A 124,048-nucleotide genomic window follows, 5' to 3' on the forward strand; every position below is an offset into this window, starting at 1 on the left:
ATGAAAATTATGTGGTCAGGCATTGAATTCCGCCTATATGGTGACTAAACCGATAAATGTAATTTCCAATGTCGACAAATGTAGCTCAATTCATGCCAACCGTTATTCGTTTATTAGACAACGTGCATAGAACATAAAACAGTTATTATCACACCCTCAGACATAGTGAACAATGTAACAATTGTGACACAATGTTTCAGTGGAAAGATTCTATGCCGTAGTTTGTTCGAAGTTTTTTTGTAAATATTTAGCTCAATAAGTTTCAGAATTTAATTGGCAAAGTCTGTCGTAAACATTCGTTTACATTTTAAATAAATCGAAAAAACTATTCTTACTGTCTTCAATAAATGTAAAATTTTTCGGTTTTCTTCATTAAAAAAAAAATATTGAAATGTGTCACAAGCCTCAATGACCAGGACTATCAAATCTGTTACTTAGTTTGTACATTATATTTCCAATAGGTTACTACAATAGTTATTTGTGTATCTGTTTTGGACGATTGTTTTTAGGCAATTTTGCTTGTTGTAGCCCGAACGAAGTGAGGGCTACATGCGAAAGTGCCTAAAATCAATCGTCCAAAACAGATACTCAAAAAATTTTTCATGTAAGGGGTCGAAAACCTGAGAAAAATATCGAAACTCCCTCATTTTCGGCCCCGACACATGAAAAATCTTTTACTTCATCATTCCTTCTCTTGTGGCTTTGCGTACAAGCGCACTACCAAGCAACTTCTAAAAGACCGATTTTACCAGCACAAGTATAACATTTCCATTAGTAACCAGAGAAATGATAAGTTGGTACGCCTGTGGCAAGATAGAAGGAGCATGTCGAAAAATTGGCACCTCTCTTAAGAGAATTCGTATGTAATTCTCTCCCATACCGTACACAATTTTTAACCTCAGATTCCTTCCACACGACTATCATTTCTCTGAACACAGACCGGCCATACACCAATGTGGAAGTTGTACATCGTGAAAGTCAACGACATTATCGAGTTATGAAGCGTTTACAGCGTGATAATAATGATTTCGTTCAAGTTTTTAGGTCTCTCTTTTTCTTTTTTTACATTCATTCTGATTTGTCAATTACGTACAGTAATAGTAAGTTAAGGATGGGTGGGACAATTCCGTGCTCCTAAGCCTCCGTTGGGCTTGTTGTGCGTAATAGTATGTATGTATTAAGATACCGGGGAATATTGCCAGTGTTATACACTCGTGTATATTACACAAAACACGAGTGCAAAGAGTGTCTGCGTATTACGCGTGCAATATTCTCTGATTTAGTTTTATTGTATTGACAGAAACGCGACCAACTGATCGACATAATAATGAAGGCTTATGGACTTTAGGTAAATAATAATGACGTCACGCATAGCGCAAACCATGGCAGAATTAAGTTCGGTACAATAATCCGAAAAACAGTGTTTAAATATCGATATATCACCGAAATGCAATAAAAAAATTAGTTTTGTTGACGATCGAGGTGATTCCTCGATAATTTATTTTTAAACTTTGTCGCTTTCGAGGTGATTTAATAATTTGTTATCATAAAGTCAGAAATTTGTCAACTGACGATGGTCTCAATTTGAGACCGAAATATATTTGGAAAATTAAAATTTTTTGGTCTGAGCTATTTTTGACTTTTGGCTGATAGCTTTAACAATTATTGGTTGGGTCAATAATTGCAGTCTTAGTTCTCTTACCATGGTGTTTTTGAGATCACACAATTAGAGTCAGAAGAAAAAGCGATGCAAGAATGGTCTATTTGCTACATCATTAATTGTGCATCTCTTTTATTTTCACTGGCCGTTTAGCAAATTTAATTTAGTTTTCTGAAGAAACAGAGAGAGAGCTATGAGTTAAAGGTTCTGCGATGTTTTACGCCCTAGAAATTTGATTCTACTAAAAAGCGCTGGAAAGATGGCATATTTCTTACCTACCTATTGAATACATGAAACTCGTGTGAATTACGGTCCTCGCTTCGCTCTGGTGGTTCCGTGTTCCATGGTGGTACACACTCGTTCAAGTATTCTCTTTTATAAGGAAGGGAAAAATTCTTTTACGAATACAATTTTGCGAGTTGTAGCCCACACGCTGGTAGAAAAACCTTTTTTCTTCAGGCGAGCCAAAAAACTAAGAAAACTTCCCGCTTGTTAATAAAGACAAGATTTCCTGATTTAAAGGGTTTAAAATAAAAACATTGCTTTGGTCGAAATATATCAATATTGTGAAATCTTCATAAAAAAAAAAAAAATGTCGGGACAGAAGACAGAGATATACAGCCCGACTGACGATCTAGTTCTTCAGCATGCTAGTGTCATGCATCTCCCTCAGCAATTAATACTATTAACAATAGTGAATAGTAACGGTTGTGGTATCACCTCACACATATCAGACACATCTATCATTAGACGCGCTGAGTTTCAGTCTGTATGCGGTAAACGTTTTCTAAGAGAACAGGTAGCATTAGGAGGTAGTATGAGATGCGCGACAGGCGAAATTTTTGTGTAGGAAAATTGTCAAAATTTCAATTTATCTATTAGGGGGTCGTTCTGAAAAGTCATAAATTGCAGTTCTTACAATGTTTCGGAACAGGGGAACACGGAACACCATGTATATGCCTTGCTTTGGTGAACGTGATACAAACAAAAGTCTCAAATTAAACTTCGCGTATATTCCGCAGAACAGCCTCTGTTCGAAGCCTATTGTTCATAACCCTTGTTCAGTAACTTAATCGAGGTTATTTCACACAAAAAACAAGTGTAACAGTCCAACAATCGGACATTCATATTTATGAAAAATTTGTAGAAGCGTTAGTAGGTTCTCGTCGTCGCTACTTACAACAACAAGAAACAGAAATTTCTTGTCTTGATATAGTTGCAGGTCTCTGGGACCTTGATTGTAGTTGTATTTACTGAAAGCTTCAAAAAAGCACAGGATATTATGAACGAACTTGAAGCAAATTTCAAATTTGAAGACCAAAGCTGAAGTAAAAGTTGTCTTTTATAAAATATTTTTGTCACATCCCCAATCAACACTCAAGTTGTAAGAATTTCAGCTGAATTTCAACGTTTGTCTTTAAAATGATTTCAATGATTACGATTTTGTATGTGATAAGGGTCGGTGGGGTTGTGAAAAATACTTATCTGCGTTATCTAAGATACCGGGAAAATTCAAAGCCCTAAAAACCGGAAGTCTGCAAAGGATTCTGACTTGTCGATCTGCTGGAAAGTTGATGATTCACCGGGAAATTTTGTCAAATTTTACCGGCTACCAGGAAGTACAGCGAATTTGGATAACGGGAAAAATATTCTTTGCGTTCATGTTCGTAATGCTGAAATGTGGGTTGACTTCTCGTTTATAGATACAAAAACAAAGATTCGGCTTCGTCTAATTACTTCCCGATTTTGTGAATAAAAGTGACCCTAATTACTTCCCGCTTGTTTTACATTGGCTCAAAAAATTTCCCTTAGCTCGCCAAAAAGGTAGGTTTTTCCACCAGCGAGCCCACAACAGATGCGTATACAACTTTTCATACAAGGAGCCAACGCACTTAAACCATGAGTGGTACTTTAAGTAAGCCAATTTTTTGTGGTTTATTTGTTTAAGAAATAGAAATAGAAATGTGTGTAATTTAGTTGTCCAGCATCTAATGCAATCGAGTATTGGCAGAATTTGTTTTCACCCTCCTTATCGTACACGATCACATTAGGAAATTTAATTATCTCGGGTGACTTATGAAGTTACAGATAACAGATAAAATAAAACTTGGAACAAAACCGGACCATTTAACTTAAATACGATGGCCAGCCAACTTCTGGAATTCATAAAAAAAGGGAGCGACCATTTTCTTCATAAATGAGTCAATCAACTCGACCAACGAGAAATGTCGTTATAAAATTGAATAAAATGAATGAAAATTGAAATTTATTTCGTCTTACAATTTCTACAAAAAAAAAGATTTTTTTCCACTTTAATTCTTTGATAGACTTTTCTGCTGATGACTGTTATCTCCGCCATCACTATTCGGCTCCATCTTTTTTTTCCGGTTCTTCGTGCTGTCCTTCGGCTTTTTTATCTGAAACAAAGGAAATTTCTGATTTTTCCGCTCGATATGTTAACTGACAACAAGTCCAACAGAAGATTTACGTTTGCTTTCGTCTCCTCCTTCGTTCGGATGAATGGCTGGGCCACTTGGAATTGGTCCAGGCGGTGGAGGACCATATGGTGAAGGTGCATTATTAGCTCCAACGTAATGCGATGGTTGTGGTGGATATTGACCGCCGTGATGGTATGGATACGGTGGATATTGATGGTAAGGTTGCGATGGATGGCCGGCATATTGCGGTGGATAATACGGCGATCTTTGCTGTCCAGGACCAGCGCCGGGAAAAGCTCCATATGGATGTGGTGGCAAGCCTGCCATACCTAAAATACATTTTATGACTGTCTTTCCGGACTCGTATGTTGAATGGTGAATTACCTTGATGTGGAACGATGTGCGGCGGCATATTATGATGAGTGGTTTGTGGAATCGGATGATGCGGTGGTGTTGCATTCGGTACAGGAGCAATTGGTTCGCTGTATGCCGATTGGGCCAGTGGCGGTTGCGATGGTGATGAGATCACAGCTGTTGTTGTTGGCTGTGGAATGTTGGTCGGCGTCGGAACAGATGAATGAATTGGTGATGGTGCTGGTTGGGCATACGTTGTCGGCGCTGGAACTATTGGAGCTGGAGTTTCGTCTTTCGGTTCAACGGTTGGAATTTTGGCAGCAGTTGGACTCAATGGTTGAGCAGGATGTTCGGCAGCGGCCTCAGGATGTTCGGATTCGGTAGGCTTAGTGGTTAGCGTTGTTGGATTCGAATTGGAATCGCTTTCCGATGGTGAATTGGCTGTTATGTTGTGAGATTCCTTGGACGATTCAACTGGCCGCGCAACTTCGGGCTCGGGTTGTGTCGGATCCGTTTCCATTGGCTAGGTGGATGTGAAATGTTCATTATTTAAGGATTCAATTTTCGGTTGAAAATACTTTTTTTGTTAAAATGAAAATGAGATAAAAAAACGAAAAGGGATTTTGGCTGGGTAGGTGACGGAAATAATTTGCAAAAATTAACTTATTGGTCTAGACAAATGTTTACCTGGATGAAGTGATGGAGGACAGTCATCTACCGTTATATTGATGCAAAAGTGTGAGCATAAGAATAAGCGGTTACATCTAATGTTCTAAGTGATTTTCAAGGGAATTTTTTTGGTTTGCATTTTCAAGAATTGTGTTTTTTCTGTGTGTCTGTGTGTGTGTCAACTACGATTTGTACAACAAAAATTTTCCTTTTTTTACAATTTCGTACGAGAGTGCAGAGAGTGCACTCTTGCGATCATATCAAATTGATTTGAATTCAACATTGAGTTGGTCTACACATAATTTAACGCACAAGTCTCCACATGAAACATAAACGACTGGTTCTATCACTTACCTCCTGTTCGGATGGTTGAGCTTCCGTTGCCGAGTTAGCCGTGTTTGTCGGTTGCGGTACAGCTGAAATGTCATCATCCGGACGAATGTTCGGTTTCAATTGGTTAGGTTCGTCCAATTGACGCATACGTTCGCGTTTCATTGCTTCATACTGACGCTCCACCATTTTCTGGAAGGTCTCTTCATCAACAGCTGGCTTGCAATGCTAAAAATATAAAACGCAAAGTTGTTGTAATACAGACGAGCAGCCCAACCACACACTTCACACTCGGTGTACTGAATAATCTGGACTTTTCGGGTGTGTGTGTGGACTATGAACTCAGTACCTTTTTCAATTCTTCCTGGAACACGTCACTTGACTCGGCGAGTCGGCGCTTCTTCGACTCAAATTTCTCCTCCATTTGCAACAGTTCTGCCTCCAATTTCATTTGATGCATAGTCAACGATTGAACTTGACGCTTCAAGACTTGCATACGGCTTGTTGTTACAACGGTACGAACATCCGGAACTGCCATGTCCGAAAATATTTCGTTGATCAACCGATGATTGCGTAGAAAGCGAGCATACGCTACGTGCTTAACGGAGTATCCGTCGTCTTGGTCTGGAAATGAATATTGAACCGAAGTTCCAATGTCAAAAAAATTAAAACTTTGCCAGTGGGAAAGTTACGTTGCACCTTCTTCATCTTCGGCTGGTTGAATGTCAATGCGACGATCAGCTTGAGAACCTTTTGCCGGTCGGGATGGAGTCTCATGAGAGTCAGCGTCTGCAATAGCTACAGGAAAGCGAAATAAATTTTCCATTTTCGGTACAACAAAATGCATTCGTAATTCACACACCTGCTTTGGCCTTGTTCTTGGCAGCCAAGAAGGATAGATATGCAGGAGAACTGTGGTAAGTCTTAAGACTTTTTTCGTACTCTGCCTACAATTTGGAATTCAAAACAAATTTTGAGCTAAAATTCCTCGAAAAGACGAGCTTCGTCCTACCTTCTCAATCGTATACTCTTCGATGAACTCTTGTTTCTGCGGTTCGGGCAGGTCTCGCCACATTTGACCAATAACTTTACCAATTTCCCAAAGCTTTCGTTCCGGATGTGCGGCCTTGACACTGTCCCACACCTTACGAGAATATCTCATGTACGGCATCAACGGTTTTTCGGGAGCTTTAGGAGGTTTCGGTGCTCGGGATTCCGCCTAGAAATTACAATTTCATTGAACAGTTTTCAAGACATGCGAATGGGTTTACTACCGTAGATTTTCCAGATTTGCCGGGCGTAAAGGCAGGATTTCCATGAACGGTGTGCACGAACGGATTACCCATTTCCTTGTTACGTTCGCTAGCTGCCGATGAACCAGATGCTCGCAAACGTTCTGTGCAACAATTGTAAATGGAATATTTTGTTAAGAATTGTTTGAAAGAGTGCGTTTGAACAGAATTTTGTTTCTAGTGCATTTAGTGCTCTAATCATTGATTATCATAGAAGCAAGACATGATGTTAAGATGTAAGACAGTTATTACAGCAAAACTCAATATAAGCAACAACAGCAACAACAACAACAAAAATGTTCCCCAAAAAGGCCTGAAATCATTAGTCAAAGAATGGTGCAATAGCACAAGTTGTAACTTTTACAACAGGAGATATCAACACACGAACTCAATATTTTAATCAGTTAGTGAATATTGGGCTGATGTGCTTGGGTGAAATGAAGTGAAGCCACTAAAATGATTGACTCATTGCCGCAGAGTTTTTAAAACACCAAAGAAGAAGCCATTGTGATCAGTGAATGTACACTTGAATTCGTACATACAATTGACTAGAAACCTAAAATTTACCACAGACATGCAAATGTAAATTCACGGCAACACGATTCCTGAATTCCTGTGAAGAAGCGCCAAAGTCAAATCTCCAAAAAAATCGTCAAGATAAATCGGCAGAGTGTGCAGAAATCCTAAGTAAATCGACAGAGTGTGAAGGCAGGACACAAAAAATGGAAGATTTGTCTTCACTTTGGCGATTTTCCTTGGCATTTCTTCACACTCTGGCGATTTAATAAATCAACCAAAAATGAATTGCTAAGAAAATTCGCCGGAGAGTCCAACATTTTCCAAACAAAAAAGGTTTTTTGTGAAATTTTGGAAAATTCGAGAAAATTGAAGAAAATAAGGAAAATGTTTTCCAAAAATTGTCCGTGAAAATAAGTGATCGGTGAGTTCAGTCTCTGCGTTTTTAGTAGTGTTACAGGTGGAATTTAGTGACAACAAAGTGTTGTGAGCCAGACATGTTTTTTGAAATGTCCCGTCCGTTCTATTGACGAAATCAAGTCAACTTAATTAAACAGGGGCCGATTCAAAAAAATGTCTGAGCCAACGGGTCGGAATTTAATAAAGCTCTGACAAAAGTGTCGAGTTCATGCTTTCAGAGGAAGACTAAACACAATTTCTGTTCTTTTCTGGTCCTTTATATATCTCCGCTAACTGTGATGGCTGATGAGAGTGCTGAAAATTCGTTAGACGTTGATGATGGGATTTTTTGTTGGTACAAATGTGTTGAATACGATTTCGTTTATTGGTGCACATTGTAATGGTGAACAAAAATCCAAATTTTACCTTTCAAAATGTTGAAAGTAACAGCGACACCATGTTTCATGTGAAAATCTAAAGAAAGATAATTACACAGAGGAAAAGACAAAAAATGCCAACAAAGTAATGCATGCAAATTACAAAAATGAATAGAAATAAATGGGAAAGGCATAAATAGGGGGATTGGAAGGAGTTTGATCGTTTATGTGGTAGCGGCATTATTCAATAAAAATCATTTCTTAAACGATTTTTTTTTATTATTTCTGGGTGGCACATGCATTTTGTTTATTGGATTTTGTTAAAAGGAAACCCGGTGACTTAAATTCGGTCAAATTTCAATTTTAAAATTATTTTTTTTGGCTGATAAAAATTGATCCGATTAATATTTAGATTCAATTCTCATCATGCCCAATGCATTGAAGTAATAGATTTACGATTAAATAAGATGGGCGCATCAGTCTTCGGTCATGTACTAGTAATCGGACTTTTATTGTTCCTCAAATGATAAACATTTTATGACTGAAAGAACAATAGTTAACAAACTACTGGTACATGTCCGGAGGATACCCTTCGCTTTGATTTGTCATTTTTTTTAAATTAATTATTTAATTCAATTCTTTTCGTTACTTACGGCCACTCTGTCCAGGACCCGACGAGTTCGACGCAACCTGCTTGTAGTTGCTGGGCAAAGACATTTTTGAACGCGAGTTGAAATGTTCTCGGCTGTAAAAAATTGTGTTTTTTTCGTTAATGTTGAGGTTAAATTGATATCAAAGGTGGCGGATAATTACTACACGGTCAATATCGTCCTGTGGACGGTAATATCGTTTTTTGAACAATAGTATCGTTCCTAACCATATTGACCGTGTAGAAAAGTCGCCTCTCCATATCAAAGGTAAGTGGATCGATGTACATACTACACTGGTATGTACTGTACGTGTCAAACGAATACTATCAGTCCCATCTGTACAATGGAAACACTAAAATAATTGCGAGATGAGGCTTATAACGTTGATCTGTAGACCTGAATTTTCGTATTATTTACGATTTTGCTTAGCCCTGATGCGTCGAAAATTATTTAAAATTGGCATTTAGGTTGACCTGACAGGTTCGAAGTAAGTTTCGGGTCAGGTGGATGCCAACACCATTTATTTATCAGGTCAACTACACCTGTCTTGACTTGGCCTGTCATACGTCTTAATGCAAATTAAAGAGAATTAATTCTTTCCTTTGAGCATGGTTATGATTGCTATTTACCAGGCGGAGATGATGTCTGGAGGCGAGAAATTACAGGGTTTTTGTATGATTGCCAGCTATATTGATAGATTCAACCCCTAAACACTCACAACACTCGTTAAACAAGTGAATTCCGTTGAGAGTCCATCCCACTGATTTAATAACAAGTCTTTTATTCCGATTCCGATCTCAACGACGGTTTGTCGTTCCTTAAATGGTTTCTATTATGCACAATCGATAATATAAAACGAATATTTCCTCACTCTTTGCTGAGACAACAAAGTAAATGGCTGACAACAGAAACATTGATGCCAAAACAGAAGATACAAATGCATGAATTTTCGCGATAGGAAATCGAAGTATCGAAGTATGAGAACTATACTAAAACGGCTATATCGTTAACGCTGTTGTTTGTTCACTCAGAAGAAAGTTATTGGATAAATTCACTTACTACGGTCACAAATTCACTTCTTAACACACAAAAGCGGCTTTCTGCATAATGTTAACTTAATTACAATATTCAACTGACGTGAGCTAAATGGGGTCCCAGTTGAAAAATCTGCTGTTTTTTTGCATGTTTTGGAACCGAGAACGTGGGTTTTTCAAAAAGAAAGGCGAGAATGATTCTTGGGAAACAAAAGTATTTGCGATAAAATGGTCAAATTATTAGGGACCGGCTGATTTTCTGATCAGATAATGCAAACAAAAACGCAAACGGACTGAAACAAATTAAATTCTGACTGTACTGCGAGGTTTTAATGAAACCAGAAGTCATTATGTGTAGGAGCCCGGTAGACTAATTGTTTTCTCAATCGGACCAATATATGCCCAAGGTTATGAGAGAACAGGTTAAGACACTTCTCAGTTGACCACGACGGTGGTGTGTTATTACTCAATCCTTTCGGTTCAGTTTTGAGTTCCGTTAGATAATTGACTAGACGAAAATGCTAAGGCTTGATTTCCAAAAAAGTACTCAGTGTGAGAGACAATTTTTTTTTCAACTCTCACAGAGTACTTTTTATTGACCGGAAACTATACTTAAACTTAATGCTGAAAACAAACGAGACATTGAAAACGTGTTTTGGTCCTAGTTTTCATTGACAGATGCAGCAATCGCAATTTTCGATAGAGAAATTTCTAACTTTATTTGACAGTTGCGACAATTTCGTCATGAAAACAAGGACCAAAACACGTTTTGAATGCCTCGTTTGTTTTCAGCATAAGAGAATTCACACCATAAGTCCGTTACAAATTCAAAATGAAACGTACAACAACCAAATACCAAATCAAAGGCAGCTTTGTATTTGGTCAATTCGCTTTATTTTCATATAAGAATGCGTTGAAATTAATTTTTTTAATCATTGATTCATCCAGCGATTCATCGAAAATTCAAGTTCAAATAGTTCTCCGTGAGAGAGCAAGCTGTCAAATAAACAAAGTAAAAATTGAAAAAATTCAATTTTGTCTCTCACACGGAGGACTTTTTTGGTAAATTGCAAACAGGCATGTTTTGTTCAAGGTTCTGAAAGAACAGGTTAAGACACTCACGAAGGCGGGTGAAACACAAATCTTGACAATACAGACATGTATTTTGTTTGAAAAGTCAACTTCAAAACAATTTTTTTTTGTTAAGTTGAAATCGTCATATTAAATTTTCCAAACCTAGTTGGCGCCAAAGTTCTGAAAGAACAGGTTAAGACAACCACGAAGGCGGTTGACACCAAATTTTATAAACAGATAGTGTGAGAAATCAACTTGAAGAAAATATTTTTCTCGAAAATTCAGAATTTTGTTTTTGTTAAGTTCCATTTTACATATAAACTTCGCAGCGTCAACTATTGTGTGTCACCGCCTTTGTGATCAACTCAGGGTTGTCTTAGCCTGTTCTTTCAGAACCTTGGTTGGCGCGGCGCTACAGGAAAATTTTGATCACACCGCCTTCGTGATCAACTCGAAAGTGTCTTAACCTGTTCTTTCAGAACCTTGGTTTTGCTTGCAGTGATGGTTTTACTTTTTCAAAAAAAGACTTCAATTCAGAGAAATCATCAAAAAACGAATATTTTTCCGCCGTAATGTAGGCTACAAATTTCCAAAGAGTACATTGCTCTTAAATTAGAAAAGAACTTTAGAAAAGCGAGAAAAGCTAGAAGGCGAAGAAGAAAAATCTTTATTTATAAAACAAAGTGTGCTGCCCTCTTAGAGACGGGCGTCCACATAGCATATCCATCAATAATAAATTACAAAATATTTACAACCAAAGTTGTTCAACCAAAGCACCATAACGTGAACGTACTGTCATTGGTTCCGCCGACGAGGGTGTAGAACAAATGAACGTTATCGGCTTGAGAAAAAAAACATTGCTCGGCTCTGCGGACTCTTTTCTTTTTTAATAGAAAAATTGACAGTTCAAAACTCATTGTGTTTTTCAACTTTATTTCAAATTTTCGTTTTGTTTCTAAACAAAAAATGTCATTCAATTTTGGGGCACCTGCAACCACAGCGACGACAGGATTTGGATTTAGGTAAATTATTGAAAAACAATTTCGTCTGTAAGAATACGTCCGAAATTATGCACGCATTTCCCGCGTTCAGAACAGTCAGAACGTTGTTGTGCACTCGAACTGTGTTACTTTCTCATAATGTCGGTTTCTTGTATTCGATATTCCTGAACAAACTCTGTGATTTCAGCTCAACTACCAGCTTCGGTGCACCACAACAGAATCCTCCAGCATTTGGTGCACCTCAAACTAACGTACCATCCTTTGGCACACCACAAACAAGTGCTCCTACAGTCGGTGGCCTCCAATCAAATGTTTCCGCATTTGGCATTCCACAAACAAATGCACCAGCATTTGGCACGCTCCCGACGAGCACTCCAGCATTCGGAGCAATACAGCCAACACAAACCAGTGCACCAGCGTTCGGATTTGGAACAACAACAGCGGTACAACCACAATCAACGACACCAGCGTTTGGAATCATAACAACAACAACAACAACGGCAGCTGTGGCACCATCTTTCGGTTTCGCTCCAGCAGTTCCGGTTCCCACAACTCAACCACCGGCGTTTGGCAGTTTTGGGCTGTCATCTACAACCGTGACACAGCCTTCCCTTCCAACATTAACTGCAACGCCAGCCACAACGACAACAACATTAGGCTTTGCTCCGTTGGCAAAACCAGCTGCAAGCGTTACATTTGGTGCAACAACCAGTACAGCATTGCCCTCATTCGGATTGGGTGCTACAACGACAATGAATCCTATGTCTGCTACAACAGCTACGCCGGGAACTGGATTCAATTTTACTGCACCAACGGGACAGTTGAGGTTTGGATTTCGTTACTGACTTCGTTGGAATTCCGTTGATCGAAATTTTTGATATTTTAGTTTTGGCGCAACAACAGCAACCACATCGTCAACCGACGGCGGTTTATTCGGTAAGACAACGTTCTTTTTCGTTTTGAGACCGAAAATGCCGTAAGACAACTTAATCCTTTAGATCCCTTTCAAAATATTCCATTCGTTGGCACGTATGTCGAAACGATTCCGTTAAGTGAAGCCTATTCATTCGCAAACAATCCAACAGATTTTCTAAACAATTTCGACATAGCCATTGCGTATCAGTGGAGACCTTAAGAGCTGTCCACTCAAGAAATTTTCTTTACATTTGATGTAGCAATAAAGATTCCGTTTGACTGGCTCATTGCGTCTATCTTACCGTTCTTAGGCTTCACTGTTCAATTTTCGTTTCATTTTTAACTTTCGCCTAGGAGCAAAAACCACACCTGGACTATCATTCAATCAGGCTACTTCAACGACTGCATTCGGAACAAGTACAGTAACCACATGTAAGATGAGAACGAGAGTTTCTAAAAATGTTTTTTTTTGATCGACAAAATACTTGCAGCCACAGCCCCCAAAGTCGGATTGGGCGGATTCGATATAAGTGCATCGCAGCCAAAACTGGTCGAAGGTCGCAGTGAAAGTGTTCGTGCCAAAGATTCTCAGATGCCACAGGAAATCCTGTCCACTGTGGAATCGCTCAAATCGCACATCAAACAGCAAAAAACGATGAGTTCAAACATTGCCCGGACATCAACCCGGAAACTGTTCAATGTCAGCAAAGAATTGCAAAATTGCGACCTCAAATTGTCCGAAATATCCAACTATGTTGCCAACAATTATGCGGCCGTCAAGGCGTTGCGTCAGGAGACGGCTGTTGCAATACGCCAAGCCGAAATGGCTCAACGAACGCACGAAACTCCGCCCGGATTACAATTCGAGAATACGGCTCCGTTGAAGTACTTCCTGGAATTAGTTCATAAATTCGAAGCCGACATGCTGACGTTTAGGAATCAGGTGACACTGACGGAGAAACACATTCGATCGCTAACGAATCCACAAGGGTTTTCAACGGCCGATGACCTGAAGAAAGGGTTGCAGGAAATGCACGAAAGTTTTATTGCACTAGCCGGCCGGGTACATGAGACACATCAGAAGGTTTGTGTTTTTGAGTTACTGATCAGCTCGGTTCGTTAACGATCCCAATTTTATTTTCAGGTGGAAGCGTTGAAGGAACAGTATCTGAACTTGAGGAAGCACAAACTGAAGGACAACAGTAACGTATTCGAAGAGAAACAGACTGCGGCTAACATCAGTTCGTCGAGCATGGGACCAACGCCATTTTCAACGCTCGCCGGCAATAATCTCAGCATGAGTTATGGCCCGCATCAAGGTCAGTTTTGTTTGTCGATTCAAAGGCTGTGTAATTTTAGCGTAGCATTGTGTTTCTCTTTGGTTTTCTAGTACGCAAAAGCACTTAGAATCTTGATGAATTTTCCATTTCCAACCAAAAATATCAAAAAAGTTGTATGCCTCTGTTCTACCCGCTCACATTGAGCGACAAATTTCTACCAAAATAAAACTTTAACATTTCTGTCAACTTCAACAGCAGCATGGACTCAAACCCAACCAAATCAAGAAAATGTATTTGGCCAATCAAATTTCGGCACGTCGAACCTGAGCACCGGCAACGCGTTTGGTACGTTAAATTCTACGGACGCAGGATTTAACTTACAGAAGCCACCAGTAGGCTTAAAACGTAACAAACATTAAACACCGCGGCCATAATTTAGTTTTTATATAAAAAAAAATTGCCTTTTGAGTGACTGGTGGTCCTATGCAATAAAACTTCGCTGACTTTAAATTCCGTTCTTTTTAATGTAACAATAAAACCGTCAAATTTCAACTCAAGTCATACACACAGGGCATCCTGGACATCCATTTGGTAGAAGTGTTTCTATCGTTCCGTTAAGACATTTAGGAACGATGCATAGCATTTTTTTGCATGGCTTTTTGGTTGTTGTTGTGACTTCTGGTTCCGGTGTTGTGGCACATTCTGGTTCCGGTGTTGTCATAACTTCTGGCTCCGATGTTGTCATAACTTCTGGCTCCGATGTGGCACATTCTGGTTCCGGTGTTGTCATAACTTCTGGCTCCGATGTTGTCATAACTTCTGGCTCCGATGTTGTCGTACATTCTGGTTCCAGCGTTGTAGTGACTTCTGGTTCCGGTGTTGTTATGCTTTCTGGTTCTAGTGTAGTTGAGCATTCTGGTTCAGGTGTTGTCATGACTTCTGGTTCCGGTGTAGTTGAGCATTCTGGTTCAGATGTTGTTGTGGCTTCCGGTGTTGTTGTACATTCTGGTTCCAGTGTGGTTGTGACTTCTGGTTCCGGTGTTGTTGTGACTTCCGGTTCCGGTGTGGTTGTGACTTCTGGTTCCGACGCTGCAGTAGTAGGCGCTTTAAATGATAATATTTTGGACTTTCGTTGACAAATCGTATTTCATTTCCATAAAACTAACCTGATTTGCAGACCGGACAGCCCGGACAACCATTCGGAAAGAATGTTAGCAATTTTCCGTAAGCACAATTCGGTTCAATACATAAAAGCTTCTTGCATGGTGGCCTTGTTGAACATTCTGGTTCTGGCGTTGTTGTACATTCCGGTTCCGAAGATGTTGAACATTCCGGTTCCGGAGTTGTTGTACTTTCCGGTTCCGGAGTTGTTGTACATTTCGGTTCCGGTGTCGTTGTAGTTTGTATCTCTGGAACGCATTCGTTGCATCCTCTGCATCCATCTGGAAAAAATTTCGGCCTCTCTCCATTAGTGCATTGAAGAGCCATACACTTAAACACCGGACACGTTGGTTTTGGTGTTGTTGTGCTCGGTGTTTTTGTACATTCCGGTTCCGGTGTCGTTGTAGTTTTTATCTCTGGAACGCATTCGTTGCATCCTCTGCATCCGTCGGGAAAAAATGTCGGCCTTTCTCCATTAGGGCATTGGAGAGCCATGCACTTAAACTCTGGGCATTTTTTCACTGGTTCCGGAGTACAATCACAACATAAATTCGTTAAGATTTTGCCACCTACAGTACGCACTACGCCACATAGCAAATTCCTTAGCAAACAATTCGAACACCCAGTACGTTGATTGGTGTTCAGATTTTGTGGAGATGAGAACACAGTTTTTGTTACACCGGTCCTTATTGCCGGAAGTAGACTGGAGACACTGAGCTAAAATATACAAAGTTTTAAATGTTTTTCAAATAAGTTTATTTCAATTATGTAAAAACCTGAAAGGCCAGCCCGGACAGCAAGACAAAAAAAAATATATTCATTTCAATTTAGTAGCTCTGGTAATTGTAAGAAATGTAACACACACTAAGTGCCAATTAATAGTCGACTTCAGTATTTATACATTTCCAAGGAAAGCATTGACGTTCATATCCATATGGTTCAAAATTTCAATATTTGCCATTAAATTCGGTATATTTGTTGTGTGCAGCTATTTTCAATAGATTATTGCGAAAATTGTCTTGTTGGTACAATGAAACCATTTTCTACATCACCTGAACAAGCAGACGAATTCTTCGGTAAGAAAAGACAACGCTATTTTTAGTCTGGGTGAGGGTGACCGAAACTGGGTCTCGGTGAGCTAGAATGTTTCTGAGAGCATCCTAACGCCACTGAGCCAAAAGTTGATTTTAACAACAGAAAATGATTCAACAGGCAAATTCATGCATGACCCTGAACAACAAAAATACAATTGAGATGGAACTTGTTGTTTGATCAGCAGGCAGTCATGCATAATATTGTATATGAGTGTAACCGTCGCGGTATAGCCGGTGTGTGTTCTTTTCTTTTAAAATTATTTTTCCAACAATTTTCATATTTGCATCTTTGTCGCAGAATGTGCAATATTTTGAATCAATAGAAATATTTAATGACGACAACGACGGTCGTTAACATCATCAGAATGAAATAATGCTACCTTAACCATCAACAGCATTCAGAAAGGAATAAGAAAAATCGCCTGAATTCTCTGCAGTTCTACGATATGGAAGACAGTGGACCATGAAGACGTCGCTTATTTTTAGGAACTGACTTCTGGTGACTTCAAACTTGTTAAAAGTCGAAATGTTATCCGAGAAAATGACCAAAAACGTAAAAAATGTCTAGTGTCTAGAAAGAAGAAGAAGTGCTAGAAATGTCACGATTCGACCTTGTTTTGGATGAGTAACTCCATAAACAGTCACAAAAATAATTTCATCTAGGAACGGGACCAGTAAAGTAGTTATGTCAAACGAAACAGCTTCCTTGAAAGTAAATTGCAATTTTCAAATCGAAAATCGTCAATAAAATCCAAAATATGGAACTTTTCATAATCATTGAACAGAATTTAATGAGAAGGGAAGTAGCGACGGGGCTTTCTTTTCGACTAAAACTGTAGCATGTGACGTCGACTATTGTAGTACCAATGATCTCTGTGATCATAATTAGAACTCAAGCCGAGTTTTCCGTGACCTAGAATTTACAGTTCAACATTCTGTCATTATCTGCATAAGAGAATAAAATTTAAATTTGTATTTTTCACTAAGTTTCGTATGCAAATTACGGCAGCATTGACCTTTAATTAAATGTTTTTAATTCTGAAATAGTTTCCATTTATGCACAAGAGTCCGAGCTTCAATTGAAGCCAAAAGCTACTAATTCCATTTAACCACAAATCTCTTAATCGTCAATTTTTCGGCTAGAGGTAGATTTCCTCTAGAATTTTTACTTACTTCGAGGCATCAGCACCAAACAGTTGAATTTTGAAAATTAAGTTGATCATGCTGGTTGCGGTCTCTTCGGACTCTTGTGCATAAATTGAAAAATTTCAGAATTAAAAACATTTGATTGGAAAATTCTTCAAAAATCCAGAAAATTCAAAAATTTTATTTGTTTGTGAATCTTAAGAATCCCAACAAAAATCTCTTCGAGAAAAGTGTGACGCAGTCTTTGAGGTACAATTTCTAAAATGAATGATATCGCTAGAATTGACGCTTTCAGCTTCGTTACACAAAAAGTAAATTTTACACCCAATTAGTTCAAACAAGCTGGCTTAGTTTTTCTCATCATCTACCAAATAATTTTTACCAAAAAAAAATTGACTGGAAACAACAATGACAAAAAAGTTTCGAAAAACTCAGCTGTTGCAGGTAACTTTGTCTCCAGGTAATCTACAATAGCTGCCACAGCTGTAGCGCCCCATACAAAAAATACAGCTGCGGAAGATAATGTAGATTACCTGGAGACAAAGTTACCTGCGACAGGTGAGCGTTTCGAAACTTTTTTGTCAGTGAACGAAAATTTTACCAAAAAAAAGTCTGCGTCGCAAAGTGGCAGATTATCAGGAACAGACCAGCAAGAAAATTTATCTGCCACATGCAGATTTTTTTGGTAAAATTTTGGTTGTTTCCAGTCACATTTTTTGAGAGAAAAACTAAGCCAGTTTGTTTGAACTAATTGGGTGTAAAATTTAATTTTTGTGTAACGAAGCTGAAAGCGTCAACTCTAGCGATATCATTCATTTTAGAAATTGTACCTCAAAGACTGCGTCACACTTTTCTCGAAGAGATTTTTGTTGGGATATCAGTCGTTTTAGAAGTGTAGTCAACGCTGCTTTTGAGAACAGTTCTAATTAAAATATTTGACGAAACTCGAAAATTTGACGAAATTCGAAAATTTGACGAAATTCGAAAATTTGACGAAATTTGAAAATTTGACGAAATTCGAAAATTTGACGAAATTCGCTAATTTGACGCAAATCGAAAATTGGACGAAATTTGAAAATTTGACGAAAATCGAAAATTTAACGAAATTTGAAAGTTTGACAAAAATCGAAAATTAGACAAAATTCAAAAATTTGACGAATTTGAAAATTTGAGGAAATTTGAAAAATTGACAAAAATCAGCTACCCGAAAGTGACCAAATATTTCCAGCTGCCCAACGTACACCGAAAGTGACCAACTTTTTCCAGTTGCCCAACATACCCTGAAAGTGACCAAATTTTTGCAGCTGCCCAACATACACTGAAATTAAGTCCCTTAAAATAGGTCCCGCCTCACAGTTCTCCGTTTTGCCTCCGTGTACATGGCTGTTGATATTTCAAAGAATATCATGCGCTAAATTGTCTCAAATGTCAACTGTCACGTACACGGAGGCAAAACGGAATGAAAACGGAGAACTGTGAAGTCAGACTTAGGAATAAATGAAAATGTGCTTATCACGACGAATAGCCAGAGCAAAAAAAATGGATAGTAAACGTTCAGGCGTTTGCATTCTGTTCATTTGAAATGTATTTGACAAAAGCTACACGATTTCAATGTTTCGAAAATGAAACGAACAAAATCGATTATCTGAAATTTTTGTTTGATCACAATTACAGTTCAATGACAAGGCTTTTTTCTATTTTCCTACACAAGATCTATAGATTCGCTTCGCGTTGTATACTCACCTCACCGATTTCCCAGTTTCTGGTCATTTCTCGATTGCTGGTCATTTCCGCTGGGCCGGATCTCTATATCCTGTTTTTCATGAGTTTTCAACGAAGCTACTGAGATCCCAAAAAATTGTCTGTTTTTTGAACCATACCTTATCTTCATATGACATTGAGCTAAATGAAACCCTCGATGCCGCATAATGTCGTATTGAACTATCCTAGTCTCGTCGTTCTAATGTTTTATGTAAATTTTTTTACGTTGAAGTGAGTTCGCTATACTTACCAGCATTGATTAGTCAGATAATATACGGAAGGGTCAACGACACCCATTGAAACGCTCATGGTGTAATCCAACTCTATATCATTATCAATATAATTCAGTAAAATTCACGCGCGGCTTTTGTACAGAAAATAATCAAGTGACCTATGCAAGTATGATTAAGCTAATGGCGTCGGCTATTCCGGTTGTTTTGCTGTTGTGAAAATTGATTATCCCAGATCGGCTGCTGATTCTGCTGATAAAAATTATTGTAATGAGATTGCTGTTGTTGCTTCGGGTTCGGTTGATAGGATGATCCCTGGTTGAATTGTTGCTGATTCTGGCTTTGCATCGGATTCGTTTCCCAAATGGAATTGTTGGTCTTTTGGTCGAATCCTTGCGACTGATTTGTTGTCATCATTTCGTCGGACTCCCATATCGACATGTGATTTGGCTTCCTTCGGTTGGCTTGGTGGAAATTGTTGTTTTTGTTCGATGAACTTTGTGGCTGTTGATGAGAATTTGTTGACGCGTTTTGCTGCTGGAAACGCTGATGCTGGTGATTAGTGTTGTTTTGTTGAGGCTGATTGAAGTTTTGTTGGTTGAACGGCTCTGAAGATCGGAAATTTTGGTTGCATTGATTGGAATTCCCGATGTTCATTGACGCATGGTGCTGTGGATATGTGTCGCCTGCGTTGTTGGATCGATTCGAAAAGTTTCTGCCACTCGATGCATTGACGGTCGAATTGTCCATTTTGTTGGCATTTCTCATACTTCTGTTGAACAAATTGAACGCAAAACCCGTTCCGCCCTCCATTAAACTTTGTGGTTTACTATGAGGCTGTTGTGGTGCAGGTGCGTGAGACAATGGCTGCGAGTGAGACGATGATTGAGAGTGCGATGAGGAATGCGACGGTTCTGTTCTTGCCGAATAATCGAATTCGCTTTGGCTCATACGCACACCATACAGATATGGTGTTTCCGACGAATCTCTCGATTGACTGGCATAGTTTGCGGTGAGTTCCTCCAGACGCTCCTTAGAAATTTTCATTTTTTGAATGAGGAACGCAGTCGCAATTTGTTTACTAACTTCGAAAAGACTTTCGTGTCTCCGTTCACTTTCCGTTGGTGAAGGTTTCGGATGCTCCGTCCATGATCTGTCGTTGCTCACCTCTTTCTTGTCGCTGGGAGTAGGTTCGTCCTTAACTTTAGTCACCGATATTTTCTTGTCGATTATCGCAACGATGGACTCGACATTTCGTATTGCTCGGCGAACAGCGTTGATTTGCTGATTGTTGACGATTTTCGCTATGATCAAACCCTTCAGCTTTTCCTTCACCGTATCCAGAAGCACACTGTTCTCCTCATTCATCAATACGTCGTCAGCCAAATTCGCTTTCAATTTCTCCAAATGTACAGCCTTTGAAAGCAAGTCCAGCACTTTCTTTCCCAATGTGGACCCTAACTGATCCTCCAGAGCGGCCAATAGTCGCAACACCGATATAACCGTCAATGGTTCATCATCAGCGTTGTCTTCACTAACCGTTTCCGTTGAGTACTGCGTTTGCATCCTAGTTTCCTCTTTGTCATAACGGTACGACGATGATGATGACGGTGCCGCCGGATCGTTGTAGCTGTAGGATGACGACCGTGGATAGTAATCCGCAGACAGGTTGAGTTTCTTACGAATTTCGAATTTCTTCAGAGCAATTTCGTCTTCGTACAATTCCCTCAGTCGACGGAGCCAATATTTTGACCATTCCGGTGAGAAGTCGAATTTCGATGGATCTCTGCCAGCTGTAGACAAACAATTGGTTGGAATTTCCGCCGGGTTGGATGAATTTTGTTGTTCTTTCATTTACCTGCTTCAAGTTCCTTGCTACGTCTTGTCCAATACCGTTTCCATTCGCTGGGATACATTGGATGCTTTTCGGGATACTTTTCGTATTCTTGCAATAAATTCGTTGCATTTCTGACGGCCTTTTCTGTCATAGCTCTGAAACGAGATTTGAGTCTGAATTTTCTCTTTCCGATTTCTGGTCGAAGTGCCCTTACCGGTATCGTTCGTATTTGTGGTCTTCCGTTTCATCATCTCTTACATAACTGGACGATCGGCGGGAACTCGAATTTTTTCTGTGAAATGAAGGAAGTTCTTGTCAGATATCAGAAAACAATTAGAAGCGAAAATAATCAGAAAGTCAAATAAATTGCATAAGACGCAATGGAACAGCCGGTTTTTGATGAATTTTGTTTGTGTAAGAAGGTGCGGGAAATGAGGAAAATTAGGAAAATACGCCGTTCAAAGACGTTGAAACACCAAAGTGGTGACCAGAATAAGTTTTACAACAACAACGCTGTTTTTCTGGCTGGAAATAGGATGAAACTCAGGCTGTTTTGAAACTCATTCTGGAGATAATTTGCAGGCTTTACTTTGTTCACATGTCTTTGAGTGCCAGCCTAACCGTTTGCAAAAAAGCTGGCCAAAGCTTGACTTCTTATGCTGCAAAACAGCGAGAGAAATGTGGAGTCAGATTCAAGGAATTGATAGGTTGTCGGCGTATATCTTCGCGAGTGTCTGGTCAAAACTGATGATCAATACGTCAAATGAAAGGTATTGGCGAGACAAATCATAACATTGAAATTTGTCAAATATTAGAGTCGTGGATCAGTAGCTACTGCCAAGAAAGCACGCAAAACAGGTCAAAATAGAGTGTTTTGCTTGTTTTTCACAAATGTATCTCGGAATTTTTGCTCCAAATCGATACATCGAATGAAAGGTGGCTAGAAAACCAGTCATTGGTTTGCGATCTGTTGCCCTTACTGCGTGTATATTTTCCTACTTTTCCCGCGCCTCCCTGATCAACCCTAATCTTAACGAACTAACGGTATTGTTGAAATTTTGGATTTTTTTATCTGATGGTTGGATGGATGTGATGATAAGGAGCAAGCAAAAATTGAAATGTAATTTTCGTGAAACTACTCTTGGTCTTGAAGCAACAGTTGGCCTGTCAGGATAATACTGCCCAATCATTTCAACTGCTTCATTTTGGGAGACACTAGGTATGACTCCATACCCCATATGAGTTACGCATAAATTTTGTAAAAATTGACCGAAATTACCTTCTCCTTGCACTGGAATCATCGTCACTGTCACTACTTATCAAATCGAGATTGATTTGCTCGACCTCAATCGAATCGACTGCTTTCGTTGAACTGCTACTTAAACAAAATGGGGCACGTGAGTTTCAGTTTCAAGAAACAATTCGACAGATTCGTACCTGATCTTACGCTTGAATGACGCAGTCACACTATCACTGCTAGAAATCGAATCGAAGCTACTGCGTTTTCCTCTTGTCGTGTCAACACGAGGCCGTTTGGCCACCACGTTCATTGCTTTATTTTTCGTAGTCTCAGCAAGTTCTGTAATCGTAAACGGGCATTAGCGTCAACGGAATCTATTGGCCAAAAAAATTTCGATTTTACTTTCGAATGCACTTTGGATGGCTTTGTGATCAACTACACCAACAAAAGTCGAACCAGATTTTTCGTCGAAATGACGCTCACCAGCCAATCGTTTCATATACATGGCTCTGTTGGTCGTATAATCGTTGTTTTCGAAGACACTAGGCACCATGCGACCGTATGCATCTTCTATAGAATCGCATACAGCTTCAACAACACCAGCCAGGACATTCTTTGCACTTTTATGGTGTCGGTATTGAGACAGAGACACCATGACCGTTGAGAAATGTTTTTCCTGTGTGTAGTTGAAGATCATGAACAAAATGGAGGAGATAAAAACGTCTCGAAACCTACCAGGTATTTGCATCGATGTTCATAGCTCTTGATGTGATCGATAATATCTTTGGTATCACAAATTAAATCGCACAATGCACAATGGTAGGTGCGTGGCCGCCTATCGCCCATAATCAATTCAATCACGTATTCCAATCCGAGCATCGGCGATGTACGATATTTGCTGAGTATCACCTGCAGTTCGGCCACCGGTTTCACCAAATCTTCGAAACCGGGCGGAACCGGCTCACCGGGAGAGATTTGCATTTTGTTGGATTTGATCACTTTTAAGTTGTCGTTTTCAACGTGGTTCTGGCTCACTGTGTTTGGTTTGGTGTTGGACTGATCATTGGTTAGACCTTCGCCACATCGGCCCAACTTTTCGCGTAACAGGAGCTCTTTTCGTGTGTACTGATTATCACGCGTAGAATCCTGGAAAAGAATATTTCGGTTAGGAGATCCAGTAGAATCTAGGGGCGCCGATGAAATCTATTAAATTTTCCAGGATAAGGTAGTTGCTGAGCTTCTCAGGAATATTGACAAAATGGGAAGATACCACAGGCGTGCTGGTTATTTGTTATGATTACACCGAAGGAACGACAGTAGGCGAACAGAGTATAACAGTTTGAACCGTTCGAAAATGTTAACAAACGGAAAGATACAAAAATGGAAGCGACGGTACAGTCAGTCTTTAATCAAACAAATTATCAGAAGCCGTCGGTAAATTTTCGATTGCGTTCATAGAATTTCTGCAACCCGACACACAAGACAATCAGCAATTTCTACTGTTTCACATTCACCTTAGCTCACATACGTTGACACACAATTTGCATTTCAGAATCACGGAATCACCGTACACACACCGCTTTTCCACTTCAATTCTAATGGAAACAGAATTTTCGGTACTTCAGCACAGCACTTCCTAATCTCATCAATAATTGCGTTAAACCTTTAATTTCCAAGTTTTATGTGTTCTTAAGAAATATGCAAGAATCTAATGACAACATCCACCATATTACAATCGAACTGTCAAATTAGAGTTATGCAGTGGTGTTGTTGCGGTGAACACAGGGTTACTCGAATACATTTTCAAATGTTGAAAGGAAACAAAATCGTTACTTGCGCAACGAGCAAGAACTTTTTTTTTTACATGCTTCGGGCGCAAAATGAGGGCAATTTTTTTTCTGATTTTCCGCCTCTTGCATTAAATTAGGTTTATGGTTAGAGCATCAGCCCGGCAAGTTGAAGATTGTGGGTACAGTCCCCATCCGTGAACCAAACTTTTCTTTTCAAATTTAATTTCATTCCAATTCGCCTAGTCGGTTGGCCTGTAGAGGCGCCACATTTTTAGACCCGTACGAAGTACTGGGGTCTTATAGGTTTACGCATACGTTTGTAACACGTCGTATTGGATTCCCTGAGTAAGGGGAAACCTATTGTGGTTGTCCATAGATGCCAAATCAGCGAAAAAAAATGTACGTCCGTCCGTCTGTCTGTCCGTCTGTCTGTCTGCACGATAACTTGAGTAAAACACACCCGATTTCTAAGATACTTTTGTTTCCCGTTTGGTAATGTCAATAAAAAAGGCTAAGTTCGAAGATGGGCGATTTTGGGTCGACCCCTCCTGAGCTGGGGCCCAATAAGTGCCTAAGTGTTTTTCGACGATATCTCCGGACATTTAAAAGCTGCACTTATAAGTGATACGTCAAATAAAAGGTATTTACAATACCAATCGACAAAAAAAAGTTTTTGGAAATCGGGTGACCGACTCGTGAGTTAAACCACTTGGTGTGAACCAGGTACAGGGCGCGAAGCAGTTTTTGCTTGTAGGTCGACCAAATTTGAACATATTTCGTCTGTTTTTGCTATATTAGATAGGTATTGTACCAATCAGGGAAAAAAAAGTTTATGAAATTCGGTTGACCAGAGCGTGAGCTAGGTCTCTTGGAGTGAGCTCTTATCTGGCTACTCGGCCGTACAGTGAGCGTGGAGTATTTTGTCAATATCTCGAGTAAATTTTGACCGAATTTCATGCATTTTTTTTGTTTGAAAGGTATTAACGAATGTAAAGCGTCGGTAAAATTTCCGGTCTCCTAACAAAATGGCTGCCGGTGGCCATATTGGATTTTATTAAAAGTGATATATCTTGGGAAAAATGGTACTTAGAGTGTTTCTGTTAACATAGAAATAATTTGTTATGTGTGTGGGGTGTTTCAGGCATTCCATATATAGACATCTATATATGTCTATATTCACCTATATTGAGCTATATACAGGCATATAGAGGTATATAATAGCATATATTATGTGTAATGTTTATTTATAGGAAAATATAGGTAAATATAGCGATATATAGCTGTTCAAATAGGAATTTATGAAAGTTGACTTCGTACGGGGCTGTCTAAATTGCCTCCGGCAATTTTCTTGTATATGATAACAAGGCAAAGAAAGATAATGTAAGTGATTTTAAAGGGCGAATAGCTTTTCGGTAGAGAATGAAGTAAAAGAAATGAAGAGTTTCACAGTAAAGGCTTTTGATACGAATAGGTGTTTCGTACGGGTCGGCGTTAGCTATGTTTTTATAGTACTTCATTCTTACTATTTTATTCTATTTTTTTGTGAAACATCTTCACATTGATTCATTCCTATGAAATGTCACAGCAGTGAAGTTGGTTCACATGAAAATAAGCGCAGTGACAGCAGTAATTTTATGACAGAATGTACTAAAATACGGGAAAACTCTATTACATTTCTTCTTAGTTTCTAAACATCATTCTCCTATATGGTTTACGATTTCTGATAATTATTGTACCAGTTCTAATTACTTTCACTAACCATTAGTCAAAATCTTGCATTAACTCTGAGTTGATCACGAAGGCGGGGACACACAAATTGAGATCGGCTACGAAGTTTATATGAAAAAGGCAACGTAACAAAAACGAAATTCCGAATTTTCCCAATTTTTTTTTTTCTTAACTTCTTTCGACACGCTCTCAGCATGTAAAATCCATTACGTAAGTCGGGATAAAACGACGAAAAGTCTCAATTTCGTGTGTTTATTGACCACGGCTTCGCCTCGAATACTTTTTACCCGACTAGGGATAAAAAGATGAAAAGTAGAGTTGTCGTGGGAATTTTCTTGATTCGAGGCGAAGCCGAGGTCAATAAACACACAAAAACTCGCTTGGAAATTGTTCAATATATGCATTTTCGGGCCCCCATGGAAATTGTTAATTGCATGTACACGTACATAACAACGACATTCCCTAGAGGAGAATGATGTTTGGAAACTGAGAAGAAATGTAATAGTTATTTATACAACCGAGTGATAAATTTTTTTTAGGCACTAGATGTGAAGATTGTCACTCGAGGCCGTAGGCATTTATTATCGAGTTCTATACAACGTTTTTCGCAATAAAGGCAACGGAAAGTACTTTTCGTCACTTGTTGCGAAATAGAGTTTTCCCTTATTTTAGTACATTCTGTCATAAAAATACTGCTGTCACTGCGCTTATTTTCATGTGAACCAACTTCATATGGTGACATTCGTTTTGTAATGACAAATGGGAAGTTGGTTCACATGAAAATAAGCTGCAGAGAAAGAAGTACTATAAAAAAAAGTTGCGCCTCTACAGGCCAACCCACTTCTCCCAGGGACACGTATAAAGTAGCATACATTGGATGCTGGTAGTAATTCAGGGGCAATGTTTTGATACTCGCGAACTCAATTTTGTGGTATTGAAGCAACTCGGTCTGGAAACTGTTATTTTGACTCGTGTAGTTGCATAATTAACAGTTTCCAAAGCTCTTTGCTTAAAAACACTCTCGTGATTTCAACTAGTATCACAAAATTGACCCCTCATCATTAAAACATGAAAAGTACAGTTTTCGACGCATGTAGTATATAAGAGCCTTTTAGCATCGTTAAGAATTTCCCACGTCGTTTAGAAAAACACATTTTTCCTAATGACGGTGGAAATAGCGAACGAGTCCTCCGGCTCGTGCTGTAATCGGGTTCGCTAAAAAGCCTCTTAACGCGCATTAGGAAAAATACTATTTCACTTAGCACGACAAACGAGGCTGAGATTAAGAGTCAATTCGCCAAAACTTCAACCAAGTTGTATGAAACATGAAAACAAGCCATCAGCGATTTTCGGCGGGTACACAGTAATCGATTCAGGTGATCCTCCTGAGTCATTTGCAACAAAAAAAAAATCCTCGAAATAATTATGTTTTCACGCCAGAAATCATGAAAAAATGTACTGCGCGAGGGTGACCAAAATAGTTTTTGTTGCATATCACCAAGAATACGTAACGCATTTATCTGAAATTATGGTCATTGGTAGAGGTGTTGACGCCGCATAAGCTGGCCTTTAAAACTTTTCGAAATTTTGCCAAAAAATCTGCGTCGCAAAGTGGCAGATGTTCAGGAACAGACCTGCAGGAAAATTTATCTGCCACATGCGACGCAGATTTTTTTGGTAAAATTTTTGTTGTTTCCAGTCAAATTTTTTTTGGTAAAAATTATTTGGTAGATGATGAGAAAAACTAAGCCAGTTTGTTTGAACTAATTGGGTGTAAAATTTAATTTTTGTGTAACGAAGCTGAAAGCGTCAACTTTAGCGATAGAGATTTTTGTTGGGATATCAGTCGTTTTAGAAGTGTAGTCAACACTGCTTCTTATAACAGTTTACAGCTCTAATTCAAAAATTTGACGAAAATCGAAAATTTGACAGAAATCGAAAATCGAAAATTTGACGAAATTTGACAAAATTCAAAAATTTGACGAAATTTGAAAATTTGACGAAAATCGAAAATTGGACGAAATTCGAAAATTGGACGAAATTCGAAAATTTGACGAAATTTGAAAATTGGACGAAGAAAGTAACTCTATCTGCAACCGCATTCAAGAAATAGCTCTAAAACTCTAATTGACTCACCCATTTCCAATTTTTGACATTTTTCACATATGCCCCTCTGTTCTACTCATAAAACTCTGAGACTTTGCCGAAGAAAGTAACTCTCTATCTGCCACCATTCACAAAATAACTCTAAAACCCTAATTGACCCACTCATTTCTAACATTCGGCATTTTTCACATATGCCCCAGGGCTTATTATTGGAAATTTTTTAAGAATTTTTTAAGAATTTTAAAGAATTTTTGAGAATTTAAAGAATTTTTAGGAATTTTTAAGAATTTTTAGGAATTTTTAAGAATTTTTAAGAATTTTTTAAGAATTTGGTTGTTTTTGCTGTAAAAAATTAAGTTCATGCAAATTTACGTATCTAAGTCAATTTTTAATTGTCAATTACGATTATAAAATCGAACAATTCAAAATTCAATTTTATCTCATGAAGTTGTGTCTGATACGATTTCGACTGATGAAGTCGCTCTGACATAGTGGCGACATATCTTAAACGAGCTGGACATAATGCTCAAATGAAAGCATTGTCAAAGCGACAAAAAACCATTAATTAATGTAAAGACAGTTTTGAGTTTGAAACTAGGCCCCATCTCCCTTGACTCACTAACTTTTCCAATAATTGCAGTCCCAGTTTTCTTACTATTTTTGAATAAGCTGGTGTTTTTAAGAACACAAAATTATAGTCAGATGAAAAAGCGATACAATAATGGTCTATTTGCTACATCATTGATTGTGTATCTCTTTTATTTTCACTGGCCGTTTAGAAAACTCAAAATTAATTTAATTTTCTGAAGAAACAAAGAGAGCTCTGAGTTGAAGGTTCAGCGAGCGATGTTTTACACCCAATAAAAATGAGTCTACTAAAAAGCGCTAGAAAGATGGCATATTTCTTACCTAAATCGTGTGAATTACTGCCCTCGCTTCGCTCTGGTCGCAATATTTACGCTCGTTCAAATATTCCCTTTCATAAGCTTTTTAAGCATGGGAAAAATTCTTTTAAGAATATCCAATAGTCCAATAAAAATCCAATCTTCAAACTTAACTACCCACTGGTCGGAACCACCAGAAAATAATTAATGTCATGTACATCCATGCTTAAACTTACTTTTAAAACTCACCGAATGAACTAAGACCCATGTACCTCCAAACCACAGACTACCTAAATCCATATCTCTATAAACAGTACATGTGATTACCTTTCTAATGACGCGCCACACGGCTCGTGTAACTGGAGAAACTTTTGTAAGAAAAGTGCAAGTTTTTAGTTTTTGATCACCTTTCACCAGCCACACAAGCTTCGAAGAATTTTTTTGAAAGTGCTTTTGGCTTCTAGGGTTGAAGTCCGTTCTAGGCACATATAAAAAATTCCACATATAAAAAATGCGACCGATTTCGGTAGGCTGTTTTTTCAAAGAATCCCTATAAAGAATTACTTAAGTTATCGCGGCAGCAAGTGTACGCACGTTTTCTGTATTTAACGTTTTACGCCAATGTAGCACATTTTCAATCATTTCATCACATTGAACTTAGCGTTATGTACATTAAGGTTATTTTCTGTCATAAAACCCTGACTTTCACATTAAATGCAAAATATTTTTGAATTTTTTTAAAGAATTTTTTAGGAATTTTTTAAGAATTTTTAAGAATTTTTAAGAATTTTTAAGAATTTTTATGAATTTTAAGAATTTTTTAAGAATTTTTAAGAATTTTGAGAAATTTTAGAATTATTTAAGAATTTTTAGAATTTTGAGAACTGAAATTCCCAATAATAAGCCCTGATATGCCCCTATGTTCTACTCGTAAAACTCTGAGACTTTGCCGAAGAAAGTAACTCTCTATATCTCATAAGCCAAAAAATATTAGTCCTTTCATCCTACGCTCCAGTAGCTCAAAATTTGGTCACTCTGACCACTCTAGCTCAACCGGATCTGCACCAATTTTTCTAATTATTTTTTTGTTCGATTTGTGTGGCGAATACCTTTCATTTGATGGGTCTTACGCCTCAGTAGGTTTCAATACAGCTGAGCTACAGCCGAAAACGCGTTCCCAACGCTCGAAAACCACACTCAGAAACCACTTCGAGGCCAATAAAACAAAATTATGATTTTTCCTGGGGTAGTGGCGTATCATATTTTCATTTTATGCCCACCCTGAGGCTCCTGCAAAATTTCATGGAGATCGGCTGACTAGTTTCCGAGATCGACCGTCGATAGATAGACAGATAGACAGAAACATACAGAGTAAGTTGAAAGATTTTGATTGTTTGGAAAAAGTCAATTTGGTGCATTTTCTAAGAAAAATAACCAACTTCAAAACGATGTATCATGTATCTCCGGCAATTTTAAACCTACATAGTCGAGTGATAGCTCGTTTTGCTTGTATTTGAAGCGAGAATATGATAGATTTTGTGGTGATAAAGTCCAAAGGGCAAAAACTGAAATGTTTGGCTATACATAGTTGCCGCGTCTTTCTTCGTTCTTTTTTTGGGGGTTAGACTGCGTCAAGTCCTCCGCTATCGCTCCGGACATGATTAAGCAACGCAATGTAAATGTTTTAGTCATATTCAAAAGTCACTCAAAGAATTAGCAGAGAAGTCTGTAAACATTTATAGTATTGGAACCATCAACCATTTTACGTTTACGTTTATTTATTGCCATAATACGTTAAGTCCTCTTTGGATTTCAATTGCTTTTTAAGTTATCGCAAGATTCCTTTGGCGTATGCTACACGTTTAACAAGGGGAGAAAATAGTAATTTCCAACAAGAGCGAAAGTTTGTGGCCAGAGCGAAGCGAGGTGAACACTTAATTTTTCATCAGTGCGTGACGTGAATCACCGCTTTTATCGACGGAAAAGCAGCCATACATGGACCAGAAAAAACATTTTTTGATCAAATCTTTTCGATGTTCATAGATCTTTGAATAGACGTAAGCCTTAAATACACACTTCACAAGTACTATCATCGTGTCACTATACATGCATTAGAAGTGTAATTAGAAACTCAAGACCAGTAGCAATCAGGGAAAAAGTTTTTTGGGTTTTCTGTAACTTTCCCGCTACACTCCAACCATTAGAATCTCGCCGAAATTTGTCGCATTCTTACCGAACTTTTAACTCAGTCTCACTCAGTCTGGATGAATTTGAAACCCAGCAAGACACTATTTGCCCCGACAGTACATGTAATTACCTTGGTACCTCACACGACTTTGTACGGTGACGACGCCGTAAGAAAAATGTATATTTTAGGTTTTCGACCACCTCTCACTCAAAAGCATTTTTGGCTTCAGGGGACCAATCCTTATCTGGGCACACATACAAAAATTTGCTGGAAAATGCGTCCGATTTCGGTAGGTCGTTTTTCGAACGAATTCCTCTGTCTTGTTTACCCCACAGGAGAAACAACAGGTGAGAAAATAAACATTTTCTCACCCGAACTGTCATCTCATCAAAACGCAATCTCTTCACTGCATTTAAATGTAGATCCGAGCCATGGGACAGTCGGGACAGATTCACTTCTCATGGGTCTCATTACGCTGAAACGTAGTGTGTGCACAAATAGTTACGTTAGAACGATTTGTCTGTAAACGTTTAGCTATTGAATCAATTGTGATTGCAACGAAGAATCGCTTTGTTATTAGACATTAGTTTAACTTAAGTCCTAACGACTCTTGACAAGATTTTCGGAACGAACGTTCAACAGTTACAGTAGAAGTAAACCCTTTCTTACCTGATTCATCCTATCGTCACCGTACCGCTTATCCACATCGTGAGAATTACCAGGAACATCATCGTCCAACGACAAATCAATTACGTTCTCGTTCGCACCACTTTCTCTATTCCTTATTTCAATATCAGCCACAATCATTTTGTGATCTGAAATTAAGACATTTTTAGATTGAATTGGGTTAGTCGCGCAATGACCTTCGACATCTCGTTAAAGTGTTCGTGTACACACCTGTCTTAATGTTATTGCGATAGTAGCCGCGTAACATTCGCACAAACACAATGCCATCTCGACTGGTCAGAATATGATCCGTTTGAGCTTCAACCGCTTTAGTTGTACTGGTTTTATCCTTCAGTCGACACGTCGTCAATATCATTTTCCATTTGTAGACCTTGTTCGATCGGAACGTGTTTTTGATAAATAATTTTGCTTCCGCGGCGAGATCTTTCAACAGCCGGCCGTTATAGTTGCACTTGTCGTGGTACAGAAATCGTCCTGGTGCAGTGAGAGAGAAATGGCTCAAAGGAGATTTCAAACAAAATCGACAGATGGACTCACCCATGAAAACTTGATCCGAGCTCGCCAGATCCAATTTGCCCAGCTGAGCATTGAAATCGCCGAAAATAATTACCGGCAGTGATTCGTACAATTTAAGAAAATTCTTCAGTCTTTCGAATTCCACTTCCGTGCCGAGCTCGTCCGTCAAATGGGCCGATATCACTAAAATGGTCGCATCTTTGGAACGTACAAAGCACGAGAAAATGTTCCCGGTAACCGCTTCAAAATTGGTCACGGCCCCTCTGAAGCTGTGTTTGACTAGTATCGCTGTGCCACAGTGAATGCTGTGGTCGTTTTTTCGATTTATTAAATTCCACCGATAGTTGGCCGTCTCCAGCTGGTTCATTTGTAATTTGGTCTCTTGGATGCATGCAATTTGAACCATTTTCTCACTCAGACATCTATCGATGGCATTCCGTTTGTCCATTTCCACGGCGCCACGAACATTCCAGGTGGCAAATTTGATTTTGTCACCGAAATTCGTGTCCTGCTGCTGAAACGATGTGAGATCGTTGTCGTTGATTTCGGTTGTGCTAGATGTGGGCAATGAGGATTGTGATGCTAATATCTGTAGCTGCTGTTCGTGCTGCTGGTGATGTTGTTGTTGATGTTGATGTTGCTGGGCGAACATTGATACATTTTGAAGGATTTGACTGTTGATGATTTGTTGCTGTGTATGGATTAGTTGACTGAGGAAGGGGTTCTGTTGCGGAATCTGTTGAATTATCGCTGGAGCCGGATTGAATAAACCCACGTACGGATTCGGTTGATATTGATAAATCATATCAACATTGATAAGCGGTGGAATTGGCGGAAACATTTTGTTACTACAGACGATTAATACTTGCGATCGTGATTGTGTGTTGTGTCCAATTAGACATGGAGCATGTTGCTTAATATTTTCGGAATATCGATAGTTCACTCAGCATTGCATTAAATTTTACGACGAACCTCGTCGGACACAATTATTTTCGTTGTTAAGGATAGCATTATCGATTCTATTCCGCTTAAGAGTATCGGGTCAATATCAAAAATCAATCGAAAAATTTAATAACACACTTGACAACTACGATCGGGGAACACTAACGACACCTAGACTACGATCTGCTTGTTAGCGTCGTAAATGCAAAAGGTGCAAAACCGATACGGCGGCCACGGCGTTGAAATCGCTAAGTATGGTAACGTAGATTAAGGCGGAGATTTGAAATTGATTTTTTCTGTTCAGTCAATTTGAAATCTCCAATCAGCGATTTTATGCTTTGGACCTTCACTCTACTTTGTCTGTATATGAAGCAGATATTACAGGAGGGGCAAAGAAAACAGAAAAGCGAATCCTTACCGCAGCTACAGTACTAAAGAGACCTAATTCTAATTTTCGCTTTGTTCTCATGTCAAACTTAACAGATGAACAAAAGAAAAATTTGAATTAGGTCCCCTTCGCGTCGCACCTAGAGTTACAATGTAAGCCATGAGTTCTACCTCCTGGAACATAAATTAACCAGTTACAGACGGCAAGCATATGACATGTATTATTCCCTTGACTGAAAGTCAGGGTCTTACACCAGAAAATACCGAACAATGTGGGTAACAAAAAGGTTCACTGTGATTGAAAATGTATGAAATGCTGTAAAAACGTTAAATGTGGGTAACAAAAAGGAAGAGAGTTTTCAAAATATTCGGATTTTTTATTGAAATTTAAATTTTTCCGGGTGCCAATAGTCTATTTATAATGCTGTGGCTAATGGCACCAGGTGCCAATAGTCTCTTTATAATACTGTGGCTAATGGCACCGGGTGCGATTAGCATTAGTATAATAAAGAGACTATTGACACCTGGTGCCATTAGCCACAGTATAATAAAGATACTATTGACACCAGGTGTCATTAGCCACAGTACTATAAAGAGACTATTGGCACCCGGTGCCAATAGCATATTCGTAACAAAAAATCGTTGAGGGGACGATAACTTGAGTAATTTTTAACCAATTTGGATGATTATTTTTATTTAAATACGTGGAATTAAAATCCCGAAGCTAAGTTCGAAGATGGGCTATGTAGGTCTAAGGATCTGGAAGCTAACAGAGAAAAGAGGGATTTTATACTGTTGATCGTAGCTCCAATTAAAAAAGATTACTTTGATGGTTTGGTAGTGTGGGTAAATCATATATGTTTGTTTTCGACGTGCATGAAACTTGTGGGAAGAATAATTTCATCATTCGATGCCCATCTTTTAACGTGTAAACTAAACATCTCTTGCTAGTGTACTACTAACATCTTGATAGTTGACTATCAAATTTGATAGTTGACCAACAACTTGATAGTTGACTAACAACTTGATAGTTGACTAACAACTTGATAGTTGACTAACAACTTGATAGTTGACATATCAAGTTGTTTGTCATTTATCAAGTAGGTAGCTTTTTACTCCCTTTACAACCACATCTTACGCCAGCAAAATGCATTAAAAGTGTAAGAAATTTTAATAAAAAAGTTAAATTTTTGCAGACAATATAGGATGCATTATCTCAACTAATTTCTGAAGATTTTTTTAAATACGTGGAATTAAATAAATCAAAGAGAATATTGTAAAAAATTTACGACTGTGTAGAGCGAAGCGAGGGCCGTAATCTACACGAGTCATATTTAGACCCTTACGAAGTACTGGGGTCTTATAGGTTTACGCATACGTTTGTAACACGTCGAATTGGACTCCCTGAGTAAGGGGAAACCTATTGTGGTTGTCTAGAGATGCCAAATCCGCGAAAAAAAAATGTCCGTCTGTCCGTCTGTCCGTCTGTCTGTCTGCACGATAACTTGAGTAAAACGCATTCGATTTTGAAAATTCTTTTTTTTCCCGTTTGGTAATGTCAAAAGACAGGCTAAGTTCGAAGATGAGTGATTTTGGATCGACCCCTCCCGAGCTGTGGCCCAATAAGTGCTTTACGGTTTTTCGAAGATATCTCCGGACATTTAAACGTTAAACTTGTAAGTGATACGTCAAATAAAAGGTATTTACAATACCGATCGACAAAAAAAAAGTTTATGGAAATCGGATGACCGACTCGTGAGTTAGACCCCTTGGTGTGGAACAGGCACAGGGTGGCAAGCAGTTTTTGCTTGTAGGTCGGCCAAATTTGAACATATTTCGTCTGTTTTAGCTTTATTAGATAGGTATTGACCGTACCAATCAGGGAAATTTTTTTTTTATGAAATTATGTTCTCCGGAGCGTGAGCTAGGTCTCTTGAAGTGAGCTCTTATCTGGCTACTCGGAAGTACAGTGAACGTGGTGTATTTTGACAATATCTCGAGTAAATTTTGACCGAATTTCATGAATTTTTTTTTGTTTGAAAGGTATTAACGAATGTAAAGCGTCGGTACTATTTCCGGTCTCCTAACAAAATGGTTGCCGGCGGCCATATTGGATTTTATTAAAAGTGATATATCTTGGGAAAAATGGTACTTAGAGAGTTTCTGTTAACATGGAAATAATTTGTTATGTGTGTGGGGTTTCAGGGATTCCATATACGGACATCTATATATACCTATATACAGCTATATTGAGCTATATACAGGCATATAGAGCTATATAATAGCACATTCATCTGTGAAATGTTTATTTATAGGAAAATATAGGTAAATATAGCGGTATACAGCTGTTTAAATAGGAATTTATGAAATTTGTCTTCGTACGGGGCTGTCTATATTGCCTCCGGCAATTTAGTTGTATATGATAACAAGGCAAAGAGTGGATAATGTAAGTGATTTTAAAGGGAGAATAGTTTTTCAGCAGAGAAGAAAATGAAGTAAGAGAAATGAAGAGTTTCACACTAAAGGCTTTTGATACGAATAGGTGTTTCGTACGGGTCGGCGTTAGCTATGTTTTATTTATGATTTAAGGTTGATTGAAAATCTTGAAAATTTGTAAGAAAATTGAGAGCTCAAAAAGTGGTCAAAAATCATTCCACCTTACGCTCAATGGTTTTCAAGAATTTATTTTTTTTGTCAAATTTTACTGTCATTTGCGTGAAGTCATTAATATAGAAAATATATTATGTATTAAATGTGACAAGTTTTTATGAATGCGCCAAAAATACATTTAGAAAAGTGTCAGTCAAGGCTCAAGGGACCTGACCCGCCCAAAAGGTGGGACCTAGTTATCAGGGCCTATTACTTACATAGATGAAAGTATTTCTAATTGGTTGATTACAAATCCTGTACTTCAATTTCTTTAACATGCATTTTACTATCATAAAGGATCACAATTACACAGATCTTGTAATTATTTTTGTTGTCGTTGTCGATATCGATATCAAAAGCAGCATGTGACAGGTTAACAGTCTAAACTCTGCGACAAAATAGTTATTTCCTAAAGGCAATCTACTTCTCTAAAAATCATTTGTGCACCGGCCAACTGAAATACGACATATTTTGCCATGATTTTTTGTGTGTTATCGCTGTTCGTAAGGAAAACTTAGCGTAGTGACTATTCGCAGGTGCCTGCCAATAGCCAAATTATTACTAAAGATGCTATTGGCAGGCGAACTTGCCTGCGAATAGTGTTTTCCCTTTTACGGAGGCTATTGGCAGGCAACGTGCCAATAGCCTTTTCTTTTTTACACAGGCGCCTGCCAATAGCATTTTTCCCTTTACAAAAACTATTTGCAGGTGAAATGGCATCTACGAAAACTTAGGACTGGTGCTGAAAAATCGTCATTTCCTGGCTTGGTACGAAAAATACTATTCATAACTCAGTGTAAAAAACTTTCGTTGCCCTTATCGAAAAAATTAGAGTGTTGAAATATTGTATTCGTCGTGTATTTCCGACATTTCCGTCTAGGAAAAACGTTGTTCCTAACTCATGTTGCGTTCGTTAGGAAATTAAATTGTCGTTCTACTATGAAGTGGTTAAAGGCCGAAAACACGATATTCAACACATGCTAGACTATAGAAGTAGATTACGGCGCTAGACAATCGACACCATCAGCGCTCGGCTAAAAACTATTATTAAACATAGCTAACGCCGACCCGTACGAAACACCTATTCGTATCAAGAGCCTTTAATGTGAAACTCTTCATTTCTCTTACTTCATTTTCTTCTCTGCTGAAAAACTATTCTCCCTTTAAAATCAGTTACATTATCCACTCTTTGCCTTGTTATCATATACAACTAAATTGCCGGAGGCAATATAGACAGCCCCGTACGAAGTCAAATTTCAAAAATTCCTATTTAAACAGCTATGTACCGCTATATTTAACTATATTTCACTATAAATAAACATTTCACAGATACATATATGCTATTATATAGCTCTATATGCCTGTATATAGCTCAATATAGCTGTATATAGGTATATATAGATGTCCATATATGGAATCCCTGAAACCCCACACACATAACTAATTATTTCCATGTTAACAGAAACTATCTAAGTACAAATTTTCCCACTTTATATCGTTTTTACTAAAATCCAATATGGCCGCCGGCAGCCATTTTGTTAGGAGACCGGAAATAGTACCGACGCTTTACATTCGTTAATACCTTTCAAACAAAAAAAAATTCATGAAATTCGGTCAAAATTTACTCGAGATATTCTCAAAATACACCACGTTCACTGTACTTCCGAGTAGCCAGATAAGAGCTCACTTCAAGAGACCTAGCTCACGCTCCGGAGAACATAATTTCATGAATTTTTTTTTCCCTGATTGGTACGGTCAATACCTATCTAATAAAATGAAAACAGACGAAATATGTTCAAATTTGGCCGACCTACAAGCAAAAACTGCTTGCCGCCCTGTGCCTGTTCCACACCAAGGGGTCTAACTCACGAGTCGGACATCCGATTTCCATAAACTTTTTTTTGTCGATCGGTATTGAAATACCTTTTATTTGACGTATCACTTACAAGTTTAACGTTTAAATGTCCGGAGATATCTTCGAAAAACCGTAAAGCACTTATTGGGCCACAGCTCGGGAGGGGTCGATCCAAAATCACTCATCTTCGAACTTAGCCTGTCTTTTGACATTACCAAACGGGGAAAAAAAGAATTTTCAAAATCGGATGCGTTTTACTCAAGTTATCGTGCAGACGGACAGACGGACAGACGGACAGACGGACATTTTTTTTTCGCGGATTTGGCATCTCTAGACAGCCACAATAGGTTTCCCCTCACTCAGGGAGTCCAATTCGACGTGTTACAAACGTATGCGTAAACCTATAAGACCCCAGTACTTCGTATGGGTCTAAAAACGAAAACGTAGCTCTTTAAGTTCTCTATAAACCTTCCGAAGAAATTTCTATCGGTTTCATGGATTTTCCTTTGATAAAAAAAATATTTTTCGACTTTGACCAATTTTTTCCGCCATTTTGGATTTAAATGTCAAAAAAATAAATTGCACCAAAAAAAAGCTTGGACTTATTTCTATAATTATCCGTTGGAAATACATTGATATCTCTTCTCGGTTACGAATGAAAAATCATAGAAAGAAAAAGTGACATAACGGCAGCTCACGGGTAAACGATTGAGCTGCCGTCATTGCCCTACATCAATTTAGAATCAGGAATCGGTACGGAACAACCTACGATCATCGTCAGAACGATTTTGTAAGATGCACGATTAAGCCCTTTTTTCAGCCTAAGCAGGTCCACTATATAGTCCATAAAACGATAATACGTCCAAACAATATTTTAAAATCTTACATTTTAGACGATATTATCGTCTGTGGTGAAAAGTAGTCGAACGATACTATCGCTTTTCGAACAATCTAATCGGTCAGAAACCTTTCAGGGTGATCATCAGTACCTTGATACGGTGTTGACCACTCGCACAATTTCAAAATATTTACCTTTTGTCATTTTCAATTTTTTTTATTTAAAATTATCATTTTAGCAATCACATTTTTATTCTAATTTATTTACAAAAAAAATGCTAAATATTATGTTTGAAGTAGATCAATGGGAAAAGAATCATCTTAATTTACTTAAGACATTTTTGCGTACTTTTTTGTTTTGTTTAATGTGTAATGTGTGCGTTGGTTTTTACATTGAAATACCGTTTGTGTTTCATCTCTCGTTTTTGCATGCAAATTACACTCGACCATTCAGAAAGATATGTCGAAAATGTTTATTCATGAGAGTAACAATCGATTCACTTGTATGACCGAAAAAAATTGGTTTGTAACAACATTGCAAAAAATTTTTGTTTTGTTTTATTGTTAAATGACACGATGATCCATTCAAGTTTGGAATAATAATAAATGATGAAAAAAGAACCTTGAGAAAAACCATTCTACTTTAAGGTTCTTTACTAAAATGGACATTAAGTTTGCTTATTTGTTTTGTTTTTTCGCAGGCCAACTGACATTAGGGGTATTCCTTTCATATTTTTTTTATACTCGATGCATACGCTCGTGCTACTATATCCAGCGTATCTAGTATATCTGAATAAATTGCGTATAAATAGCATAACTTTGACAACTGTCACCTGAAAATAATTAAAATTTACCTCGACGGATTTTGGTTGAACAAACTGTCATAGTGTGTAGAGAACGATCTCAAGAACCTGGCAAAGTAATTAGATTTTTCAATCGGACTGTTATCGGCCGAGCGATAAGTAATAAGTTTTTTCCTTCGGGCGTTTCAAAATGTCACATTCTCTCACCAAACTGATAATCAAAACAACAACTTTTTGTCTTACATTTTCTTTCACTTTTCGTTCCTAGCGAGGTTCCCATTGACGTCACTTTTCGTTCACAGCTGTCCAGTGATATCACTTTTCGTTCCCAGCACGGAACAATAAGGTGTATGATTTTGATCACGAAAACGCATCTTTTTGTTGCTGGTGACGTAATATACTATTTTACGTATTGATCCCATCATGACTTCAAAGTCTTATCAATAGGCAGATATTGGTCCGATTGAAAAACAAATTACTTTACTGGAGTCCAAACGTGCACAGTGCACTACAAACTGGCAGTTTCTTCGATCAAAATTCGTCGAGTTAAAATTTAATTACTTTTCAGGTGAGTTGTCAAAGATATGGGATTTATACGCAATATATAGAAATATAGTCGATATGCTGGATGTACGAGCGTATTATATCGAGTCTAAAAAAAGGAAAGGAATGCCGCTATTGGCAGAGAACTATATAATAAATGACAATAACAAAAAACGCATGATCGGAATGTTGAAGTTGCGATGGTAATTTAAATTTTGAGTCACGTAAGTCAATAAATTTATTCGGAAATAGAATAACCAAATGTAGGTACACTCACACACTCACGAAGATCGGGGGTTTCGGATATTAATGTAAATAAATACAAAAATTATTTGCTAACAAATTAATTAATTTATTTGCTTAAAAACAACAATCTAATACTGACTTTGAAGTGGTCTACGACATGAAACCCCAACAAATTTAACAGAAAAAAAATCATTTTTCTTTCGAAATTTTTGACTAAAAGTTTTAAAATTAAAAAAAGTTCGCGCACATTCTATCTTCGACTGTGTTAAAAATATTATAAAATTTTCTGTTTGTTTTCTCCTAACTCTTCAATTTAAAATATTTACATAGACAAACACATTTTGCTTATAGAAATAAAAAATCGACTAAAACAAGGCAGTTGCCTTGACTAAAATTATTAAACTGCAAAATCTAAAATTGTCCGATCAAAAAAATGATGTTAAATTATAAAAAAAATTCTAACCGTTTCTGTTGTTTGTTAAATGCCATCATCATCAATTTGAAAACTTCTTCTACCAACAACTGTACTATACTGATCGCAGAACATCAGTATCAAGCATGTTTTATCCAAAATGTTTTTAATGTTCACTTTCGCCCGAATAAATTTTTATTATGTCTGCAACACTCACAACCGTTCCACTCACCAGTGCGATCAGAGCAAAAGCGATTAAAATCAAATTTTTCCACAATTTCCATCGCAGTAATCCTAAGCGATCTGGCCATAGGAACACTGTTTCCACAACAGCTGGCACGAGCAGTCCTGATGGAAGTAAAAAAAACATTATGAGGAAAAATGAATCACAAATTGGGGTTCGTCGGTTTGTTTATGTCTTTCATTTTAAGTTTAGTTTTCAAATTTAGTGCGATGATGATCACTAAAATTATGATCACTGGTTGTGTGGTTTGTTCTCGAATTGTGGAATTAAGTATTAAGAATTTAACAGGCTTAGACTTTGGCAGGCTTGGACTGGTCATACTGTGCTAACAGGCGTCACCAGCTAGGCTTTTTCAATTTTTGTTTAAAAGTTTCAATTTTTGGCCTTTTTTTGTAAACATCACCCTGTGTGCCTTTTTTAGCCAGTTCGGCTCTGGACATCACATCAGTTTGTAAAATATGTTGGAGAACAAAAAATCAATTTTTTAAGTTTTTTTTAGTCAATGAAGTGAGAATGATTTAAACTTCTAGGGGAAAGTGCGGGAAAAGCGGAAAAGTATGAAAATATGCATTTCAAAGACTGAAATACCAGAGTGGTGACCAGAATAACTTTTACATCAACAACTATTTACAACAAACAAGCGAAGAAGCTTCCAAGAAAAAAAAAAGAAATAAGTTCTGACACCGAATCTTGGGTAGTCGACGAACCCTTTTTTTAACGTTCTTTTTGTGGACTAGTTGTGAATGTAAAACTGTTTTTAATTAAGAATTTCTCCATTATTCGGAACACTTACCAAGAATCGAGAAGAAAATTGCGCCAACCAATCCGATGAACGGTTCCAGATCAGGAATAGCAGCGGCTAGCGCAGCAAGAACTAAAATAAATCCAGCTCGGATAACAATCTGTGTGATGTTGTGTCGCTCTTTGCGAACTCTGTGTTGGATTTTTCGCCAGAAAATGTCGGACGGAACGTAGTACTGCAAACCAAATGTGAACAGAATAGCAACGGCGATCAACACTTGTGCCACTGTTGCGATGCTAATGGATTCAGAAAATGATCGTCAGTATCGATATTTCATTGGTAAATTGGTTAAGCTATACGTACATGTCCGCCTCGGGTAAATTCAATGTTACACTTCCTGTAATTCAACAGAGAGAACCATGAAACATACAAAGATTTAGGGACAAATTAACATCAACGTTACCTTTCACGTCATCTCCGAATCGTACGTAACCGAAGAAACCGATGACTGCATACAAAACAACGACAGTGATCATAGCCGTATTCAAAACTCCCGGACATCCTAGGAAATGTTGCGGTTTCTTCATATCATTTTCTACCGGCATAACAACACCGATTCCTTCCATGGCAAAGATGACCGTACTGTACAAGGAGATCAAATGAAAGTTACGAATCAGAACAATCATACGCAACGTAAGACGAGCGGAAAATTTTACCTGAAGAAATATGGTAATTGACCCCATGACGAGAACAACTTCCGTTCGCTAAAATCGAGTGGTTCATTGAACATGTAATATAATGTGATGGAGAAGGTGATAACGATGAAGATGTTTGCTAAAGCAGAGAACGGAACTAAATATTTTAGTTTACGAATCTGAAAACAACAAAAAACCAAACGTTGACCTTAACGCTGCCATAGACTTAAAGATTATAAATTCCGCTGCTCTAATGCTTACCTGACCAATTACGAGAATTGGTATGGTGCAAATCGCAATGTATGCCCTAATATCCCAGTCCAAGCCCAGCCGATAATTGATAATGTCATGAATTGTTGTCGATATAAAAACAATGTAGACGCAATTGGCTCCATAGTACGTTAACATCAGTCCGTAATCACAAAATTCTCTGCAACAAAACCAATGTTATTTTTGTAAAGAAATATTTTGTAAATTTAGAAGTGATAAAGGGAGATAATGTATGTCCATCCGTTAACAATAAATTCGGTCGTCTGCAGATCAGTTTCTATTTTGACTAAGCTTATCCTCATGAACTACTAATTTGGCGTTTCATTCACAAGTTTTGAATCACCACCGAAGTGTCAACATTAGATAAATTACTTCTTTCATTATTTTACACTCTGGTATCATGTACATCAATCATGTCATAATGAGCCACTAAATAGCCTTGGCTATAATTAGAGATTGAATTTACCGACTTTGGTAAATTTTCGGTAAAAAGCACCTGCGGGTCAAAGCATGTAAATTAACGCACTATAGCTGTTCATTGAGAAGACCAACTTTATTTCACTAGGGATGTAAAGTGGCCCTTACATCGCTGGTAAAATAAAATGCTATGCTACACTCGGGAAATAATTTCATATTTCGTATCACGATGAAGCCCTCGGACACTTATCTGGATACGAAATATCAAATTACTTCACTGGTACAGTAATAGTAGATTATGCACCTCTGTACACTTGTTTATTTAGACACTTGGGGAGTTATGGCACGAACCAAAGGCGAATGTTATAACCCCAAGAATCTAAATAAACAAAAAAAGTATTGTATGGCTGTGTAAGTTGCAGAATGCTTTTACTTAGTTATTTACGCCACCATGAGTTATCGATGCTTTTTTACGTCGACAACACATCGTACACGCAAAATACCAGTTTATGAACAAGTTAGAAAGAAAATCCTGATGTATATAATGGTTCTTTATGGCATCGAGTATCGAGTGCAAAGTACTTTATTATTACACCGAGATTCATACAACGATTTATGCAACAGATACATCTAAAGTTTGCAAATTTTGCACATTATGATGCTGGGCTGCATAAAAAGAACTTTGATCAACGAGTTTCATACAACATTTTTCTCAATGAATCCAACGAAAGTTTTACTTCTCATCACTGAGTTGAGCTGTGTTCAGGTCACGTATACATTATCGCACAATACCGTGCGGTTTAGGTCACATTCGCATGAATTATAGAAAAGAAAATTGTAAACATACCGACGACAACGGTATTTGGTTCACACATTAGACGCATAATTAAGAGTAATTAAATTAAACACTGCCATCGACTCGACCATAGCCGATCGATTAGTTACATAAATTTTTTGATAACAGAAATTACGTTTTTCGATCACGCTAAAATTGAGTGCATCGTAATGGGTTATAATCTAAGCCGCACGTTCTAATGATAAATCCATTTCAGAGTTTCAATCAGATAAAACACCGGAAATTTATATCCATTTATTAAAAGTCAATTATTTTCGCATTAAGAAATTGTTTTGTTTTTTAATCAGGGCTGAAGAGAACCTTAACGACGTAGTTACGTTTCGCAATCGAGGGGTGAACTGCTCCCGGAATTTGGGTGAAAAAATCTTTCGTTTCTTTTTGAATTTCAAACAGCAAAAGGTATGTGAAAGCTGTTGAAGTCACATATTTTATTGCCCGGCCCATGCGAAAATGATCAGTTACATAAATTAATTAATTAATTTTACGTGAATTGCTTTGTGACAATCAACTTTTGCATGGGGCAAAAAACAAACCAGAACACATTAAATGGTGGTTCGTAATTCATTACTTTGGAAAAAAACCTAGGTCGCTCGTATCTTTTTGAACTACTTCGGTAACTGACTTTTCGACATGTGTGTAGAGTATATCCGAGCCGAAGAAGAGCTATACACTTGCACGCGTCGAAAAGACAGTTACCGAAGCTTGTTGCGCAAAGAGACACTTATGAGCTCATAAAATTGTTACTTCACGTAATATATTACTTTGGCAGCATCCACGACAGAGTAAAGTTAACCAGGCAGGAGCGCTGTTGACTAGGGACCTGAATAATCTAGTAGCCCTATATTTTTTGCCTACAAAATTTTTCAATTTATGTCAGTGTTAATTTGAGTTCATTTTCATCCAGTGTATTAGGTCCCTTATTTGACGTTTCGAAAATGAACAGCTCCTGCCTGGTTTATTTTACTCTGCCATGCAGCATCTAATGTATTGTTTGAATAAACAAAAGAACTGTTAGATTTTAGCTATGCTGTGGATACGTTTAAAAAATTAGCATTTTAGAGACGCCCAGCATATTACTGACTAAGGAATCGAATCTGTTACTTCTATTGTTTGACGTAAACAAAATCTTCTACTTCTTATGTCGACATAGACATTTTGCAATTTCAAAGAATGCTCTAAGGACAAGAGTGTGGGTTCATTGTTTACATTTTTTTAGCGAAAGGATCAGTGCCAAGAATGAACGTGTTTGCGAGGAGTTTGCACACAATATCGAATAGTGCGATAAATAGTGGTTTTAATTGTTAACAAAAATGACGGTCTCGCGCAGTACAGTACCATAACCCTAAACTAAGCACGAGAACTAAATTTTCAAGAGTGGTCTCCTCAACGCAGTTGTCAAAATCAAGGGTCTTTCAGAGCTTTGGTCAAAATGACTCATATAAATTTAGTTCTGTAAGGTTGGTATAATGCTCTTCGTCACAATTTTATATATTATGATAAGAGAAATATCTGTTCGAGTGCTTGGTTCAGTGCTATGGTAGTACCCCTCGAAGTGAAAATTGCATGAGATTCGAAATGGATTATTAGACTTTTACTGCATCGCAACAGATAAATATGGCACTCAATTCGTACGGAATGAATCAAAAACTATGTAACCAACATAACAATGTGGCAATGATCCTTTCATCAAATTGTTCGAATGAAAGAACGGTGACACATTCGTCAAATTATACGAATAGAATCGGCCGATTCATTACATCATAAATTCGATTGCATTTTGCCATTGTTAATTTTTGCAATTGTAAATCGTATTACAGCAATAACAAAAACTTTTCAAACATTCCGCAATTGCCATTGTGTCTGAGGTTTTGTAAAAATTTACAATTACATTTCAGATAAACATAAATAATTGAGAGCTGATCGATACGTCGCGTTTGAATTCATTCCATAAAATGAGACATTTCATTGGCATGTGGAAGCTGGTACATATTCTACATAACACAATGTCAATGGAATTGAATTTCATTTACCTGGCGAACTTTGACCATCCACGTAGTGCTGGTGGCCCATGCTTGAATACTTCTTCAGCTGTTTCGGAAAATCCAAGCGATGGAATTTTTGCCTTTTTGCATATGTCGTGAGATGTTTTTACCTGGAAGACAACACAAAATTAATTGAAATGATTTTTTCAACGTTAATTTTACCGGCTCAGCATCTCATCAGACATTCATCAATCAAATCTGACTTACTGAACTTTCAAATTTAAAGCTCAATGAATAATGGAACATAAATGTAAGGTGTTATCAACCGAAAATAATAAAAAAAAGATTTTTTTTTTGCTTTGGTTGATCTCATGTTGTGCAGTCAGTTTAATATTTCGTTTGCCGCAACGCACTCCAGGCAAAATTAATAGAAGTGACAGCTGCCAAATAGATTACTGTTTTGTATGAAAAGGCAATTTGAATGATACACTGTCCAATTTCAGTACTATATTTAGAGTACAACTCATGCTTGAAGTGAGTTGTTTGCCGTCATTTTCCCTGACGTTAATAACACGGACGGAATTTTAAACTGTGATTGCTATAAGTCACAGCACTGCTCCAGCTCGTACTACTAAATTTAGCCACCAAATTTGACACTTGTCAATTCAGTGTTCATGCTAGCAGCAGTGTTGGGTTGGGTAATACATTTGTGAATTAACTTCAAAAAAACGTCCCTCACAAGCTTTTATCATGCTCAGAGTTTAATTGATATTTATCGGAATTTTCTATCTGAATCATATGAAACGTAAAGTTCACCGACGCTTTTTCAAGCTCTACAATAAATTTGCTTGGTTCTAAGATGACACTCAGAAGGACACTGCAGGGAACACGTTCCTTTCACGAGCCACAAGTGAAAATGGTCAGTGATATTATAACTTCTTTGATGCATTTATAGGACACATAACGATAAATTGAAATCTTAAGGGTTTATTCATAAATGACGTTCGCAATTCAGTGTTGCCAGACAATTTTAAATCATCAATAACTCGGAAAATATTCACTTTCACTCCCTAAATGGGGTGTAGGTCATACATTCGACATCAAAACGTGAAAATTTTCCGATTTAAAATGTGTGTGGCAACACAGGACGTCATTTATTATTAAGCCCCAAGTGTAGATTGGGTTTAGGTTTTGTCGATCGATCTAATTTCTGCTTCTACAAGACAAATTGTCCGTAAACAAACTCAATGGGAGTGTGAACGATTCACATAAATCCAACTGCGTACTTTAGTGGTCAAATTTATAACAAGTCTGTTAAAATCCTCAACATTTTATTAACATTTGATTTTAAGAAAAACCACAAATGACTTCATTGTCCCATCGAACAATTTTTTTCACTGAAAATAAATATCTGTTTCTCGTGTCACAACCTGATAATGATGCTAGTGATAATTTGTTTTAACAAAAAAAAATTCTCGGAAATTCTCGCAATATATACTTACCAACATATGCACACAGAGCGTACAGAGAAAGCCAACGATGACCGTTCCGATAGCACCAAACAAAAGACCGGAATTTTTAAACGCCATAGGCATTGCCAAAATTCCCGTTCCCAACGAACTTTTCAGGAGATGTATTAAGGAACCAGATGTGCTAAACGAGATCAACGTTCACAAATCGTTTAAAAACACATTTTTTACGTTTACCCAGCAATTTTACTTACGAATTTGGTTTCTCCACCTGTCGATGTTCGAAGGGATTGTATTCATCGTCTGATGTGTAGAACTGTTTTTCATTGGGCTTTTCGGTGAGTTGTGTTCTGGCGAGAAATTAGATAATTAGAACCGAAAAATGTAAATATTGTCAACTGACAGTTCCACAAAATAGGGCTTGATTTCCACTTACAAAAAACCACTCAGTGCCTCCGTTTAGCTAAACCACGTCTCTTTTCTATTGTCTAAAGTGTAAACGGAGAGACAACGGAAGGCTTTTTTCGTAAGCGGAAATCAAGACTAACGAAAACATCTTATAAATGTCAAAAACTATGTTCGAATTCTCAAGTCATAAGATGATTCTTGAAGTGGCGTACTTTAGAAGGACTACATCTGATTTGTTTCAGAATTACTAAAGGGTGAGATTTCAATGTATAATTCAACATTGGTGGCGCTACACCCGAGTGAAAACATCGTTCAAAATTGTACGAAAAAGTTCAAACAAACTGACTGCTAATTGAATTTTAGTTGTAGATTCGATTCAGATAAAGAAGCACAACAGGCTACTGGCGGCTTAGGTGCAGTGGTTAATGGTTTTGACCCGCCCATTAATACTAACAGATAAAGAATATTAATTAGAAAATGTTATGCGCTTTAGTTACGCGTCATGACGGGAAGTAATTACTTTTCTGATTAAATAGGAATTTCTTTCAAATTTGATAAACGAACCGAACCTTTTTGCTGACTCTTCGTTACCTAATTTTTATCATACACTGTCATACACTAAAAGGTGTTTATGGATAACACACTTCAAGCATGAGTGGTCCTCTTAATAGGGTACTGAAACTTGACAGTGTTTAACACAATTGACAAACACTGTTAAAAACCATTTTATACAAAATAGAACTCTATTTGTTTGACAACTGTCAACAATGATAACTTTTGCTTGAAGTACTTTGATCAACTATAATCTAGGTCCTATTTTGTAATTTTTTCCTACGCTTCTCCATAAAATTCACCATTGAAGATAGCAGTGCAGCAGATGTTTAGCGTGATATTATGTCTTGGACAAATTGGTGTCTAGCAAAATTTGATTGACTGAAAGCAGTCTAGACAGTTTTATCGCTGTCATTATAAAACCACCACGAACAGCATGTTTAATTAAATAATATCAAATATTAACATCAGCTACTAATGACACAATAAAGTTTCCATGTCTGATAAGTCAACGCGCAGCATAAGTGAAACGGTGTCTATTAATTCGTCTAATTCAAAACCAATTGTTACCAACGCGTGTAGATATACGAAGGTACGCGTTGATTGTGATATTACGGACAGATTGCAAGTGTAAAACATGTTTTCAATAATTTTGTTTTGCCATTGTTTTAACTCGGTCGTTAGATAATGAAATTGATCCAGTTTTAACGGCTACACAGTTAGCAAAAAAAACTTGATTTTTTTTCAAGTCCAGGATTTTTTGTTCAGGTTTTTCTATGATAAGATCGCATTTGAACTGAACATCCGTTTCATCGACGCACACTATTCGACCAGGTTTTTATTTGAATACTCACGTGGAATTGAAATCAGTGAGATTGAATCCGATTGGAGGCCGGTCATCTTTAGTGATAGTCATTATGCCTGAAAAAGAAAACTAAAATTATAAATCGAAATTGTATAAGGAGACTAGAGAAAACAAGTGGGGAAAACATTAGGTTCAACGAATGGGGCATGTCATGTCTCTGTTCGAACTCCATCTACGGTCAGAGGCAGTGAAATGTGAGCATGATTTTGCTTCAGCTGCTTTGCAGCTGATCTACACATATACTCAAAACGTATTTCACTTGCTTATACGATTGAAGGTGCTACAAACACGCACAAACAGTTTTGATTGTTTGTGTGGATCAGTTGAAAAACAGGTGAAGAAAAATGCTGAAAAGTCACTGCCTCTAACTACAGCCTATAAAATAGCGTGCTTCAGTTAAGACTTGTTCTGATGCCCCCACCGCTATTTTACTGCATTAATTAAACTCAAAATTAAAAAAATGATAGAAACAGTTCAAATGAAAAATCCCAAACAACATCCAAACTCATAGATTGTGGTAGTGCAATCACGGTCTGGTAATAGCGATAAAAAATTATCATCCTCTTGAAAGTAAGTGCTGTCCATTTCTGAGAGTTACGAAAAAAATTATTTTCTTTGGAAATCCGTTGAATCAACATTAAGGCCAGCTCTTTGGCCATTCATAAATTAAAACTTTGTGAAATATTGTCCAATCAATTTTCAGTTATGAAACTGTTGAAGTACACATAAAAGTCCGAACCAAAACTTTGTATCATTAAAGTGGACTTCTAATTCAGGGCCTATTTTTAGGAATTTAATAATTAAAAAATTCCTTAGTTTGTAAATTCATATGAATTTTATGGATTTTTTTCCCCATATAGGCCTGGATGTATAATTTAGCACTCTATCATATCCTAACCACTGACAAATCAACTCAAATCAATTATATCTCAACTCTACCGCCAGCTGAAAGATGTCGCTGCAACAAAACCAATGTCAACAGAAAAATAATCTGAAATAATCTGAAGCATTAGCTTTTCAATCGGCCCTGTATCGGCTGAACAATGTCATTTTAATTGACGAAAATCCGTCGAATAAAAAATCAATTATTTTTCGCTTGGCTTTGTTGGAGCGACATATTTCAGTGAAATAGAGAATCGGTAGAATTGGCATAGAGGAAAGAGAATTGATGACGTAATCTCTATCTAGAACGTTCTCACATGAAATAAAGGCACAGTGTTGTATCAGTTTTCCATTTAATCAACGCACTTCAAGCAACAGTGATCGTAGTCGACAGCCGCCAAATCGAGTAACTATTTTCTATGAAATTGTTTTTGACAATGTTTTACAGTGTTTTAGAGTTATACGACACACTGTCAAGTTTCAGTACCATATTTAGAGTACCACTCATGCTTGAAGTGCGTTGATTGAAGCTCTGTCTCATAAATTCTTTTCTTTTATATCATGACTGCACCAATCTCCAGACATGTACCAGTAATCAGGCACCTATTATTCTTTCATTGATAAACTACTTGTATGTACTAGCATATATGTCCGGAGACTGGTGCCGCCATCTTACATGAAAAACCGACTAAAGCACTGGACTGTTTCAATTCAATAAAATTTAACTTTGAGAATTGCACAACAAACAACAATAATTGTCGTTCACACTTATTATCCACCTTCCTCAATCGACCAAAAATATATAAAGGAAACTCTAAAGTAACGATCTGCTCGACAAATTAAATCTTCGTCGTTGAAATTCTTAACTATGAAAATTGTCATGAGAAAACATTTCCATTTTTTCATTTAAGTTGTTCCACATCCTGGTGCTTGAAATATCCGCTTACTTCATTCAATTCGTACAACGTCTGACCTTTTCATTCAGTTTTAATATACTTTTCTAATTCCACTGCCACAATAACTATTACATTGCGTGCCGCCGAGATTTTTTTCTCGTCAATTTAGCAAGACTCAATTTCGCAACCAGAACCCATATTCAAATATTGGAATGAATCGGTGATGAAAGTATTTACACAGCCGCTCGTCAAATAAATTTCAACTTTTTTTATTGGCCTCTTTGTCAAATTGAGTGCAATAAAAATCTTCAAAAATAATTTCTCTCTTTATTGACCACTCACAATTGACACACCACTCAAATTCTAAATGTGATACGACAATTTAATCAAAACTTTACCTTCTATATTGAGCTACCAAATTGAACTAATCAAATAAAAAAAAATTATATTTCAAAAGACATTAACAATAAGCCCCGACCGTGATTAGTTATACAATGTGAATAAGATAACTGTAGATTACTGTGATAACCAATTGGAATGATTATGATTAGAGCTTTTATTAATCACTCTTTTTTTACGTTCAACATTGATAACTGTGTACATTAACTGAATCCGTTCGATGATGTGCTACATTACCTATAGTATTCACCTTTAATATGAACTGATATGATTACTTAAAAATATCCTCCGATTCACTGACTTAAAACGACAAGTGATACATCACACTTGATTATCGCTTCGACACAAGTTTTATGTTTCATCATTTAATCGGAGATGTTTTGTTTCTAAAAGAAAAACTTGTTACGCTGGTCAGTTGTTCTAATTTTACTATTTATCATACAAAACAATACAACTATTCGATCCATTTATTGCGACTAACGAGTTATTTTGTATTTCGAAATTGACCTTAACCTACAAATTGGACTCTACACCACCACAACAGGGCCTATATTCAAACCTATTTAAGTCTGAAAAATTTCAAAAATTCTTTCAAAATTTGGTTGGAATCTTTGAAGTTCTGTGACCTTACATTCAATAAACTGCTTCTCATCCATGTACATTTCGCGCTATAAGTCCGCCAAAAATTTAAATATTTTCAACTGACAGTTGGACAAAATATCGCTGCGTTTTGAAATGGAAGGCGCACTAGCGTCGCGAATTTAGACTAATTAGTTTCTCCACAAAAGCTTCTGTGATCAACCGGAATCAACTTGATTGCTTTGATGACGTAAACTGCAAACTTCAACACTCCTCCTCAATCAAACTCGTTTGAAATACCAAAGGCGTCTCCTCCGGCTCAAAAAAATTTTGGCACACTGAATAAACTAAAACTAATTATGTCATGTAGTCTATCTTCTTCTCCTACACTCACTGTTCTGTTAGTTTTCAATCTTGCTTGACAGCTCCTACTCAAACAAATAAATTCCAGTACATCACTTCAAACCTGCAATGCTGTTCCAAACTGTGTAAATGAACCTATAATACTCCTCCTTATTTACACATATCGTGCTTCTCCAAATTCATCTTTTCTTTCACAATTCAAATTCTGTTCTACATCTCTTTCTCTCTTTCTTTTTCTTCACTTTTCTTTTTCTTACTCTCCTCTTTTATCTTCTGTTCTGTTCTTTTGTCCATTAAACTCTTCCGAGGTCATTGCCGTAAGTATTTGTTTGTTTCTTCTTCAATTTGTGTTATAGCCGTTATCCAATCTCTGGTCACCAAATTAAAATCCGTTTTTCGTAACCGTAATTCTAATTTCATGAAAGCAATATCTCCAGACAATCCTGGGCCCATAACCTGTTGGAATCTCTGAAGTTCTGTTGAATAATTTTGTGATTTTAATTGTCCAACAATAGGCCCTGCTCCGGTCATGACATGCATTTCAATTACAAATAATTGAAAGAAAGAGTGTCTACAACAATGAATCATGAAAAGTCCCTGACCTCTATGAGCATATAACAATCATGATCATGCAATTCTGTTTAAAAAAAACTCTGCACGTTATATGCAACGCTGTTGAAACGGTTTGTTTACATTTCCAATGGAAAATTTATTAAAAACAAGAATTTAGTGTTAACTCTTGTGGGAAAAATAAGTTCAATGAATTGGCGTTGGTCCGTATATTGAAGGAAAAAAAACGATTCGAAGCTTGAACAAAGCTTTTTGTGGGTTTTTCGTTAAAATTAAATTCGCTGCTAAGATAATTGAGATTTTGATTGTATAATTGTAATTACCCAACCTAAACGTCAATGATCAATCTGGTCTGATAAAATTATGAAAACTCCGCCCGTAATAATATATCTGTCTGCACGTATTAAATGAATCGAACTTTGTCCCACATATAATTATATCGGATCATCTGTCTGGAGAAAAATCGAAAGTCATTTTTGAAAAGTAGCTCGTTTTCAGATTACAATTCACTTCGAATTGAGTGAATGACACTGGTACCCAGGCGGTATATATAGTTATGAAGCTTTTTTTAATATTATTATTATCGATTGAACTTGCATTGTAAGGCAAGTAAATATATATCGAACTCTCAGCAATTCAGTTCAAGCATCTAATTGTTAATAATTATATCGATCACGCTTATGACACCTGTAATAATGGTATGTACCTTAAGCTAATATTGATTCGCTAAGATTGTTAAGTGGATATGAATTAGTATAACGATTATATGTTTGCAATTTTACTTTCATTAATGAGTTGCATTGTATGTATTTAACAATTGATCATTCGTAGAGTTATTTATGCAGATATACATATTCATATATCCAGGGCTTATTATTCGGAATTTCAAATAGTGGTAAAACCGTTTAAGAGGAATCGATGCTAGCTAAAATTATTATTGTAGCCTACATTTATGTGACTCGTATTTCATTTTTGAGAATGAATTCTGGCGGAAAGACATCAAAAGTAAACTTAAATACAGTATTTAAACATGGTCCACGGTGGGGCTGAACCAAATTTAAATAAAAAGGTCGGATAACCTCAACTTTTTTTTCATGAAATGTTAGCATGGGTTGAGTGTAGATAATATACATAAAAAATAAAAAAAATCACCGAGCCGTTTTTCAGAAAGTACTTTTCAACTGTTTGTAGACTCTCCCATGCATGTGTAGGACGTTTTTTTGATATGCTAAGCTAACGTAAGTATAGCCAGTGCTCTCAGCTTTCGATTTATACCATACTTGCCGTATAAGTTTGGAAAGTTTAGCATACTGTGTGGTATAAAAAATGAGTGATTTTTGGAGCCAAATTATATTTTTAGTTTTTCTTTGTTTTTTTTTATTATTTAACAGAAATAAGATGAAAGAATAACAAAAATAAGGTTTTTCTTCAATTGTACAAAATAAAAATGTCTCTTACTCTCCATTTTTTATACCACACAGTAGGGACAGTAGCTGCTAATTTTTCCAAACTTATATGGCCAGTATGGTATCAATCGAAAGCTGAGAGCACTGGCTATACTTACGTTAGCTTAGCATATCAAAAAAACGTTCTACATATGCATGAGACAGTCTACAAACAGTTGAAAAGTACTTTCTGAAAAACGGCTCGGTGAATTTTTTTGTTTTTTATGTATATTATCTACACTCAACCCATGCTAACATTTCATGAAAAAAAAATTGAGGTTATCCGACCTTTTTATTTAAATTTGGTTCAGCCCCACCGTGGTCCAAATGTATGCTTTTCAGCAAAGCATCGATGGCCCTTAGCATCAAAGCACCCTTTGCAAATTTGTAGCCTACGTTTCGGCGAAAAAATATTCGCTTTTAATGATTTCTCTGAACCAATTTTTTAAGTAAAACGTTTTTAAAGAAAAAATTGGTTTGTGATTCATAACTTAACCCAAGGTTCTGTAAGAACAGGTTAAGACAACTCTGAGTTGATCACGAAGGCGGTGATACACAAATTGCGTCAACGGCTGCGAAGTTTATATGAAAAATGCAAACAAAAACAAAAATCTGAATTTTCCAAAAAAATATTTTCTACAGGTTGATTTCTCAAACTATCTGTAGTAAGTGCGTTTATAAAATTTGATGTCAATCGCCTCCGTGGTTGTCTTAACATGTTCTTTCAGAACATTGACCTCGACTGTGACTTAACCTACTTGGAGAAACCTGTGTAGATTACATAAATTTACACAATCTGTAAAGGTTTCTCAAGTGGGAGAAGTGAACACCCACAAACCAATTTTTCTTTTTCGCGTACTTTTTCAAAAAAAGATTTTGGTTCAGAGAAATCATAAAAAGACGAATATTTTTCCGCCTAAATGTAGGCTACAAATTTGCGTCGATTGCTCTTAAAGACGTAAAACTATATTTGTTTGTATGAGCGGATCAGTTGAAACGAAATAAGTCACTTTCAAAGTCGTCGACAGTAAATTTGAGAATTTTTATGAATTTTCAAGAAATAATTCTCAAACTCATTGCTAGATGAAGTTCTGACTGTCTTTAGGGTTACACTGCTGTCAGCTAGTAGTTTCCATTTTTTTATTCAAAAGCCAACGTCGTCGTATAGAAACATTCTAATATTCTTTTGTCTTTAATTAAGTATTTCTGGGGATAAAATTGGGAAAAATATTCCCGACACATATGTGTCCTACTACAACCTATCGAGTTTCTGGTGGAACACTCCCATTATGGATATTACTCACAAAGTCTTATATCAGACATAAATGATTTCCAAAATTACATAAAGAAAGTTTTTTATTCGGATTTTGTATGAAAATCTACCAAGAAGTATAAAAATTCGTGGAATTGGCCTACATTTAATACCTACTGTCCACAAAAACCTTTAAAAACTATTTTTTACTAGTTATCAAACAATTATAATTCATTTGCAACCGATATTCACTCATTTTAACAATAATCGTCGAACAAAATTATCGAAAAACTTGCATGGTATATTCTTTGAGGAAGCAATTTGTCAGCATGTAAGCAAATTTTCGACATGCGACAAAAATTTTTGTTTCTGAAAAAAAGTTATGACATGCTGCCTATAGGGCATATGTTCAGGATAGTCCAAAAATGTTTTTAAGCCACTTTCCGCAAAAATTTGGAGATACAGACTTTCGATATGGCGGTGTAAAGTCAAAGTTTTGTTTCGCGGAAGTCGATTTTTTCATGAAATTTGACTTTAAAAAATCATTTCTCGCGAGTAAAAATTTGTTTTTAGCCCCGTACGAAGTACGAAGGGGCTTATAGGATTACGATGCCGTGTGTAATTGATGGAATTCGAAGCAGACGGTAAGGGCAAAGTGTTTGCCTATGTTCATAGATGACGAATCCGCAATAAAAATTTGGGCCGTCTGTCCGTCTGTCTGTCACGTCGATATCTTGAGTAAATCAAATCCGATTTCAAAAAAAAAAAAAATTCCTGAAAGATAGTCAAAATAGTGAGGCTAAGTTCGAAGATGGGCGATTTTGGGTCGACCCTTCCGGAGCTGGGGCCCAATAAGTGCCTAACCGTTTTTCGACGATATCTCCAGACATTTAAGCACTACACTTGTAAGTGATACGTCAAATGAAAGGTATTTACAATACCGATCGACAAAAAAAAAAGTTTATGAAAATTGGATGACCGACTCGTGAGTTAGACCCCTTGGTGTGAACTAGGTACAGGGCGGCAAGCCGTTTTTGCTTGTAGGTTGGCCAAATTTGAACGTATTTAGATGGTATTGACCGTACCAATAAGGGAAAAAAAAGTTCATGAAATTCGGTTCACCGGAGCGTCAGCTAGGTCTCTTGGAGTGAGCTTATATGTGGCTACTCGGCCGTACAGTGAAGGTGGTGTTTTTTGTTAATATCTCGAGTAAACTTTGACCGAATTTCAATTTTTTTTTGTTTGAAAGGTACTAACGAATGTAAAGCAGCAGTACTTCTTTCCACCTCCTAACAAAATGGCCGTCGGCCGCCATTTTGGATTTTTGTAAAATCAATATAAATCGGTGAAAATGATACTTACTTAATTTTAGGTCAATTCGAAATTTGTGTTACATTTGAAAGGAACGTCGTACGGGGCTTCGTAATTGCGCTATGCGCAATTTTTAAGACGTACACATTTCATAAGAATTTTACTTTACCGACGTTTACGGGCGCAGTAGGCTTACGGTAAGAGTAGGGCGACGGACGAACTAGGGTCACGTACGCAATAGATGTACGGGTTTGTACGGGGCTCAGTCGCAGCAAACGCTCCGACTGTTCTGACGGCTCGTTTCTGGTTTCAACTTGTTTTGGATACTTTGGGGTATCTGGAATGAGGTGAAAATAGATTTCCAAGAAAAAATTTTAAAACTCGGGATTTGGTGGAACATCGAAAAAATGCTTACACTTAGCCTTAATTTTTTCGGGTTTTCTCGATTTTTTCAATTCCCTGACATTTTTTCGAAGGGGACTTTTGGGAGGTTATAGAGGACCCCAAAGCCTATCGAAAACCGTCGAGTCCGCTTTTGTTCTAATTTTTGCGATGTCTTCCATATAAAAATTTCTAATTGCCCCATACTAATTCTTTCATAAATTCCTTAAAATTCGGATGTTATTTAAGAGAAATCCCTAAAATATTCCCTGCATTGTCAGCAGCGAAAAGATTAGTGAAATGTTGTAAGAGTTTCACTACCATCAACCTACTCCTTACTCGAAGAGACCGTTACAAGTTTGTGTCCACCTTTTATTCTCCATTTATTGAGTATTAGTAATGAAATCGGTTAGTTCGTCACAAATATCCGTGCAAATATTTAACGTGCAAAGATTAGCGTTTAGCGCCAAGCCGACTGCATAAGTCTATTGCAGTATCGATGACCAAATTGTGTGTTTGCATTTTATAAACGCATTCGTTGTCATCCACTAGTTTAATGAATCACTAATGAAAATGATATGAAATTATTATAGAGACGATGAATTAACAAAATGAAAATATTCTTTTTGCTATGCTGGATGTTGGTCAAGTATCCACTATTCAGTTATTTTATGATGCCGACACGTTATGTACGTAAATAATTATTTAAATAATTCAACCACACAGATCACGCGAAAATATTAGTAAATATTACAATTACAATTAGATACGAAGTGATTATTACATATTCTATTGAATAGAATGAGTTGTTGAGTTACAGACTTATATACTATGCAGACAATCATATGGATTTTGTTGTCATAAATAAGTATATGTTTTTTGCAAAAACATCTATTAAAAACTAAAATATCTTGGCGTCTTATTTAGGAATAGTTAATTGCATAACAGGGTGTTCCAATTTTTATAAAATATTGAGCGATCGAGTCGGGCTTCAGGATCCTTTTTTCCTGACTCGCCAAATGACCCAGAACCGAAATTCTTCTTTTGCATTTTTCTATTTGAAATCTAGGTAACTCTTCATGTTGAGCAAAAAATCGTTCTACAGCATGCCTCTAAAATAAACCGTTAATTTTATATCGATCCTCAAAATCTAGTCATTCAAAACGATGAAATCTTCGAATTTTCTCGTTTTTTTTCAAAATGAAGGGCTAGAAGGGGTCATGAAGGCCAGTTAGACATTTTTGAAAAATTTGCACACCCTATTGTATAAGTAAATGTTCTTACACCAAGTCATAAATCTAGAAATATCAATCTGGTTGCCTCAAAACAAAACTTAACGACCCAATAAATCGTTTAATTGAGCTACTAACATTTTCATTTATACGTTATCATTATAATATATTGTTTCGAATCAAAACCAGTGTGGCGAACGTTGCTGCAAGGTATTTTTGATTGATATTAAATGAATTCTGTGTGTTTATATGTGCCAACAATCCATTTCAGTGGAATGGCGATTGAATTCTGTGATAAGTTTAATCTGCTTTTTTTGAAAATGAAAAAGAATTCGATATCTTAATACGCTTTTATTTTCAAGTACGTACTTCTCGATCAACTAAATCACAATGACGTTGTGTAAAGCGAGGGGGAATCATAAATTATTGTACATTTCATATGGGTATCACAAACGATAGATAAGGCTCGGGACAGGTCAGGTCAACCTAAAACCTAAAGCTCAGATTATCTGAATCTAATTAGAAGAGCTTAAACGAAACTGAAATACCCGATCTTAATTTACAGTTAGTGGCAGTGCAATTTCAGCAGTAATTTGCTTCAGCTGTTTTCCAGCTGATTCACACATACAATCAAAACTGGTTATGTTTGTTTATAAGGTTGAAGAGGTGTTACACACACGCGTGTGGTAGTGGTTGAACCATATAAAAAGTTTTGATTGTGAGTGTGCGAATCAGCCTTGGAACTTGCCTTGGAATCAGCTGAAACAAATTCATGCTGAAATGGCAATGCCTCTAACTGTACCTGAAATGTGATGACCAATAAATAATTTCAGATGTATTTCAATTTGGGATTTTTTCAGTTATGCCTGAGAATTGACCTGATTTTTTTTTATTGGTTCAGGTAAATTCAGGTCAGTTCCGAGGTCAGTTCAGTTCAGCCTCAGATATTTTTAGGTCGACTTGAATTTTAGTTTCAGATGAATGGACGCAATGGAATCAAGAGAACTGCTAGCCGTTTACGATATATTAATAAAAGCGAAAACGTAAACATTCCAATTCCCAATCTTTTACTTTGGTAATTACAATCATGAAGTGTGATCGAAACCAGCAGCAGGGAAAGATGTGTCTCATTCGTTCAAGTTATGTAAAATAGAAAACTAAATGTTTCTGTGAATATTTAAGTTACTTTTCAACGGTCCAACTTAAGGAAATGAATAAAGAAACAAAGAAAAAAAAAACAATTTATGAACGATGTCGTCTTATCTTTTCAGTGGACCAAGGTTTGACTATATCTTTTGCAAGATGTTTACCTACTTCTTTCACTGTGTCGATTATTTGCTCGTAGTAGTTCCCCTTGGGACTAGCATTTATTTACCTATGCGGTACAGATTTTGGCAAAACATTTTTTCTTTCAATTTAAACGAGAACTTCTTTCCGTCCAACTGAATGCAACGCATTGCCATTTTCGTAAAAATACTTTTTTGTGCTCCGCTGACGCTTGAAGAATTCTTTTTTCATCTATAATATAAAGTTTAATGTTGGTTTGTTTGTTTGTCTTTCTCGAGACAGAAAGTCCTATAGAGACTTAAAACTTGACATACCGATGAGAAAAAGTTAAGAGAAAAGCGAGAAAAGATTTCACTTGTATGCGTTATTTGACGCGCGATTTTTTTTGCCTGTTAACGTCGTGGACGCGTTTCTTAAACGTGGAAACATTTTTGATGCGTGAAAATACTTTTTGTGGAAAATTTATTTTTGGTGCGTAAAAATATTCAAATTATTTGTTATTGAAATAAATCCGAGCGAAGCCGGGTACTACAGATGAAGTACAAGGGTGGATGTCGCAGAATTCCTAACATTTGCGGTGTGTAAGAATGCGTAAATACTGAAGATTGAGAAATCTAAAGCTGGCCATTCTTAAGAGATCCGAGAACCAATTGCGAATATTTCATTCACAAATGGTCATGACAACCAAACCAGATAAGATAGGTATGTGACGATATAATATTGATTTACAATCAATAAAATCACATCAATTAATGTGATTTCCAATTCATTCCAACATTATTTACGAGTTACTCGAAAATGTATGGCATTGATGCTAGATTCACACACACATCAAGCTGTATAATATGCATAATATGTACCTAACCTACACTCATTTTACCCAGATACAATGCCAGCTCGTCTGCTGTGCTCGCTCGATGGAACATTAAATTAATACCGTCGCTGTGTCTAGTCAAAACATGTACGAATGCATCAGTCAGTATGTAATCGTTATGATATTTTCATTAGGTATGGATGGTAGTAGACATATTTATTGTGCAGTTTGTCACATCACCATGTACGTACATATACTGATCACTTACTGAGCGTATACATACATTAGGAAAGTGATTTGCTAATAATCTTCACATTAAATTTTAATATAAAAGAGACACGTTGCACCTTCAGGCTATACGACTGATGTGATTTCAGATGACTATATGTCCAATACATAATATGAATTGTCGGTGTTCGATTGAAAATTTCTTTTAATTTTTTTTAATGTTTTTGTTGTTGTACAATGCGGCCCAACAGTATTATGCCCGGTCTTTTTCTCATAAAGTAATGCTTCTGGTCGATGTCCATATGTTCAGTGTGTGTAGATTTATTAGTAAATATTAATCACAATGCAACTATGAAAACCTGTTGCATTAATTGCAGTGTATCGAGATCAACGGTTTCATTTGTAACATGAATCGTGTGTGTTTACTTTTTTATTCTCTCGATTTCGTTGATGGACATTGTTGTGATGAAGTATAACTTCATCGCAATGAAATATGACTGCAATGTCGTTTCTAGTTTCGATTGAGTTATCAGTAAGTCGCTGAACTTAATTTGAAAAGAATTTTTGTTGTGGAGGAAAAATGCGCGCAAACTACACAGTAACACAGTGTTTCTGGTGCAATTCATTGTGCTGAACGAAAAAGAATTTCAAGGAAAATCCGAGGTTTCTGAACTTTCATTATTTAAATCATTTGCATGAGAGCATGACCTTAACACACCACGCAGATCTTCTAGCTCTGAAGATAAATACTATCAGAAAGGAAGAACACAATCTGAGTTGCTCTCATTTATTTGCCTCAGTTCCATAGAACGAATACTGAAAAAGAGCAGATAATCTGTTTGTTAATTGAGATGAAAAATGGCTTTTATGGCTGCTGTTATCGACGAAAATAACAATCAGCTCTGGGTAATATGGTCCTTTATACAGTAAAATTCATGTTAAAAAAATTGAAGTACAAGATTTGAAATCAACCTTTTAATACTTTGATCGATGGAAGTAATAGACCCGTTAATAATACTAGTCATATGCTCGCAGGTTAAAAGCTCCTCACTAGCGAAAACCGAAAGTGTCTTACTCATGTACAAAAATTCATATTGATAATGATAATGTCGTCACAGAAAACGTGACTAAAAACAATTACCAATATGTAACAAGTAAAGAATTTGAGTTGTTTCCACTTGATAAAAATAAAGATTGATCGATCCTTCGTAGCCGGTCGTAACGAACAATGAACATTTGAACTTTATTCCATTGCGTTACAGTATCAATCAAATAACCCATTTTAGCGTTCGAGTTGGAAAACTTGCAACTTGAAATAGCGAAATGAAATCGATAAGAGTAGAAATGAAGTAGAGGCAGAGTTGTTACATTATAGAGTAAATACCGGTTTCATTTTATTGTTTGAAATGGACGAAATGGATAAAATTTAGATTTTTTCTTCGTATTTTACTGAAGCAGGTGAGGCTAAAATATCTGCACATTTTCGAAATTGGTAATACTTGAGAAGTTCGATAACTCTCTTATCAAAATAAACACAACAGACGGTTAGTTACAGCTCACGTAATCAATTCAATGATTCTTAAATCAGATTTCCACTTAGAAATGTTCGCCGTAAGACATAACCGTGAGTGAAGGATTGGTTTAAATTAGTCTCTCTCGTTTTTTAACCAAAAAAAAACCTTCACGAAGCTCTCTTACAAGTGGAAATCAAGCCTTAAGAGAAATAAAGATCAATGAAGAACGTCAGGGAACGTCAGTGACAAGTGGTTTTCTAGCTGGTCGAATCAACTATTTTTCAGAGAGTTTGTTTGCTTGAGAGAGAATTGCACAAACAAAAGCTGTTTATAGAGTGTTAGAAGAGAGTAGAAATTTTGACATATCACGCATCGAACTCAGTCAAATTGACATACGGATTTACATAGACGCGTGTGTGTAGTAAAACTGTGTACAGACGTATGAGCAGTTTTGTTTGTATGAGTGGACCACGATAACTTGAGTAAAACACATTCGATTTCTAAAATTCTTTTTTTCCTTGTTTGGTAATATCGAAAGAGAGGCTAAGTTCGAAGATGGGCGATTTTGGGTCGACCCCTCCCGAGCTGGAGCTTAATAGGTGCTTTAGGGTTTTTCGACGATATCTCAGGACATTAAAACGGCACACTTGTACGTGATACGGCAAATGAAAGGTATTTACAATACCGATCGAAAATTATGGAAATCGGATGACGACTCGTGAGTTAGACCCATTGGTGTGAACCAGGCACAGGCGGCAAGAAGTTTTTGCTTGTAGGTCGGCCAAACACGTGAACGTGGAGTGTATTGTCAATATCTCGAGTAAATTTTGACCGAATTTCATGCATTTTTTTTGTTTGAAAGGTATTAACGAATGTAAAGCGTCGGTAAAATTTCCGGTCTCCTAACAAAATGGCTGCCGGTGGCCATTAAATTTTATTAAAAGTGATATATCTTGGGAAAAATGGTTTCTGTTTCTGTTAACATGGAAATAATTTGTTATGTGTGTTTCAGGCATTCCATATATGGACATCTATATCTATATTCACCTATATTGAGCTATATACAGGCATATAGAGCTATATAATAGCATATTCATCTGTGAAATGTTTATTTAAAGGAAAATATAGGTAAACATAGCGGTATATAGCTGTTTAAATAGGAATTTATGAAAGTTGACTTCGTAAGGGGCTGTCTAAATTGTCTCCGGAAATTTATTTGTATATGATAACAAGGTAAAGAAAGATAATGTAAGTAATTTTAAAGGGCGAATAGCTTTTCCGTAGAGAATGAAGTAAAAGAAATGAAGAGTTTCACAGTAAAGGCTTTTGATACGAATAGGTGTTTCGTACGGGTCGGCGTTAGCTATGTTTTTAAATGGAAAACAGTTCTTAATTGCCCAAAAATCTCCGAATTTAACAGAAGGAACTTTGAATCCCAAATTTTTGTTGAAAACAGGGATACCTTAGCCCAGCATCGATTAAAAATATCATTGAACTTGTCCGTACAGGTATCCTAACAATGTTGTATTAAATAATAATCGTTGCAAATGATAAAAAGATTCGTAAAAATATATTCAAAGCAAAAAGTGTATATCTGCCGTAATCATAATTTGAGAGGAAACATCAACTTAAAGTTATATATTGGCCACCGATTGCCGATTATTATATGGGTACCTATAGGTACAGGTATAACATGTCATCATGTATAATTTGAACTCATCACAATATTTTCGGATGAGAATTTTTTGTGTGTCTTTCTATAAAACTCAACGTTTTTGAGAAAAAAAAAGTAGAGAACCAGTTCGAAATGAGTTCGTCCGATCATTACAATTTTTAATGAGACACTCCGGCGATCTGCGTGTAATATCGCATAACTATAATGTAAACAACGGCAGCGATATTTTTTTGCTCTGTTTCGTTACTTTCGAGAATCCAGATTCAACCGGTTATTTGCACGAAATTCTGCCCAGGAAAACCCAGACAAAAACGACTGTTCAATGACTATATTGAAGCAGAACGTCGATTTATGTCGCGTATGAATAATGATTTATGGCATAATTATGGAAATGGGTGTAAATGAATTTAAACTATATATAGCGAATAGTCACTGTAATCGACGCAATTTTTTTTTTTGTGATGATGATCTTTTGCACCATAATGTTTTGATCGAAAGCACACAGAGTTTATGGATTTGTTATGGTGTTGTGATTTGAATGCGAATTACTCGGTTTTTCGCTAAGTAATTGTCACAACAACACAATTAGCATCTACGTTCCAAAATCAATGTAGCGACGCGAGGTGTACTTTATGAACAAGAATGACACGGAAAAATTAAGCTCAATTTTCTGATGTGTGGTTCGTCTAAGACTGATATTCCAAGTCTTCATCTAATTCCATGGGCTAAGAATGAAACCAACGTTTTAAGCACGGCTGTGTCATCTGTACGCGGCCAGTTACGCAACATGAAGCTCTGACTAAAGAGAATTTCATTTGAACCATAGCACTGTGCTTTGGTTGAACAAATGAATTGACAGATTTCAGCAATGCTGCAGATGCAGCAAATTATACTGGTGAAATGTACTCGCCGACTGTGAAAAGGTGATAAATGATATTCATGTTCTCTAGAGGTGCGGGAAAAGTTGGAAAATATGCAATTCAAAGACGTCTAGACAGACGTCTAGACACCGGAGTGGTGGCCAGAATAACTTTTACGTCGACAACCATTTACAGCAATTATATTACATCCAGCATATTTTCCTCATTTCCCGCACCCCATCGAGTAATTTGAATCTACTTCTTGAGTGAAATAGTTATTTGTGTATCTGTTTTGGACGATTGTTTTTAGGCAATTTCGCGAGTTGTACATGCGAAAGTGCCTAAAATCATTCGTCCAAAACAGATACTCAAAAAAAATTTCATGTAAGGGGTCAAAAACCCGAGAAAATCTCAAAACTACCTCATTTTCGGCCCCGACACATGAAAACATATTTTTCAATTTCGATAATTTTTTTCCCCGCTTCGATGGGTCACTCACTCTTCTATGTTTCCGTTTTTCTTCGATACTTAAATGCAGGGCACATAAAAGTTGCCGAAACTTTATGATTCCGTTAATAAGTGTGACGTCCTATGATTTCGATATTTGTCATGTTTTACCTCTACAATTCATTAGTACACGTAACGTCATTTCATCAAAATGCTTTCCTTGAATCGCGTATTGTTCAAATCAACAATCCAAATAGACCATCATCGTCTTCGTGACCAATTGTGTGTTGTTTTCTTCTCTTTGATTTAATATCATTTATAAACATGACTTGATTTGTATCAATGGGTAGACAACTGAAACACCTGTTCTTGTTCGCTGTTGACGTATGGACGGACTCTACAACGCGTGTGCACTTCTTTTTCATTTAAATTTTTATCAAAATAAAATTTATTTATTCTGGCAGACAAATTCACACCACTTAACCAGTTTCCGACGAGCACTTGTATTTCATATTCACGACAGACTTCTGTTAATTTATTATATTGATGCGATATGTGTACACGTATACGTGGTAGTAATATACTTCAAGCAAAAAAAGAATATTTTCAACCATCAAGAGAAAATGGTATGAATTACTTGCAGAGATCCAATTATAATTTATGGTTTAAATTCGATACTTTAAATGAAGTCAGGGGCGGTTCCGCATAATGTTCTGACCATGACGGCGAACAGGTCCAATATTCGATGTGTAATGTTAAGAATATTGATAGTCATGCAGGTTCTTCTTGTCGACGAAAGTAGATAGAGTATGGAAGGAATCTAACTTCGGGGAATGTGGGGCTCACAGTCAATAGGGAAACGCTGTTTGGAGATTAGAGTTCAAATGTAATCGATTTTAGTATTACTATACTCCTATGAAATTTCATGGACACCAGAGTGAAGGTTTTTCACCGGAAAATAGAGCCCAACGAACGAAGTACTGAAAAAAAATGTGGCGCCTCCACAGGCCAATGAATACATTCATATCTTATAGAAAATACAGCAAGCGAAAAAAAATATCAAAGACTTGTTCCAAGCAACAACTTTATCACTAACTGTTGCGATTGTCATTTCGCACGTTACACATATAAATTTATTGATAATAAAGAAACTAGTTACGTGGATTTAATTGAAGTAAATGCCACTCACACCAACTTACCCTTTCGATTCAATTCAATGGTGAATTCAAACCAGAAGTTATATGGGATGAATTGATTTAAACAACGAGTGTGTCTTGCATAAAGAGAATACACGAGATTTCAATTTATTTACTTTTTATTGTCAACCGATTCACACAAAAAAAAACAACAAAATATCAACGTAGAGCAACAAGTTAATTATATTTTGTTGTAATTCAATGTCAACCGATAAATTGTTTAACATAAAGGAAAGGTCCGTCGCAACAAACGTTGCATTGAAATGCGTTTTTAGGGCGTTCGAACGATGTAATGCTGCAATTATAAACGGCCAGTCATTACATTTGAATTCATTTAAATCACAGCAGAACGAAATTAATGCAATTTATGTCAGTGTTCCTTTGAATTCATCTTCATACAGTGTATTAGGTCACTTATTTGACATATTCAAAAAATCAACTGTTCCTGCCTGGTTTTACTCTGCTGTGTTTAAATGTGAAAAACAACAACCTCTCTAGCAAACAAACTGCATCTATTAAGGTGGTAAAGACGTTATTGAACCTCCGCTACTTATTTACGATTCGTGAGTCTGTTCACATTAAGTCTTATGAAGAAGCAAAGTTTCTCAAACTTATTTTACTCCCTAATTCGATTTTTTAAGAGAGTTTCTTTGCTAGAGCGAGTGTTGGGAAATACTAAAACGTTAATAATAACATTTCAATCTAAATGAGCTTTTCATATTTTAAAATGTCATCTATTCTAAGATAGATGCCAAAATATGATTAACTGTAAAGTTTACAGTGTAAACCTAGACGTAATCTTTGAGCATCAACCCAAATTCCTGGAATTTAAACAAATTTTTGTCTGGGTGTGAATAGTCACTCGCTTTCGATTTAATGACCCTCTTCACGCATTTCATTAAGATTCACTTAACTTTCTAGATTTTTCGTTAAAAATCGCTTAGTTTTCAACAAAAAGTTTTTCTGTTTAGCTGATCCCTGATTCTGGATTCAAATGATGAAGAAATCTTGTGACGAAATGTAACCGACTTTCTATTGATAAAAAATTAATTCTTTTCCAGTAAATACGTCACGTTACTAATGTCACATTATGTGCATGTAGTGGACTGTACCAGGTACAGTGTACCTATAACATATGGCTAGCATATAGAATCTATTACTTCCTTTTATATAAATTTTTTTCGACTTATTGCTCTTGCTTGGAACTATTTATTTTGCTAAGTGTGGTGTTTTCAGCTCGAGCCGAAGGCGATAGTTGCAATCACACAACGAAGTAATGACTACCTTCACGAGGCTTAGTCAGTAAAATCTTTTACTTCATTAGTTTTAGCACCAACGTTCATCGAATAGCTTTGTTATCGCCGCCTTCAACAGTGACCATATCCATCAGCAAAAGTCAATTGTACTCTTACTCTATTGGGACATTTTCGTCAAGTACATTTCTCTCTTCGGTTTGAGATTTTACATTTACAAGACATGAAATGTTCCTGCCATTTCTCAAAAAAAGTCATACTCAAAATAAAATTCTCAAAATTTTGCAATTTTCGGTGACAATAAAACGATTGACTTTATTGGGCGTAAACATAAATTTCTTAAGTTAAGGAGTGTTTTCATTACCATAACCCCAATAAAACGCAACTTTAATTCAATAATAAAAAAATGTTTTCATTTATTGAATTCAAGACGACATTTAATAAAAACGCAAAATGACTGCTATAGTCGCTTAAAAATGTTGTGTTTTCAATTTTAACTGAAGCACGGCAGAGTAAAACCAGGCAGCAGAAGTTCATTTTTCGAATGTCAAATAAGGGAGCCTAATACACTGCATGAAAATATACTTAAAGGAACACTGACGTCAATGGAATTAATTTTATTCTTAAAACAAAGTGGTCACTAGATAATTCAGGTGCATAGTCAAATCAAGTGCTACTGCCTGGTTTTACTTTGTCGTGACTAAAGTCATCCGGCAATTTTATGCTAAATTCAAAGGGGGATTTTCTTTCATTTTGACAAAATTTTTGGATTATTGGACAAACGCACCTTGAAATTGTCATGAGAAACACAATAGTTATTTGTGTACCGAGGGGAGAAAATAGGAAATTCCAATAAGAGCGAGGTGCGATTTTCCGTTTTTCTCCACGAAACGAAAACATCGATTCACTATGCAATTTTCGATAACATAAACAAAGTGACAGTTCGAAAGAGAAAAGTTCTATTTTCTCACCACTGGAGAGAAAGTGCCGCAATTTTCTCACTAGAAATGCTATTCGACCAGTCGTCAACAAAACACAACACCCTTTGAGTCGATATCTTTCATGTAATACATTTTATGGATGGTACCGATGCAATGGTGTAAGCATTATTGAAGGAATGCAATATTTCAATGAAATAAACTTCTGTTTTGTTGTGGTAACTGTAGAGTCAAATTAGTCGCATTAGAGTGCGATGTCCCCAGAGACATACAGGTGCAAAATCTTCGGTTAGTGTATTTTGTGCGCTAAACATTTTATTGATTTTTTTATATTTGATTTAAACATGAGGATTACGCTCGTGTAGTAAACTATACATTGCGGCATAACATCGTTTATTGAAGTCCTTCACTTTTAACCGAAAATCAGTTTACAGTGAAAATTATATCTTTCTGCTCGTTATATGATCGGTAAATTAACGCGATTAAAATGATCATTACTTAAACACATTCGAATGTTTATGGATTTTTCCTTGTATTTAAGAGATGTCAAAGGGGAAAATTGAACGAACGAGATTCCAATCACATTTTAGATAATTATCTTTGAGACATAAGGTTTGGGATGATTCACGTTACAATTAAATAAGGGAAAGAAGTGAGTCAGACATGTCCATTGCCGCTATCATCCAAGAACGAGAAGAAACATATTCATTCGAACGGCAACGAAACAAACCCACAGACATGTCCACAGCACTGCTTCTAGCATGAACTGAACATAGAAAATATTCGGAGGCTGATGAAATCACAGTAGACACTGCGTTTCTTTTCTAACGATAGATGACATGTTTTCGTTGCATGTTTTAAAACAAACAATACAAGCAATGCTAAGCGGTCGCTCTTATCACTAACAAAGCCTTCAAATTTGACACTTATCACTTCAGAGTTCATGCTAGGAGCAGTGCTTTGCCCTATACATTTGACCAAAGCTCCTAATCCTTTTTGAAACTTTTTTTGCAGACTTTCCCCGAATTAGCGAAATATTTTCTCTATAAAAAATAACATTTTTAGCCCCGTACGAAGTACTGGGGGCTTATAAGATTAATATACCGTTTGTAACATGTCGAATTGGAAGCAGATAGTAAGGGCAAAGCATTTGCTAAAATTACATCGTAAACTTTTGTTTCACTTTGAGAAGTACTTCGTACGGGCTTTTGTAATTGCGCAAAGCGCAACTTTAAAGATGAATACTTTCAGTAAACTTGCAAAAATGGGCTATAATGTCAAGTACGCAATGAGGTTACAGAAGCATTTTGATAATGGTCGAATAAGGGAGCCCGGGACTACGGGCGTATAATGGTTTCTGACAAAATAGGTTTACGGGTCGTACGGGGCTCAGTCGCAGCAAACGCTCCGACTGTTCTGATGCCTTGTTTTATATTAATGCAAAACGTGCGCTTGTCATCTATCCACACTATAATTAGGTTTTGTTTGTTTTGTTTGTAAAACAGAGAACGTCAATGAAAAAAGCAAACTTGTTTGGAACCTTATTTACCATAAAATACATCTAAATACGTTTCGTTTACTTAATTAATTTTTGTCCATGGTATTTTATACATTATATTCGAACACACCGCAAAACTATTTGTGTCTATAAATTTGGAACCGGTTGAATCCATCTATGACCTCTTCATTTCAATTTTTTTTTAAATTTATTTAAACTGCGTCATTTTATCATGGCAAGGATGCATCAGATCAATACTCTCTCTAGCAAACAAACTTCTCTTTTACACTGTCATTGACACTGTCCAAAAAGGAAAAAATCTGTTTTTTGGCACCAACTTTTTTTCCAAGACTTCTGTAGGCTTGCAGCACAAAAGTACTAGGTTCATTTATATGTCGAACTCGTGGATCTACTCGCATCAAGCAGTGTACAATAATTAAAAAAAAAAATCTTGAGTTATGTTCTCCGCATGTTCTCCAATCGCCTGAAGTATTGGCGATATGACTCTTAACAGAAAATAGATTTGTTTGCAGCAGTTTGACCAGCTCTGAGAAAAGTCAGCAGTTTAACGAAGTTTTCAGAAACTGAACTCATAGAGTTGATCAAACTGCTGCAATGTTCTAACATATTCGTGGTCGTTACTCTGGTCGTACATTTTTGAGAAAGGATTCTGGTGGAAAAATATCATCGAAAGTAAACTAAAATGCAGTATTTAAGAAGCTCTCTTCGGCAAAGCATCGATGCCTCTTTTAATTAAATGGTAATGCTGGAAACAGTGCTATGCTACTACACGAAATTTTAAAAACTGACACATTTTCTGTTTCTGTGCTTTACTTGAGTTTCTGATTTCTCCATATAAAATTACATGCAGAATTCACAAAAATCCAGTAAACCACGAAACAGAAAATATGTCAGTTTTCAAAATTCCGTGAGTGTACTACATCCAATAAAAAAAAGTAAGAGAAAATTACGAACGATGCTGGTGCTGCAGGCAATTCTTTTTTTCGCGATATAAACTATCAGAGAATAATCAATAACGAGAGGTAAAGTCAACTTTACTTGATGACGGCGAAACCTACCTTCATGGTTTTGGAATAAAGTAACCCACTTGTCAATGGGACAGATAATTGAAATGGCTTCTCGTGTGTTTACCGGCCTCGTCTACGCCTCGAATTGAACTTCGCACAACCATTCATCGTTCTATCATTTTGTCCCACCGACAAGTAATGTACTATTACAAATCAATTTTACTTTGATGTAGGTAGGTTTTTTGTCGGTTTCTTGGGATTAGCCAATTTAAGTAAGAAAGCAAAATGAAAAATGTCTAGTTACAAAATACCAGCTGCCCTTTAATTGTAATACACCGAGATTGGAGCTTTAAGTTAAGATAGAAAAAAACAGTTGAAACAACAGCACGAGAAAAAGTTTAATTACAAATTTTCGTGTTGTGATTCCTAAGCAAACGTAATATTTTTTATTTCTTTGTTATTTTTCCTAGATACATTTCCGTATAACATGGAATCTGACCTTTAAATTCCTTTGTAAATAATTTATTTAAAAAATGTTTTCAACGTAACAGCTCGTAGAATAGAATCAGACACTCACCTATCGAACGAATCCGTTGTCAATGCAAAATAAAAATTATCCGAATTAAACAAAACACTGGATCCAATGTTTGTTTTCAACCGAAATTGGTTCACAACTTAAAATTGGAGAATTCTTTGTGTCAATTCATTTTCAGTTAAAATCACAGAATTTATTAAAATCACAATCGGAATTGGCAATGTATGTGTGTGTATGCGGGCAACAACACAAACGTTTTTAATGAACCGAACGTTAAACAAACCGAAAACAACAAAATAAAAGGCAACAAAAAGCCTCTTTTCCACATATAGTTTTCAAAACTATAACTTAATATCGAAAGGTCGTTGAAAAGCTTAATCGATATCGCGATAAAGTTCGCTATACAAAGTTATGTTGCAAATTTCCAATGCGATGTCAACGACCAAATATATTAATCTGCGCTGAAAGGCGAACAACAGATGACTGACAGACTTATCCAAATCGTCAAATCATAAAGTTAACAGTTTTGCAACTGAGTCGCTATATTTTATTGCAAATACATTGTTGGTATGGGCTTGCAGAAATTATATTGTCAATCTGAACATTTTTTTTTCTTCTTACGCTCCCACTATTGTCGGTTATGAGTTATAGTGTGTGATGTGGTCTTTTGAGGGGAAACGTTTTATTTATTAAGTCGATTTATTGGATGCTTAATGTTGATGCAGAGTGAGCGAATCGAACAAAATTTTCTTTTAAGACTTTATGGTAGCTGTGCATGTGCACCTAATGTACACTGTGGGAAAATAATATATCTTTACAGTTCAGGGAGTTAGAAGTGAAACATGTTTTCTGTTTTGGGAGTTGTTGTGGTTTGTAAATGATTCCACACAAAATATTCCGTCCGTGTTTCCTATCTTTTAAGGTCTTTAAAAATTTTTCAAATTTTTAAAGTTTTTTAAATTTTAAAAACTTTTACAAGTTTTCAAATTTTTAAAAATTTTCAAAATATCCAAAATTTTTCTAAATTTTCAAAATTTTTCACAATTTTTAAAACCTGTCACAGACGGCAAGAATATTAACAGTTTTACTGTTTAGACTTTTACTTCATTTGATCGAAGATTTACATAGATTGATTGTTAGAAATCTTTTACTTCATTTGCTTGAACATGCTTTTTGCTATATAAGACCTCATCAGTCAGTTTATTGTCGTTTATTTTTGCTGTCGTTGTCTATAACAGATGACAGCCGTCTCTAAAAAGCTTTACGATAGAAACTATAAGCCTTCAGGCCCTGGAACATTACAGTCGTACTCATAAGAGCCGCAACGTGGAGCCATACAGCATTGAATCCTTTCGGACGTATAGCGATCACGGTGAGCTTGAAAAAAATTTTATTCGACCTCTCGTGGACATGAAATGTTTTTAGTGGTTTTTGTAGAGGGCGGCACCACGAGTAAGAATAACATAACAAGAAAATATTTCGATGGGAAAATTTTTAATTAGATCGATTTTTCGTTTTTCTGTGCGCTGCAGGAAGCTTCGAAAACTGTTTGGACCCTACTGGTGACTTGTTTGATCACAAAAATATAGTTACTGTTTAGCCTGAGGTCTAAGCTTTACAGCGATACCAATCATGACATTCATGACTACCAAAAAACATCTTTTATGAAGGAAAGTCATTCTGCTATGTCGATGTGAATTTTAAAGGCTGTATCATACGTGGATTACTTTTATTTTCTCTTATAAATTATTTTTAGTTATTTTACATAATTTAGGGGGTTAATAAAAGGTCGAAAGAAGATTTTTAACTCGAAATAGGTTTCTTTGTAAATTGCACCCATGAGTAAACTGCATTATCTCGAGTCAAAAATTAACAAACCTTTCTTTTGTTTCGTTCGTAGTTTCTCCAATAGTCATTCTAAGCTAATTCTGCAACATTTTAGTTGTTTCCACTAAAAAATGAGACATTATACGAAGAAATTTGGGTGGTCGTTCAGGTGTACCAACAAAGATTTTGTCAGAATGAAATCCAAGCTCATCCTTTGACCTTTTATTAACCCCTTAAATTATGTTAATTAACTAAAAATACTTTTTAAGAGAAAATATAAGTAATCCACGTATGATAAAAGATGTTTCTTGGTAGTCATGAATGTCATGATTGGTATCGCTGTAAAGCCTAGACCTCAGGCTAAACAGTAACTATATTTTTGTGATCAAACAAGTCACCAGTAGGTTTCAAACAATTTTCGAAGCTTCCTGCAGGGCACAGAAAAACGAAAAATCGATCTAATTAAAAATTTTCCCATCGAAATATTTTCTTGTTATTCCTACTCGTGCTGCCGCCCTCTACAAAAACCACTAAAAACATTTCATGTCCACGAGAGGTCAAATAAAAAAAATTTCAAGCTCACCGTGCGATGGCCTACGTTATTTCAAAAATTTTTTGAGTAGCATCAATCATTATACTGAATACTGTTTTTAGCCCCGTACGAAGTATTGGTGTCTTATAGGAACGCTTTGCCGTTTGTAACAGGTGGAATTTGAAGCAGACGCGTGGTGCACCTAGGTGACGCGTGGTGCACTGATGTGACGCGTGACACACCTAGATGATGCGTGACGCACCAAGGTGAGCAGTGGTGCACCGAGGTGAACCGTGGTGCACCGAGGTGACCCAAGGTGAGATGAAGTGCATCGTGTTTGTGTTTTATATTATAGACTTGAGTACTATCAGGAACCACATTTAGTTCGCAGATCCTTCCAGCCGTTTCGTAGAACCGGCACTAATAGCCGTGCGGGACCAACGAGTCAATTTAAATACAGATTGTTATCGCAACGGATAGAGGTACTAATTCTAAGCTAATTAGTGTGAAAATGGCTTCCCTCAACAATCTGACCACGTAGCCATATACAGCTAAAGTCGAAATTTCGACAAATAGTGATATGTCCAAAATGAAGAGAGTTTGAAACTCTTTGAATGGTGATATTTGTAGAAGATTTCATGCTCCATTGAACACCTAGAATAGATTTTACAATATTTGAAAATTTTTATTTTCACCATCCTCGGCGAAACTTGGACTCATCTGTAATACACAGGTTGACTCTGTCTGCAACAAAACAATAATGCCTGATCAGCCTGCCGTCTAAGCTTTACAACGATACCACACTCGCCATACCAGCATCACAACAAGTATCTGTTACGACTTTTTGTTTGCAGCATGGTCACTCTACGACGAAATTTTCAATTTATCATTTATCTTCGAGTGCTCGTTCCTTTAGGATGAGTGGAATTGTTATCCATTCGTTATAAATAAGTGATTTGAGCTATTTAAAGCAATTCTTACATTAATTACGTGTATTTGGAGTCGGTTAAAGCTGATTTCGCTAGCCGTTAGAGGAAATTTACCCCAAAAATATGTGGAAATCAGCTTTAACCGACTTCAAATACACGTAATTAATGTAGGTATTGCTTCAAATAACTCAAACCACTTTTTAGCCTGCTTTCGAGTTGGCGACTTCCCGAAAAGTTTCAAGTTAACAAAGTGATTTTTCTCAGATGAGGTACAACAGCATAATGCTGCTGATATAAAACAGAAACTACCAAATTCGGATGAGATTTACGCGAGCAATATGCAAAAAACACTTAGGGCCGAGTAGCGGCCTTAGTCCAAGGGACCAAATTTGAAACTTTTTTCGCCACGTTCTTTTCGGTATTCAATTACCTTCCGAATAAAGTAGAACGAAGATTCGTATTTATATCACCCTTTTAAAAACGATAAGCATATCACGATATAGTCATCAAATCTGGTACTTCACTTTGTTTAAAGATCGTATAACTAATGATTTTCCTCCAAAATCTTTTACTTCATAGGTTTTAACTATTTGCTATATGACCCAGAGATTGTCAGAAATGTATAACGATGGTCACGCAAAAAAAGTATATTTTTTAACGACCATAGATCCTGCATACTGTACCGATACTAGGTACGTGATTCGTCGAAGGTGTGTCATACGTTTTATAAATCTGAAATTAACAATTTTGCCATGGTGAATATTTCAAACAATTGTGACGACCTGCGTCGTTCATAACAAGTTCAAAGCGGTTGACTCATCTTTATTTATTGCCATTCATCGTATGACCGAAAAACTCTTCTCACGTTCAAAATTTCATTCATAAAAATTCAATAAAAATGTAATCGGTTTTATTATCTCTATTATATCGTAAACTCGGAAACGATATCGTTGCAAATGTTAAAACGCTGCTGCATATAAATAAAGCAAAACAAAAATTATGAATATACTTCCTCGTCAGAATAATGAAATTTTTATGTAAGGTCTATGTGCTATGTCTATACGTCTGGCCTATAATCAAAAGCATTACAGCCACACACATTTCAATTCGACAACATTGACTTTGACCATGAATTTGCATGTGAATTTATAATGAAATGCAATTACAACATTATTTATATATGCCTCGATATGCTCACTTTTGTATTGAATTTTATTGAAAATACCTTTTCGATTAGTGCCTGGGTTAAATGGAATATAATAATAAAATGCGACTGGAAATGCATTTCTTACTGACGTACTGATTGCTTTTGCTGTCTACTAGCATAAAATGAACGCAACTTATGAAACGCAAGCGATTGTTAAGCTGTAAGAAAGTGAATTTAGTAGATGGACTATGGGTTAATGGGCATGGTAAATATTTATTCCATCAAGAAGTGGAAGACAAGAAGTTAGACAAAAAAGAAAAGAATTTCCAAAAATAGTTTCTGTGAGATTAGATGTCAGCGGACAAAGACCGTTGTTGGTCATAAAAAAATTTCCGCTTAGACCTCGAATAATTAATTGGTTGTTTGGTTAAGAAATTTCTTAGTCGCAGATGCGGTTCTCACAAAAAAAAATATCAAAAACTTTTTTTTCATTCGAATACATTTTAAACGGGGAAAACTGGTGACGTCTTCAGCTTTTTCGCGCCGAAGGCAATTCTCAAATGGGTTTTTATTGTAAACGTTGGACGTTTATTGTAAACGTTGGACGTTTATTGTAAACGTTGGACGTTTATTGTAAACGTTGGACGTTTATTGTAAACGTTGGACGTTTATTGTAAACGTTGGACGTTTATTGTAAACGTTAGACATCAAATGCAAATGTTCTAGTTAAAGTCTAGGGAGGTGCGGGAATCGTGGTTTTACAGAAAATGAAAAGCATTTCTCTAAAACAATATATAATTGAGATAAAAAATGTCTTGCAGATTGTTCGCATATTTCGAAACATGGTTTCTATTCGAACGAAAACATAACACCACTGCACTCACGAAACATTTATTCAAAAATGATCACATCAACGTTGATTTTTTAATACAAATCCTAGAAGTTGAAATCATGTGTACATTGACTTTTCATACACACGAAATTATTCTGTGAGATCTTTTATTGTAAGTTGCCAACATTGCTTCGAAAAAGTGAAACAAAACAAAACAAATCAAAACAAAACAAATCAAAACAAATCAAAACAAAACATGTTTCGGCCACTTGGCAACAAATTACAAGATCTGTTTTAAGGATTAATATTTGGATTTCGTTAATTATTCTTTTATGGTAGCTTAATTATGATTGGACTTAGAGGTAAACAAAGTGAAACATAAAAATATTGTAAGTATTAGGTCGCGAAACAGCACAAATTAAATTTGTTTTCCGTAGATTTCCCACGGAAAAACAATTTGTTTTTAGCTGTTTCGAAGCAATTTAAATTAAAAAATTTTAAATTTTACTTTGTTTACCTCTAAGTTCAATCTCAATGATGCTACCTGGAAAGAGTGATAATCGAAATCCATGTATTAATCTTTAAAACAGATCTTGTAATTTGTTGCCAAGTGGCCGAAACATGATTTGTTTTGTTTTGATTTGTTTCGTTTTGATTTGTTTTGTTTTATTTTGATTTGTTTCATTTTTTGAAACAAGCATGGTTTACAAAAAAGTCATAGAACAATTCCATGTAATGTTTGCACAGTGTACTCTTGCGAACTTAAATGAAAATAAATCAATGTGATTGATAGTGTACGTTTTTGATTCAAATAGAAATTCTTCTTCGAAAAGATTAATCGAATTGCGAAGACTTTTTTATCTCAAATTATTTTGTTACACAGAAATGCGTTTCATTTCGCTATCAAACCATGATTACCGCACCTCCTAGTACACGATTAGTCGGTGAAATGAAAATCTCTTACATTTTTCAACACGAACTAAAAATTTTGACATTGTGTGTCAAAATTTCATTCCTGAAATTCCTGACTGTATACTTGGCTTCACAATTGCCCTTTTTTACATGGAAAGGGAGGCACTGTGTGCAAACTAGAGATGAGTGGGCATAGCAAATTTTTGTGCCCACATGCCCACTATGCCCATCATTTGAGAAAAACAAGGCATCAGAACAGTCGGAGCGTTTGCTGCGACTTAGCCCCGTACAACCCGTAATTCTATTTCGTTCGCAACCATTATACGTCCGTAGCCCTAATAAGCCCGGAACCCTAATACGTTGCGCATTGTCAAATTTACTGAAACTGTTCATTTTTTAAATTGCGCATAGCGCAATTACGAAAGCCCGTACGAAGTACCTTTCAAATAAAACCAACAATTTACGACATTATTTTAGAAACCCAAAATTTTTTGCCAACTTTCCATTGGGTATTCAATTACCTCTCAAATGAAACAAAAACTATCAAAATCGGTTGAGATTTACTCGATTTATGTGCAAAAAGCACTTAGGGCCGAGTAGCGGCCTTAGTGCAAGGGCCCAAATTTGAAACTTTTTTGCCATCATTCTATTCGTCATTCAATTATCTATCAAATGAAACAAAAACTAGCAAAATCGGATGAGATTTACTCGATTTATGTGCAAAAAACACTTAGGGCCGAGTAGCGGCCTTAGTCCAAGGGCCCAAATTTGAAACTTTTTTTGCCACGTTCTTTTCGGTATTCAATTAGACTCCATAAAAAACTAAATCTAGCAAAATCGGATGAGATTTACTCGATTTATGTGCAAAAAACACGTAGGGCCGAGTAGCGGCCTTAGTCCAAGGGCCCAAATTTGAAACTTTTTTCGCCATCATTCTATTCGGCATTCAATTATCTCTCAAATGAAACAAAAACTAGCAAAATCGGATGAGATTTACTCGATTTATGTGCAAAAAACACTTAGGGCCGAGTAGCGGCCTTAGTCCAAGGGCCCTAATTTGAAACTTTTTTCGTCACGTTCTTTTCGGTATTCAATTACCTTCCATAAAAAACTAAAACTAGCAAAATCGGATGAGATTTACTCGATTTATGTGCAAAAAACACCTAGGGACGAGTAACGACCTTTGAGCCCTCCCAACAAGCCCACGTTGCATCTTACCCAAAAACAATGTTCAGCAACTTTGTTCTACTCGTCAATACCTTTCATTTGATATATCACAAGCAGCTATTGCGTGCGCATTTCGGTAGATATCGTCGAAAGACTGAAAAACACCTATAGGGCCCTAGCTCTGGAAGGGCCGACCCTACCATGCCCATTTTCGAACTTGACCTTACTTTTGTCGATACCAATCGGGGAAAAAAAGAATTTTAAAAAAAGGTTGTGATTTACTCTAGCTAGAGGGGTCACGGACGGACGGACGGACGGACATTTTTAGCCCCGTACGAAGTACTGGGGGCTTATAAGATTAATATGCCGTTTGTAACACGTCGAATTGGAAGCAGACAGTAAGGGCAAAGCATTTGGTTGTGTTCATAGATGACGAATCCGCAATAAAAAAAATGTCCGTCCGTCCGTCCGTCCGTCCGTCCGTCCGTGACCCCTCTAGCTAGAGTAAATCACAACCTTTTTTCAAAATTCTTTTTTTCCCCGATTGGTATCGACAAAAGTAAGGTCAAGTTCGAAAATGGGCATGGTAGGGTCGGCCCCTCCAGAGCTAGGGCCCTATAGGTGTTTTTCAGTCTTTCGACGATATCTACCGAAATACGCACGCAATAGCTGCTTGTGATATATCAAATGAAAGGTATTGACGAGTAGAACAAAGTTGCTGAACATTGTTTTTGGGTAAGATGCAACGCGAGCTTGTTGGGAGGGCTCAAAGGTCGTTACTCGGCCCTAAGTGTTTTTTTCACATAAATCGAGTAAATCTCATCCGATATTGCTAGATTTAGTTTTTTATGGAAGGTAACTGAATACCGAAAAGAACGTGTCGAAAAAAGTTTCAAATTTGGGCCCTTGGACTAAGGCCGCTACTCGGCCCTAAGTGTTTTTTGCACATAAATCGAGTAAATCTCATCCGATTTTGCTAGATTTTGTTTCATTTGAGAGATAATTGAATACCGAAAAGAACGTGTCGAAAAAAGTTTCAAATTTGGGCCCTTGGACTAAGGCCGCTACTCGGCTCTAAGTGTTTTTTGCACATAAATCGAGTAAATCTCATCCGATTTTGCTAGTTTTTGTTTCATTTGAGAGGTAATTGAATACCCAATGGAAAGTTGGCAAAAAATTTTGGGTTTCTAAAATAATGTCGTAAATTGTTGGTTTTATTTGAGAGGTACTTCGTACGGGCTTTCGTAATTGCGCTATGCGCAATTTTAAAAATTAACACTTTCAGTAAATTTGACCATGCCCAACTTGACTTGCATTTTGGTAACAGACGCATTAGAGGGTTGTAGACGTATTAGGGTTCCGGGCGTATAACGGCTACGGACATATTATGGTTACGGACGAAATAGGATTACGGGTCGTACGGGGCTAAGTCGCAGCAAACGCTCCGACTGTTCTGATGCCTTGTTTTTATTGCGGATTTGTCATCTATGAACATAACCAAATGCTTTGCCCTTACTGGCTGCTTCCAATTCGACATGTTACAAACGGCATATTAATCTTATAAGCCCCCAGTACTTCGTACGGGGCTAAAAACCCAGTGCCCGGTCCAATGCCCGCAAGTGAAATGCCCATGGGCACTGGCCCAGCCCACAAACTATGTGTGCACAAATCGTCGAATTGTAAAGTTTTGAACGGTTATTTTAATTTTTTTCGCTTCATATTGCACGTTGTTCTGCTGATATGAACAATGAGTTTCAAAGTGTGGTGATGTAGACGGCATACAATAATAACATGATAAATTCAATGTACCAAAAGAACGCTGTACATATCGCACACACTCTTCACTCACTGCTCCTGCTCCCTGTGAAATTTCAGGCGAACTATTAAAAACGATACATTCACGACGGCTAAAATTCGATGAATCGCTGTACTTAACATTTTCAATTCACTCTACTTTCTCATATGGAGAATGTTGAGAGCTTACCCGCCTCTCCTTCTTTCTTATTTTATACCTGAAATTCCTAACAAATTTAAAATAAAATCAAATAAGGCTTGCCATAGATAATTAAGGCTTGCCATAGATAAAGCTCGCCAGAAAAGCAAATCTCTTAACAGAGTTAAAAACTCTTCCCTTACTCAGTCTATCATCACGTAGTGTGAACTTTGATAGCTTGGCTATCGGACAGAGACCTTTATCTATGGCAAGCCTTATTTGATTTTATTTTAAATTTGTTAGGCATTTCAGGTATAAAATAAGAAAGAAGGAGACTCTGGTAAACCCTCAACATTCTTCATATGAGAATGTTGAGTGAATTGAAAATGTTTAGTATTCGTTGAAAATTCATCAATTTTATTTATGATTTTGTTGACAATTTTGAATTGAAGGAAGTACGATGAAAAGTCCTAGTTTGGTGGGCGCCCACGTTTTATGAAAGTGCTGATTCCCTGCCCACCACCCGCGAGTTTTGAAGCCCATAACGTTTATGCCCATGGGCATGAGGCATAGGCTGCGGGCAGCCCGCTTTTGTGGGCGGCCCTCTCATCTCTAGTGCAAACGTGTTCTTTGTTTGCTTGCGGCAGAAAACGACTCAACCAGGTTTTCGGATTTTCTGGTCGCAAGTAAACAAAATGCGGTACTGTATTGCTGGGAGTTTATATATTTGCTTCGTCGTTTGGGATATATTCTTCGCTTTAGGCTCGAAATAGAATCTTACACACCTTGCAAAAGAAAGATTTTGCTAAGGTGTTTTTGCAACAACTTTGCAACTACTGCAGAAGGCTAACACCCGCCTGGAGTACTTGCAAAAGCATTTTTGCGAAATTTGCAAAATGAAGGTTTTCCTTAAACATTTTTGCAACAAGGCTTCAAACGGCCACCTCGGCCACCTATAGATCATCATCATATTACGGTACTTTCAGACGTAATCTCACTTCAGTTTCGTTGAGTGTTTCGTTCATTCATTTATATGAAATTTTATCGCGTTGATGGCATTTCAAACGTCCTTGAAGATGATCTATATTTAAAATATATTTTCATGTGTCGGGGCCGAAAATGAAGGAGTTTCGAGTTTTTTCTCGGGTTTTCGACCCCTTACATGAAAATTTTTTTGAGTATCTGTTTTGGACGATTGATTTTAGGCACTTTCGCATGTAGCCCTTACTTCGTTCGGGCTACAACTCGCAAAATTGCCTAAAAACAATTGTCCATAACAGATAATTGTTGATCGAAGCAGTTCCTCCACGGTACAATATTCGACTCAATTTTCAAATCGCAAAAGTGTAAATAAATTTAAAAACAACAGCGAGACACTGCATCTTACTTATTCATAACATAATGTTAAATGTAAATGAAATAATCGAAACAAGTTTAGAGAATCGATTTTTTTTAGTCAATAATGTAGGTAAGGTAAGTGGTACAATGCGTACAATGTCAATGAAACATTTCAATTTTAGGATGGATTGTGGTTTTTTCTTCTTTCTATGGTCAGTAGTACTTGAGGAGCCCACACATTAACTAATTACAATACAATATATATTCTACATGGAATGGAATTATAATTCAAATTTTGTCAAATTATTTTAATATTCATCACATAGTAAAAGCTGCCCATCTTGACCTCACACATCCTTATTTAAAAAAAAAACTTTTAAATAGTCAAGTTCGTTGGAATACACAAAACATTGAAACCTGTTCTGTTTGTATTTCGATTTTTTTTTGATTATGTGATGATAACAGCTCGATGTAATTTATTATATCGAATAAAATTCACTTGCTTCATTTAACTAAAACAATATACTGGGTCCCACTTGTTGGGTGGGTCAGATACCTTGACTGTCTGACTTCTCAATAGTTTTTGTATTGGTTTTTATAATTTTGATTGCTTCAAAAACATAATTAGAAGAAGAACTAAACTACTAGGACGGTCTCATTATTAATTTAATTCCGTTTAGTTTCACTTAAAATCTTCGAAACGTTGTCTATGAAATTCCCCGGTTAAAAGATGGCGTATGTCTTCAATAAAACGTAAACTCGTGTGATCTCTTTACTTTAATGATTGCTCTGTTTATTTTCTTTTGCTAACAAGGCAAAGTCGCATAACAAGAAAAATTCTATTGGAATCGCTACAACAATTTGTTTTGCAACAGCAGCCAGATCGTTGGACCAACATAATCGATCTTGGAACCTAACCTCAGGAATTCCATTCTCCACCAAACAATTTGTTTTTAACCGGTTGAGAACAGATGGTTGAACAGATACCACCTATTTTCTGTTGTAAGACCCATGACGTACAGTCAGGGGAATTAGCATTTAATGTCTACTGGAATATTTACCAAGGTATACATTTTTGTGTCGTTTTACATGTGCAGTGACACTTTGACGTATGTTCTCAATAGCGGATTATAATCAAAATCACATTTTAAATCAGCAAAATTATGAATTCAAATTTGTCTTACATTAATTCGTCTTTAATTTTAAACATCATTGAACTTTATCATTGGCAAAATGAGACTAATTATATTGCCAACTGATAATATACGTGGTGGAACAACCATAGTAATTCGCTTCTTTCGAGTCGCAGTTAGTTTGGGATTTTTGAGGGTCTTATAAAAAAGTCCAAGGCTGTAAAGTTGGAGGAGGTCACGCAGGTATCCACCCTGTATTCTCCAAATGCCTTTAGACACATTCCTAATTGTTAGATATTCGATGACTTGCCTTGATTGTCGAATGAGTGGAATTTTGCTTTCTAGTTACTGTCAATATATATCAGAATAGTGGCCTGAATGATGGAACTTTGACATTTTTCTAAAACAAATTCCTCATGAAACCTTCTTTCCTAAATACTCTGAACACCCTTAACAAATCATAGAAAATATAATTTTCTGTATACGTGAGAGTGTATTGGTGAGTTATGATATGAATCGGTCGGGAGGGAAAGTAAACGGTCGAGAAGGAAAGTAACGGTTGGGAAGGAATGCACCAACACACTCTCACTATTACAGAAAAATATCTTTCAAAATACCCCAATACACACTCGATGTGTGTTTTCGCTTGGGCTTCGCCCGCGCGTGCACACACATCTTGTGTGTATTGGGGTATGTTGAAATATACTATTTCCATCGTCATATTCTTACACAAATTTGATTAGAAAAGGCTATCACCACCCTGTAACCTTCAGATGCCTTTAGGAACTCGAGAGATGTGTAGAGAATTTTCCCATGAACAATATTGTAGAACATTACATTATCATAAAATTATTGTTTTCATGTGAAATATGATAAAAACAGTGAAAAGTAGATGTTTCAAAATATTTCTTCACTTTGACCACATTTTTGTACAACCACATTCTTGAAAATTTCTTTATTCGACCACTCGTGGACATGAAATGTTGTTAGTGGTTTTTGTAGAGGGCGGCACAACGAGTAAGAATAACATAACAAGAAAATATTTCGATGGGAAAATTTTTAATTAGATTGATTTTTCGTTTTTTCGGGACCTGCGAGAAGCTTCGAAGACTGTTTGGACCCTACTGGTGCCTTGTTTGATCACAAAAATATATTAACTGTTTAGTCTGAGGTCTAAGCTTTACAACGATACCAATCATTTTTGAGAAGTACAGAAAAATTGAACGTTTCGATCATATTTTGTGTGTCGAAATCCGTCGAATTTCAGTTTTCAAGCGCAAAAAACGTTGTTCTTAACTTATACTACTAATATGCTTTCTTAGCGAATTCGATTCCAGAACTAGCCTCCGGCTCGTCCTCATCCGCTAAAAAAGCCCTTTAGCATTCGTTAGAAATATAACTATTTGATACAAAATATCGAATGAAATGACAATGGGAATTCGGTGCAACACCTTCATCATACAAGATCTTATCGATTTTAGCTAAACAATTACCCCGGCAAAGCGAGAGTTTACTCATAAGTGTTCACTAAAACAGATATGTTACTCGAGGTGCTCGAGGTCACACTCGTTTTATTGGCGTAGATTACAGCAGTAATAAAATTGTTTGTCGAATTTTGCATTTATACTTACAGTTAGCGTCACTTACACTGAAGTCGAAATTCAAACCCAAAATCGAGCGACCACTTCTTGTTAAATTCTACGAAGAGAGAATGTTATTCCCTCGTTTCAATTCAAAATTTGTGTGCACAAAAAACATCTGTGATCGATAAGTCAGTTTACACTCAGTTGGACGCAACTTGCAACCAACATCATTGTCGTATATCGCTAAAAGCAGACATTTCATCGCGCTGTTTTCTTAAAAAGGTTGTTCGGAAACTATATTCGATTATTGTCGAGTGGATGGAAATTGTTTGTATTGAATAAAACAGACCAATTGTAATTGAACCGATCGCTCACAATGTCAGCCGAAGACAAAGCTGATGTTGATCCTCAAAATGAGGAATCGGTGAGTAGACAAAATGCAACAAAATCGTTTCGAGAAATGGACGCACGTATGGTGCAATTTTTCTTGTATATTGTAAAATGCCGCAACTAGCAGCTTGTCGAGATGTTTTAGTCGGACAGCGCGGTAATTTCGTTTAATCGAAATCTTTTGATGGATTAGACCGCGTTTCGCATCGGCAACAGTTCGATTCATTGAGGCTTGATTTCCACTTACCAAAAAGTACTCCGTGTGAGAGACAAAATTGAATTTGTTTAAATTTTTGCTTTGTTTACTTGACAGTTCGCTCTACCACGGAGTACTTTTTGTTGAGTGGAAACCATACTTAAATTGAATTCATTTTTTTCTCCCAGAATGACTCCTCATCTACGGCTACAAGCGTTAAAGATGAATCGGCTCAGACAAAGAGATTCGATTTCTTGCTGAAACAAACGGAAATTTTTGCCCATTTCATGACGAGCAGCACGAAACCGAATCCTCATGGCAAAATTAAAATGACCAAGAAGAAGCAGCCAGGCTCAGCCACTGAGTATGTGACAAAATAGTCGGATGGAAGATCTACGGAGCGCGTGAATATTAACGAAAAATTTTCATTTCATTCAGCCATCGTCATCGTAAAACGGAAAAGGAGGAAGATGCTGAACTGCAACTGAGTTTGGAGACGGACGAAAATACGCCGAAGCTGTTCCGATTCGAATCGTCACCCGAATACATTAAGGGCGGACAGATGCGTGACTACCAGATCCGCGGTTTGAATTGGATGATTTCGTTGTACGAGAATCGAATCAACGGAATATTGGCTGATGAGATGGTAGGATAGATGATTGTCCCGTACTGAATCGGAGAAGTTTTCAATTGCCATTTTCTCTGTAGGGTCTGGGTAAAACGCTGCAGACAATCTCGTTGCTTGGTTATCTGAAGAACGTCCTGTAAGTTTGTCTCTGCACTTGTGTGTGTGTGTCACAATCAACTTTTACAATTCAATTTTCATTATCCACCAATGCGCAGCAACATTAACGGGCCTCATATCGTCATCGTACCGAAATCGACTTTGCAGAATTGGTTGAACGAATTCAAGAAGTGGTGCCCGTCCTTAAACGCCATGACTCTTATCGGAATGAACGACGATCGGAAGACGTTGATCGAAGACGTGTTGAAGCGTAACGACTGGGACGTTCTAATAACCAGCTACGAAATGTGCTTGCTGGAATCGGCGTTCATCAAGAAGTATCAATGGAAGTACTTGATCATCGATGAGGCGCATCGCATCAAAAATGAGAAATCGAAATTGTCGGAAATGGTACGTCGATTTAAGACCAGTCATCGACTGTTGTTGACCGGCACGCCGTTACAAAACAATTTGCACGAACTGTGGGCATTGCTCAATTTCCTGCTGCCCGATGTCTTCAATTCGTCCGACGACTTCGACAATTGGTTTGACACAAACAATTGTCTGGGTGACGATACGTTGGTGAAGCGATTGCACGCTGTCTTGAAACCGTTTTTGCTGCGTCGTATCAAATCGGAGGTGGAGAAGTCGCTGTTGCCGAAGAAGGAATTGAAAATCTTCCTTGGATTGTCGAAGATGCAGCGGGAATGGTATACGAAGATTTTGATGAAGGAACTGGATGTCATTAACGGGTAAGTCTAGTCAAGGACAATGTTGCCAGGCGGGGTGCAATAAATCAAATTTTCACACGTTTCAGTTACGGCTCTACCGAAAAGGTTCGCTTGCAGAACATTCTCATGCATTTACGTAAATGCGCCAATCATCCGTACTTGTTCGATGGTGCCGAACCGGGACCACCATACACCACCGACGAACATTTGGTATACAATTGCGGCAAAATGATAATTTTGGACAAGCTACTACCTCGACTACAGGCGCAAGGTTCTCGGGTTTTGATCTTTTCCCAAATGACCCGAATGTTGGACATTCTCGAGGATTACTGCGGTTGGCGAAAATATGAGTATTGTCGTTTGGACGGAAGTACCCCGCATCCGGATCGAGATGCTCAGATTCAGGAGTACAATGCACCGGATAGTAAGAAATTCATTTTCATGCTGTCGACTCGTGCTGGTGGTTTGGGTATTAATTTGGCCACCGCTGACGTCGTTATTATCTACGATTCGGATTGGAATCCTCAGATGGATTTGCAGGCAATGGATCGAGCACATCGAATTGGTCAAAAGAAGCAGGTGCAAGTGTTCCGGTTGATCACAGAAAATACGATTGAAGAGAAGATCATCGAACGCGCGGAAATTAAGTTACGTTTGGACAAAATGGTCATACAGCAGGGACGTTTGTCGGACGCTAAAACGAATTCGCTGCAAAAGGATGATTTGCTGAACATCATTCGGTTCGGTGCAACTGCCATTTTTGCATCTAAAGATGCGGATGCCAATTTGGAGTGCGACATTGAGAATATATTGAAAATGGGCGAAGAGAAAACGGCAGAACAGAAACAAGCGTTGGATAAACTGGGTGAAAGTTCACTGCGAAATTTCACCTTAGACGCACCGTCCTCCGTCTATCAATTCGAAGGCGAAGACTATCGTGACAAACATCGGCACAACATTGCAGAAAATTGGATTGAACCGCCGAAACGTGAACGAAAGGTGGCCAACTATGTCATCGATTCCATATTCAAGGATGCTGGAAAGAACGAACAAAAGGCACCGAAGGCACCTAAACCACCGAAACAGCCAAGCGTTGCAGACTATCAGTTCTATCCACGACGTTTGTTCGACATTTTGGAACAAGAGATTCATTGCTACCGTAAGTCGTTGATGTACACCGTTCCATTGAAACCGGAACTGGGGGCGAACGCATCGAAAGTGCAACGTGAAGAGCAGAAAAAAATTGACGAGGCCCAACCGCTGACCGAGGAAGCATTGGCCGAAAAGGAACTGTTGCTAACGAAAGGTAAATATTTTCTGCTAACAAATTCTCAGATTTAACATTCAACCGTTCCGCACGCTCCCGTTTCCGTAGGCTTTTCCAATTGGTCCAAACGAGACTTTATCCAGTTTGTCAAGTTGAATGAACGGTTCGGCCGTGACGACATAAAAAACATTTCGAAAGGCATCGACGGTAAATCGCCCGAAGAAGTCATCGAGTACAGTGTGGTGTTCTGGCAACGTTGCAAAGAAATCCAAGACATCGATCGCATTATGTCGCAAATTGAACGGGGCGAAGCGAAAATTCAAAGGAAGGTGTTGATCAAACGTGTCCTGGACACCAAAATGGCTTCCTATCGCGCACCATTCCATCAGTTAAAAATATCGTACGGAAACAGTAAGGGAAAACATTTCACCGAAGATGAGGACCGGTTTTTGCTGTGTATGCTGCACCTATTGGGCTTTGACAAAGAGAATGTGTACGATGAGCTGCGAGTGGCTGTTCGGTAAGTCATGGCAGAGATTTTTTTTGGGAAGAATGGTTGCAAGAAAATCGGATTTTCATTTCAGATCGGCACCTCAATTCCGTTTCAATTGGTTCCTAAAAGGGCGCACAGCGATCGAGCTGCAGCGTCGCTGTAATACATTAATAACGCTGGTCGAACGAGAATATCAGGAGCAAGAGGAAAAGGATCGTGCTGACAAAAAGAAAAAATCGACAAAACCGACATCGTCCGGCATTCTGACGAATGCTGTTCAACAGAAAGTGGCACAAAAGAGGAAGGCGGCTACCAGTGAGAACGGTGGAAGTGAGAGCAAGAAGCGTAAGAAGTGAGCGACATTCGTGCAGGATATTTAAGACGCAAGATGAAGTTCCGCAGTTGTATTTTTGTCTTTTTTTAATTCAACCGTTGCTGTATGTTCCATCAGATTAGGCATCTCGCTCACCACCACTCACTAGTTGGATAAGATTCCTTTTTTAATTTATATTTTTTGAATTTCGATTTTGTGTAAACTTAGAGAAATAAATTTTCGTATTTACAGTGTAGTACAAACACACGTGGCTTTTCTGTTCATCTACAGCGACAGTCGATAGACGTATCTTTTCGAATTGACGATTTTCAAGTAATAAGAAACCAGTTCACCCAACATTAATCCTGAAATCATTTACAGTCGTTCCACAGACTCACTTTTTCGAACTATTTTCGATTTTACTCACTTTTTTTCGAAAATACCACCAAAATCAACAAAAAATGCTATAAATTTATGATGAAAACGAAAAGAGCTGTCATGTATCCGACTTTATCTAAGAGATGGCTTATAAACTAAGCCGCGTGAAATGTTTGTCCTAAAGGGGATTTTGAAAAATAGCCTGCCGATATCGGACGCATTTTTCAGTTACCTTTTTTATATATGACTAGTAAAAGTTATTGAACCCTAGAAGCCAAAAGTTTTAGAAAATTCGTCAATGGTTGTGTGGCTAGTGAAAGGTGATAGAAACTCGAAAACATTTATTTTTATTTTTACGGAAACTCCTCCAGGTACATACATGGAACGTACAAGGTCGTGTATTGTATCATTAGAAATGTAATTTTGGGTCTTATTGGATTCAAAATTCATTCAACCTGAGATATGAGCAGTTGAAAATAGTTACAAAATTTGACTATTTCGGTGATTTTTCAACAATTCCTTTGCATCAGAAACGCAAAAAAAATGTTTTCCTTGAATACTGGTCTTAAGTTTTTATTGACGTTAAACTTGTGTGAAAAGTGGCACCAATTTCAGCTGCTAAATCACTTTTTCGAAATTTCCGTAGGGAAAATGCATGCTTTCGAGTATCAATCACCTCCCACTAGCCACATCGACGAATTTTTCTGAAAGTGGTTTTAGCTTCTAGGGTTCAATACCTTACTAGGCATAGGCACATATAAAAAAGTCCATTGAAAAATGCGTTTTAAGTTTTCATTTACAATGTCGTTGTTTGTCGACTTACCTCAACAGAGCACGACCAAATTCGGTCTTTTCCGTGTGAAATATATCGAATATAATAGAGCTTTAATGGTAAGAGGTCAGTCTCCAATTTTTGAAAGAATAAGTCGATTGGTTAGACTATTGAAGTAGAAATGTTTCACTGACTTATGAACATGAACTGAGTAATGTTTTCAGAAAAGTCATTGGAAACGACCGGCAATGATTGTTAATAATACTAGGGGATACGTTATAGTGTACACTTAATTAGCATTTATATATTACGCTCAGACATGACTTTTTACGGTTGACAATTTTATAAAAATTACACCGAAGCCAGAGGGAAACAATGCGAGCAAATACTGAGACAGGTGCTATTTGCTATTGGTGACCAATAGCAGGAAATTGTACGCCAATAGACACCAAGAGCAAATAGGTGTGACAAGATTTGCTCGCGTCGTTTCCCCCTCGCTCCAAAGTGATGTACATTGTACAGTACATTAACATTGCAATAAATCACGTTTTGAGAAAATTATAAAATCTCTTCTTATTAAAGCTTTAAAATGTCCCCAAAAGCCATCAAACTAATTTAATTCTTAAAAGCCATCAAATTCTCAAAATTAGTCGCTGCCAAAAACTCACTTTTTGCCAACTTTTTCGACCTACGCCTATTTAGTCCAGTGGGAGGTGCGGGAAAACAGGAAGAGTACAGCCTTCAAAGACTTTCAAACATTCAAATTTTGACAACTTTTCCGGGCACAATTGATAGGTCTCATCAATCACTTTCCATTTGACAAACCGCAAATCTAACACGATTTTTGAGCGAAAATATCAAGAATTTGCTTGAAAAACAAAACAAAATTACTTCCGGTGGAGTTTCGATAACTTCTTTACGTTAGAAAGTTAGGTAAGCACTTAAAGTAGAGTCCAAACGACGTAAAACTCAGATTATTTTTATGTTGGGTCTCAAAACAGTGGACATATTTTCTTGTTTCCCGTTGTTTTCCGACATGGGAAAATACATAGAGCGACTTTCGGCGTAAATAGTAGAGTGAGTAACCATTAATAGCTGGATAATGTAGCTTGAAAATGGCACTTCATGTAAGAGATTGAGCACTCCGTTCGGACAGTGTAGTCCTTCAGTTTTCCCGACAAAATTTTTCGACAAAAAATTTCGATTATCTTGCGGATAAAATCGACGAATCGTGACATGTAAAGGAGTGTGTGGCATGTCTGTAGAGGTAAATCTCGTAGAGATTCTAGGACGGGTGAGTTCTTTGAAATCGCTTCAAAAATATTCTGGTGATTGGGTCTTTCAAGGTTATAGTAATTAGGACGAAAGTCATTTTTAACTTCCTGAGTAAACTCAGCACAAACTAAGTCTTTACTTCCATCGTTTTATTCGTTTCACATTACATAACAATAATCTCTCTCTTTTCATTTCTTCCATTCTACATGTACGAGTGAGTGTAGCTAAACTACTCTGTTTACGTTTCTCTTGATTTAAGCATAGAAAACGATGTGGAACCAATAAAACTGACTTTAGTTGAGTTTAAGTTTTTAGAAAGTACTTGGGAAGACTCGAGTGTCAGAAAACCATTGAAAGTGGTTGTGCAAAGGTGAATACGCCACTGAATCCATCGCGTCGTACCCAATCAATACGTTGAGAATCAAAATCTTCTTTCGATTTTCTGCAAGACTAATTATGGCTGCTAGGAATTTCGCGCCGCGTTATTCACAATAATTGACAAAATTGACACATTTTGTATAAGGAAAATGTCACTTTGTGGGTTATTGTGAATGACACAGCACGAAATTCCTCAACACCGATTTGCGTTCAACGTCGTTGCCTTAATGTCTTTTATCCAAAAACAAAATGATCTTCCTGCATCGTCCCAATGCCCATATTCCATATATTATTCGACGAACGATTGGTAGCTTAGTATGTGATTAAGAAGATGCTCCGAATTGGGTGGCGGGACATCTTTACACGGTCAATATCGCCAGCAACGATATTATCGTCCAAAAAGCGATATTATCGTCCAAAAAACGATACTATCGTCTAAAATACGATATTATTGTTCCTGACAATATTGACAGTGTGGAAATGTCGCCTCTCCGCTGAACTGGTGTGTGCACCCACAATTGAAAAAGAAACGACCGAAATGTTTCAATTTAAAAATCAAATTTTATTTTCTTTGTAGTAAAATTTACAAAAAAAATGAAAAATAGAAATTACGGACCATGAATGTGCGACGACGACATCGCTTTGTTTTGAAAATATTTTTGTTTACAAAAAGAATAAAAGTCTGAAAATTTTACTTACGGATGTGCTGGGTATCCCATATTATAAGATGTAATTGTACAAAGTAATTGTCCACACACAACACTTCATTCAGAAAAAAATTAATTTTTTTTTTACAAAAAGAAGAAGAAAATTAGTCCTAAGAAGGATGTCCTTAAGTTCGACGAATGTCGTGTGAGAATACTTTCCATTAGAATGACATTGAGTTGCTGAACGCCTTCTATCTGCGACTACGATGGTCACGTGAATCACGTTGTGACTCTCGATCCCTTGAATGCGATCGTCTTCGTTCACTACGATGGCTACGACTTCGGCTACGGCTGCGTGAACGAGACTTTTTGCTACTGCTGGCCGATTTTCCCCCATGTTTACGATCGCGACTACGACTACGCTCTCTGTGGACACGGGATCGTCTGTCCAATTCTCTTCCGCCCACGTAGTATCGATTTTTGAATTTATTACTGTCATCGTAGTCCCGTTCGCTGCGATGACCGCTCTTTTTGAGATCAGCTTTGCGTGGTCCGGCAGTTTTCTATTATCGAAGAAGGAGGAACATTATAAATTTAGCAACAGATTGACACGAGCAAAAGTGTGGACTTACCTCCAGTTCCTTCAATTTGTCTCGAATTTCCATGAAACCCAAATGTAATTTGCCACCAAAATGGTCTGCCAAGCGTATGTCATTGTCATGTATACCCAAATATGCTGAACACACTTCACAGACGCGTAGTTTCTGTTGTTGATAGCTGCTAGCTGGCATGGACGAACGATATTCATGTTCGGCTTGAATTTTCTTCGATCGAAGTTCTTCAATTTCTTGCATCAACTGAACACTCTCTTCGACCTGTCCAGCTTCTCCAAGAGCTTCAGCTTTGGCCAATTTCTTTCCGATTTCTTCGGCCAATTGATGGACTGCATTCGCTTTAACCGCCACTTCAGCCGTAAGCTCTTCTTGTGTTTCGGCTAGACGCGTTTTGGCGGCCTCTGTACGTCGATCACAATCAGCAATGAATGCTTGTAGATGCTCCATAGCCTGGGGGAAACACGGGGACGGTTAATGACCAGGATCGTGGTTGAATGAAACGTTAAAAAGATTTACCTCTATATCGTAGTAGTAGTCCTTCTTCTTTGATGCAGCGTCAAAATCAGCACGCAGAGCCAGATCATGAACTTTCGGACATTCTCCCAGATCCATGCGCTGTGAAAATGAAACGAATCGACGGCATTAACACTTGATTCAATGAAAGATTTTCGATTTCATTTGTTTTTGCTTCAAATTAAATGAATCGAAAAAGGTTCATACTTTTGACCGACCGTGCGTCGGCACCTTAAATGATGCTGTGAATGGTAACATCAATCAAGATTCAGCGAATCAGCAAAAGTTTTCCCCTTTTTCTTAACTATTTCTTTTACTTAAAAAAAATCTTTTAAAATTTTGTTTTTAAAAATGACGAACCATAATCGGCATCTCATCGAACACATCATAACTTCAAGATGATAATTTCTGTGGATTTTTTTAAACTCTCACAACCTGTTTAATAAAAAAGAGTAAAAAAATCTGTAAAATAAAGCCGATTCTCTGGCTCTATCCAACACATTCACAAACACTCAGGGGATGTAATGTAGCACTTCGCGAACTGTCAACTTTAGGGACATTTGGTATTTTTATAGGAAAAATCTAACTTGACAAAAATACGCAATTTTCGTCAAGTTGGATTTTCTTCTAAATAACCAAGCGTCCTAGAAGTTGACACTTTGGCGAAGTAACCTATAGATATAAAAGATAACGGTTACCATTCTGGTTGGCTCCATTTTTCTTTGCAGATTTTCAATTTAACTTTTGGACATGCGTATGGCGTATGGACATATATGAACGAGTGATATATGCGACAAAGTTGAATATTGGTGGGACGAAATAGCTTGCGTTGGTGACACTGATTTTGAACTAGTTGCTGTCAAAATTGTAATGAGACGATGGTGTAGCGTTGCGCCGTTGGCACTAAATTGTGTAATTAAATTTTGACATGCAACTAGCTCAAAATCAGTGTTACAAACACACTTTTAGCCTTTGTTTTGCTTCCACATGTCATGACGTATATATCGCTCCTTCTATACGGTATGGACATGAACTCAGTGGGAGAAGAAGGACAATCAACGTCAATTTCACATTTGGTTCATTCTTCATTCTTACCCAATTAGTATTCGACAATGACGGAAATGATTAAGGGATTAAGATGGAGAAAATTTTGAAAAGTGACAAACGAAGGTGCCTTGTTGAAGAAATTGTCTTTCAGCTCGGTAAACTCTCATTCAATATAATCAAATGTAAGGTGGTATATGTAAATAAGAATAAATCGCTAATGTAACGATGGCAATGCTTCCACTTGGAAGGGATGGCATTTAAAGTAAGTTAAAAAGTCAGGGGTTGGTCGATTCCAAGTTAATGCTGGACTTCATATCACGTAATGAAATCGAAGCGATTCGTTCTGAACATCTGCACGAGACTCAAATGGTCACAAAATGTGTTACTTAAAGTGTGATGAGAAGAAGGTTGCGCGTTTAAAAAAATATCAACTTCAAGTTGAAAGAAAGCTTGAAACCGAACCGATTACTGTAGATCTAATTGCATGAGGATGACCTTAACGTTACTAGCATAAAGAATAATTCGCTGACCTTAATCGTACGATAAATTGGAAAAGTTGGAGCCTCAGTGCAATAATAAGCATTTCCATTGTTCAATAAAAAAAAAAGTTCCCTCATGCGTTGGGACAATACCCTCTCTAGCAACCTAACTACAATTATTCAGGTGGTTAAAATGCAACGTAACGTTTGCATTTTACATGTAAAATTAGAACTTAGTCAACAGTGGATGATTCTACAAACAAAGGAATAATGTGGTATTTTGACAGTGTCAAAACGAAGTTTGTTTGCTAGAGAGGGTATTGGTTGGGATAATTATCTAAATTGCTATTATGTGCCGCAGTGCTGCGCTGATTTTATTTTTTTTTAAATTTTATTATTTGCGTTGAGAAAAGTCGGTTGCTGCAACGATTTGAAAGAAATAGACTACCGCACCATACACAATAGTTAAAAAATGTAAAAAAAAATCCGATTTCAGATAAAAAATAAAAAAAATGTTTTTAGTTCGTCAATATTACTCACCAAACGACCATTTTTATCTGAGACAATGTCACTAGACTTCCTAAATTGAGTAATTTGAGTAATTTTGGATTCAATTACGAATGTGTTTTTTAGCTAATGAAAGATGTTAATTTTATACGTACGGACAGATGAAGAAGCTGCCAGATATTCGATTCGAATTGTTTGAATTTTTTGGTCCATTCGATTTTGAAAAAACTTTTTTTTTGGAAAATTTGATTCGGTTATTCGCGTGATTCGATCGAAGTGTAAATTCCTAATTACAAATTTCAATTTAATTTTTTTTGTTCTGTTGTTTAAATTGTACGTACCAAAATGAGTTTAAACGGGGTGGCCCAAGAAGTTCAGTCGATCGGAGATTTGAGATTTTAATTATTGAAGTTGTGAGTCGAATAGTTATTTTTGAATTATAAATTGAGAGAATTATATAAGTTCTGCAAGTCACATTCAAAATTTATCAAAAAATAAAAATGTTTACAAATTATCCAACTCATCAAATTTGAATTTTTAAAAATGAAATTCAAATATGCGGCGAGAGAAAGTTAACAATGTCTCCACTTGATCACTTCACTATTGTGGATTTTGTGGGACCAAAAATTTAATCCACAAAATCCATTTAATAAAAACGAAGAAGAGAACATCGTTAATCCTCTCTCACGTTAAGTAAACTGTCTTTATACAAAAGAAACACATCAATAAATTAATCCTAAGGTCAGAAAAAAATTAAAAAATAAAATTAAAATCTTTGATAATGTCCAGAAAAATGTATAATTTAAGAGTTTTATAATTTGGTTTTCTGTTAAATACGTACGTCAATTGTACTTACAAATACGCCTACAAACACTTTTTTCTATCCTCATAACATCTTAACAGAAAAAGCGATGGGCATTTTCTGAAAATTACATCGGTAACATATTAAGATACAGCTGATGGTTGACGTCCAATTTTTTGTTTTGTTTTCATTTTAAAAATATTTTCTTGTCTAAACAATCTTTCAATACAAACAATATTTTCATTTCTATGACTTTTGATGGCCGATCTTATCATTGGATTTGTGTAATTTGTGCGAATCGGTTTGAGGAGGGTGCATTTCTGAGGAGAGAGTGCATCTTTTAGTCGTACAAAGCATTCATAAGCTCATTATAAAAAGCTTGAAGGCAGATAGGGTACATGTTCCATTGGTGAATTATAAGAAAAAAGTAATTTGTATTTTTTTGAATTTCATTTTTCTTATAATTCGCTAATGTCAGATTTCCCTTTCTGCATTTAATTATTCATAAACTTCGTACTTCACATCGCCTAGAACGCCTAGATGTCATACAAAATTACCACAGTCTGTGCTTCAATCCTCAACTCGTCATAAATAAAATTAAATTTTTCTTGTAGAAAACAAACTTTCCTCCCTTATCCGGGACAGACGAGTTATTCAATATCACAGGAATGTCTACTTGCACTTGGACTCAAATACAGTCCACAAATCCCACTAATTTTTCGACTTGCTATCCTTCATGCAAAACACTAAAATTGGGATGTAAGGACAGCTATTCACTAATCATATGAATGTGGTACAAAAAATATTCATCCACAATCAGATTGATGTTGAAAAAAATGTTTGAAACGCGTCATGAGCTGTAGCGGACCTCAGTGTAAAAATACGCTACGCTATACGCTATTTAGGATTTTAACTGCAGTGTCTAGTTACCACAAATCACGCAAGGGAGAGGTAACGTTTTAGGACTTGTGGCGCTTAAATGTTCTTGCTTCAGCAAATTTTTGATCAGGTGAAACTTAAGACAAAAAAAAAACACATCAACGACAGTAATATCAACAGCTGCATCACATTTTCACATTACAATCTGCTCGTTTTATTTTTAGACAACTCTTCTTCCGCTAAGCAACATTACTAAACCGACTCGCAACGAAGCTCTCATAAAAAAAATATTTTAAAGTAACCGCGAATCCCAATAGCGATGCTACACATCGTTTGCAACGCTGATTTTAGAATTAAGCTGTAAGTTATGTACTCCCTGTCATCGAAATTGTGCAGTGGTGTGTAATAGAAAAATCACCATATCCTGCACAGTGCATACTAATGTTAGAGGAATGAGTGCACAATTGTGACAATTGATATGACAAAACTGCTCATAGCAACAATAAAATCAATAATCTTCGCATTTGATCTCTTCAGAAATGCATCCTCAAACTTTTGCAAATCAAACAAATCTTTCTTCGACTCGGATGTTTTTCTTTTTGTTTTGTTTTGTTTTTTTTTTTTCAAACAGGACTCGTGCGTTTATTTACGTTTTTATTGTATACGCAAAAAATTGAAGGAAATGAAAAAAACATCATCTGAGCCTTTTTTACACGCAAAATTTCTATATATAAAAAATGGACTGTGGCTTTGTAACTTACCGTCGATGCTAGAATTTCGTGCGGGCAACATCCAATTAGAAAACTTTTACATACTTTAGCATCGTAGAATTTCAGTCCGTATCGATCATTTTCGCCTATAAAGCAGAAAATAATAATAAATTTAGTTAGCAAAATGAAAATATGGATGTAGTCGTCCACGGTAGAGACAGATCAAAAACCAGATTTTGATGTTTTCGTATGTAAATACAAAGAACAAATTTTCACTAACCATTACGGGCTGTGCCCATCAATTGGTCTAACATGGCCCGCATTTGATCGGTAGCCGTCATTTTTTCCCGATTTATTCAATAAAATTTTCACAATTTTTACAAGTGACTTTCTGTTTTCAGGAGAAACTTTTCACAATGAAAAAAAATACCAAAATGTCTGTCGTGCCACACACTCTCCATTTTTTTATTTTTCATAGACTTCACTCAAAGTCGAGCCGATACCACACGGTTTCTGTTTGGTAATATAAATTTGAGCGCGCTCTGTTTAAAATAAACAACATCTGCACCATCGCATCGTCTCATATAATTTATTTTGACATGCAACAGTGTCACCAACACGAATATTTTGTCCCACGAATATATTCAACTTTGTCGCATACTTCACTCCTGCATACAGCTTATATAATTCGTCTTTGCACTCGAAAATTTCTCATTATTGGCCCATAAACACTCAGAGTTTTCCTCTACATCAAAACAATGTTCCACTCCAAGGTGATTCACATTCACAAGGTGCTAAAGTGTTAACACATTTCAACCATACAAATTTTATATAAGTAAAAACTTGACCTTACTTGACCTTGGTATGTACATGTGACCAAAGTTCCCGATGGTCGATTTTCAGAGGAAATTGGAAATTTCGATGGTTCAATCAAAAATCAGTGAATATTTTGTTGTGATGGCTCGTTTTAAAAGAATTTCGACAGAGAAATCTAGTGTGAATAAAATATTTTCAAATCTTTCTTACTCGAAAATCTTCAGTTTTTAATGTTTTCGCCACCTTTAGTTGTTCCAGACCACAATCTGAAAAATGTTTTATCGGGTGTCGGGGCCGAGAACGGGGGTTTTGCCCAGTGCCTATTTTAAGTAATTATAATTACTAAAAATTACCACAAATTACCAAAAATTAGTAAAATTACTTAAAATTACCAAAAAATTACTCAATTTTCTTTTATAAAATTACTTAAAATAGGCCCTGGTTTTGTCCCTTACATTATTATTATTTCGTATGGCATTATAAACAGCTGATTATCACATCGCAAATATTAAAACAAAAAAGTTCAAGAAAAGTTTTAAAAAAAACGAAATGAAAAGAAAATTTCAACAAAGCAACAAAAAAAAAATCAACGTCGGGAAAGCATACTATCGTCACACTTGAACATCCAATTGATTGAGCCATTGAATAGCGTTAGGCGTCAGTTCGTGTAATTCGACTAGGCCACCAGTGAACTTTCTTGCTGGGCAAACGTCGACAATATGATTGGTGGTTTGAACGTCTGAGCTGCAGTCGCAGTCGCAGTCCCTTACATGAATAGTATATTACTATACAAGGGAAGGAATTTGATATTTCGTATCCAGATGAGTAAAAGCATCCGAGGGCTTTAGCCCGAGGTACTTTTACTCATCTGGATACGAAATATCAAATTATTTCCCGAGTGTAGTATAACGTTTTTCTTTACGAAGGAGGGAAAGACTTTTCCCTAGGGACGGAAAGTCCATTTTCCCTCCCTAGTAAAGAAAAAGTTGTATAAGTTGGTTCCAAGGTCATTTCAAAATGTCAAATTTCATTAACAGAAGGCAACTTAACCTCAACATTCAGCAGGTTGACAAAAATTTTAACTAAACAAAGAAATTTGTTGACATTTCGGTTATGTTCATCTCTGTGGATGAAATCGTCGTCGTTCGTATTGTCAAAGTTCGGGTTTACAGTTATTTGGAACAATACGCATCTGTTGTGGACTGTTGACTTTAAGAGTGATATCGCCAAAACTTGAACCAATTTGAAAACAATGGTTCGGCGATCCAGGCAAGCTATAGCTCGTTTGAATCGTCTTTCAATTTTAAGAAATAGGGATCTCTTAGTTTTTCTGTTAGTTTCCCATTTTCGGAGTGAACTCTTGAAAAGTCATAGCATGTCAAGGGGTGGTGAAAACAGTTTTTTTGTGATAGCTCAAGATAGACTTGTTTCTAAAAGTAGAAAATTTGTAGGAATATAGGCCTTTGGCAGACCTTCATAAAGAGTATAATCATCGGTATGGGCCGCCACCCGTTCTAGACTTATGACTCAAAATTTGGTCAATGTTTGGTCAGTGCTACTGGCTTGCTACAGAATTTATCCGCGGAACTGACTATAGGGTGTTGTAGCTGGACTTACCCTCTTTCATTCCACGTATAAAAAACCCCAGATAAATTCTGTTGCAAGCCATAAAGTTAGTTGAAGTAAAATGTCGCTCCAGGAGACCCATATTTTTCAGTGTTTTCAACTTGTTTTTGGTCTTCAAACAGGCTGGAGCGATGGGAATGAAATAAACTAAATCAAAATTACATGTTCAGCTCGAAATTGTCTTGAACCGAGCGATCATTGGTCTTGAAAATGTTGCTTTCCTCCCTCCTTCTTCGTAGAAGGTGGAAAACCTCATTTCTTTTACTTCACAAAATTAACAGAAACTCAATTGCTTGCTACGAATATAGGTTTATTGTAAAGCAGAGATGCGCAGCGTTCGTTTACATATAAAAAACGTTATTTTACACACATTTCCATATTGTGTGACCTCTTGTGAAGCACAAATTACATCTTGAGTGACCATTTATTGACTGTAAACGAACGCTGCGCATCTCTGCTTTACAATAAACCTATATTCGTAGCAAGCAATTGAGTTTCTGTTAATTTTGTGAAGTAAAAGAAATGAGGTTTTCCACCTTCTACGAAGAAGGAGGAAAGCAACATTTTCAAGACCAATGATCGCTCGGTTCAAGACAATTTCGAGCTGAACATGTAATCTTGATTTAGTTTATTTCATTCCCATCGCTCCAGCCTGTTTCAAGACCAAAAACAAGTTGAGAACACTGAAAAATATGGGTCCCCTGGAGCGACATTTTACTTCAACTAACTTTATGGCTTGCAACAGAATTAATCTGGGGTGTTTTATACGTGGAATGAAAGAGGGTAGGTCCAGCTACAACACCCTATAGTCAGTTCCGCGGATAAATTCTGTTGCAAGCCAGTAGCACTGACCAAACATTGACCATATTTTGAGTCATAAGTCTAGAACGGGTGGCGGCCCATACCGATGATTATACTCTTTATGAAGGTCTGCCAAAGGCCTATATTCCTACAAATTTTCTACTTTTAGAAACAAGTCTATCTTGAGCTATCACAAAAAAACTGTTTTCACCACCCCTTGACATGCTATGACTTTTCAAGAGTTCACTCCGAAAATGGGAAACTAACAGAAAAACTAAAAGATCCCTATTTCTTAGAATTGAAAGACGATTCTAACGAGCTATAGCTTGCCTGGATCGCCGAACCATTGTATTTATTTTCACCAAAATTGGTTCAAGTTTTGGCGATATCACTCTTAAGCAGAGCTCTGCTACTAGCATGAACGTAAGAAATATTTGGAGGCTAATGCTATCTTAATAGGTGTTGCATTCCTTTCGTAAAGGCAGGAGTCATGATTTGGTAGTGTGAATAAAAACGCACAACACATACAATCGTACACTCTTTGAAATTTTGAGGATATTTTGACGTTGATAGAATGTTCGAGCTAGTGGCAGTGCTATGCTATGCAATTTCGCTTGTCGCCCTCATCAGACGATTTCGGGGTGTATATAGCATATACCACTAGAATATTTTGTGGATCTGATAAGTACTAAATACTACCTGCACACATCTTATAAACAATACGGTGAGTGGTAGGGTGCTGTAGTGTATCAAAATATTCAGACCAAAATAAGTAGTAGATTTAGTGATTAAATTGCTTGCAAGCATAACACTGCAACATAACACATAAACATTTTCATACGAGTTGAATTCTATTGTTCGGGGTTCTCTCTTTCGCCACACAAAACACAAAACGTTACAATTTTCCGAAAATCTCAAAACATTTCAACTATTTCCATATTGATTAAAAGAAATTACGCTCCGAGGCAGAGAGCTGTGGGAAAACAGGAAAAGTAGGAAAATATGTAGTTTTGCTTGCCGAGTGATGTCCACACGGTTCACAGCTCAGTTCACAACTATTTATACATGTTTATGCGATTGAAATTCTATAAACGATTTTGACTGTTTGTGTGGTTCAGCTGAAAAACAGTGGAAGGAAATCATGCTGAAATTTCACTGCCTCTAAAGGACGGATGCTGACCAATTTATGGTTGGGTAAATCAGACATTTGCACTCCGATTATTTGAAATTTGCTTGGAAAGACAATAATTAGCCTATATGTGGAACAAATAATATTTTATGAGTTCAATTAACCGGTACCCGCATACCATTTTATGCTAAACAAAATTTCAATTTCTTCATACTTTCCATTGGCAACGATGATAACGATTTTGCCTGTTATAATATTTGTGAACCATTGTCGTTGTGGTACATACTGGCTAATTTTGCACACATAATTTTCTCTTTGAGATAAACATTTTTCTGATGTTTTGAAATTTTATAAAAATTAAATGGAAAACCAAAATGGAAATCAGTTTCAATTGGTTTGTCTAAGCATGTGGATGAAAATCATTGGTTGTGTTACTTTGACGATTTTCCTGAATTACGATGGAATCTGTGGCAATGTGTCTCCACCTATGGTTCATCGTAATGTGGAACCTGCAGACAATATAAAAATATCGAAAAATGTAACGATTCACCGTCATGGATTTGGACGATTTCTGGGTTTGTTGAAGCTGTTGAAGGGTATGAGAAATTCTGTGGCTCCATTTTCATCAGTTAAAAAGTGAATCCTGAATCATCTCCGTTATATGTATCAGGTTTCCACCACAAAAGACACATCTACAATCCATACGTAATATCGAGATTGTGGCGTGCGTCGTTTGAATTCGAAGTGAATCCTCAACCGATATTTGGCCATGAAATGTCTTCAAACATCTACTTTCCGACAGATTTTGGAGTAGCCGGCGGTGGCGTAGTTTCGAGTGGCAAACCAAGCAATAGTGGACTTGGTTCAAATAGCATTGATAGTATCTTCCATTTCGGAAACAACGAACAACAGGTTTGTATATTCCATTGGATACGTTGAGAGCGTCCATGTTTCATCAATCGACTATTTGTAGAGTTCAGTCACTATAGGAGGATCTAATCAAATCACAAAGGGTGAACGAGATGAAATTCCGATTGGTCAGAACCAAGTTATTCACAAAGATGCCATTGACACAGTGACTGCAAATGATACAGAAAATGAAGTTGCCGGAAAGTCTGAACGAGTTTTAAGGCATGCCATTCATGCTAGAATCGATGACGAAGAATCAGACCCAGACGTTGATGAAACTACTACCGTTAGTTCAAGTTCGCTGAACACCGAGGAAAGCGAAACAGTTGGTACATCGATGACGATGCCACAAACTACTATGCAAATGGAAACCTCAATGCCACAAACTACTATGCAAATGGAAACCTCAATGCCAGAAACTACTATGCAAATGGAAACCCTAATGCCAGAAACTACTATGCAAACGGAAACCTCAATGCCACAAAGTACTATGCAAACGGAAACCTCAATGCCACAAACTACTATGCAAACGGAAACCTCAATGCCACAAACTACTATGCAAACGGAAACCTCAATGCCACAAACTACCATGCAAACGGAAACCTTAATGGCACAAACAATTGGGTCTACGGAATCGTTGATTCCTCAAACAACCGTATTAGAGGCAACGTCGATTTATCAAACGACTGAAGAATCGACGGATCGTGACACAAAACCGTTTACCGCAACGACTCCAGCGAGTAGTTCACCGGGTGCGATTTATGAGCTATCGTCATCGTCAACGGCTGTTCCATCAGAATGGCTCGGTTACTATGCCAATGGGATACATAAGCCCGAATTTATTGAAAGTATTGAATTTACCACGAACTATCCTCCACAGCTGGTTAAGGAGGACATTCATTATGTCACGTATGGAGCGCCGTTCAAACCGAGTCATCCCGATCATGGTGCTAATGCTTACGCGTATTCGACGAATTTTTTCAATGCACTGAAGTTTTTCAGCCGTTGACTCGATGATGAAATTATGATCAATGGTAAGAATGAAGAATAAATTTTGTCACCGAAGCTTTGTCGGGAAATCGTCTCCCTCGTCCCTTTTAATTTTCTTCCGTAGATAAATTGTCTCACAAATATAAGTTCTGGTGAATAGTTAAAAGTCTTTCACTTAGAGTGTAATGTCTGGTATATCTAATAAGTAACAAAACCAACGAGTGGACATCGGTCGTGATTTTTGCATAAAGTAATAGTAGGTTACAGTGCATGCTGCGAAAATGATTCATTACATGGGGGAACAATTTTGAGATACGAGCAACTCACAAGTGTGTGTTTAAGCGACAAGGGTAGAGTTTGCATATCCGAGCCGAAGGCGAGGTATGTAACTACCCGCGTCAAAATAACAGTTTTCAAACCGAGGCGCTTAAACACACACGCGTGAGTTGCGAGTTTCAAAATTGTTTCCCCAAGTAATGAATCATGGCAGCAGCTTGCACTGTATTCTATTTTATTGCTTGTCCAAGCGAAAATTGATTCTTACATATCAATTCCTTAACGCATTAACAACGAATCTAGTATACCGCCGAACACTCCGAAATTGGCTCACACGTCTACGAAGAAAAAAATCCCGAAAACAACACTGATGTTATGTTGGTATTGTTACGGCAGTAATCTCAATACACGTCACAACGGTCACAACAGTCGGCTTGTCACTGAATTGTTTTTCCGTTTCAGGATAATGCATTAATTTTGTTGTTTTCGTTATTTAGAATAAAAATTTTGCAGTGAAGTGAAGTGAATAATGTCTAACATAAGCAAAGTGTTTAGTGTTCTCGAATATAAGTGAAAAATACGCAACTAAAAGTGTTTGCCATGTGTTCATTACAAACATTGAATTTATTGCTGGAGCAAAAAATGGCTGACACTTTCAGTTTTGTGATTTTCTTTTCGAAATAATTCAAATGCTTTTGCGACATTCAACTCACGCCACTGGAAAATTTGTGTTCAAAAACACAAAACATCAATATATATTTTCTTTTTTTCTGTTGGAAGGCATTAAATATTTCAGATGATGCATTCTCCTTCATCTGGCTGCACCCCGCGAAAACTCGTTTTATGTAAATGACTGTGCACCCCGCGAAAATAGAGATTCCTTGACGATAGTGTCACACAAATATCCCTCATGTAATCGACCATTTTCGCAGGGGCCAAATTGATATGTAAGAATCAATTTTCGCTTGGGGCAAGCAATAATAGTACATTACTATGCAAGGGAAGTAAAGTGATATCTCGTATCCAGATGAGAAAAAGTATCCGAGGGCGGCAGCCCGAGGTACTTTTACTCATCGTGATACGAGATATCACTTTATTTTCCGTGTGTAGTACGACGTTTTACTATGCGAGTGATGTAAAGGTTATTGCTTATACATGTAATAGCCTTATTACATGCACCAGCATAGTAAAGAATTTTAAACATGTCCCGAATTTTGTTTGGTCTATTTAACTGTAAGTGACAAACAAGTTTGTAAGGTAGAGTATCATCAAATGACGATAATAAATCACAAAATGTTAAGTACCCACCTTCTCAGGATAGGCACATAAAAATTTCGACGAAATATTCGGATATATTGTTGTTGTTGGTTTTAATATGGATTTTAGCCAAACATAATTATCTCATTTACGGAGTTTCTGCATTTGGTAATAGAAGAAAATAAATGTTTTTTGTTTTTATATTCTTGAAGTTTTAAAACAGTAAAAAGACCCAGGTATGAACAAACGAACAAATTATTTCACTTTATTTAAAAGTAAGCCGGAAGGTATTAAATGCAACGTACGAATAAGAAAAAGAGTCCGAAAGGAAGGACGAAAACCAATTAAGAAATGTGTGACGCAACTCACTTCTTTTACAGAAAACGTCAGTTAGTTTAAGACACTCATACAAGCATACTGCTCATATGGTCTTACCGTTACCACGCGCTTGTATAGGTTTAGGCATGGGCGATAATAGTAATGATTATTGATAATTATCGATAATCGATAATTTTCGATTTTTTTTACCGAAAATTATCAAAAAAATATCGATAATTATTGATATTTTGATAATTGTCAAGATATCCATAATTCGGTATATCGATATTTCGGTCCGAAAATCCGATATTTATCGATATATTCCGATATATCGGTATATTATCATGAATTTTCAGATAAATATCAAAATATCGATATTTTGATAATTATCGATAATTATCAAATTATCGATAACGATATGATTAATCGATTATCGATAATTTCTTTTTTGATTATCGATAATTTTGAACGTCTCCCATCCCTATATGGGTTTGCCCATTGTCTTAATTTCAATGACGTCGCCTATATTAACAACTAAATAATCACCATTAAATGACAAAGTTTTCACACTTCAACTTTCAACCTGCACTATTAGGCTATTATATTAGAAATAGAAAGAGTCACTGCTATTGCCCTAAAGTTCAACGGAATTATTAGGCAGCGATTACGTTTGAAGGTAAGATACGGTAGATGGAAATACATTGCAACATACTTGGTAAAAATAGTATTTTTAGTAGCAAGACATGAAATGACGATTAGGACGTGTGCTAAAAAATTCCACTTCCTTTCGTTTGTGCATCAGGCAACTGAAATACGACGTATTTTGTCATGATTTTTCGTTGAGAAATGTCAGTGTTTTATGGGCAAAATAGTTATTTGTGTATCACTTCGTTCGGGCTACAACAAGCGAAAATGCCTAAAATCAATCGTCCAAAACAGATACTCAAAAAATTTTTCATGTAAGGGGTCGAAAACGTGAGAAAAATATCGAAACTCCCTCATTTTCGGCCCCGACACATGAAAAAATCATTTCTTTACGATTTATTGTGCGTGAAAGGAATTACTAGTTATTTATATGCGGGACGAAAGAAAAAAATGTAAGCTCAAGGGCCGAAAGTGACAGATATGTTATATGTAAACCCACGCGGCGAAAGCTTCGCTTTCGCCCCTTTGGCTTACAATTTTCTGCCACTTTCGGCCCTTGGGCTTATATTTTTCAAATTTTCGTCCCCATTAGGCGGCATATAACACTTAATACCAAGGTAAATATATGGGCTATATTTGCCTTGCTTAATACGTAACTCTTTCGGCCTCCTCAATCAATACGTAAATAACGGCAGGATTTTTTCAGCACATATCCTAAAGGAAAACTTACGACTGGTGCTGAAAAAATCGTCATTTCCTGTCTTGATACGAAAAATACTATTTTGAAACGCACACTTTTGTGACAAAATTAGACCAAGAAAACTTTGAAGATTGTGCCCAGTTAGGTAAATTGATACTCTCGCCATTGAAAGAAGGATTTAAGGGTGGACGTCTTTCTGATAATTCATCTATCCACGCCATTAGTCGTATACGTCAGATAGAGCTTTTTTCTCCTTTTATTTGTTAGGATCTGTCACTTTTTTCATTTTGCGATTTATAGTATGGAAATGAAAACTAAAATTGAGATATCTTTGCTGTTTTAAGCGGTTTTACATATTTTTTTGGACCAAAATGTTTTAAGATGTGTTTGGAATCGACTGGCATTAACAGATTGTGTGAAAATATTTTTTTCTATTTTATTATTTTGTTAATGTCAATCGATTCCAAACACACTTTAAATCATTTTGGTCCAAAAAAATATGAAAAACCACTTAAAACAGCAAAGATATCTCAATTTTAGTTTTCATTTACATACTAAATCACAAAATAGGAAAACTGACAGATCGTAACAAAGGAGAAAAAAGCTCTCTCTGACGTATAAACTTATACGACTAATAGCGTGGATTGTTAGGCTAGTGCAAGGAAGATTTAAATTGTTTCTGGCAAAACAATTAATTGTGAGGCCAATTTGTGTAAGACCAGTTTCTACAACGAAGATTTAAGTTGTGTCTGTCCAAACACCCAATCGTAATACCAGTTTGTATATCGAAGAATGAACTATTGCAAGACTGTATTGGTGCAAATAGTGTATTTTAGAATGTTCACTCGGGTGCTGATAGTCACTTCGTAACAAAATCGAGCCGAATATAGTTGTTGAAAAACGAATAATAAACTACGGTCATCTTTCCCTCGAATGTAATTAACATAATTTGTCATAACATTGCAACATTAAGTGACCGTTATCTGAACCCATCTATATAAGATCCCAACAAAAATCTCTTCGAGAAAAGTGTGACGCAGTCTTTGAAATACAATTTCTAAAATGAATGATATCGCTAGAGTTGACGCTTTCAGCTTCGTTACGCAAAAATTAAATTTTACACCCAATTAGTTCAAACAAGCTGGCTTAGGTTTTCTCATCACCTGCCAAATAATTTTTACAAAAAAAATTTTGACTGGAAACAACCAAAATTTTACCAAAAAAATCTGTGTCGCATGTGGCAGATAAATTTTCTTGCTGGTCTGTTCCTGATGAACATCTGCAACTTTGCGACGCAGATTTTTTTGGTAAAATTTTGGTTGTTTCCAGTCAATTTTTTTTTTTTTTAATTATTTGGCAGGTGATTCATTCACTTAACATAAATTACTATTAAAAATAACTTTAAATATTTTTTTTTCATTCACTTAACATAAATTACTTGTTTGAACTAATTGGGTGTAAAATTTAATTTTTGCGTAACGAAGCTGAAATCTGCCACCATTCAAGAAATATCTCCAAAACCCCAATTGACCCACCCATTTCCAACTTTCGACATTTTTCGCAAATGCCCTTCTTTTCTACTCGTAAATCTCTGAGACTTTGCCGAAGAAAGTAACTCTCTATCTGCCACCATTCAAGAAATACCTCTAAAAACATAATTGACCCACCCATTTCCAACTTTCGACATTTTTCACATATGCCCCTCTGTTCTACTCGTAAAACTCTGAGACTTTGCCGAAGAAAGTAACTCTCTATCTCTCATAATCGCAAAAATATTAGTCCTTTCATCCTACGCTCGAGTAGCTCAAAATTTGGTCACTCTAATCACTCTAGCTCAAACGAATCTGACCCGATTTTTTAAATTATTTTTTTGTTTGTTTTTGTTACGAATACCTTTCATTTGATGGGTCACACGCCTCTGTAGGTTTCAATACAGCTAAGCTACAGCCGAAAACGCGTTTCCGACCCTCGAAAACCACACTCAGAAACCACTTCGAGGCCAATAAAACAAAATTCTGGTTTTTCCTGGGGTAATGGCGTATCACATTTTCATTTTTATGCCCACCCTGAGGTTCCTGCAAAATTTCATGGAGATTGGCTGACTAGTTTCCGAGATCGACCGTCGATAGATAGACAGATAGAAACATACAGAGTAAGTTGAAAGATTTTGATTGTTTGGAAAACGTTAATTTGGTGCATTTTCTATCAAAATGACCAACTTTAAAACGATGTATCTCCGGCAATTTTAAAGTGATAGCTCGTTTTGCTCGTATTTGAAGCGCGAATAAGATAGAATAGGATTTGTGGTGATACAGGCCAAAGGAAAGAAACTTAAATTCTCGCCTATATATAGTTGCCGCGTGTCAAAAAATTTTCTTCGTTCTTTTTTTGGAAGTTAGACTGCGTCAAGTCCTCCGCTATCGCTCCGGACATGATTACCTAAATCTCTTTCTCTTACAGAAAGAAGTAGTTAAAGGAAAATTTGGCTCACTTGTATACCTTATCATGAGCTCATTGCAAAGACTTTGTTCCAAAGTCCAATGTATATAGTGTAATTCGTAAAAGGATTATTATTTATGAAATGCATGCTATAGTCATCAATGGATGCAAAATATGATATTGTCGACCGTTTGAATAAAACTGAGAAACTGTGACTGGCTTTCTAGATGTAAAACAGGAAGTTGTGAAGACCGTTCCATCATACAACACCAAATATCTCTTTCATGTCTGTGATCTGTACATATTCTACCGACGAAATATTTTTCTACCATCAATAAATATGATTTTGAACTCACCACATTCATACACATCAGCTCAGTATGCTCTACAATACTCTGAAGGTACATAACTAATGCCTTAATTACCTGACTAAGACCATAAAACAATTAGTTGTGAGTGGCGTTGTCCCTTTCGATAAGAACTGTTTCGTCCGAACGAATGTTTTGTTTGAATTTTAGTTTAACAGCAACGATCGAGGAAGTAACATCGTGCAGAGTTTTTCGTGTATTTTCTTCGTATAAAATTTTGTCGCCTTTAGTCCATGTGTGTATTTAACTGAAACAAGTGCGAATAATGAAGTGCTTTTTGTACAGCATACTGTTGATGTTTCTTTCGGCTGTGAATGGAACATTTTGGTATAAAAATGATGGTAAGCTGTGATGACGTTTTTAAAAAACTTTTATTAAATTGATTTCGTTCTGGTTCCGATTTGATTTGAGTAAAAATATTTTCCACAAGTTGTTTACGCACTAAAAACCGATCTTCAAGAAAGCATTAAGTGACACAAAATTCATAAATTACACGACACGCTACTATTACTAACTTGAGACTCCACTGGGAAATTTTCCAAAAAGTATAAAGCGCACGTTTTTGTTAGACGCCCTTGCTTTACACAGCGTGCATAATTTGTGAATGACCCCTATGCTGGCTTTGGCTAGCAGTAGTAATTCTACATTTAGTTGAGGCAACAATTTGTGATAAAAACAAATACCAACCCAAGTAACTGTCCTTTATAACCGTTATGTATCGCCAAAGTGAAATCGCCAAGTTTTTTTTTTGGCGATTCATCACATTTTGACGTTTCTTTATACTTTAGCGATTTTTCTTAAGTCATCAAGAAAAATAACAAGATTAGCCAAAAATGAAAAATTACCTTGAGAAAAATCGACAGAGTGTAAAGAAACGCTAAAGTGTGAATAAACGTAAGAAAGACAAATTTTCCATTTTTTGGCAAGGTTACTACTACAAGTACACTTAGAGTACACTATGAACTATGAAGCAAGTCACTCAAAAACACAAGAGTGAGTTTACGAGTATCACAAATTTGTTTCCGAAGTAATGAAATACATAACAGCATCCAATGTAGGCAGTAATACTACATGTGAAAGATGAATTTCACCAACGCACTTCAAGTAAAAGATTTCGAGTGACAGCTGTCAAATAGATTACATTTGTATTAAAAAAAGCTGAGTACCAAAATTTGTTTGATTCACTTCCCTGTTTCAGTACTCTATTCAGAGTACCACTCACATAAAAATTCACGAAAAAAGAACCGAAAATATTCCCCATATATAATGGTCATTTTCGCAGGGGGCAAACTGCTATGTAATGGTCAACTTTCGCATGGTATTTTCTCGATAAATTTTTATAAAGTCCAGATTAAGGCGCTATACATCGCTAATGTTTACATTACGTGTAAGACGTCATAACCTGGTCAATTCGTACTGTCGTAAAAAGTTGCTATACACACTTTGACCTCTTCACGTCTCTCCATTACAGATTTTGAACGAGCCATGGACCCATACAAAAGCAATCTGTCTCAGGAATATCTGCGCGCTTTGTCAATATTTAAACGAAAATTGCAATTGCTCGGCTTTTATCCGATAGTGTTGAACGACGATGGATTGGAATATGTGTCAATGGATCCGTATCTTATTGAAGATGATGACGACGATGAAATGTACAAATTGTTGAAGAAAATCAAAAAGGAGAAAAAAGCTCGCAAGAAATCGCAAAAAAAGAAGTCGAAAAAATCGAAAAAAGGCACTGAAGCACCTCCCGTTGAGACAACAACCGTCCAGCCAATATCGAATATTGTTTACTATTGGCCATCTGCGATTACAACAATTGTGCATCCATCAGGCCAAGACGAAGATACCAGTACTTATCAGCATTCAATCGATACCAGACTTAGTATCGGTGATTCATCAGATGAAAATAGCGCCGAGGCCGAGGTAGATGCCAGTTCTAAAGATCAAATTGTTAAAATTGATCAACAGAAACCGGCCAAAATCAACTATCAAACAACCTTCAGCTTCGGACGGAGATTTGATAACGACGACGTAGAAACACGGCCAATCAAAAATCAAACATTACCGCCAACAACGACAGCGTATCCGTTATTAACCGTCGTCCCAGATCCCGAGCAAGTGGCCATTCAGGAAATAATTGATCAGCAGGAAATCGTCAACAAAATCTCAATTGATCAAGTAAACGCAACGAAAACAGTAGGGCAAGATCATGTTGATCGAATCACTGACACACCAGTAGCCGATCAAGACCATCTAACAACAAATGAAACGATTCAGGTAACAGAGGAAGCCCAAGTCTACGAAGAAAGCCCATCCTATTCTCAGGATAAGAAGGTTGCCGATGAAATTCCTGAAGAAAACGTACCATTTGAAGCGTCAACCGTAACAACAGTTGATGTGTCTTCTGTATCTTCCATCACTTCCGTTGATGATTCGACAACAGAATTATCGGCCTATTCAACGGAACCATCTCCATCCATACCAATTGGAGCACTGCAGTTTTTTCATGAGACTTTACCCGATGAACATGATGTTCCCATCAGCCTACCAAACTTATCCGAAATCTTTGACAGTATCACCGAATCCAATTCTGCAAACGCTCATATTTCTGATAAAGTCGAAGAAACTACGGAAAACAATGCAAATATTGACGGACATCGTGAAACTGATACACAGCATGGTCATTCTATTGTTCAGTTGAACGAAAAATCTTCAACAGCAATGCCACCTCTTGATGATCACTTAACAACCCCAAAGTCTACCGATGGTACAACCTACACAGAATTGGAAATTACAATCCCAACCAATACCAACAGCGACTCCGAAGGATATGAGTATCTCATTGATCCAAAGATTACACGCCCAATTAAAGTCTTGGATGGGCTCGAATCAAGATCGTTAACAGATGAACCCATAATTGTTGCAGTGGATGTTAAAAGTGGCAGACGATCAGATGTTCCTATCGAGGCCGATGATATTAACGAGGAAGATACAACCGATAATTTGGCATACAATTTAATTGACGACAAGCTGGAGCTAGTTGAAAGTAAGTTCTTTCTGCCATGGCTTGGACCAAACGACATTTTTACAACCATTTTCTTTCTATTGTTACAGACACTTCAGCTGAAATGAGCACTTCACCACCAGTCGAGGCTGTAAATTACGACAACCATGACCAATTCGACGGTGAGATCATTCCACTGATTCCGATCATTATCAAGCAAATGAAACAGGGAAATGTTAGTCCCGATGAAATGGAAATTATGAAAAATTCGTTTGGACCATTTTGGCCGTTCATCGTGGAAGAAGCAAGCCGTGAAAGTGATTCATCCGAGGAAATGAATCCACTGCTCAACGAACTATTGAATTCTGCCAATAGGAAAATTGTGAAGCGAGAAGCAACGTTCGGACGACCGATCTATCAAAGACGAATCTATGTTGATGATGACGACGATGCTCCACGCAGAAGGTACATTGGCCGATTTCGTCGACCATATCTTCGATATTATCTGCAGAAATAATTTTTTATTTACACGCGGAACGCTTGTTCAGACCACCCTAATTTAGACGACTCATTAAAAACGAAGTTGTGAAGAGAAACGAAGTTTTGTGTTTTGTGATGGAGCTTTAATTCGAGAACAACGTTTTTTGGACAAACGTGTCCAGAGAAAAGATTATTTGACGGTGATTAGTACCTGTACTGGGTATACTTGTATGATTTGTAACATGGGCCGCTGAGTGTTTCTGCAAATTCTAATGAGAGAAAGGTCAGAAATTCTAATCTATCAACATTCAGCCTTTTCAACACAACTTTCGGTCTATATTAAGTAAATTTTCTTTTCATGTGTCGGGGCCGAAAATGAGAGAGTTTCGATATTTTTCTCAGGTTTTCGACCCCTTGCATGAAAATTTTTTTGAGTATCTGTTTTGGACGATTGTTTTTAGGCAATTTCGCTTGTTGTAGCCCGAACGAAGTGACTCTCTCATTTTCGGCCCCGACACATGAAAATAACTATTGTATGCTTGCTAAGAGGACCGAAAGTAAAGCTGTCAATTCGCGGGGCGAACGAACGAAGTGAGGGCTACATGCGAAAGTGCCTAAAATCAATCGTCCAAAACAGATACTCAAAAAAATTTTCATGTAAGGGGTCGAAAACCTGAGAAAAATATCGAAACTCCCTCATCTTCGGCCCCGACACATGAAAAACTTAATACGTAACTCTTTCGGCCTACTCAATCGATACGTAATAGTACATTACTATGCAAGGGAAGTAAAGTGATATCTCGTATCCAGATGAGAAAAAGTATCCGAGGGCGACAGCCCGAGGTACTTTTACTCATCGTGATACGAGATATCACTTTATTTCCCGTGTGTAGTATAACGTTTTACTATGAGAGTGATGTAAAGGTTATTGCCTATACATGTAATAGCCTTATTACATGCACCAGCATAGTAAATAACTATTTCACAACGCAGACGAGAAAATAGTCATTTTCTCGCCTACGCTGAAACTACGGAAGTCTATGTTTAACTCGGGAATAAAGTTGGAAATTACATTTTTCACTAGAAATGCAATTTCCAACTTTTCTTCCCTCGTTGAAGAAACAAAATGTTCAGAAATAGGGTTGAATCCATTAGGGGTCGTTAGTCAAACGGTCGCTAACTTAACAGTACGAACGATAACACTAAATTCGCGCACTAGGAAACGCGTTACTGTTGAATTTACAGCAAGGACCCTCTCAATAGAACAAACTGACAAATTAAAATGAAAAATCATATATTTGAATGTATATGTACACGGGACTCTTAATGTCAAAAGTAAAGGGATTCATAATGTCAAAAGCAAAGCAAAGTTGACGTTTTCGTGTTAGTGGTGTGTGTGATATAATTTTGCAATGAATTTCGGTCATAATTCCTCTAGGTAGTTTGCGTCCGTTTTGCTAACGACCCATAATATGTTGCCAAAATATTAACTTTTTCAATCACTTTTTTACATTTTTCGTTCCCAGTCACGTCTCTTGTCGGTCCTTTTCACCCCCTGGTTCAAAAACGCATCTTTTTGTTTCTAGTAGTATGATATACTATTTCTTGTACTGTGTACAATGCCAAAGGGTAAGTTTCAGTAAATTTTCCATCTCAATTTGATATGAAATCAGTTTTTTTTTTCGAAGTGACTATTTGCAGGCGCCTGCAAATAGCCAAAATATTATAAAGTGACTATTTGCAGGCGCTGGCAAATAGCCAAAATATTATAAAGAGACTATTTGCAGGCGCCGGCAAATAGTCAAAATATTATAAAGAGACTATTTGTAGGCGTCGGCAAATAACCAAAACATCATAATGAGACTATTTGCAGGCGTCTTACCTTTTTATTTAATGTAAATCAACAGCAAACAGTCTATACGCATGGTATTCGCAGGTAATTCATGGTTTTAAAATATTGCCAAAGGTCTTAATTAAATTAACGAAAATGCTATTAGCACTTTGTGCGAATAGTCACTTTGGCTATTCGCACATTGTACGAATAGCCAAGAAGAGACAATGTGCAAATAGCCTTTTCTTTGCTATTCGCACACTGTAAGGTAAAAACATGAATCCAAATATTATTTTAAGGGCAGTAATCGTTCAGAAACTGAAAATATATGGAGAGATGATGATATAAATGACCAGAGGATGATCGTGTCAGAAAAATTACGTAATGGTAGCTTTCGAAACCAAATATTATTAATGCATTTCTCCAGACTTTATATCAGAATATAAATTAGACCAAATTAGACCAAATAATCAGCCTCTATAAACCTTTTATAAATCGTATGGTTGAGGTGTTTGTTTTGTTCTTACTTCATCCCTTTACATATCCTGTGAGGGAGGAGTTTAGTCTGATACAACTAAATTCATCCTTCTACTAACTATTAAGGGAGGATTTTGGCTTATTCCCGCTGAACTCATCCTACTACAAACTGTGTAAGGAAAGAGTTTTGTTTGTTCCAACTAAATTTATCCTTTTACAATTTGTGTAAGGAAATAGTTTGGTTTGTTCTTACTGAATTCATCCTTCTACAAACTGTGTAAGGAAAGAGTTTGGTTTGTTCCAACTAAATTTGTCCTTCTACAAACTGTGTAAGGAAAGATTTTGGTTTGTTCATACTGAATTCATCCTTCTACAAACTGTGTAAGGAAAGATTTTGGTTTGTTCATACTGAATTCATCCTTCTACAATTTGTGTGAGCAAGGAGTTTGGTTTGTTCCAACTAAATTTATCCTTCTACAAACTGTGTAAGGAAAGAGTTTGGTTTGTTCATACTGAATTCATTCTTCTACAAACTGTGTAAGGAAAGAGTTTGGTTTGTTCATACTGAATTTATCCTTCTACAAACTGTGTAAGGAAGGAGTTTGGTTTGTTCATACTGAATTCATCCTTCTACAAACTGTGTAAGGAAGGAGTTTGGTTTGTTCATACTGAATTCATCCTTCTACAAACTGTGTAAGGAAGGAGTTTGGTTTGTTCCTACTGAATTCATCCTTCTACAAACTGTGTAAGGAAAGAGTTTGGTTTGTTCATACTGAATTCATCCTTCTACAAACTGTGTAAGGAAATAGTTTGGTTTGTTCATACTGAACTCATCCTTCTACAAACTGTGTAAGGAAAGAGTTTGGTTTGTTCCTACTGAATTCATCCTTCTACAATTTGTGTGAGCAAGGAGTTTGATTTTTCCTACTGAATTCATACGTCTACAACTGTAAGGAAAGAGTTTGGTTTGCCACAAATTAATTCATCCTTCTGCAAACTGTATAAAGAAGGAGTTTGGTATGTATCTACTGAAATCGTACTTTTACAAATTGTGTGAGGACGATTTCTGTTTGATCAACTGAGTTCATCCTTCTACAAATTGAATCATGAAGGTGTTCGGTTTTTTTACTGAATTTTACTTGCGAATAGCCAAAGTGCGAATAGCACATACCTTAAATTAAAAACCTAATCAACTAAAATTCCAACTTCTAAACGCGTGTATAAATACCTAAGTTCGAAAAAATAAATCTTTACAGATGGAATTTATTCCTTTTACAAAATGTCACATGAGAAACAATTTACAATGACGGTATAGTTAAGGTATGGCTGATCGGCTTATTTATCCCGAACGCACTCACTTTATGTCAAAATAATCACGGCTGTCCTCAACAAAGATAAAGTTTTATGAAAATGAACACACAAAATGACTTGGGATCAAAGCCACTTTACTTAGACTTCACCTAGATCCTTCCCCATTGTCGACTGACATTATGCATCAGCTCGGAGAGGGAGTTATTGGGTTTATCTTTGCATCGACACATAAAAAATGATATGCACCTATGTCCAAATGTTTATTTTGACGAATTGGGTTATGATCCGCGCCTTCGGCTTAAAAACTGTTACGGAAACACAGTTTATTCCTTTTTCAAACTGTTACGTGAGAGGCAGTTAACCAACATCGCAGTGATAACGAAATAAAATTTTTGCTGGCGCGTATTATATAGCGTATTGAGCCAATGAACATGTGCAAAAAGGAAAACATAGTAGTAGATCGACAACTGTGGTAAATTTGAGGAATAGTTTGAAGCATCACTTCTGTAACATATAATTACGTCATTTTTAAACAGTAAGAGAATATTATAGCTACACTATTTGCAGGCAGAAATGTGTGATATGTCGAAAATATGATATTTGTTTGGCGCCGCGCCAAACAAATATCATATTTTGGACATATCACACATTCTGCCTGCAAATAGTGTAGCTATAATATTTTGGCCATTCGCCGGCGCCTGCAAATAGTCTCTTTATAATATTTTGGCTATTCGCCGGCGCCTGCAAATAGTCTCTTTATAATATTTTGGCTATTTGCAGGCGCCTGCAAATAGTATCTTTATAATATTTTGGCTATTTGCAGGCGCCTGCAAATAGTATCTTTATAATATTTTGACTATTTGCAGGCACCTGTAAATAGCCAAAATATTATAAAGAGACTATTTGCCGGCGCCTGCAAATAGTACCTACGTTTTTTTTTGAAAAATCAACTTTAGGTCAGTTTGTTGTTCAGTGACTGACAACATTGCCTAGTGAATTTACTTCAAGTCATTTCGTTTAGATCAGTTTTCGAGTTTCGGTTTGTGATGTTGTGCAAAATGTTTTTGTTCGCTGTTTGTTGTGTGGACGCGGTGAGTTGCTGTGAATTTTCCTTTGTTTTTTTGTGCGAATTTTCTCTGTGAATGAACTGATCTGTTTTTGCTACGATCTGATGGTTTTTACTTCGAAGTAGCTTTCCGTCATAGTCCGAATTTTCCATCTGTAGATGGCTGTAGATGGTAGACTTTCAGCACTTGTTCAATTGAAAGTTTTACAGCTGTCTTGGGAAGGGATCAGTGGAAACAACTGATGATGGTTAGATCACGCTAGTCGCTGAGCGCCACTGAATCCCGAGGTCGAAACAGCGTCTCTGCTTCACTGTTTTTCACTTCACGTGATCAAGCTGGGTAAGGGAAGAGCTGTTTGCTCTGTTTGTTTGCTTTTTGACTCGCTTTAGTATTAATAGCCTCGCGCTGTGGGTGAGTTCCAGTGTTGCATTTGGTCCGTTGCCAAATCGCAACGTAAAAAATACCGTATGCTCAGTAACAAGAGTATCAAATCATCCTAGTGAATAATGTTGAGTAGTTAGTTATCTGTGCCACCGAGTGATAAATCCTTTTTAGGCACTTCGCACTTGATGTATCGATTGTCGCTCGAGGTCGTAAGCCGAGTGCGACAATACACAACGTGTGCCTAAAAGTAGCTTGTTTGTTGGATTTCTCATTTTCATACGTTATTCGACGCTTGATTTTTTTGTGGGTTTGCGTCGAGGCATAGCTTTCTTTAAATGGAAACATTTTTGTGAAATACAAGAAAACGTAGTCATTTTAAAAAAAGATGTCACTGGCATCGAACTTATGTGCTAGGCCGCGCGTATGAATTGCATTACCTCCTCACTATATTTACCTTGGTGTTTTCTTCGCCGTCGACGATAAAGACAATAAAGACGGGATTTGTTTTACGGAATTAATTTCTTTTTCTCTTGATATAATTAACAAATTCCAGATTTGCATTTATCGATAACAAAGATTTGGGTTTTTTCTTTTCGATAAATAAAAGTCTCGAAAATGGATCTCCGTGATGGGGAGACAGCTCAAAATTCATATCCTGGCAATAATAATGTTAAAAAAATGATTAGTATTTAGTGTACATCTCGTCCGGCATTATCATCATTAACCCATGCATTGCCTCCACGACTCCTCATTACATTGCAAATGGTCCTTGTCCCATGCGGTATTCTCGGGACAAGATGTTGCGATCGGCATGCGCTCAATGCATATGTAATATTTCCGGCAATCGCTTTCGTGTGCAATGAAAGCTTGTGTGTCAGGACAGGCTAAAAGTACATTTTTTCTATCTTATTAAACTGAGAAAAATCAGATCAGTGAGAATCGTTACTGATATCATTTCCTGGTACCACTGACGGTGCTGGCGACGAAGCATCGGCAGCAACATATTTGCATTCGTCCTGTACGTATTCCACAGTCTGTCCACGAGATGAGCAAACCATTTTACCGAAATTATTCGTCGGATTATCCGAATAACATATTGCAGCTAGAGGGAAATTGCATCGATTGTGAAGGTAGTCCCAGTAAACGCCCTCACCGCATTCGTGTGGATGGATACGATAATTTTCACAGATAAAGTACATTTCGCAGTTACGTGGATGCGGGGCGAAATAGAATTCCGGATCCATACAATGGAAAATGTTTGGACTTATTTCCACCAGTCCTGGGTAGACCACATCTGTTTCGTTGTACACCGGATGTGACGGAGTTACTACTACAGGTTTACTGCTTGTATATTCGGGATTGATGGTAGGTCGAAACGGAACATCTGTGTTTTGTGATGGAGATTGAGTCAAAATTGTGGTTGGTACTTCTGTTTGAGGAGAAAGGGTGGTTGGTGCTTCTGTTTGCGGATTATCGGTGGTTGGTGCTTCTGTTTGTGGAGAGTTGGTGGTCGGCTTTTCTGGTTCTGGAGCCTGGGTGGTTGCTTTTTCTGTTTGATGGGAAAGCGTGGTCGGTATGTCTCTTTCAGGTAACTTTGTGAAAGAAAAATAATTAAAATCATTTCCACTGCCTTTTGAGATTACATTCAAATCGTTAGTACCGCATTCCGATCACAATTCACCCGATCTTCCCAATTACATGCCCGTTTCGAGTGATCGTATAACAGGCCTCCAGGACATTCAAAAAATTTCGTTTCGCCGAAATTACACACAAAAAATGAACTACAATCATCGAGATTTGGAAGATGTTCGCCATTCTTTCGTCCGTTGCAAATCTACAGAGTTTTAAAGAGGTCGATGTAGGAAGACAGTATTCCACTTTACAATGTTCAAACACTTAAGCACTCATTCAACACTCACATCTGCACAGGTTTGTGATGCTAAAAGCATTAATCCAATGGCGATTGCCTCGAAAACTGTGGGAAATGACAAAAAATAAATAATTTTCTGAGGCACTTCCGTTCAAAAGCTTCAATTTCTAGTACCAATCATTTTCGTTGAACTTAATTTCTTCTTCCTTTGCTGTGATAGAACTGCTATATTACCAAAAATCAAGGAAAAACTAAATGTCCTATCTTATCAATCGTAGTCTTTTATATAGAAACGATTGGATGCAATCAGAACCATAATCTGGATTGTAATCTTAATTGTATATATGGCGCTTTTAACACATTTGTTATGTCGGAACTTAAAATGTTTCTACAATTAAGTTTTTTGTTTTGTTTTATTTGTTTTCTTTTACTTAACACAAATAATTCGTTTATGTTATCGTTGGTTCAATGTAAACTGGAGATATAAATACTCGCGCAAAATATATGTTGATAGATAGTCAATAGTCATGGATCCATACAGTTGAATGATGAAGGTTGAATTTACAAATTTCATTCAATTTTTCGCATTTTTCGGAGAATTTCTTTTTATTAATAAAATTTGTGCGCAAAAAATGTCCTTCATTTCGCAGATTTAGGTCACCTGAGTAGATAGATATATACTGGTTCTGTAAGTACGTTCGTAGGTGTATAAGTGACATCATTAGTCTTGATTTCCACTTACGAAAAAGCTCTCCGTTTAATCTTTAAACAATAGAAAGGAGGCGTGGTCCAGCTTAACAGAGAGCAATGACGTGCTTTCTTTGTAAGTGCAATCGACAGCCTTAGATCTGTCGGTGTATAAGTTGTTCATAAATAAGTACGGCTATATTTGAACTGTATGGACGGTATACGTCACTAAAATACGAAGATTTTTTTATAAAATTAATTTTACAATAATAAACCCATTTCGTCATTTTTTACAGCGATACATCATTTTCATGACCTTGTAAACGTCAGACACGATCCCAGCTGTCAGACATGTCGAAAAATATTGAATGAATATGTTTGTTCCAAATAACTGTAAACTCGAACTTTGACAACACGATTTCATCCACAGAGTTGAACAGAGTTGGCTTCTGTGGATTACGTTCGGTTGTTTTCGGCCTGTCAAAATTCGTTTTTACCGTACGATGGAAGAAACCTATTGAACGAATGATTTTCATGTCAAAACCAGTAAATTGAACGCAGTTAACAACAAATAAATGGAGGTTAAACACTACTTGAGGAAAAATTAGGTGGAGTTACGTTGAAGAGTACCGTATAATGAAAATGATGGCTAGAACTATATGTTTGGTCACATTTTGGATTAATAGAATGACGCGTGTGCAAATAACGTATATCCTTGGGCTAAAAAAAATTTCTACTCGAAAATCGGTCCTTCCAATCGAGATCGAAAATTGAAAAATTAGCGAGGTGAGTACGAAAGGAAAGGTGAGTACACAACTCGAAGCGAATCGATATCTTTTGTAGGAAAATAAAAAATTAGCCTTGACGTTGAACTATAACAGTGATCAAACGAAAATGTTCAATCGCTTCGCTGGCGATTTCAGGTTTTAAAAAGTCGATTTTCTTCACTCCATTTACGTTGAAATAAGCTTTAGTCTCGCTCCGCTCGCGTTTTTTAGCCCCGTACGAAGTACAAAGGGGCTTATAGGATTACGATGCCGTGTGTAATTGATGGAATTCGAAGCAGACGGTAAGGACAAAGTGTTTGCCTATGTTCATAGATGACGAATCTGCAATAAAAATTTTGTCTGTCCGTCTGTCCGTCTGTCACGTCGATATCTTGAGTAAATCAAATCCGATTTCAAAAATTTTTTTTTCCCTGAAAGATAGTCGAAATAGTGAGGCTAAGTTCGAAGATGGGCATATTCGGGTCGGCCCTTCGTGAGTTAGGGCCACCTAAGTGATTTAAGGTCTTTTGGTGATATTTATGGCAAATCCAGGAAAAAAAAGTTTTTTAAAATCGGGTGAGTGGACCGTGAGTTAGGGCCTTAGAAGTGAAATGCTACTAGGGCCCTATGTGTATTTTACATATAACTCGAGTAAATTTCATTCGTTTTTCGTAATTTTTGTTTGATTTGGAATGCCGAATAGAACGTTGTTGAAAAAAAATTAAATTTGGGTCCTTGGCCTAAGGCCGCTACTAGGGCCCTATGTGTATTTCACATATAACTCGAGTATATTTCATCCGTTTTTCGTAATTTTTGTTTCATTTGGAAGGTAATCAAAGGCCGAATAGAATGTTGTTGAAAAAAAAATTAAATTTGGGTCCTCGGACTGAGGCCGATACTAGGGCCCTATGTGTATTTTACATATAACTCGAGCAAATTTCATTCGTTTTTCGTAATTTTTGTTTCATTTGGAAGGTAATCAAAGGCCGAATAGAATGTTGTTGTAAAAAAATTAAATTTGGGTCCTTGGACTAAGGCCACTACTAGGGCCCTATGTGTATTTTACATACAACTCGAGCAAATTTCATCCGTTTTTCGTAATTTTTGTTTCATTTGGGAGGTAATCAAAGGCCGAATAGAATGTAGTTGAAAAAAAAATTAAATTTGGGTCCTTGGACTAAGGCCACTACTAGGGCCCTATGTGTATTTTACATACAACTCGAGCAAATTTCATTCGTTTTTCGTAATTTTTGTTTCATTTGGAAGGTAATCAAAGGCCGAATAGAATGTAGTTGAAAAAAAAATTAAATTTGTGTCCTCGGACTGAGGCC

At 36.9% G+C, this 124,048-nt stretch overlaps 11 protein-coding genes and 1 long non-coding RNA gene across 35 annotated transcripts in view; 6 read left to right on the forward strand and 6 right to left on the reverse strand.

The window, feature by feature from the left end:
- The window catches only part of LOC119082076 (zinc finger protein 84-like), a 1,853-nt gene extending 1,582 nt beyond the window's left edge, over positions 1–271 (forward strand). Inside the window, exon 6 of one of the 2 annotated variants that reach the window (XM_037191415.1) lies at positions 1–270. This exon is cut by the window's left edge and continues 201 nt beyond it. The gene's annotated coding sequence lies outside the window, so the exon portion shown is untranslated. The other variant, XM_037191416.1, reaches the window with a different exon arrangement.
- Positions 272–3,908: 3,637 nt separating this feature from the next.
- LOC119082078 (SWI/SNF-related matrix-associated actin-dependent regulator of chromatin subfamily E member 1) lies at positions 3,909–9,823 on the reverse strand. Of its 13 annotated transcripts, none has more exons than XM_037191422.1 (13): positions 9,745–9,823; positions 8,689–8,780; positions 8,085–8,132; positions 6,726–6,847; positions 6,464–6,670; positions 6,314–6,398; positions 6,151–6,240; positions 5,801–6,075; positions 5,476–5,679; positions 5,140–5,166; positions 4,483–4,975; positions 4,138–4,427; positions 3,915–4,077 (listed from the first exon to the last, which is right to left on the reverse strand). In XM_037191422.1, exons 2-13 carry the CDS (start codon positions 8,750–8,752, stop codon positions 3,973–3,975), a joined length of 2,010 nt encoding a protein of 669 aa, XP_037047317.1. In that variant the 5' UTR covers positions 8,753–8,780; positions 9,745–9,823; the 3' UTR covers positions 3,915–3,972. The 13 variants fall into 13 exon arrangements, with proteins under 13 accessions (XP_037047324.1, XP_037047328.1, XP_037047326.1 ...); XM_037191426.1 differs by having other exon boundaries at positions 4,149–4,427; positions 6,151–6,249; XM_037191420.1 differs by having other exon boundaries at positions 6,151–6,249.
- A 1,797-nt stretch (positions 9,824–11,620) lies between these two features.
- On the forward strand, positions 11,621–14,495 carry LOC119082079 (nuclear pore complex protein Nup58). 3 transcript variants are annotated; one of them, XM_037191434.1, is made up of 7 exons: positions 11,621–11,815; positions 11,982–12,620; positions 12,681–12,730; positions 13,064–13,141; positions 13,201–13,793; positions 13,854–14,028; positions 14,245–14,495. In XM_037191434.1, exons 1-7 carry the CDS (start codon positions 11,760–11,762, stop codon positions 14,406–14,408), a joined length of 1,755 nt encoding a protein of 584 aa, XP_037047329.1. In that variant the 5' UTR covers positions 11,621–11,759; the 3' UTR covers positions 14,409–14,495. The 3 variants fall into 3 exon arrangements, with proteins under 3 accessions (XP_037047329.1, XP_037047331.1, XP_037047330.1); XM_037191436.1 differs by having other exon boundaries at positions 11,665–11,815; positions 14,100–14,495; XM_037191435.1 differs by having other exon boundaries at positions 11,665–11,815; positions 14,248–14,495.
- Position 14,496: 1 nt separating this feature from the next.
- Positions 14,497–16,274, reverse strand: LOC119082081 (proteoglycan 4-like). The gene is made up of 5 exons (XM_037191440.1): positions 16,203–16,274; positions 15,927–16,138; positions 15,560–15,867; positions 15,156–15,364; positions 14,497–15,093 (listed from the first exon to the last, which is right to left on the reverse strand). Exons 2-5 carry the CDS (start codon positions 15,969–15,971, stop codon positions 14,543–14,545), a joined length of 1,113 nt encoding a protein of 370 aa, XP_037047335.1. The 5' UTR covers positions 15,972–16,138; positions 16,203–16,274; the 3' UTR covers positions 14,497–14,542.
- Positions 16,275–19,462: 3,188 nt separating this feature from the next.
- Positions 19,463–33,468, reverse strand: LOC119082077. The gene is made up of 10 exons (XM_037191417.1): positions 32,379–33,468; positions 32,052–32,315; positions 31,824–31,969; positions 23,194–23,604; positions 22,861–23,134; positions 22,656–22,797; positions 22,498–22,593; positions 21,433–21,510; positions 21,240–21,373; positions 19,463–21,174 (listed from the first exon to the last, which is right to left on the reverse strand). Exons 1-10 carry the CDS (start codon positions 33,196–33,198, stop codon positions 19,562–19,564), a joined length of 3,978 nt encoding a protein of 1,325 aa, XP_037047312.1. The 5' UTR covers positions 33,199–33,468; the 3' UTR covers positions 19,463–19,561.
- Positions 33,469–40,700: 7,232 nt separating this feature from the next.
- On the reverse strand, positions 40,701–72,594 carry LOC119082080 (proton-coupled amino acid transporter-like protein CG1139). 2 transcript variants are annotated; one of them, XM_037191438.1, is made up of 11 exons: positions 72,157–72,594; positions 49,521–49,587; positions 47,961–48,056; positions 47,740–47,890; positions 46,286–46,407; positions 42,974–43,142; positions 42,734–42,891; positions 42,481–42,659; positions 42,381–42,414; positions 42,069–42,313; positions 40,701–41,379 (listed from the first exon to the last, which is right to left on the reverse strand). In XM_037191438.1, the coding sequence occupies exons 2-11, from the start codon at positions 49,580–49,582 to the stop codon at positions 41,198–41,200; spliced, it is 1,398 nt and encodes a 465-aa protein (XP_037047333.1). In that variant the 5' UTR covers positions 49,583–49,587; positions 72,157–72,594; the 3' UTR covers positions 40,701–41,197. The 2 variants fall into 2 exon arrangements, with proteins under 2 accessions (XP_037047333.1, XP_037047332.1); XM_037191437.1 differs by lacking the exon at positions 72,157–72,594 and adding an exon at positions 51,708–51,793.
- Positions 72,595–85,686: 13,092 nt separating this feature from the next.
- On the forward strand, positions 85,687–89,788 carry LOC119081897 (chromatin-remodeling complex ATPase chain Iswi-like). Its single transcript, XM_037191123.1, has 8 exons — positions 85,687–85,871; positions 86,222–86,397; positions 86,472–86,679; positions 86,742–86,797; positions 86,877–87,509; positions 87,575–88,794; positions 88,864–89,275; positions 89,340–89,788. Exons 1-8 carry the CDS (start codon positions 85,824–85,826, stop codon positions 89,602–89,604), a joined length of 3,018 nt encoding a protein of 1,005 aa, XP_037047018.1. The 5' UTR covers positions 85,687–85,823; the 3' UTR covers positions 89,605–89,788.
- A 3,124-nt stretch (positions 89,789–92,912) lies between these two features.
- Positions 92,913–99,038, reverse strand: LOC119081898 (putative RNA-binding protein Luc7-like 2). 8 transcript variants are annotated; one of them, XM_037191128.1, is made up of 9 exons: positions 98,843–99,028; positions 98,614–98,708; positions 97,028–97,093; positions 96,513–96,635; positions 96,205–96,457; positions 94,499–94,573; positions 94,142–94,240; positions 93,644–94,075; positions 93,054–93,574 (listed from the first exon to the last, which is right to left on the reverse strand). In XM_037191128.1, exons 6-9 carry the CDS (start codon positions 94,508–94,510, stop codon positions 93,263–93,265), a joined length of 855 nt encoding a protein of 284 aa, XP_037047023.1. In that variant the 5' UTR covers positions 94,511–94,573; positions 96,205–96,457; positions 96,513–96,635; positions 97,028–97,093; positions 98,614–98,708; positions 98,843–99,028; the 3' UTR covers positions 93,054–93,262. The 8 variants fall into 8 exon arrangements, with proteins under 8 accessions (XP_037047019.1, XP_037047023.1, XP_037047021.1 ...); XM_037191126.1 differs by having other exon boundaries at positions 96,205–96,244; positions 96,327–96,635; XM_037191132.1 differs by lacking the exons at positions 94,499–94,573; positions 96,513–96,635 and having other exon boundaries at positions 96,205–96,244; positions 96,327–96,457.
- Positions 99,039–103,330: 4,292 nt separating this feature from the next.
- Positions 103,331–105,136, forward strand: LOC119081899 (mucin-4-like). The gene is made up of 3 exons (XM_037191133.1): positions 103,331–103,530; positions 103,605–103,846; positions 103,908–105,136. Exons 1-3 carry the CDS (start codon positions 103,341–103,343, stop codon positions 104,850–104,852), a joined length of 1,377 nt encoding a protein of 458 aa, XP_037047028.1. The 5' UTR covers positions 103,331–103,340; the 3' UTR covers positions 104,853–105,136.
- A 3,630-nt stretch (positions 105,137–108,766) lies between these two features.
- Positions 108,767–122,449, forward strand: LOC119081903. The gene is made up of 3 exons (XR_005088549.1): positions 108,767–108,776; positions 115,952–115,956; positions 122,391–122,449. It is a non-coding gene; the product is annotated as an uncharacterized LOC119081903 (long non-coding RNA).
- LOC119081900 lies at positions 110,976–114,392 on the forward strand. The gene is made up of 3 exons (XM_037191134.1): positions 110,976–111,177; positions 112,308–113,885; positions 113,954–114,392. The coding sequence occupies exons 1-3, from the start codon at positions 111,102–111,104 to the stop codon at positions 114,358–114,360; spliced, it is 2,061 nt and encodes a 686-aa protein (XP_037047029.1). The 5' UTR covers positions 110,976–111,101; the 3' UTR covers positions 114,361–114,392.
- LOC119081901 (probable chitinase 10) lies at positions 119,916–121,518 on the reverse strand. Its single transcript, XM_037191135.1, has 5 exons — positions 121,438–121,518; positions 121,313–121,368; positions 121,054–121,227; positions 120,340–120,985; positions 119,916–120,277 (listed from the first exon to the last, which is right to left on the reverse strand). The coding sequence occupies exons 1-5, from the start codon at positions 121,442–121,444 to the stop codon at positions 120,114–120,116; spliced, it is 1,047 nt and encodes a 348-aa protein (XP_037047030.1). The 5' UTR covers positions 121,445–121,518; the 3' UTR covers positions 119,916–120,113.
- Positions 122,450–124,048: the final 1,599 nt, after the last annotated feature.

Source organism: Bradysia coprophila, unplaced genomic scaffold (genome assembly GCF_014529535.1).
Source record: "Bradysia coprophila strain Holo2 unplaced genomic scaffold, BU_Bcop_v1 contig_373, whole genome shotgun sequence".
NCBI lineage: Eukaryota > Metazoa > Arthropoda > Insecta > Diptera > Sciaridae > Bradysia > Bradysia coprophila.

Excerpts from the sequence above, each read along its gene's own strand:
- LOC119082081 (XM_037191440.1), bottom strand. The coding sequence starts at position 15,971 with ATGAATATATTTTTTTTTGTCTTGCTGTCCGGGCTGGCCTTTCAG. Across the intron at positions 15,868-15,926 it reads TGTCCGGGCTGGCCTTTCAG|CTCAGTGTCTCCAGTCTACT; the intron begins GTTTTTACATAA and ends TGTATATTTTAG. Across the intron at positions 15,094-15,155 it reads CTGTCCGGTCTGCAAATCAG|CGCCTACTACTGCAGCGTCG; the intron begins GTTAGTTTTATG and ends TATCATTTAAAG.
- LOC119082078 (XM_037191420.1), bottom strand. The coding sequence starts at position 8,752 with ATGTCTTTGCCCAGCAACTACAAGCAGGTTGCGTCGAACTCGTCGGGT. Across the intron at positions 6,848-8,084 it reads TACTTTCAACATTTTGAAAG|AACGTTTGCGAGCATCTGGT; the intron begins GTAAAATTTGGA and ends ATTGTTGCACAG. Across the intron at positions 6,250-6,313 it reads CAAGAACAAGGCCAAAGCAG|CTATTGCAGACGCTGACTCT; the intron begins GTGTGTGAATTA and ends GCTTTCCTGTAG.
- LOC119081900 (XM_037191134.1), top strand. The coding sequence starts at position 111,102 with ATGAAGTGCTTTTTGTACAGCATACTGTTGATGTTTCTTTCGGCTGTG. Across the intron at positions 111,178-112,307 it reads ATTTTGGTATAAAAATGATG|ATTTTGAACGAGCCATGGAC; the intron begins GTAAGCTGTGAT and ends TCTCCATTACAG. Across the intron at positions 113,886-113,953 it reads CAAGCTGGAGCTAGTTGAAA|ACACTTCAGCTGAAATGAGC; the intron begins GTAAGTTCTTTC and ends CTATTGTTACAG.
- LOC119082077 (XM_037191417.1), bottom strand. The coding sequence starts at position 33,198 with ATGTTTCCGCCAATTCCACCGCTTATCAATGTTGATATGATTTATCAA. Across the intron at positions 22,798-22,860 it reads CATCCAAAGTGCATTCGAAA|AACTTGCTGAGACTACGAAA; the intron begins GTAAAATCGAAA and ends TTACGATTACAG. Across the intron at positions 22,594-22,655 it reads TCATTCAAGCGTAAGATCAG|CAGTTCAACGAAAGCAGTCG; the intron begins GTACGAATCTGT and ends TTGTTTAAGTAG.
- LOC119081899 (XM_037191133.1), top strand. The coding sequence starts at position 103,341 with ATGTGGATGAAAATCATTGGTTGTGTTACTTTGACGATTTTCCTGAAT. Across the intron at positions 103,531-103,604 it reads TTTGTTGAAGCTGTTGAAGG|GTTTCCACCACAAAAGACAC; the intron begins GTATGAGAAATT and ends TATATGTATCAG. Across the intron at positions 103,847-103,907 it reads TCGGAAACAACGAACAACAG|AGTTCAGTCACTATAGGAGG; the intron begins GTTTGTATATTC and ends GACTATTTGTAG.
- LOC119082080 (XM_037191438.1), bottom strand. The coding sequence starts at position 49,582 with ATGACTATCACTAAAGATGACCGGCCTCCAATCGGATTCAATCTCACT. Across the intron at positions 47,891-47,960 it reads CAGGTGGAGAAACCAAATTC|CACATCTGGTTCCTTAATAC; the intron begins GTAAGTAAAATT and ends GATCTCGTTTAG. Across the intron at positions 42,415-42,480 it reads ATTCGGAGATGACGTGAAAG|GAAGTGTAACATTGAATTTA; the intron begins GTAACGTTGATG and ends GTTGAATTACAG.
- LOC119082079 (XM_037191434.1), top strand. The coding sequence starts at position 11,760 with ATGTCATTCAATTTTGGGGCACCTGCAACCACAGCGACGACAGGATTT. Across the intron at positions 12,731-13,063 it reads AACCGACGGCGGTTTATTCG|GAGCAAAAACCACACCTGGA; the intron begins GTAAGACAACGT and ends ACTTTCGCCTAG. Across the intron at positions 14,029-14,244 it reads GAGTTATGGCCCGCATCAAG|CAGCATGGACTCAAACCCAA; the intron begins GTCAGTTTTGTT and ends CAACTTCAACAG.
- LOC119081898 (XM_037191124.1), bottom strand. The coding sequence starts at position 98,903 with ATGACGGCTACCGATCAAATGCGGGCCATGTTAGACCAATTGATGGGC. Across the intron at positions 98,709-98,842 it reads GATGGGCACAGCCCGTAATG|GCGAAAATGATCGATACGGA; the intron begins GTTAGTGAAAAT and ends TCTGCTTTATAG. Across the intron at positions 93,575-93,643 it reads ACAAATTGAAGGAACTGGAG|AAAACTGCCGGACCACGCAA; the intron begins GTAAGTCCACAC and ends CTTCGATAATAG.
- LOC119081897 (XM_037191123.1), top strand. The coding sequence starts at position 85,824 with ATGTCAGCCGAAGACAAAGCTGATGTTGATCCTCAAAATGAGGAATCG. Across the intron at positions 85,872-86,221 it reads ATCCTCAAAATGAGGAATCG|AATGACTCCTCATCTACGGC; the intron begins GTGAGTAGACAA and ends TTTTTCTCCCAG. Across the intron at positions 89,276-89,339 it reads GAGCTGCGAGTGGCTGTTCG|ATCGGCACCTCAATTCCGTT; the intron begins GTAAGTCATGGC and ends TTTTCATTTCAG.
- LOC119081901 (XM_037191135.1), bottom strand. Across the intron at positions 120,986-121,053 it reads TGAATTGTGATCGGAATGCG|TTACCTGAAAGAGACATACC; the intron begins GTACTAACGATT and ends TCTTTCACAAAG. Across the intron at positions 120,278-120,339 it reads GGTACCAGGAAATGATATCA|CCTGTCCTGACACACAAGCT; the intron begins GTAACGATTCTC and ends ATGTACTTTTAG.